The following is a 142,458-nucleotide window of genomic DNA, read 5'->3' as shown; positions in this document are numbered from 1 at the left end:
ACAGTGTAACTTTGATATATTTTATTTATTTATTTATTCATTCATTCATTCATTCATTCAATCAATCATTTATTCATTCATTCATTCATTCATTCATTCAATCATTTATTCATTCATTCATTCATTCATTCAATCAATCAATCATTCAATCATTCATTCATTCATTCATTCATTCAATCATTCATTCAATCATTTATTTATTTATTTATTTATTCATTCATTCATTTAGTCAAGCATCTATAAGATTACAGATAAAAGTATAAACATAATTTGAATACATGAAATGGATACGAATAAAAGGGAACATTAGGACAGGGACGGAAGGCACATTGGTGCGCTTATGCACGCCCCTTACAGACCTCTTAGGAATGGGGTGAGGTCAACAGTAGACAGTCCAAGGTTAAAGTTTTTGGGGTTTGGGGAAGAAACCACAGAGTCAGGTAGTGCATTCCAGGCATTGATCACTCTGTTGCTAAAGTCGTATTTTCTGCAATCGAGTTTGGAGCGGTTTACTTTAAGTTTGTATCTATTGTGTGCTCGTGTATTGTTGTGGTTGAAGCTGAAGTATTCATTGAGAGGTAGGACGTTGTAGCAGATAATTTTGTGTACTATGCTTAGGTCAGACCGAAGGCAGAGTAGTTCTAAGTTGTCTAAGCCCAAAATTTCAAGCCTGGTGGCATAAGATATTCCGTTGTGGGCGGAGGAGTGGAGGACTCTTCTTGTGAAATACCTCTGGACTCACTCAATTGTATTAATGTCCGATATGCAGTGCGGGTTTCAGACAGACAAGCTGTATTCGAGAATTGGTCTAGCAAAGGTTTTGTATGCTCCAGTTAGCAGTACAATATTACCGGAGAAGAAGTTACGCAAGATTAAGTTAACAATTCTTGGAGCCTTTTTGGCAATGTTGTTACAGTGAGCTCTGGCACTTAGATCTTTAGAAATCAGTACTCCAAGGTCCTTGACAGAGTGAGGGTCATCTACTATTCCTAAGTGTATATATACAGTATATATATATTCCTAAATGGATCTCGCTGTTGACTTCCAAAGGTCCTTTCTCCACTATCTGACTCCATCTTGGCCGAGAAGACCGTGACGGTGTTGGACGACAAGGTGACCATCACCGATATGGGAGTCCAACTAGTCGCTGGGTTGTCCCTTGTCCTTCAACCCAGCACGGCTAGTCCTCAAGCTTTCGTGGCTACCACCATCGCTCAAGACTTGCTTCACACTCACAAACAGGTAGAGAGCATTTTGGGTTTTTCTGAGTCGTTAAACGCTGAGCCTGATATCTCCAGAATCTTCACTTCATCTTTAACCCACTAGTCCTTATGATAGATACGGTGGGAAAATGGAGGGATGGATCAATGAAACTGCTCCTCAAATGGGGAGAGTCATTAACGTCTCCTTATTTTATGGCCCCATCTAAAAGCTTCCTTCTTCACAAATGCCCCATGGAGGTCCAGGCAAGTTTTTCCCAAGACAGTGGTAAAAACCTTTTAAGATAAATGGGTATACATTTGTACCAATTGTTCCACAGAAGAAGAAAAGACCACTCTCATAGTTTAAATGATGCTTATGTCAAGGGACACGTCCTCTTAGAAGAGATTTCCCCGCCCTCCCCACTTCTGGCTGTTTCCTACCTGGAAAGTATAATGATCCTTGAAGACCATTAAACTAAACGGCTCCCTTCTGCATTGCTTAAAAAGTATCAGATTTATCGATCGGGCCTATTGATTAAGCATTTCAGTCCTGTAAAAGGCACTCCCCCTCTCCTTCCCATTACAGCTGATTTATGTCAGGAAACAACAGTTGCTAGAACAAGTAAAAGAAACAATGATAGTATGGGCAAAAAATTTTGGCTATATCATAGGTAAAGGCAAAGGTTCCCCTCGCATATATGTGCTAGTCATTCCTGACTCTAGGGGGCGGTGCTCATCTCCGTTTCAAAGCCGAAGAGCCAGCGCTGTCCGAAGACGTCTCCATGGTCATGTGGCCAGTTTGACTCAATGCCAAAAGCGCACGGAACGCTGTTACCTTCCCACCAAAGATGGTCCCTATTTTTCTACTTGCATTTTTTTTATGTGCTTTCGAACTGCTAGGTTGGCAGAAGCTGGGACAAGTCACGGGAGCTCACTCCATTACATGGCGCTAGGGATTCGAACAGCTGAACTGCCAACCTTTCGATTAACAAGCTCAGAGTCTTAGCCACTGAGCCACATCCCCATAGAATTAGATAAATGGCAAAAACTTTGGGATAGAAATTACAAACTGACAATGCAAATAAGGAAAATCTTCATAAAATGTTTGATAGGTGGCACTTGCCACCAGCAAGACTAGCCAAAATGTTTAAAAATATGTCCACCAAATGTTGGAAATGCAATCAGATTCCAGGTACTTATTATCACATGTGGTGGACATGTATGAAAGCAAGAAAATATTGCAGTTACAACATCGCAATTCAGGCACTTGACAATTGGTTTAGAAAGTCATGTGGTTGTAGTTTGTGATTTTTTTTCTTTTTCGCCAAGGTAGAGCTGGTTGTTCATCACTCTGCTTCCCATCTGGACTATCTCAAAGGGTTAACACATACGATGTGTTTTCTTTTTTACTGGCCCATTTTCCATGAAAATTAGAAGATGTCCAATTTATAAGTTGGTACTTATAAGTGAGGTACTAATACCACTCTATAAAAGCCTTAGTGAGACCACACCTAGAATCCTGCATCCAGTTTTGGTCACCGCACTATAAAAAAGATGTTGAGACTCTAGAAAAAGTGCAGAGAAGAGCAACCAGGATGATGAGGGGACTGGAGGCTAAAACATACGATGAACGGTTGCAGGAACTGGGCATGGCTGGTCTAGTGAAGAGAAGGACCAGGGGAGACAGGATAGCAGTCTTCCAATATTTGAGGGGCTGCCACAGAGAGGAGGAAGGGGGTCAAGCTATTCTCCAAAGCACCTGAAGTCCAGACAAGGAATAATGGATGGAAACTGACCAAGGAGAGATTCCACCTGGAAATAAGGAGGAATTTTCAGACAGTGAGAACCATCAACCGACGGAACAGAAGTTGCCTTCGGAAGTTGTGGGAGCTTCATCACTGGAGGCCTTCAAGAAGAGATTGGACTGCCATTTGTCAGAAATGGTGTAGGGTCTCCTGCTTGGGTGGGGGGTTGGACTAGATGACCAATAAGATCCCTTCCAACTCTGTTAATCTGTTAATATCTCAGAAGGCATTTGACCTTGTTTTAACTATTTCCTTTTATTTTCTGCTAGGAGGCTATGGTGAGCTCCTGGATCCAATTCAGCGATGGTGCCGTGACCCCACTGGACATCTATGACCCCAGAGATTTCTCTCTCTCTGCTTCCTCACTTGATGAATCGGTTGTTTCGGCCCATCAGAGCTCTGCTGTCAAATGGCCAGTGGTGGTAGCAGAAGGAGAAGGGGAAGGCCTGTTGGTCAAAGTAGATATGATGATCTCCGAATCTTGCCAGAAATCCAAGCGGAAGAGTATCCTAGCAGTTGGCAATGGAAACATCAAAGTCAAGTTTGGCCAGAACGATGCCAACCCCCATGGTCTTGGAGATTACAGTGCCGAGGAAATTGAAAACCACGCCAGTGACCGGAGGCCGAAGGTGTTTGACCAAGAACACCATGGCCAGGAAGGACAATATTACAGAAGCTCTTCTGCTGAACGAGAAGAAGGCCTTGGAAGGAAGACGGGTGTGACAGCCAAGTCTACAATCAAAAACAAAGTCTTCAAAAGTATCCCTGAAGGAGATAAGCTTTCAGATGAAGGTCTACTCCAGAACATTCCGATTGACTTCACCAACTTCCCAGCTCAGATCGATCTTCCCCAAAGCAATAATGGCATGGAGGACAGCGACCTGGTTGAGACACCTAGAGGTCTCAGTGACTTGGAGACGGGGATGTATGCCCTGTTAGGAGTCTTCTGCCTCGCCATTCTGGTCTTCCTAATCAACTGTGCCACCTTCACATTGAAGTACCGTCACAAGCAGCTTCCCATGGAAGGGCAGACTTCCATGAATCACTCTCATGACTGGGTGTGGCTTGGGAATGAAATGGAGCTGTTGGACAACCCAGCAGATGTCTCGCCTCCACCAGATGAGTGCACCACGATCATAGACCAAGGGATAGGCTTTGACGCGGGCAGTCAACTCCTCGTTGGCACACCAAAAAAACTCCCGAGTCAAAGCAGTCCCAAAATTCAATTGGGGGACAAGCAAATCAGGGACCTGAAGCAGGAATATCCTTTGCATTCGCCCGCCTCCAAGCGGAAACGGGTCAAATTTACCACGTTCACCACCATCCCTCCAGATGACGGTTGTCCCACCGTCAATTCCATACTCAATTGCAACGAAGACGACATTAAGTGGGTTTGCCAAGATATGGACCTGGGAGAATCGAAACAGATCAGGAACTACTTGGAGAAACTCAAAGACAAAATGTAGCATCACTTCTGGGTTTTAAGAGTTAACAGCCACACCTTGATGCCTTCAGATGCATTGAAATATGTGAATAAAGAAATATATGCATGAACTGGAGTGGGAACTGAGTAGATGATGTATAGGACCAATTTTGATAACCCAGCAGATACGTTCTTTGATAAACCCAGCTAGGTAGCAATGTCTAATCAAGCTGGACTGATTGCAGAAAACAAATCAGAGTTGGACCTGGTTAAGTCTTTGGATAGAAGAACATCATCAAGATGTTCTCGAGCTGTAGGCTCTACTGGGAAATAATAACCCAACCAGAAAGAGCAAATTATTTCCATATTGTTGCCAACGATATTACAAGGATGTTTTCATAAAAGTTCATTCCATGTTTATTATTTGCTAAAGCATATTGGCTAATGTCTGTGGAAATTCTCAGTCATCCAAGTCACGGTTGTCCCAAAGGCGCTTTTTCAAGAGGCAACTGGACTTCCTGGTTTTTCCTTGAAGATGTTTCGCTTCTCATCCAAGAAGCTTCTTCAGCTCTGAAAGAAGCTGAAGAGGTTTCTTGGATGTCGATGATAGGTGATTTCTCCCACGTCCCATCCTCTTCAGGCCAACTGTTTCTAAGGTCAATGGAAGTTCCCAAGCAATAGTTGGTGGATAGGTAGGGCAGGATGTCATTATGAATCAGAAGGTTGGGTTTGGAGAGATCATCAAGTGCAAAGTAACCAAAAGTATTCTTTTTTTAGAGAGGAATCAACATGGATAGTGGAGATAAAAGACCACACACTTTTTAGATGTCTTGTAAAAGGTTTGAAAAGTCTTGAGATTTAAAGTGATCTTGAGGGAGTTATCATGGTTGACTTACCATTCCTTGAGCTGGAGAGAAATGGGGATGACGTCTTGTACAAGAGAATGAAACTGGGCTCATTTTTGGATTCAGCTGCATTATTTATTTATTTTTGAAGATTCCCATATGGAAATTCACTACCTTGAAGGTGACCCAATGGCCTGTTTGAGAGGGCAGAGCTGATCTGGAAACCAGAAGGCCTTCCTCTCCTGCCTAGGAGACCAATCATCTTGAAATTATAACAGGTTAACAGAGTTGGAAGGGACCTTGTAGGTCAACTAGTCCAACCCCTCCCCCAAGCAGGAGACCCTACACCATTTCCGACAGATGGCAGTCCAGTCTCTTCTTGAAAGCTTCCAGTGATGAAGCTCCCTCAACTTCTGAAGGGAACTCATTCCACTGAATATAGAATAACAGATTTGAAAGGGACCTTGTAGATCATCTAGTCCATCCCCCTGCCTAAGCAGGAGACCCTAACACCATTTCCGACAGGTGGCAGTCCAGTCTCTTCTTGAAAGCTTCCAGGGATGAAGCTCCCTCAACTTCTGAAGGGAACTCATTCCACTGAATATAGAATAACAGATTTGAAAGGGACCTTGTAGATCATCTAGTCCATCCCCCTGCCTAAGCAGGAGACCCTAACACCATTTCCGACAGGTGGCAGTCCAGTCTCTTCTTGAAAGCCTCCAGGGATGAAGCTCCCACAATTTCTGAAAGCAACGTCTGTTCCAACTTCTGTTCTCACTGTCAGAAAATTCCTCCTTATTTCTAGGTTGAATCTCTCCTTGTTCAGTTTCCATCCATGATTCCTTGTCTGGCCTTCGGGTGCCTTAGAAAATAGGTTGACGACCCCCTCCTCTTAGTGGCAGCCCCTCCAATATTGGTCCATTCTAAGTGGAGCAGAAATTAGTTCATTCTAAGTGGAGCAAAAACCCCTGGTATTCCAGCTTTTCATTCTGGTTCTCCTTCCCTTGAAAGAAAAGTCAGTCCTAGTTCAACAGACCTGGTTGGATGGATTCACACAACCCAACGAACCATTTGACGAGATTTGACGAGCTGGTCAAATCTGTGTGATTGCCATTTCCTTGGTTTAGCTTGGCTGGTGTTAACCTTGATTAGCTGCCTCTGGGTGTAGTCCAGCGTATTAACTCGGCCCAGGGGTTCACAGCTGGCAATGTTGTATGAATTCAGAAAATCGGTTCATTCAGTCACCCAGGTTAAACCTGTTGTGCGAATGAAGCTTCTGAAAGCTTTCCAACCTGCTTGCGAAGTGGGGAACATGCTCTGTCAATCATCGTTAGGGATACTTTACTTTACTTTACTTTACTTTATTCAAATTTCTATACCGCCCTTCTCCTTTCGGACTCAGGGCGGTGAACAGCCAAGATAAAAACATCTATACAAAACATCACAGTTAAAAAATAAAGTTAAAATAATTTATAAATTTGGCCCATAATTTAAAACTTGTCAATTTAAAATCAATATTAAAATTTTAAAACTAACCCTAAAATCAAGACAGACCGGCTAACTGGAAAAAATAAGTTTTTAGGGCCCGGCGAAAAATCCGAAGGTCGGAGATCACTCGTATCTCTGGGGGTAGATTGTTCCATAGGGTAGGTGCCACCACAGAGAAGGCTCTCCTCCTGGGGGTCGTCAGCCGGCATTGTCTGGCCGACGGCACCCTGAGGAGGCCCTCTCTGTGGGAGCGAACCGGCCAGTGGGAGGCTATTGGTGGCAGAAGGCGGTCCCGTAAGTACCCTGGCCCTAAGCCATGGAGCGCTTTAAAGGTGATCACCAACACCTTGAAGCGCACCCGGAAGTCCACCGGAAGCCAATGCAGCTCGCGCAGGAGAGGAGTCACATGGGAGCGCCCCGTCGCTCCCATAATCCCCCGCGCAGCCGCATTCTGCACCAGTTGGAGCCTCCGGGTGTACCCCAAGGGGAGCCCCATGTAGAGAGCGTTACAATAGTCCAGACGAGAAGTGACGAGTGCTTGAGTGACCGTGCGTAGGGAGTCCCGGTCCAGAAAGGGGCGCAACTGGCGTATCAGGCGAACCTGACAAAAAGCCCCCCTGGCCACGGCTGTCATATGCCCCTCTAAAGACAGCCGCGCATCCAGGAGGACACCCAAGTTGCGGGCCCTCTCCGTGGGGGCCAATGATTCGCCCCCAATAACCAGCGATGGCGTCAGCTGGCTATACCGGGACGCCGGCAGCCACAGCCACTCGGTCTTGGAAGGGTTGAGTCGAAGCCTGTTTCTCCCCATCCAGACCCGCACGGCCTCCAGGCACTGCCAATGCCTCATTGCGCTTTCTCCCACCCAAAACACCTGTCTATTTTTTTACTTCTTTCTTTGGGATGGCCTCCATCCATGGAACTTGACACCTTATAATGTAGACCGACCTTTTTATTACTATTATTATTATTATTATTTTAACAAGACTGGCCTGGTATTCACTGTAAACTGAATGAATGTAATTATTTATTTCTACGTGTTCACAGTTGTCATTAAAACGTTTCCATGGCTTGGTTAAAAGTAAATTTGTTTGGAGGAAGGTCCATAAAGGGTAAAAATCAAATCTATGTTCTTCTCCCAAGACGAATGCAGCTCCTAAGGTGGCGCTTAAAGGTAAAGGTTCCCCTCGCACGTCTGTGCTAGTCGTTCCCGACTCTAGGGGGCGTTGCTCATCCCCGTTTCAAAGCCGAAGAGCCAGCGCTGTACGAAGATATCTCCATGGTCATTTGGCCGGCATGACTCAACGCCAAAGGCACATGGAGCGCTGATACCTTCCCACCAAAGGTGGTCCCTGTTTTTCTACTTGCATTTTTTACCTGCTTTCGAACTGCTAGGTTGGCAGAAGCTGGGACAAGTCACGGGAGCTCCCCCCGTTACGCGGCACTCGGGATTCGAACCGCTGAACTGCCAACCTTTCGATTGACAAGCTCAGCGTCTTAGCCACTGAGCCACTGTGTCTCTTAAGGTGGCGCTTAAGGCCTTATTAAAAACACTGATGGGGGCCATCGATGATTACAGGCAGTCCCCGACTTACAACAGATTTGTTTAGTGACCGTTTGAAGTTACAAGGGCACTGAAAAATGTGACTGAGGACTGTTGGAAGAAATGTCCATCTGGGTTCAGTTCCAAGTGGGGAGAAAGACACTGGAAACATGGAGACTGCTGGAAAAGATGGTTTAGAAGCCTGACTAGGTGGCTCAGTGGCTAAGACACTGAGCTTGTCGATCAGAAAGTTCGGCAGTTCGGTGGTTCGAGTCCCTAGTACAGGGGGCGTGCGCAGGGGGTTGGACTAAATGACCTCCAAGGTACCTTCCAACTCTGTTACTGTTAATGGTGGACAGGACCACATGGTTTTGAGGTCCTGGGCGAAAAAGCAAATGGGAGAGAGAGAGAGAATGAATGAGAGAGAGAATGAGAGAGAGGAGAGGGAGATTTATACCCTCTGTTGGACTTTGAATTTGAGCTTGTATTCTGATTGGTTGTCAGACTCCCATGGGAGTTATGCAGGGCTAACTTTGTAGGTTGTCTTTTGAATCCCAGGCTTGGTTGAGCCTTGCTGGGTGATGCAATCTCCCCAGGTGCCATGTGGGGAGTTCTGTTGCTAGATGGGTAGAGGGCTAATCCTACCTTTGTTGGATCTTGGGTGAGGGCATTTGCTTATGAATAGACCTAGCTATCTCTTTCTCTCTTAAGTGCTGGCATCTGCTGTGGGCTATTGAGGAGGGTGGGGGCTATCAAGAGTGAGTCTGCTTCCTGCCTTAAAAAACATGTTTCTCCATTTCTCATCCAGGGAGGTATACTATTCTGCCTTTTTAATATTTCCTAGAATATTTCATTCTCCTAGGAGCAATCAATCAATCAATCAATCAGAATAGAGCTGGAAAGGACCTTAGAGGTCTTCTAGTCCAACCCTCTGCTCAAGCAGGAGATCCTATACCAGGGGCCTGCAACCTTAAACACTCAAAGAGCCTTTTGGACCCGTTTCCCACAGAAAAGAAAACACCGGGAGCCACAAAACCCTTCCCGTGCCTGACTATTTCAAAACTAGCCTATGTAGTTGAATTAAACGTTCTGTTTTCTTCTGAAGCTTTTCTTTTCTTGGGTTTATCCATGGTTGGCCTACCGGGGGTTGAAATGCTCAATAAATCGTGTGCAGGTGGGTGTCGCACATTGGCGGTTGTGACGCATATTTTGAGTGACAGGGAGCCGCAGCAGAGGGGTGAAAGAGCCACATGCGGCTCCGGAGCCGCAGGTTGCTGACCCCTGCCCTATACCATTTCAGACAACTGGCTGGTGCTATTCTTCCTCTTGGGTTGTGTCTATGCGCCTTTCCTGTTGCGTCTTGAAATATCGTGCAGTCCATCTTCGATCGATAGAAACATTTCCACAAAAGGAACTAAAATACCCCTATTTCAACCGTCGTTCCGGATGTGAAGGCATTCCTTTTCAGTCAATCTTTATTTGCGTGTTGGCCAAATACAGGAAGATCCAATCCAGAGTTTTGACTACGTAACCGACTTCAATCTCTATGCTGCTTTCCTCCTGATGTCCAAGCAAACCACTCCCAACGAGTGAGTCTTTTTAAAAAAAAAAACAAAGGGGGGGGGAATAAACCAGGAGGTAACTGTGATAAACTAGGATAGACCAAGTTCTAAAAGAAAGTTGATTAGTCTCCAACGTAGCCAGAGGAGGGCGCCTAATAACTTCCTAACTGATAACTTGCGAATTTTGCTCTGTTCTTTTGCCTTCTGCAAATCCTTTGTAAAAAGCCACTGCTGTGCTAAAGCCTGCTGTTGTTTTGTGTGTGTGTGAGTGTGTGTGTGTGTGTGAGAGAGAGAGGGGGGGGAGGTAGGGTTGGTAGGGAAAAAAACAACAGCAGCTATGCTTGGAATATTTGGCACTAGGAGGTTTGCCGAGTAAACGGCTTCCCACCGTTAAAATTGGTTCTGTGATTCTATGAGCTCTTTAAAGTGCTACCTATTTTGGGGGGGGCGGGAGGAAAAAAAAGCTCCCCTACACACCCACACACACACACACACACACTTTTTTTTTTCTTTTGCTGCATCCAACTGGTTTTGAATAACTAGGCTGCTGGCTTCAGAAGCTGAGCTTTCTATCAATGCTTTCCCAGCTTTTGAAAGACGTTTGAGATGAGCTGTTGAAATTGTACTGCCTGGTTGAAATGCAAGTATGAAAAGAAAAGAGAAAAGGAAGGGAAGGGAAGCAAAGTGAAGGAAAGGAAAAGAGGGGAGGGGAGGGAAAGAGGGGAGGGAAGGAGGGGAGGGAAGGAAAGGAAAGGAAGGAAAAAAGGGAAGGGAAGGAAAGGAAAGGAGGGAAAGAAAGGGAAGGAGGGAAGGAAAGGAAGGAAAAGAGGGAAGGGAAGGGAAGGAAGGAAAGGAAAGGAAAAGAAAAGAGGGAAGGTAAGGAAAGGAAAAGAAAGGAAGGGAAAGAGGGAAGGAAAAGAAGGGAAGGAAAAGCAGGAAGGAAAGGGAAGGAAAGGAGGGAAAGAAAGGGAAAGAGGGAAGGGAAGGAAGGAAAAGAGGGAAGGGAAGGGAAGGAAGGAAAGGAAAGGAAAAGAAAAGAGGGAAGGTAAGGAAAGGAAAGGAAAGGAAAGGAAGGGAAAGAGGGAAGGAAAAGAAGGGAAGGAAAAGCAGGAAGGAAAGGAAAGGAAAGGAGGGAAGGGAAGGGAAGGAAGGAAAAGAGAAGGGAAGGGAAGGAAAAGAAAGGGAAAGAAAGGAAAGGAAAGGAAGGAAGGGGAGGGAAGGGAAGAGAAGGGAAGGAGGAAAGGGAAGGAAAGGAAAAGAGGAAAGGGAAGGAGAAAAGGGAAGGGAAGGAGGGAAGGGAAGGAAAGGAAAGGAAAGGAGGGAAGGAAAGGAAAGGAGGGAAAGAAAGGGAAGGAGGGAAGGAAGGAAAAGAGGGAAGGAAAGGAAGGAAAGGAAAGGAAAGGAGGGAAGGGAAGGAAGGAAAAGGGAAGGGAAGGGAAGGAAAAGAAAGGAGGGAAAGAAAGGAAAGGAAAGGAAGGAAGGGGAGGAAAGGGAAGGGAAGGAGGAAAGGGAAGGAAAGGAGGGAAAGAAAGGAAAGGAGGGAAGGGAAGGAGAAAAGGGAAGGGAAGGGAAGGAGGGAAGGAAAGGAGAGAAGGGAAGGAGAGGGGAGGGAAAGGAAGGAGGGGAGGAAAGGAAGGAAAGGAGGGAAAGAAAGAAAAGGAAAAAAGAAAGGAAAGGGGAGGAAAGGAGGGAAAGGAAAGAAAGGAAAAGAAGAAAAATCAGCTTCTGCAAAGAGAGCCTATCTTGCCCTACCTAAATAGAGCCGTTGGGAATACTGTAGCCCTGAATTGCTAGAAGATCAAAACCAACTTCCCCACTTGGGATGGAAGAGGCTATCACCATGGATTCTCCAGAGAGCATTCTACGTCTAACGGTTGCAAGTTCTCCATCTCTGTAGGCTTTGGTGAAGAGGTTGGGCAGCCAGTTCTAGAGGATGGCCACGTTGCTTTTCCTGCAGATGACACAGGCTTGGAGGAGATGTTCCTTGGGGTTCCATCAGCTCCTCGATTTATGGACGCAGCCTATTTAGCCATTGGCAAACGACCATTCGAGGCCGGCCATTGTTTTATTGAACCTCACATTGGCACCAAACAGGAAAAAAAAATATGAACTCCATTTGGACTGCAGTTCCTTTATTACGGAAAATAGATTGAACTTTTGCTCGGCTCAACCAGGAATTAAATATCTGTTGGATGTTTTCCTTTTTATTTCCTAATTAGAGCCTCAACTTTCGGAGAATAAATTTAAACCATTGGCCGTGGTCAGCCTCATAAAGGATCTCATTATGATATAACTGCTCCAAAGCCGTGGCGATGAATTATAATTATTTTTCTTCTTTCTTAATTGGGCGTCTGTCTCTCTTGTTTCCAAATATGGCTGGAAAACAAAATGACTAATTGCAGGAAACTTTTATTTTCTTTTTTTAACAATTGACATGCAGGAAATGAAACTCGGCCCCAAACAAACCTCAGCAAAACTCACATAATGAAAGCATTTTTAGTTTTTTTGCCATGGGGGGGGGAGGTGGGAGGGGAAGGGCAGATTTTATGTGCAGGGTGCAAGGTAGCCTTTGAAAATATTGGCTTAGGAAAGCTGTACGTGTAACTCTGGGCATCCTTTGGCTATGTGTGTGTCATAAAAGTCACTTTTGGCAGTTGTGAGTGTGTCATTGAAGCCCCATCAAATGCACCCGGAATTCTAGTCTAGTCTAAGTAAAGGTAATGGTTCCCCTCGCACATACGTGCTAGTCGTTCCCGACTCTAGGGGGCAGTGTTCATCTCTGTTTCAAAGCCGAAGAGCCAGCGCTGTCCGAAGACGTCTCCGTGGTCATGTGGCCGGCATGACTCAACGCCAAAGGCGCATGGAACGCTGTTCCCTTCCCACCAAAGGTGGTCCCTATTTTTCTACTTGCATTTTTTTTACGTGCTTTCTAGGTTGGCAGAAGCTGGGACAAGTCACAGGAGCTCACCCCGTTACACGGCATTAGGGATTCGAACCGCTGAGCTGCCGACCTTTCGATCGACAAGCTCAGCGTCTTAGCCATTGAGCCACCATGTCCCCTTTAGTCTAGTCTAGTCTAGTTTAGAGTCTATTCTTCTCTGCTTCTCCTTCTCCCTTTCTTCTTGTCCTCCCTCTCCCTCTCCTTTTCTCCTCTCCTCCTCTCCCCTTCTCCTTTCTCCTCCTCCCCTCCCCCTCTCCTCTCCTTCTCTCTTTCTCCTATTCCTGTGATGGCAAACCTATGGCACATGTGCCGGAAGTGGCACGCAGAGCCATCTCTCCGGGCACGCGAGCCATTGCCTGTTGCTTTTCCGGGTTCCGGCACACCAGCTTAGCTGGTTTTCAGGTGTGCGGGAGCACCGGAAACTGGAAGATCATCTTCCCCGCACACACATGTACACCAGGCTGCTGCTTTTCCGGTTTCCGGCACGCGTATGCTGAAAACATTCACCAACATTGTCCTGTTCTATTCTATTCTATTCTATTCTATTCTATTCCCTTCCCTTCCATTCCATTCTATTCTATTCTATTCTATTCCATTCCATTCCATTCCATTCCATTCCATTCCTTTGCTTTATTTCTATTCTTATCCTGTCCTGTCCTGTCCTGTCCTGTCCTGTCCTGTCCTGTCCTGTCCTTTCCTATCCTATCCTATCCTATCCTATCCTATCCTATTCCATTTAATTCCATTCCATTCCATTCCATTCCATTCCATTCCTTCCTATTCCATTCCATTCCATTCCATTCCATTCTCTCCTATTCCATTCCATTCCATTCCATTCCATTCCATTCCATTCCATTCCATTCCATTCCATTCTCTCTTGTTCCATTCCATTCCATTCTCTCCTATTCCATTCCATTCCATTCCATTCCATTCCATTCCATTCCATTCCATTCTCTCTTGTTCCATTCCATTCCATTCTCTCCTATTCTCTCCTATTCCATTCCATTCCATTCCATTCCAGTTTCTATTCTAGTTTCTATTCTATTCTATCCTTACTTAGAGTGCTAAGCAGTTGGAAAGAGACATAATCCTTCCCTGGCTGAAAAACAGCTGCACTTTGCTAACCCCAGGAACCCTCCAATCTAACCCGCGCTTCCCGAAAAGCAGACCCGTTCCAATATTTCATTTCCCTTCCGCCTGAAATCTATATAAAAACATTTCAAGTGCTCTCTGCCAATATTAAAAACACTCCAGAAGGCGCACACATGCTGCAATTTTGAATTATTGCTTCCCGGCACACATATATATATTTCCCCTCCGCACATAAGTCTTTGGTACACAATATTTTTGATGTGTTTTTAAAAGCAAGAATCATAGCAATTTAACAATACTGCCTTGGCAGCCCGCGCATGTTATGGCTTGGAATCTCGGCGCTGTTATGATTCTCCGAGTGCGATTTCTGAATTATTAACCTTTCATAAATACTTAGCTGGAGCATTAATGGATTTACAACGGCTGGGTTCAGAATGGATAGCCGCAGAAAGATTAAGGTACATTATCTTCTGAATAGAGAACCAGGTGACACAACCACAAGCGAGAAGAGAAGAGAAGACAAACCAAAATAAAATACAATAAAAAATAGAAGTCCGCCCCGCCTTGTTCAGGATTGCCGTTGCCCTCCCTGTAAATCGCAGGCAGTCCTCGACTTATGTCCATGGCAGTCGTAAGCTGTGATAGTCGTAAAATGGCTCGCCCCTGTGACTGAACCCATTTGTACATCCTTGTCCTATTTTCTTTTTTTTTTTAATTTGATTTATATGCCGCCCTTCTCCGGAGACTCAGGGCGGCTTACAATGTGCTCAGCAACAGCCTTCATCCTTTTTGTATATTTATACAAAGTCAGCTTATTGCCCCCACAACTGGGTCCTCAATTTACCTACCTTAGAAAGGATGGAAGGCTGAGTCAACCTTGAGCCTTGGAGAGATTCGAACCTGCAGTAATTGCAGGCAGCTGGTCTTAATAACCAGCTTAATAACAGGGTGCCTTAGACCACTGTACTACCAAGGCTCTAAGCATTTTTATCATCTAATGTTCAGTTTTGCCATGTCCTAGGCTCCCATTCTTGGCTAAACAGATGAAATAATTCTCTCCAGCAAATGGGGTTTAATTTCTTAAACTCTTCTCCCAAATTTTCTTTAATCACCAGGAGAGATAGATGATGATTGATATAGAGAGCAATAACAATAGCCCTTAAGATATATATACTGCTTCACAGTGCTTTGCAGCTCTCTCTAAGCGGTTTATAGAGTCAGCCTATGGCCCCCAACAATCTGGGTCCTTATTTTACTGACTTCAGAAGGATGGAAGGCTGAGTCAACCTTGAGTCGGTCAGGTTCGAACTGCTGGCAGTTGGCACAATTAGCCTGCAATACTGCAGTCTAACCACTGTGCCACCACAGCTCCTAATATAGACTGTAGATAGAGATAAATGACAATAAATAGACATAGTAGATAGATAAATAGATAGATATAGATGGATGGATGGATGAATAGATGATATAGATGGATGATAGACAGGCAGTTGATAGATGATGAATAGATAGGTAGGTAGATAAAAGATAATAGAACGATGATATAGCTACAGTATATACAATAGATAGGTAGGTAGGTAGATAGGTAGATAGATGATTAGGTAGGTAGGTAGATTTAGATAGATGATTGATAGATTAAGATAGTGTGGATGGATAGATTGGATAGATAGATAGATAGATAGATAGATAGATAGATAGATAGATAGATAGATAGATATACTGTAGATAGATAGATAGATAGATAGATAGATAGATAGATAGATAGATAGATGATATAGATGGATGATAGGCAGTTGATAGATGATGAATATATAGGTAGGTAGATGAAAGATAATACAATGATGATATAGCTATATACAATAGATAGATGATAGGTAGGTAGGTAGATAGGTAGATAGATGATTAGGTAGGTAGGTAGATTTAGATAGATGATTGATAGATTAAGATAGTGTGGATGGATAGATTGGATAGATAGATAGGTAGATAGATAGATAGATAGATAGATAGATAGATAGATAGATAGATAGATAGATAGATAGATAGATAGATACTGTAGGTAGAGATAGATAGATGATATAGATGGATGATAGACAGGCAGTTGATAGATGATGAATATATAGGTAGGTAGATGAAAGATAATACAATGATGATATAGCTGTATACAATAGATAGATGATAGGTAGGTAGGTAGATAGGTAGATAGATGATTAGGTAGGTAGGTAGATTTAGATAGATGATTGATAGATTAAGATAGTGTGGATGGATAGATTGGATAGATAGATAGGTAGATAGATAGATAGATAGATAGATAGATAGATAGATAGATAGATAGATAGATACTGTAGGTAGAGATAGATAGATGATATAGATGGATGATAGACAGGCAGTTGATAGATGATGAATATATAGATAGGTAGATGAAAGATAATACAATGATGATATAGCTATATACAATAGATGATAGGTAGGTAGGTAGGTAGGTAGATAGATGATTAGGTAGGTAGGTAGGTAGATTTAGATGGATGATTGATAGATTAAGATAGTGTGAATGGATAGATTGGAGAGAGAGAGAGAGAGAGAGAGAGAGAGAGAGAGAGAGAGAGAGATGGATGATATAGATGGATGATAGACAGGCAGTTGATAGATGATGGATAGATAGGTAGGTAGATGAAAGATAATAGAATGATAATGATATAGCTATATACAATAGATAGATGATAGGTAGGTAGGTAGGTAGATTAGATCAATCGATACATAAGTGATGGATAGATGAAACTGAGACAGACAACTGATCTCTGCTTTCCCTTTTTTTCCTTTTTCAAAAGGAAGGGCAGGACTTTTGAAAAGTCCATATGGGAAAAAAAAAAAAAAAACCCTGACAGTGTCAACATCATCAGATGACTGAGATTAAAGGTTGGTTAGTTCGATTTCACGACGGGATAATTCTAGCCCATCAAGCCATTAATATCTGACAGCCATTAAGGTGTAAATTTTCTCTCTCTCTTCGGAAGAATAGACGCCAAATCACCCCAGATTTCCTCTCTTAAGAGGACAGTCGCTTTATTACCTAATAGGCGGAGGATGAATGGCTTTAGTTAGGCGCTCAGAGATCTGACTAATAAAAGATATTGTAAAATAGAATAAAACACCCTTTTCACAAACTGAGATGAGTTCGGGATTGACATCAAGGGTTCATAACTCAGATTAATTTATCAGGATATTGGTTTTATGTGATGCCTTCACATAAGTAAGTCCTTAAAACAGTTTGTTGAGAGTTACAACGGCACTGAAAAATGTCAGTTTTTTCACCCTTACGTCCATTGCAGTATCCCCCATGGCCACGTAATCAAAATTCAGATGGCAACCGACTAGTATTTATGACGGACAACTGCAGTGATTCGCTTAACAGCTGTGGCATGAAAAAAGTTGTAAAATGGGGAAAAACTCACTTCACAACTGTCTCGCTTAGTAAAGAGAAATTGAGGGCTCAATTGTGGTCGTAAGTCTGAGTGGTGTGCTGGCCTAGAGGTGGCGCTCTTGCCTCACAATCAAGAGGCTGTGAGGTCGATCCTAGATAGAGGCAGATATTTCTCTCTCTGGGCACATTGAAAATATATCTGCTGAACAAAACTCCGCACTGGTGACAGGAAGAGCATCCGACCAGTAAACACTCAGCTCCATTCAGTTGCCGAGATTCCACCCTGCAAGGGATTACCGGGTCGTTAAAAGAAGAAGAAGAATTGTGGTCGTAAGTCGAGACCTACCTGTTTACTATATGCAGGAAGTTAGGCAGCTTCTCTTACCGCTGGATTTCTGCCACCGTGAAAACCTCTCATTTGAAAAATATCAATTAAGGCATTCTGAAGCGGTGCCATTCGGGGGGGGGCTCCATTCTCCGATTTGTGGCCGACGGACCCCCAAAAGTTCTGCCTCGCTTGATTTATTTCCCAATGAATGATTAGCAGTCCAGAAAAAAGGACTTGAAAGGCAGAACGATATATCAGCTACATTAAATCAGCCACTGAATCCGAAAGCATCGAGGATGCATTGCCAAGGTATTTCTTTAATTAGCCATAAAGTTAATTGGTCAGGCTTTCAGGGGAAGAGAAGGGGGAAAGGAGACTGATCCAGAACGTGGTAAATCTTTAAAAGAAAACCTGCTTCGGGCAAAAATCGTCCTCGAGATTGCAAATACCTTGTTTCCCTGAAAATAAGACATTCCCTGATAATAAGCCCAATCGGGCTTTTGAGCACGTATGTTAAAATAAGCTTCCCCCTGAAAATAAGCCCTCCCCAAAAATATTTAAATGCAGAGCTGGAAATCAGGTAAGACTGCAAGAGGAGCCCCATCTTGCTCCACGCGCCCCAAAATAATAAGACCTCCCCGAAAATAAGGCCAGGCACTTATTTCAGGGTTCAAAAAAATATAAAACAGGGTCTTATTTTCGGGGAAACACGGTATATGGATCTTGCCATATTTACACACTCGCAGAGAAAAGAGCAAAATTGTGCAAAAAGTTACAAGGTTCACTTTATTCCTGGGATCCAGAGGGTAGAGATTGATCCCGGCAAAATTAGAGGCTGCCTGCATTTAGCAACTGTCTCGCACAGCGACCCTTAATAGTGATGGAGATGAAAAAGTTAACTTTGCCACCAGTCCTTTCATTGATGATCTTCGCAGGCCGGCCAAGCAAAGAAAACTTGAAGGATGATGGTAAGCGCAGTTGGGGTTAACAGATTAACAGAGTTGGAAGGGACCTTGTAGGTCATCTAGTCCAACCCCCCACCCAAGCAGGAGACCCTACACCATTTTTGACAGATAGCAGCCCAGTCTCTTCTTGAAAGTGATGAAGCTCCCACAACTTCCGAAAGCAACTTCTGTTCCATCGGTTGATTGTTCTCACTGTCAGAAAATTTCTCCTTATTTCTAGGTTGAATCTCTCCTTGATCAGTTTCCATCCATTATTCCTTGTCTGACCTTCAAGTGCCTTGGAAAATAGTTTGACCCCTTCCTCCTCTCTGTGGTAGCCCGTTAAATATTGGAAGATGCTATCCTGTCTCCCCTGGTCCTTCTCTTCACTAGACTAGCCATGTCCAGTTCCAGCAACCGCTCATCGTAAGTTTTAGCCTCCAGTTCCCTAAATTATGTTTGGGCTTCACTTAGTGACCTCCTCACTGAACGACAAAAGTGGCCAGTCTCTACAGGATGACCTGTAGAAGACACAAAATATTCCCACCAAGATGTACGACGCACTAAGTCATGTTGTTCATACAGTATTATAAAATATAAATAGACCAATGAAGATAAAAATCGTACAAGCTTCTTAGGTTATTACAGAGGAGCGATAAGTGTCTGTCAGTAATGATTATAGATGGAAAACCTATTTGAAGAAGTTATGGTATTCACTGAAGTTTCTGTAGTGACCCAGGCCCAAGTAGGAAAATCAGTTAGTGAAAAAACAAACTTTATTCGAACAGCTGAGAATGACTTCATTCCCAGCGTCTTTCAACTAAATTAAAGCAAATTCCTCCCAACACAAATAACTCAGTCCTATCGCAAACCTTGGTCCAATTAGGCAAACTGCCAAAGGCCTTTCTTGGCAAACGTTCAGAAGTCCCAGATACAAAGAATAAATGGAGCCTGGATAGCTCAGCAGACTAATGCATTGTAATTTAACTCCAGCTGTCTGCTATTAGTAAGTTCAAATCTTGCCAGGCTCAAGGTTGACTCAGCCTTCCATCCTTTCTAAGGTAGGTGAAATGAGGACCCAGATTGTGGGGGCAATAAGCTGACTTTGTATAAATATACAAAAGTATGAAGGCTATTGCTTAATGCATTGTAAGCTGCCCTGAGTCTCCGGAGAAGGGCGGCATATAAATCAAATTAAAAAAAAAAAAATACAAGACGTAGACGAAGAAGAAGCTACCAACGTTGTTTTCCGGCAAAGCTGATCTGTTTTAAGCCTTATGGGAGTGGCCAATCATCTCTTGGCCTTACTCCTGAGTTGTCCTCTCTGCTTTAGCTGCTCCTGCCTTCTGACAGCTCTTCTCATACGTGCACTAGGAACAGGCTCCTCCTGTTCCTCTGCCTCTCTGCTGTCAGCCTCTGGAGGCTCCGAAGTCCGAACATCACTCCCCGATGGCCCTGGCCCCATCTCTGCCTCTGACGCACAGCCCTCATCCGGGCCTTCCCCAGCCTCCAGGACTGGCCCATGTTCTTCCTCAGCCTCATCGCTGTCCGACTCCACTGCCAGCTCCGCAGGCTGCTGGCGGACCACAAGAGTTTCTAGTCCTTATGAACTCTGAAAATAGCTTCCAACAGTGTTGTAGCCAACATCGGTTTCTTAAGTACTAAATTTATTCGCAGAGCTTTTCAGCTTGCAACTAAAAAAATGACTGAATTTGGAGAGGAAAATAAGGAGACAAACCTTTTTTTAAAATTTATTTACACAAGGTTCACATCACAAGGTTTTTGTAAACAAGTTTAAAGGAAGATACTTGATATTTTTTTAAAAATTCTGCTTAAGAATTAAAGAGCAATTCTCAGGATTTTTTTTAAAAAAACAAAAATATAAGCAAAGTTTCTTCCTTCCAGCGACTCTAAAATTCAGTGCAAAGAGTTGGTTAAAAGGGTTGTTGAGTCAAGGTTGTGCATCTGAGACAACTTGGAAAACACGAGCGGATGAGAAATTGAGAACTTTGTTTGCATTTTCATCTCTGTTTTCAACCCATATGTCATTTAAAAACAACTCTGGGAAGGAAGGGAGGGAGGGAGGAAGGAAGAAAGGAATATAGGGAGGGAGGGAAGGGAGGAAGGAGGAAGAGGGAGGAAGGAAGCAAGGAAAGAATATAGGGAGGGAGGAAGGGAGGGAGGGAAGAAGGAAGGAAGGAAGGTAGGGAAGGAAGGTAGGAAAAAAGGAATAAAGGGAAGGAAGGAAGGAAGGAAGGAAGGAGAAAGAGGGAGAAGGAAAAGGAGGGAAGCAAGCAAGAAAAGAATATAGGGAGGAAGGAAGGAATATAGGGAGGGAGGGAGGGAGAGAGGGAAGGAAGGAAGATAAGGAAGATAGGAAAAAAGGAATAGAGGGAGGGAAGGAAGGAAGGAGAAAGAGGGAGAAGGAAGAGGAGGGAAGCAAGCAAGCAAGGAAAGAATATAGGGAGGGAGGGAAGGAGGAAGGAAGGAATATAGGGAAGGAGGAAGGAAGGTAGGAAAAAAGGAATAGAGGGAGGGAGGGAGGGGAGGAAGAAAGAGGGAGGAGGAAGAAATAGAGAGGGAAGGAGGAAGAAAGGGAGGAGGAAGAGGGAAGAGGAAGGAAGCAAGCAAGCAAAGAAATATAGGGAGGGAGGAAGGAAGGAAGGAGGAAGAGGGAGGAGGAAGGAAGGAAGGAAGCAAGCAAGCAAGGAAAGAATATAGGGAGGGAGGGAGGAAGGAAGGAAGGAAGGGTCATGAAAGAGGCAAAATATGATACCAAACCAGTTTCACACTCCCAAATAATTGCTAACATAAAACCAAACCAAACCTTCCCCCAAAACCTACAGTAGCTTAAAAAATATCCTTTGTTGTCGAACTAGACCTCTTCATCGCTTGGACTAAACGACCTATGATCCCCAGCCATAACGCCAGAGCCGTTGGTAGAGCTTTGGAGTCCTACCCTTGTGGACTACCGGTGTCTTCGCGTGTGTGGGGGGGGGGAGAGAGAGAAGGTTCGATGCACAGCAACTCACAAACCTTGACTTGACGTCGGCACCTTTACCTACGAACCTCGGAAAGGCGTCCAGGGGAGAAGCAAATAATTTCCAAGCCAGGATCTCACGTTATCCGTTATGCAGTTCTGTCCGTCCGTCACACTGGAAGGGACGTTGAAATGCTTCTGGGTTCGTTATTTCGGGTTCCAAAGGCGGCTTGAGCAGACGGGTGGAAAGAAGCTTCAGAGAAACCTGGCGACCTCCGATAACGTCTGGCCTACATCACAGGATGCAGCCTGTAAAAGTAGTTTGCTAGCATAAGGCACTCTCTGCTTTAGCAGGGGCGGGGGGTGGTAGTAACAGCAGGGAGGTGGGGGCAACCTAAAAGTCAAAAATCATGCAAGTCAAAAGAAAAATTCCCCTCTGGATGACCGTTTCCTGCTGGGTCAGCCACATCTCCCGATTTCCCCCCCCCCTGACTTCGGTTGTCTTCTGGTTACGGGTCACGTCAAGTCCGTCCGGCGTTCGTCCTCGACTTCTGACGGTCGTATTTGACAGACACGATGAGGAAAAGCAGCAGAGTGACACCCTGGATGACCGCCAGGAGGAAGAAGTAGTAGTTTAAATGGCAACCGTTGATGTTCCCTGCGAGGAAAAAAAAAAAGACGAGATGGAGTCAGCAGCTGAACGGAGAACAGAAATTAAGCAAATGCATTTTTTTTTTTTTTGGTCTGTGGATGGAGACTGGGAAGTTAGGACGTGGCCTAAAAGGGAAAAAAGTACGAATTAAAGCAAAGGTTGGGACTCACCTAAGTAATTGTACAGCTATGAAGAAAAGAAAAGAAAAGAAAAGAAAAGAAAAGAAAAGAAAAGAAAAGAAAAGAGGAGAGGAGAGGAGAGGAGAGGAGAGGAGAGGAGAGGAGAGGAGAGGAGAGGAGAGGAGAGAGAGAGGAGAGGAGAGGAGAGGAGAGGAAGATAGAAAGGAAGGAAGGAAGTGAAGGAAGGAAAGAGAAAGAGATGGGACGGAGAAGAAGGAAAAAAGGGAAGGAAGGAAGGAGGGAAAGGAGGGAGGAAGGGAGGGAGGGAAGAAAGGAAGGAAGGGAAGGAAGGAAATGAAGGGAGGGAGGGAAGGAAGGAAGGAAAGGAGGGAGGAAGGGAGGGAGGGAAGGAAGGAAGGGAAGGAAGGAAGGAAATGAAGGGAGGGAGGGAAGGAAGGAAGGAAAGGAAGGGAGGGAGGGAGGAAAGGAAGGAAAGGAAGGAGGGAGGAAGGGAGGGAAGGAGGGAAGGAAGGAAGGGAAGGAAGGAAAGGAAGGGAGGGAGGGAGGGAAGGAAGGAAAGGAAGGGAGGGAAGGGAGGGAGGGAAGGGAGGAAGGGAGGGAGGGAAGGAAGGAAGGGAGGAAGGGAGGGAGGGAAGGAAGGAAGGAAGGGAGGGAGGGAAGGAAGGAAGGAAAGGGAAGGAAGGAAGGAAATGAAGGGAGGGAGGGAAGGAAGGAAGGAAGGGAAGGAAGGAAGGAAAGGAAGGGAGGGAGGGAGGGAGGAAAGGAAGGAGGGAGGGAGGGAAGGAAGGAAGGAAAGGGAAGGAAGGAAAGGAAGGAGAAAGAGGGAGGGAGGGAGGGAAGAAAGATATTGATTTCCTGACATTTACAGCCAAATCAGACCCCCCTTCAGCCCAATCAAAACGTATTAATTAAGCATTTCCTTTCCTTAAGAAACTATCTGAATTTGGTCAGTTCGCCAGCAATACCCCTGCGTCAACGTGAAGCCTCTTTTCCTTGTAAGCATTAATTCAATTAAACCCATTTTTTTTAATCGGGAGGCGAGAACCGCACCAAAGCTCTTTCACTTGACACTTTAAAAACGGGATATATATATATATATATATTTCCCCTGAAAAGCACAGGGGCTTAAAAAACTACCTTCCCCCCCCCCTTTTTTTTTTATGGGTCAGAGTGTGAATGCCATAAAAATCTTTTTCTCTCGCTCACAAGGCAGAACTAATTTTAATTGTTTTAGAGGAGAATGCTGGCTGGCAATTTCGGGCTCTTGCAGATCCGTGAAGGAGAGGGGATTTGAGCCAACAGCGTGAATGGAGAAGGGATGGAAGAAACCTGATCAATTCATCGGGTTAAATTATTGGTCATCGAGCATTTATAGGGCTGATCTTGCTGAATCAGTTCCTGAGAAGGTCCCGAGAACTTTTATGCTGCTCCCCAAAAGTTCCCCATGTGCTCATTTAGTGAGGTAGAATGCTTCCCACGCTACTACAGTAGTGGCCAAAATTGTGGAAACCTTTTGAGTAAAAGTGTATTTTTGAGGTTTGATGGCTAATAACACCACTTTTTTTCTAGAGTTTCAAGATAATCCTATTCCACTGCTGGAAGAAGAAGAAGAAGGAGAAGGAGAAGGAGAAGGAGAAGGAGAAGGAGAAGGAGAAGGAGAAGGAGAAGGAGAAGGAGAAGGAGAAGGAGAAGGAGAAGGAGAAGAAGAAGGAGAAGGAGAAGAAGAATTTTATTTCTATACCGCCCTTCTCCCGAAGGACTCAGGGCGGTGTACAGCCAATTTAAAAACACAAGACACAACAATGATTAAAAATTAAAATAATTAAATAGATTTGGCTGGTTTAAAACCCCAAAAATTTAAAATACCCCAATTTAAAATCATTATGTTGATAGCCTGGGAAGAGCCCAGACCTTCACCCAATTGAAAATCTAGGGAGCCGACTAAAGAAACTGGTTAGTCAGAAGCAACCCAGCAATAAAACCCAGTTAATCGAAGCTATCATTCAATTTGGTTTCACATGATAACAGCTGCAGAACTCAAAGACTTGGTTCACTCCATGGAAAGACGTTGTAAGGCCGTCATTCATGCTAAACGTTACCCAACTAAGGATTAACTGACACAGTGATCATTTTTGTATATCTCGTTTTTTCTACGTGTTTCACTTGTCTTCTTTATGCTGTAACTGCCATTCTAATAGCAAATCCTTCATAAAGGTTATTGCGTTACATTCTTGATTAAATTCTCTTTCCATTGATATATAATTTTATGGTACTACTAAAAAAAAGTAGTTATTAGCTAGTTTTAGAAAATACAACTTTTCCCAAAAGGTTCCCACAATTTTGGCCACTACTGTAAGTTGGATCTCACTCAGTGTCTTCACCATGAGACGGGTTCTCCAAGATTTCAGAGAATGTGTTTATTATAGGGAGTCCTTGACTTATGACCATGGGAGATAGTGGTTTTCCAAGATTTCAGAGGAGGATATGTTGGAGAATCTTGGGGAACCACTGTCTCCCATGGTTGTAAGTCGGAGGATTCCTTGCAGTAGAGGACTTACAACCATAGGAGATAGTGGTTCTCCAAGATTTCAGAAAAGAATGTGGTTATTACAGGGAATCCTTGACTTATAACCATGGGAGATAGTTGTTTCCCAAAATATCAGAAAAGAAAGTGTTTATAGTTGGTAGCCCTTGATTTATGACCATGGAAGACAGATGTTCTCCAAGATTTCAGAGGAGAATGTGTTTATTTTAGTTTGTCCTTGACTTATGACCTTGGGAGATAGTGGTTCCCCAAGATTTCAGAGGAGAATGTGTTTATTATAGCGAGTCCTTGACTTACGACCATGGGAGATACTGGTTCCTCAAGATTTCAGAGGAGGATATGTTTATTTTATTATTATTCAAATTTCTATACCACCCTTCTCCTTTCGGACTCGGATTCTCATGTTGGAGAATCTTGGGGAACCACTGTCTCCCATGGTTGTAAGTCGGAGGACTCTTTGCAGTACAGGACTTACAACCATGGGAGATAGTGGTTCTCTAAGATTTCAGAAAAGAATGTGGTTATTATAGGGAATCCTTGACTTACGACCAAGGAAGATAGTTGTTTCCCAAAATATCAGAAAAGAAAGTGTTTATAGTGGGTAGCCCTTGACTTATGACCATGGAAGACAATTGTTCTCCAAGATTTCAGAGGAGAATGTGTTTATTATAGCTTATCCTTGACTTATAACCTTGGGAGATAGTGGTTCCCCAAAATTTCAGCGGAGAATGTGTTTATTACAGAAAGTCCTTGACTTTGGGATCAAGCATTTGATCCATAAAAGGGTAAACTTGAAGTTGGTTTTCTGCCTGCATATTTTTTTAAAAAAAGAAAAAATCCAAGCCAATAGAGATAACTGACCCAAATCCGTGTGATTGCTCATCCAACCGATCGATTTGAGGGACACCAACTCCAGGAGTCCCGAGCCCACGAAAGACCCGATTCCAGAAAAAAAGAAGAAGAGGCCCATTATTGCACTTTGCATCGATTTCGGAGCCGCGGAGTAGGCGAATTCCAAACCTGGGAACACAAACACAGACCATGGTTAGTTCACAAGCTAACTTCAACAGAAAGTTAGCTTCTGTTTCTCTGCCTCGAATCTCCCACCGCTTTGTTTCGTTGGGAGTTGCAGTGTAAGGAGCAAAACCTAAATCGCTCTCGGGACGGGTGGTGAAGCAATGGATTTTCCGGTCATTTAAAATTTATTTGCCTTTTTAGATTTGTAAGGTTTTCGACTGCAGCTCAGAATCTGATCAATCCCAATGAAACTCTTGAACACGAGGCAACCGATAATCGGTTTTATTTCTGATCAGAATGCAAAACTGGGTGACCTTTTATCTCCCACCTTAAACAGAACAAGGCAGAGAGAAAAAGAAGCAGAAGCTGCCTCTCAAAAACTTTTTCTCAAACTTTTTGCAGTTTACACAGCTTGCACAGATCGTCACCGTGTTAGAAACGGTAATTTCATAGCCATTAGTTCATGCAAACTTCGTGATTTTATCAGCGCTCTGAAAACAAAGGACCTTAGAAAGGAGGAAAAGAAATACATTTTCTGGCATGTAGCCCAGAGTTTTGTTAGGGGTTGCTATCTCACATAAGATTGCTGAGAATACACATTTTAAGTTACAAGCCAGGCTAACTTGGGAGCCTGGAGCAGCGATCACCAACTGGTGGTCCGTGGACCACTGGTGGCCTACAAGAAAATTTTGGTGGTCCGCAGAAAAATTATTTGCCTTTTTAATCTTGCACTAAATCAGGGGTCCTCAAACTACGGCCCCTGGGACGAATACGTGCAATGAACGTTTGTGTTGCTGCAGAGAGTCTCCCCCTTCGGGGTCTTTTTGTGTGGGTCGGAGGGGGGCAGAAATTCCGACTTGGGGTCTGCTTCGGCCTCCTGGTGTGGGGCTTTGGGCGAAGGCTGGAGGGAAGAGCCGCTGGTGGCGAAGAGCCGGAGTGCCTCGTTCCAGTGGGACTGCATCATGGCCTGGAACTGGCTGACCATCTCAGCCCGCTGAGCCTCCAGGCGCCGGTACCTGGCCTTGCACTCCCACAGGTCTTCCCTCTGCTTGGAAAGCCTATGCTCCTAGTCCTCAGTGAGGTACTTCTGCTGAGCCTCCTTCTCGGTCGGATCCAATTTGAACTGAGCTGTTTTGCCAACTCTTTCTCATGGCGGCTGCTTAGCTCCAATAACTGCTTCCTGTTGGGTTCCTAAGGAGCCCGGGCGGGGAGGCGAGGAGTGGCTGGGAGGGGAGGGGCGAGTAGAGGCTAGCGAGGTGCTCCTCGATGTGAGTGACACCAAGTTGACCACGCCCACCCAGTCACATGACCACCTAGCCACACCCACCCAACTGGTCATTAGGCAGATCATATTAGTGGTCCGCGGGATTTAAAATTATGAATTTAGTGGTCCCTGAGGTCCGAAAGGTTGGGGACCCCTGGCCTGGAGGCTTTATCTATATAGATAGATCATTGGGTCACAATGGAGCGTCTCTCAGCAGCAAGGAATATCAAAAGTTGAGTTAGGTTACACTCTGTACGTGCTCTGATCCTTTCAAATTCATTTGAAATTCATGAGGACCCGGATTGTGGGGGCAATAAGGTGACTTTGTATAAAAAAGAACACCGCTTGGGGGGGCCCCGAAAGCCCTACTAAGCAGGTATATACAAAAGTATGAAGGCTATTGCTTAACGCATTGTAAGCCGCCCCGAGTCTCCGGAGAAGGGCGGCATATAAATCGAACCAATAAATAAATAAATAAATAAATAAATAAATAAATAAATAAATAAATAAATAAATAAATAAATAAATAAATAAATAAATAAATAAATTTGCACTGCAGGTTTTATATACTCTAACTTTATGGTGTTTGTGCCACTGGATAAGGACGCTTTTGGCTTTTGTGCTTGGAACTTTAAAAAGCATGGCAGCCTCTGATGTCAAAAAACAAAGCACCAGGCCCAAAACGCTGCGCAGATTTTTCCAAATTTATTTTCCAAAGCACCAGAGGGCCAGGAGGAGAAACAACGGATGGAAATTCCATCAAGGGGAGAAGAAACCTGGAATTGAGGAGAAACTTCCTGACAGTGAGGACAAGTAACCGGTGGAACAGCTTGCCACCAGAACTTGTAGCGACTTCATCACTGGGGAGGTTTTTTTAAGAAGCGACTGGACAGCCACTTGTCTGAAATGGTTTAGGGTCTCCGGCTTGAGCCGGGGGCTGGGCGAGAAGACCTTCAAGGTCCCTTCCAACTCTATTCTGATTCTTGAGTTGTGGGTGCTCCATCACTGGAGGTTTTCAAGAAGAGATTGGACAGCCATTTGTCATGAATGGTGTAGAGTCTCTCCTGCTTGAGTAGAGGGCTGGACTAGAAGATCTCCAAGTTCCTCTCCTCTCCTCTCCTCTCCTCTCCTCTCCTCTCCTTTCCTACTCTACTCTTTCCATTCCATTCCACACTAATTCCTTCTGCATCTCAAACTTCTGAAAATTCCGCCCCCTCTTGCAGTTACAACTAACAAAGTAGACTTGGGCAGTGATGGGATTTAGCCGGTTCGGGCAAATTGGTTGTTAAATTGCTGGCTGGCCCCTCCCCATCCTGCCCCTTCCAGGAGTCCCCATGTGCCCTGTTTTCGCTCCCAGGAGGCTGCAGGGAGACCTACTATGCCCAAAATGGGGCAGGGGATGGCGCATCTCCCCCCTTCCGCGGCCCCTTTTTGCTCCCAGGGGGGTGCAGGAGGCCGAGTGCTGCCTGTCACACCCCCTGGCCACGCCCACCATGACCACGCCCACCCAGCCAGTCATTAGGGCAGAGAGCCGGTTGTTAAATTATTTGAATCCCACCACTGGACTTGGAGAGTCGTTGATCCATTGACGGCCTCCCAAAACGAGCTCTCTTTTCCAGTCGAAGCCTCTTCAGAACTCAAGAGAGAAGCAAAAAATTCCTAATTTTTCTAAATCCGAATCACCCTGGACAAGAGGAGGCCAAGAACGTGACTTGTTCCCGATTGAATAGGATAAGGAACGGGAAAGTCTTGTTCTCAATCCAGATGTCTCTGGAGGCCTCTCAAGCAAATGGCAAAATTGCCATTTCAAATGTGTCCAGAGGGGGGGGAAAAATAATTCAATGTTAAGAGTGGAAAATAAGGGCAGCCGTTGTACTGAATTTTAATGAAACCTAAATACCAGGAATGCGATTGTTCTTGTGTACCGCTCGCGTTTCAAAATGAGCGACACACAGAGAAAAAGAGACACAAGACTCAAAAGGTTGCACGTTCCTGCTTTAGGGAGATCACCTTTTGCAGATCAGCTGTTTGTTTGTTTGTTTATTTATTTGTACCCGGCTCTCATTGATCTTTACGAGGAACTCAAAAGGGGTGAACATTCCTCTCCTCCTATTTTACCCACAACAACAAACTTGAGTAGTGAGTTGGGCTGAGAGAGATGGACTACTAGCCCAAAGTCACCCACCTGGCTTTCATGCCTAATGTGGAACTAGAATTCTCAGTCTCCTAGTGATGGGCCAAAAACACCCAGCCAGTTTTCATGTCCAAGGCAGGACTAGAACTTCCAGTCACCTGTTCATTGGACCAAAGTCACCCACCTGGCTTTCATGCCTAACGTGGAACTAGAATTCTCAGTCTCCTAGTGATGGGCCAAAAACACCCAGCTAGCTTTCATGTCCAAGGCAGGACTAGAACTTCCAGTCACCTGTTCATTGGACCAAAGTCACCCACCTGGCTTTCATGCCTAACATGGGACCTCAATTCCCAGTCTCCTGGTTTTTGGTCTTAAGTCACCCAGCTGGCTTTCATGCATAGGATGGGACTAGAACTCCCAGTCTCCTGTTCATTGGCCCAAACTCACCCAGCTGGCTTTCATGCCTAAAATGGGACCTCAATTCCCAATCTTTTGGTGTTTAGTCAAGTCACCCAGCTGGCTTTCATGCACAGGATGGGACTAGAACTCCCAGTCTCCTGGTGTTTGGCCTACAGTCACCTAGCTGGCTTTCATGCCTAAAATGGGACTAGAACTCCCAATCTTCTGGTGATTGGCCCAAAGTCATCCAGCTGGCTTTCATGCCTATGGCAGAACTAGAACTCACCATCTCCTGGTGATTGGCTCGAAGTCACTCAGCCAGCTTTCATGCCTAAAACGGAACTAGAACTCACAGACTCCTGCTTTCTAACCGGGACCCTTAACCACTAGACCAAACTGTCCCTCTGAATGTTGGAACTACAGTAGTGGCCAAAATTGTGGAAACCTTTTGGGGAAAAGGGTATTTTTGAAGTTTGATGGCTAATAACACCACTTTTTTTTTTGGAGTTTCAAGATAATTCTATTCCACTGCTGGAATGGCCTGGGAATAGCCCAGACCTTAACCCAATTGAAAATCTATGGAGCCGACTAAAGAAACTTGTTAGTCAGAAGCGACCCAGCAATAAAACCCAGTTAATGGAAGCTATCATTCAATCTTGGTTTCACATTAGAACAGCTGCAGAACTCAAAGACTTGGTTCACTCCGTGAAAAGACATTGTAAGGCCGTCATTCATGCTAAACAGCTGGCCTGCTGTTCCGCCAGGCCAGGCTATCAACATAATATTTTAATTGGGGTATTTTAAATTTTTGGGGTTTTAATCCGGCCAAATTTATTTAATTATTTTAATTTTTAATCATTGTTGTGTCTTGTGTTTTTAAATTGGCTGTACACCGCCCTGAGTCCTTCGGGAGAAGGGCGGTATAGAAATAAAATTATTTATTTTATTTTAAAGGTTACCCAATGAAGGATTAACTGACATGGGGATCATTTTTGTATATCTCATTTTTTCTGTGGGATAATTTTTGTACGTCTCATTTTTTCTACGTGTTTCACTTTTCTTCTTTATGCTGTAGCTGCCATTCTAATAGCAAACCCTTCATAAAAGTTATTGCATGACGTTCTTGATTAAATTATCTTTCCATTGATATATCATTTTAGGGTACTACTCCAGAAAAAAAAAGTGATGTTATTAGCTAGTTTTAGAAAATACACTTTTCCCAAAAGGTTCCCACAATTTGGGCCACTAGCATAGTCTTCACCAGGCATTGATCTGGCATCTTTCTCCCAGGTGCTCCTCTGCAATATTTGGTTTCTAGACTCAAAAAACCCCCAACTCATCCCCGTAAACCTGGAGGCGAGTTTGTCACAGCTAGCAAAAACCCACGAAAAAGGACCCCGGAGAAACCAAGCTATTCAGAATCGGTTGGGACCCCACGGCGAGAACATGGCTATGATTTAATTAGAAGACGAGGCGAAATGAGGGCTCTGCGAAAGAGCGAGAGGCTGGCAGCTTTTTTGTTTTTTTTTTCCTAATGAACCCAAAATGTGTGTGAAACGGAGCAGAAAATGAGATTTTATGGCCCCGCACACACCTCCCGTTTGCAGGTTGCACCAGGAAAGTTGGAAAGGGAGGAGAGGAACAGAGAGAGAAGGAAAATCAATCCCCGGTGATGAGCCTTGATAGTTATGCAACTAGCGAAGAGTCCTGGTCTTGTTTTCTCAAGCCAGGAATTTTCTAAAAATCCACCGAGAACAGCCTAGACCAGAGATCTTCAAACTTGGCAGCTTTAAGAGTTGTGGACTTCAACTCTAGCCACACCTATCCAGCCGGTCATTAGGACAGAGAACCAGTTGTTAAAAAACACCGGGAACCACAAAATCCTTTTGACATATCTCCCTCCCTCCCTCCCCCCTCTCTCCCCCTCTCTCTGTATCTCTCTCTGTCTCTGTCTCTCTCTCTCTCCTCCTCTCTCTGTACCTCTCTCTCTGTCTCTCTCTCTCCTCCTCTCTGTATCTCTCTCCCCCTCTCTCTGTATCTCTCTCTGTCTCTCTCTCTCCCCCTCTCTGTATCTCTCTCCCCCTCTCTCCCCCTCTCTCTGTACCTCTCTCTCTGTCTCTCTCTCTCCTCCTCTCTGTATCTCTCTCCCCCTCTCTCTGTATCTCTGTATCTGTCTCTCTCTCTCTCTCTCCTCCTCTCTGTATCTCTCTCCCCCTCTCCCCCCCTCTCTCTGTACCTCTGTCTCTCTCTCCCCCCCTCTCTCTCCCCCTCTCTCCCCCTCTCTGTATCTCTCTCCCCCTCTCTCTGTATCTCTCTCTCTGTCTCTCTCTCTCCTCCTCCTCTCTGTATCTCTCTCCCCCTCTCTCTGTATCTCTCTCTCTGTCTCTCTCTCTCTCTCTCTCTCTCTCCCCCTCTCTGTATCTCTCTCCCCCTCTCTCCCCCTCTCTCTGTATCTCTGTCTCTCTCTCCCCCCTCTCTCCCCCTCTCTGTATCTCTCTCCCCCTCTCTCTGTATCTCTGTATCTGTCTCTCTGTCTCTCTCTCTCCTCCTCTCTGTATCTCTCTCCCCCTCTCTCTGTACCTGTCTCTCTCTCCCCCCCTCTCTCTCCCCCTCTCTCCCCCTCTCTGTATCTCTCTCCCCCTCTCTCTGTATCTCTCTCTGTATCTCTGTCTCTCTCTCCCCCCCTCTCTCCCCCTCTCTGTATCTCTCTCCCCCTCTCTCTGTATCTCTGTATCTGTCTCTCTGTCTCTCTCTCTCCCCCTCTCTCTGTACCTCTGTCTCTCTCTCCCCCCCTCTCTCTCCCCCTCTCTCCCCCTCTCTGTATCTCTCTCCCCCTCTCTCTGTATCTCTCTCTGTATCTCTGTCTCTCTCTCCCCCCCTCTCTCCCCCTCTCTGTATCTCTCTCCCCCTCTCTCTGTATCTCTGTATCTGGCTGGCGGGGCCAGCCAGTGGTGAGATCATCCGACAGGGAGCCACAGCAGAGAGCCAGATGTGGCTCCGGAGCCACAGGTTGCTGACCCCTGGGTCAGCTAGGGAATTAAATAGACCGAATGAAAGAAGATTAAAGGGGGGGGGCTGTTTTCCTGTCACACAACGCGACATGGCAAACCAACCTGCAATGCTGGCTAAGATTTCACTGATCCCGATCAGAATATACTGAGGGACCTGCCACCAGACGGACATGTCGGCTGCATGGTAGACGGCCGTCCCAATCTTCTGATCAATGGTTTTGGTCTTGACTCTCCTCAGCCGGTCGCTTTCCAATATTCCTGGAAGGGAAAACGCACAGGAAATGACTCGCAATCAGCAACGCCCGTCTGATGTTCAACCGTGCATTTCCGCCACGTTGTCCCAGACCTCACCCGCGTGTACAAAGCATTGCAGTTTTGATTGCATGGTTGCGTCTACCCACGGCGCTCGCCCCGATTGGTCATCCTGTTTCGGATCAACCCGTGCGGTGTAATCCAAACCATCAGAAAGAGAATTAAGATGGGTTTAGACCCATGATGGCGAACCTATGGCACGCGTGCCACAGCTGGCACGCAGAGCCCTTTCTGCGGGTATGCGAGCCGTTGCCTAGCTCAGCTGTACCATGCATGCGTGCGTGCCTCCCGCCAGCCAGCTGATTTTCGGGATGCGTGGGGGGAGTGCATGCAGGAGACTCATGCACATGCACGGGGATCTTGCACGCATCTGTGGCGTGGGCAGAGGGTAATGCGGGGGAGTGTGGCGCCCCCCCCCGTGGCCAGTTTTTAATGGGGGCGGGAGAGTCGCATACGTGTGTGTATGGGGGAAGTTGTGCGTGCATGCACAGAGGGGGTGCATTGCATTATGGGTGCTGACACGTACACGCGCGCTTTCAGCACACGACGAGAAAATTTTTAACCATCACTGGTTTAGACCCCTATAACAGGGTTCCCCAGAGAGTGGTGCGGTGGTCTAGAGGTGGAGCTCTCGCCTCACAATCAGGAGGCTGTGAGTTCGATCCTAGGTAGAGACAGATATTTCTCTCTCTGGGCACGATGAGAATCTATCTGCTGAATATAACTCCACATTGGCAACAGGAAAGGCATCTGGCCAGTAAACACTCAGCTCCATTCAGTTGCCCAGACTCCACCCGCAAGGGATTATGGGGTCATTAAAAGATGATGATGATGATGATGAAGAAGAAGAACAGGGATCCCCAACCTCTGGGCTGCGGCCCACTAGTGCTGGGGTGGATTCTACTTACCTCCGCTACCGGTTCACAACAGGAGCGTGCGCGCGTCTGTTCATGTGCAGATCGTTCATGCTGACGTCCGGGCAGGTGGGCGGAGCCTCCCACTGCTGTTACTACCGGTTCGCAAGAACCGGACTGAACCGGGAGCAATCCACCAATGCACTAGTGGACCGTGAGCTGTTTGCAATCGAGCCGCAGAAACAGCAGGCCAGCACATTTGGGTGAGCTGCATGCACGCATGCACCCCGCTCGCGGAAAGGAAGCTGCACATGCGTGCACACACACAGGCACATGCTAGCTGGACACTTGTGCAGAATTGACCCCTCTGCCCCATCCACCCCCATCCCCATCCCCCGCCGGACCACAAAGCTGGGATGGTTGGGGAACTCCGCCCTATAATGCCCACAGATGTTAAACCACTGGTGAAGATTTCAGGATAACTGGACATTTTGGTTGGCCAAAGCAAAGTGTTCTCCCAACGTTTAGCGACGGCCTCGTTTTGCAACCGTACGAAGTGAACGACGGTGATGAAAACGGTCACGTAACAACCAAGGCTTACACGGATGACCTTCGCAGGTCGGAAGGCTGTAAGTGCAGCCTCAGTTTCACTTAACGACCGCTTCGCTGAATGCCCAAGTCACCGGCCGTTATAGGAGAGCAAACCTAACAGCTAAAGTCGTTAATTAGAGCAACCCCTAGAAATCGAATGGCTATAAAACGTCGTGTTTCTGAGCGGAGATCTAAATCATGACACCGGTGGTATCCATAACCAGTGCCACTCCATAACCCAAAATCCTGGGCCTCACCTGCAGCGAACGCAGAGCACATGACGAAGAACATCCCAAAGGCAATTCTCTTCAGGGAGGAAGGAAGGAGCCCCTTCCTCTTCAAGATGGGATCCACCACTTTGTCTTTGAGGGGGATGAGGATGAGGATCAGCACAGCATCAAACATGGTCAGCCAAGCCGCGGGGAACTATAAAATATAAATATTTTATATATAAATATATAAATATATTATCAATAAAGATATAAATATAAAATAGGATTCCACACTATAAAAAAAAGACGTTGAGACTCTAGAAAGAGTGCAGAGAAGAGCAGCGAAGATGATTAGAGGATTGGAGACTCAAACATATGAAGAACGGTTGCAGGAACTAATACCACTCTATAAATGTCACTGCGTTTTTGTATTTACCAGATGAGCTTTTATTTTTGAACTTTCAGATTTACCGTAGCTTGCCAAGTTCTTATCTCTAAGCTAACTGCGCATGTCCACATTCTTTCACTTTCTTTTATCTCTTTCTTTGTTCTCCGGCCAAGAGAGGTCTGGCCGGGAAAGCTGCCAAGATGTAACTAATTAGATTAGTAAGATGTTTTATTTTCTTTATAACAAATAAATGAGTTTTTTCTTAGAAAATATATCTTCGGGTTTATTTTCTTAAAGTATACTTCAAGGGAAGGTCACGATCCATTCTCTAATCAAGGTGCAATTACCAAAAGCAGAATGGGATTAATTGCCACCCTGACAATAAAGCCTTAGTAAGACCACACCTAGAATCTTGCATCCAGTTTTGGTCACCACACTATAAAAAAGACGTTGAGACTCTAGAAAGAGTGCAGAGAAGAGCAACCAGGATGATTAGGAGACTAGAGGCTAAAAGATATGATGAAACGGTTGCAGGAACTGGGCATGGCTGGTCTAGTGAAGAGAAGGACCAGTGGAGACAGGATAGCATCTTCCAATATTTGAGGGGCTGCCACAGAGAGGAGGAGGGGGTCAAGCTATATTCCAAGGCACCCGAAGGCCAGACAAGGAATAATGGATGGAAACTGATCACAGAGAGATTCAACCTGGAAATAAGGAGGAATTTTCTGACAGTGAGAATAATCAACCAATGGAACAGAAGTTGCCTTTGGATGTTGTGGGAGCTTCATCACTGGAAGCTTTCAAGAAGAGATTGAACTGCCATCTGTCAGAAATGGTGTAGGATCTCCTGCTTGGGCAGGGGGTTGGACTAGATGACCTACAAGGTCCCTTCCAACTCTGTTAATCTGTTAAAAACTGTGGTGGAGAAAGAGAGGAAGGCAACAACCCAAATTCAGCCCTCTAGTCTTCAACAAGGGATCTCCGTTTTTTGCAGATAGCTATCGTGTGGCTCGGTGAGGCACCTCAACCCCATGTCAGCAATGATTAATGTGTGTGAGAGAGCAGAACCTACTATAGCAACAGCACTTAGACTTATATGCTGCTTCACAGTGCTTTACAGCCCTTCTTTAAGCGGTTTACAATGTCAGCCTCTTGCCCCCAACAATCTGGGTCCTCGTTTTACCGACCTCGGAAGGGTGGAAGGCTGAGTCAACCTTGAGCCAGTGAGAATCAAACTCCTAGCTGTAGGCAGAATTAGCCTGCAATACTACATTCTAACCACTGCACAGGAAGGAAGGAAGGAAGGAAGGAAGGAAGGAAGGAAGGAAGGAAGGAAGGAAGGAAGGAAGGAAGGAAGGAAGGAAGGAAGGAAGGAAGGAGCATTTACACCTATATACCGCTTCACAGTGCTTTCCAGCCCTCTCTAAGCGGTTTACAGAGTCAGCATGTTGCCCCCAACAATCTGGGTCCTCATTTTACCCACCTCAGAAGGAGGGAAGGCTGAGTCAACCTTGAGCCGGTCAGGATCGAACTCCAGGCTGTGGGCAGAGTTAGCCTGCAATACTGCCTTCTAAATGCTGCACCACCATGGAAGGAAGGAAGGAAGGAAGGAAGGAAGGAAGGAAGGAAGGGAGGAAGGAAGGAGTATTTACATCTATATACTGCTTCACAGTGCTTTCCAGCCCTCTCTAAGCGGTTTACAGAGTCAGCCTCTTGCCCCCCAACAATCTGGGTCCTCATTTTACCCACCTCAGCAGGACGGAAGGGTGAGTCAACCTTGAGCCTGGTGACATTTGAACTGCCAAATTGCAGTCAGTAGAAGTAGCCTGCAATACTGCATTCTAACCACTGCGCCACCACGGCTCTATTTACAGAACAACAGAATAGCAGACTTGGAAGGGACCTTGGAGGTCTTCTAGTCCAACCCCCAGCACCGGCAGGACACCCTACGCCATTTCGGACCAATGGTTTGTCCAATCTCTTCTTAAAAACCTCCACTGTTGGAGCACACCCACAACTTCTGGAGGCAAGCCGTTCTACTTTGCATTTGTCCCTATGGCTTGGTGGCTTTGGAGAACATCTGCTAAATCCTTGGTGCCGGCCAGCCAACTTCCCAGAAGCTAAAAAGCAAAAATCCTGCCGGCAGAGAAATTAAAATCTCCCCCCTCCCCACTTCCCGCCCATTTCTGACACGCAGAAACTGTAAACTCATTAAGGATCTGTCCTCATCACCCCACAAGCGGAGAAGAATGACAGTTTTACGAGGGATCATAGGTTAAAACATCAGCACGCATGATCCGCACAGCAAAATTGTTCCTAAAATAGTTATTTACACCAACACAGAGCTGGGCTCTGCACTTGCCCTCTCTCTGTTGTCTCCGACCTTCTGCAGATGCCCTGCTCTTCATTAAAATTTCCACCTTGCAAGATTTTGACCTGGGTCAAGCCAACATACCCTTAGCCGCTTGCGGAAGGTTACTCCCTCCTCTGTAATCTCCGGGAAAAGTTCAAGAGGGGAAGGGTGAAAAGTCCCAATTAAACGGGAAAACGGCCAAGATCTCCGACAGGATTTTTTTTTTTTTTGATAACCACAATGACTCTAATCATTAAATATTCATGCCGGATAAAATGCACCAGGAATGCTGAAAATGGGCAAGACGGGGTTAAGGGATAGGTCAACCGACGGAACAGGCATTCCAAATGAATTTGGGGGTGGGGGCTGGAGGGGAAGCGGGCCTCTCCAATTGGAGATATGTTGACCTTCGGTTTTGCGGATTTCCCGGACGCGATGGCTTCAGGATCACAGGCTGACCCGAATGGACATACGGAAAGGCGTTTGGAAACCTTCCTGTTTTTTAAGCACTGCAGCAAAAAACAAAAGTCCATGTCAGCTTTGGAAGCCATATTAGGCCGGAAGCTTCCATGGTGCCACCTTCTTCTCATGTGTGGGAAAAGTAGGAGGGGGGAATTAGTAGAGGGGTTGTCTGTAGACATAATGACATTTTTCCTGTTGGTCAAGGTCAGGGCAATCCTTGAGGAGCACCCAGAGGCTCCAACTGGCGCAGAGTGCGGCCGCGCGGGTGGTAATGCGACATGGCGTTCCCATGTAACACCCCTCCTGCGCGAGCTGCAGTGGCTCCCGGTGGTCTTCCGGGTGCGCTTCAAGGTTTTGGTTACCACCTTTAAAGCGCTCCATGGCTCAGGACCTGGGTACTTGCGGGACCGCCTACTACCACCAATAGCCTCCCACCGGCCGGTACGCTCCCATAGAGAGGGGCTCCTCAGGGTGCCGTCGGCCAAACAATGTCGACTGGCGGCCCCCAGGGGGAGGGCCTTCTCTGTGGGGGCACCTACTATCTGGAACGAGCTCCCCCCAGAGATACGGAGGATCCCGGATCTGCGCACCTTCCACCATGCTCTAAAGACCTTATTATTTCACCAGGCGGGCCTGTCCTAACTTTCTCCCTCTTTTATAAAAGATTTTTAATTTTTTAAATATCTTTTAGCATTTTATATATTCAAATTTTAAAATTGGTTTTAAATAGTTTGGGGTTTTAATTTGTCTGGGCCAAAACTATTTAATTTGATTTTAATTCTGCTTTTAAATTTTGTATGTATGTGTTTTATTGTTTGGCTGTGCACCGTCCTGAGTCCTTCGGGAGTAGGGCGGTATAGAAATCAAATCAAATAAATAAAATAAAATAAATAAATCTGGAGGAGGAGTGGTCGGAGTGCTGTCTCGAGATGGGACGGACGTTGATTGGAGCATGTGATCGTCTGAGGACTGAGGGGATGGTTTTGGGGGTTTTGATTTACTGAGGGAAAACCCGGACCTCTCAGATTCGGGTTTTCCCAGATGTGCCAGTTTACCGATTCTAGTAAATAGAACTTTGAAAAATGCTTGCTTCAGCGTTTTTACTTGGAATTGGGGGGTTTTTCTGGAACGCTGACAGTCCAATTGCTTAAGCTAGTTAGAAAACATAGAACGCAGAGTAAGAGGGTTGGAAGAGACCCTGGTCATGTAGTCCAGGGGTCTCCAACCTTGGCAACTTTACAGACTGGCGGACTTCAACTCCCAGAATTCCCCCGCCGGCGTTGCTTCTGGGAGTTGAAGTCTGCCAGGCTTAAAGTTGCCAAGGTTGGAGACCAGGGGTGAAATCTACTTATCTTCCCTACCGGTTCGGAAGTGTGCACGCCATCCTCACGCCCGATTTTTTACCCTCTGCGCATGAGCAGGCTTTCCCCATGCACAGAGGGTTAAAAACCAGGAAGTAACGATGTCTGAGCAGATGGGCGGAGCCTTGTGCTTCTGCCGCTACAGATTCGCCGAACCACACCTTGCTGCCGCTACAGATTTGCGCGAACTGGACAGAACTGGCAGGATTTCACCACTGTTGGGAGACCCCTGCTCTAGTCCTACCCCTTGCTGAAGCAGGAGATTCTATACCATTCTGGCAAAATGGCTGTCCAACCTCTTGATGAAAACCTTCAGTGTTGGAGCACTTCTGGAGGGAAGTGTCAGAGTATGAATATTCATGGACTGGAATAGGCATAGCAACAGGTCAACCAATGGGGAGGGCTGGACTAGAAGATTCCCAAGGTCCTTTCCAACTCTGTTATCCTGTTTTCACTGTGTGGCTCACCGTGTGGGCATTCGTGGTGCCGTTTGACGTGCTGTTGGAAAATTGTGGAATTCTCAGGTGGAGACTCTGGAGGACGTAGGTGGTCTGCATCTGTGAAGTCAAAAGGATTTATTGTTCATTAGTGTTCTTTACAAAACCCAGAAACAGTTTACAGAGTCAGCATATGGTCCCCAATAATCTGGGTGTCAGCACTTCAAGATGCAGTTACTCTAGTGCTGACATAAGAAGGAGAAGCGGAGGCGTCTGGAAAGGGACGTTTGACTTTTCACCTACTTATTTTCCCTGGAGATAATATCCCCTAGGAGATGGGATGGGAGGGGGGAAATTCCTTTGAGCTGGAGCAGTAGATTAGGGGTAGAGTGACTTGGAAGATGGCCAATGAGTGCAGAGGAGTGGGGAAAGGAAGAGGAGGGTTTTGGGTCAGGAAGTCAGTGTTAGCTACGATGGAGTCGGAGTTAGAATGTCGTGCTTAATAAATGGAAGTTTTTCATCAAAGACTTTGTTTGAAATGCAATTTATTTGAGATGACCTCGAAACTTGACACTGGGTCCATCCTGGGAAGGATGGAAGGCTGAGTCAACCTTGAGCCGGTTCAGAATCGAACTGCTGGCAGTGGGCAGTTTGCCTGCAATGCTGCATTCTAACCACTGTGTACCATGGAAGGAAGATCCTCATTTTAACCACTTCAGAAGGAAGGAAGGCTGAGTCAACCTTGAGCAGGTCAGAATTGAACTGCTGGCAGTGGGCAGAGTTTCTGTGCAATACTGCATTCTAACCATTGCGCCACCATGGCAGAATAGAAATAGAAATAACAGAAACAGAAATAGAAGAAATATAAATAGCCTCTTTCCCCCAGCAATCTGGGTCCTCATTTTACCCATCTCAGAAGGATAGAAGGTTGAGTCAACCTTGAGCCTGGTGAGATTTGAACTGCCGAACTTCAGCTAGCAGTCATCTGAAGAAGCCTGCAGTCCTGCACTCTAACCATTGCACCACCTCGGCTCTTTTCGAACCACAGTTGATCCGCTCACCTGGAAGTAGACTGTCCAGTACGGGATGAGAGCCAAAAAGACGGGGATGATTTTGACCAAGGCCTTGACATCTTCCACTTTGTCTTCTCGGAAAGGGCCCCCGTGGGAGGCCTTGGCCGCTTCAAAAAGGCTGTCCTTGGAAGGCTGATACGGGTGAAGGATCCCTTGGCTGCCCCTTTGAAGAGAAAATGAAAATTTATTCCTTTTCAGCTGCATCACCCAAAGACTTTGGAGCTGGGCTTTTTTTTAAAGGCGGTGGGTGCCAAATATTCAGGGGTGCCAAAGGCGAAGAATCAGTTGACTCAAAGAAGGGGTGGGATGGGGACATACTAGATTGAAGACTGCCTGTTGGTTAGGGTGCACATCAAAAATTGAAATTCTTTCAGATTGAAGGCAGGATTGTTGTTTTTTTCTGGAAAATGTCCAAAGGCTTGCATGAACTTTCTGAAATGCTCTGTATATGATGGGGTGGGGTGGGGTGGAAAGGGAGGGAGGGAGGGAGGAAGGAAAAAAAGAAAGAAGCAAGGAAGGAAGGAAGGAAGGAAGGAAAGGAGAAAGAGGGAAGGAGAAAGGAAGGAGGTAGGGAGGAAGGAAGGAAGAAAGAAGGGGAGGGAGGGAGGGGAAAGTAGGGGGAAGGGGAAGGAAGGAAGGAAGAAAAAGAGGGAAGGAGGAAGAGAGGGAGGGAGGAAGGGAAGGAAAGGAGAAAGAGGGAAGGAGGAAGGGAGGGAGGGAGGGAGGAAGGAAAGGAGAAAGAAGGAAGGAGGGAGGGAGGAAGAAGGGGAAGGAAGGGGAGGGAGGGGAAAGTAGGGGGAAGGGGAAGGAAGGAAGGAAAGGAGGAAGAGGGAAGGAGGAAGGGAGGGAGGGAGGAAGGAAGGAAAGGAAAAGAGGAAGAGGAAAGGAGGAAGAGAGGGAGGGAGGGAGGAAAGGAGAAAGAAGGAAGGAGGGAGGGAGGAAGAGAGGAAGGAAGGAAGGAAGGAAAGGAGAAAGAAGGAAGGAGGGAGGGAGGAAAAAGGGGAAGGAAGGGAAGGGAGGGGAAAGTAGGAGGAAGGGGAAGGAAGGAAGGAAAAAGAGGGAAAGAGGAAGGGAGGAAGGAAGGAAAGGAGAAAGAAGGAAGGAGGGAGGGAGGAAGAGAGGAAGGGAAGGAAGGACAGGAGAAAGAGGGAAGGAGGGAGGGAGGGAGGGAGGAAGGAAAGGAGAAAGAAGGAAGGAGGGAGGGAGGAAGAGAGGAAGGGAAGGAAGGAAAGGAGAAAGGGAGGGAGGAGAGGGAGGGAGGGGTAAAGGAGGAAGGGGAAGGAAGAGAGGAAGGAGAAAGAGGGAGGGCGGGAGGAAAGGGAAGGAAGGGAGGAAGGAAGGAAAAAAGGGGACGGGAAGGGAGAGAAAGTGAAAAAGGGAAGAGAAGAAAAGGGGGTGCTATATTGTAGAGTAACCGCCCATCCAAATTTCAAAGTGCAGTTTTGGGGGCCTTCAAGAACCACAAACGCACATAAGAGACAACAGAGGAGATGGGCAAAAATGCCTATTAGGGACTATTCACTTTCAAGGCCTCCCAAAGCTGCTTTAACAGAGGCCTCCCGGGATTCCCTACGCACAGTCACTCAGGCACTCGTCACTTCCCGCCTGGACTACTGCAATGCTCTCTACATGGGGCTCCCCTTGAGGAGCACCCGGAGGCTCCAACTGGTGCAGAATGCGGCCGCGCGGGGGATTATGGGAGCGAGGGGGCGCTCCCATGTGACACCTCTCCTGCGTGAGCTGCATTGGCTTCCAGAGGTCTTCCCGGTGCGCTTCAAGGTGTTGGTTACCACCTTTAAAGCGCTCCATGGCATAGGACCTGGGTATTTGCGAGACCGCCTTCTGCCGCCGATAGCCTCCCACCGGCCGGTTCGCTCCCACAGAGAGGGCCTCCTCAGGGTGCCGTCAGCCAGGCAATGTCGGCTGGCGACCCCCAGGGGGAGGGCCTTCTCTGTGGCAGCACCTGCCCTCTGGAACGATTTGCCCCCGGAGATAAGAAGGATATCGGATCTCCGGGTCTTTCGCCGTGCCCTGAAAACTCTTCTTTTCCAGCAAGCAGGGCTGGCGTGAACCCCGCCCTCTTTTTTTAGTTTTTAATGGTTATTAATTGTTTAGTTTTAATTTGTTAATGGGTTTTAATTTGCACTGTTTTAATTCGGGCCAAAATATATAATTCTTTTAATTAATTTTAAATTTTGTATTGTTATGTATTTTAGTTTTGGCTGTGCACCGCCCTGAGTCCACTAGGAGAAGGGCGGTATATAAATTGAATAAATAATAATAATAATAATAATAATAATAATAATAATAATAATAATAATAATAATAATAATAATCCCAAGCAACGCAAACTGAATGCACACCCAGACTCTTGTTTTTACACCCACCGAGTCTCTTCGGGTCCAGCCTCCTGGGAATAAGATCCCCCCCCGCCCCCCCAGCCTTCACTTCTACCTACCTAGGGCCGGATAAGCGCTCTGGCTGTTTTCGGTTACAGCAAGAATAAGCCAGGATTCTGAACATGTCGGTGAAGGCGCTGCCGTCCGGCGGCTTGGTGATGAACACGCTCTGGCCACACAGGAAGACCACGAAGGAGACCCCGATGCAAACCGTGGGGATGATGTAGCCGACGGCGAAACTGACGTTCTGCTGGATGTACGCGATGCCTCCCAGGGACAGGATGGCTCCCAAATTGATGCTCCAGTAAAACCAGTTAAAGAAACGCCGTGTGGCTTCTGGACCTCGATCCTTCACCTAAAGATTGTTTTCCCAGGGAGAAGAAAATTCTATGAGAATTTTTTTTTTGCTTTAGTTTCTTGCTTTATACAAACATATACATACATATATACATACATATACATATATATATACATATATACATATATATATACATATATACATATATATATACATATATATATATATATATATATATATATGGAAGAAACAGCTGCGATCACACACATTGCTTCTAGAAGCACGAAGCCGAAAACACCAGCCTGAAGATGACGAATGAGACTTCGTCAAAACGTTGCCAAGACACCTCCAATTTTACGTGGGAGAAAACCTGAATAACCAAAGACCTACATACAAACACCCGCGAAAACCTCAGAATATATATATATATATATATATTGCTCCTGGAAGCACAAAGCCGAGAACACCAGCCTGAAGATGATGAATGAGACTTCGTCGAAACGTCGCCAAGACACTTCCAATTTTACGTGGGAGAAGACCCGAATAACCAAAGACCTACATATATATATATATATATACATACATACATACATACATACATACATACATACATACATACACACACACTAGCTCAGGTGTCAGCAACCTGCGGTTCCAGAGCCGCTTGCAGCTCTTTGGGCCCTCTGCTGTGGCTCCCTATCAGGTGATCTCACCACTGGCTGGCCCTGCCCCTCGCTTCCCAGTCACTCCTTGCCTGGCCTGAGAAGGTAAGGGCGATGGCGGGTGATGGAGAAGTGGCCAGAGCAGAGACAGAGAGATACAGAGAGAGGGAGAGAGAGGGAGGGATGTCAAAAGGGTTTCATGGTTCCCGGTGTTTTTTAACAACCGGTTCTCTGACCTAATGACTGGCTGGGTAGGCGTGGCTGGGGGGAAGGTCATGTGACTGGTGTAAGTGAGTGATGTCGAGTTGGCCACGCCCACCCAGGTTTTGTGGCTCCCGGTGTTTTCTTTTCTGTGGGAAATGGGTCCAAATGGCTCTTCGAGTGTTTAAGGTTGCAGACCCCTATGCTAGCTGATAACCCGGCATTGCCCGGGTATTTATTTATCCCAATCCTGCCTTTGAAGGGATTATCTACATTAGCAGGCACCTCCCCTGACAACTTGCCCTCTTTGCTTGAAGCTGAGGGCCTAGGGTGTTTTTTTTTTTTTTAAGAACCAATCCCCCTTACCAGAGGGAGCCTCCTTGTGGAGTACTGTGAAACCGTTACCATGGCAACTCCACTGTCTGTACAGTAGAAGCCATTTTAAGGCACAACAGGCTGCATCTTAACAGAAGTTGAATCAAAAATGCACACTATCACTGTCAAAAGTACTGTGATTTGACACTATAGATATCATTCATTTCTTTTCATTTCAGTGGCCTAGGCATTCCAGAGTTATGCTGGAACACCCACACACCCTGAGAGGTTAGGGGTGTCTTAACCCCCACAGTATTTTTCCCTAGAGAGTAAGTCATCTGTGTACCAAGATGACTTGGTACATATATGTATACAGAGAGAGGGGTGGGGAGAGAGAGAGAGAGGGAGGGAGGGAGAGAGAGAGAGAGAGGAGCATTTTAATCACAGGGGATCCCACCTGCAGTGGGAACATTTTACAGGCGTCAATTTTATAATACCACAAAAAGAAACCAGAGATATTTCAAGAAGCAAACTTTGAAGGAGCAGGTGCAAATCTTTGCCTCTATAAAAAGCAACCGAGAAATGCAAAATAGAATTCCATTTTTAGTCCGTAGAGAGCAGAGTTTTTCAACCTTGGGCCCTTTGAGGATGAATGGATTTGCAGCTCCCAGAACTCCCCAGCCAGCCACGGAAAGAGTGAGAAAGAAACTCAAGGAAACCTCACTTTGATTCTATTTGGTATAAGGGGAGGCGGAAGAAAGTTTTGGCAGAGCTTCAAGATTTTATGCTTCTATCCTAGAAGAACAAAATAGCATTCTTGTAACCCAGTGTTTTTCAACCTTGATGGCTTAAAAGACGTGTGGATGTCAACTCCCAGAATTCCCTAGTCAGCTTTTCTGGCTGGGGAATTCTGGGAGCTGAAGTCCACATATCTTAATGTTGCTAAGTTAACAACATTAGAGTTAAACAGCTCTCTTTAATCCACTCAATACAAGTAGTCCTCGAATTACAACCACAACTGAGCCCAAAATGTCTTGCAATGTAAGTGAGTTAAGTGAATTTTGTCCCATTTTATGACCTTTCTTGGCAGTTGTTAAGTGAATCATTGCAGTTTTTAAATTTTGTAACACAGTTGTTAAGCAAATCTGGCTTCCGCTTTGACTTTGCTTCTTTCATTGTATTACATTCTTGATTAAATTATGTTTCCATTGATATATAATTTTATTGGTACTACTCCACCAAAAAAAGTGTTGTTATTAGCTAGTTTTAGAAAACACACTTTTCCCAAAAGGTTTCCACAATTTTGGCCACTATTGTAGCTTTACTAACACATCCTCATCCTTATCTTAACTAGATAAGCAGGGATTGACACCAGACAAACAAACAAGCACGCAGGAAGCACTACCCTAATCAAAGAATCACCAAGGAGAATCACCACCACACCCTAATTGGTGGATCTCCGTGGCTGGCTGAGGAATTCTGGGAGTTGAAGTCCACGTGTCTTAAAGCAGCCGAAGTCGAGAAACATTTGAGAACAGAGAATAAATCACTGTTTTGGGGGTACTGAATGCCCAGCAGCTGTTATAGGGATATATTTATCCACACAAGACACACTCTTGGCCCCAAAGTCCCATTTTTCATGACTCATTGGGGCTGCTGCTCTATGACACAGCTGCGAATGAAAAGCCACTACTGTATCTCGCTCGCTCTCAAAAAAAGGAAGAAAATAAAAAATTCAGAACATTCCTCCTGTGCCAGCTGAATCATCCCGAGACTTGTTTTGCTGTGTTTTTGGTTCAATGATGCCATCCCGGCTTACATGAAGCCAACCTCCTTAACTAACAGGGCTTGTTCGTGGCCTCATTAAAAGGTCCAGTTTCGGTCTGGGAATCTGTGCCAACACAGCTGGATGAAGACCAAGCAGGGCATCATTGCCCTCATTCCTAGCCCTCTTTCTTCTGGTTTGCTTAAAACCCTTCAAAGAAAGGAAGCCCCCTGGGAATTTGGATATCTGTAGCCATCTTTCCCTTTCACAGTGCCCCAGGTTTTAAAATCTAATCTATACTGTATATATAAAAGCGAAATCCACTCACTCATCACAAAATCTCCAGAACGGTAAAGCCTACAAACTTGAAATTTGGCACTTACGTTTCTCTTGGCTTCTAGGTGCTCGCTAAGAAAGGATTTTTCGAAATCATTAGATTTTTATTTATTTTTTTAATTTGATTTATATGCCGCCCTTCTCTGGAGACTCAGGGCGGCTTACAATGCGTTAAGCAATAGCCTTCATACTTTTGTATATTTATACAAAGTCAGCTTATTGCCCCCACAAACTGGGTCCTCATTTCACCTACCTTAGAAAGGATGGAAGGCTGAGTCAACCTTGAGCCTTGGAGAGATTCGAACCAGCAGTAAATTGCAGGCAGCTGTGTTAATAACAGGGTGCGTAGACCACTGTACTATCAAGGCTCTTTTTTATATACAGTATATTAACATGCTCTGATGCTAAGGAGAACGTCTGTTCTATTCCTCCTCCCTACCTGAAAAGAACTCTGTTCCAACTGCCAGTTGCCTCACATTCTGTTACCTCAGTTCAAACTGGCAGACATTCCAGTCCTTCACTCAGGGGTGGTCTGGGGCTCCTTACAGTACTAAACGTCACTACCTCACCAAAATGTCTACGCCTTCCGTCTATGGAACTGCTTCCGAACGAACTCAAGGCGGCGGGAGAGATATTCCCTTATGAGTTTCAATCACCGACCACCACTGAGCCAACAGATTGTGAACCGAATTTCTCCTGCGTCGTGTCCCAGCCCCAACTTACTTCTTACACCGACCTCCTCAGTTCAGACGAATCTGTTCCTTCTACTGTAAAACCAGTTAAAATTAAGGGAGGGAAAATGCAGGAAAAGATTTACAGATGCGATTAGGAAAACCCAAGTAAGGGAAGCTGCAAAAAAAGTAATCCCGTCAAAGTCATCCCGAAGTCAATAGAGAGGCTGTAAAAAAGGATGCATCTAATAACCCCTACGTTAATCAGGCAGCTACCGCTAAATATGCCAACATATTTAGTGCAGGGGCAGATCTACCACAGGGAGTATCATGGCAGGGCCTCAGCAGCAGCCTTCATTTCTCCAGATAGACTTCGTTGGCGATGATGACAATGAGAAGGACATCTCTTATGGAATCTACCCGGGCATTTCTCTGGTTAGTTCAATTTATCATGCCCAATCACATAGTTTCTTAGCGAAGCACAGGTATCCAGCTAGTAAATAAATAAGATTGGGGTGTATAATTTCAGAGGGAAGGTGGCATTTTTATTTATTTATTTATTTTTATATGCCGCCCTTCTCCGAAGACTGAGGGAGGCTTACAATGCGTTAAGCAATAGCCTTCATACTTTTGTATATTTTATGCAAAGTCAGCTTATTGCCCCCACAATCTGGGTCCTCAATTTACCTACCTTAGAAAGGATGGAAGGCTGAGTTAACCTTGAGCCTGGTGAGAATTGAACTCACAGGCAGCTGGATGTTAAATGCTGCCTTAGTAGGAGGCATTAGCCTCCTACGCCACTCAGGCTCCTTGCGTGGCATATTAAACATCTGGACTCCTACATATCAATCCGCCCTTGAAAATCTGGCCCTCGTTAGGATTAAGATCATACGATCATAATCCAGGCACTTGGATTATGCGTTTACTTAGGTTGCTTAGAATAACAAGGTTGGAAGAGGCCTTGAAGGTCTTCTAGTCCAACCCCCTGCTCAAGAAGACCACCTTATACTCCCACCCCATCCCCGGTGGACAAATGTACAATGTTTGCAGTGCGTTGGTGGATCACATGATCCCATCCAGCTTCCAACAAGGAAAGTCCAAAAAAAAAAAGGGGGGGAGGAAGGTGGCAGGTTGTAGTTGCATGTCCCACTTAATGACCATGGTAAAAAAAAGTTGTAAAATGGAGTATGGTCACACAATGCCTCCCTTAATGACCACATGGCTTAATAGCAAGAGCACTTAGATTTAAATACTGTTTCCTAGTGCATCTGGCCCCCAACAATCTGGGTCTTCGTTTTACCAACCTCGGAAGGATGGAAGGCCGAGTCATCCTTGAGTTGGTGAGAATCGAACTGCTTGCAGTCGGCAGAGTTAGTTTGCAATATTGCAGTTTAACCACTGTGCACCATGGATGGATGGATGGATGGATGGAAGGAAGGAAGGAAGGAAGGGAAGGAAAATAGCAATAGGACTTAGACTTATATACCACTTCACAGTGCTTTACAGCCCCTCTCTAAGTGGTTTACAAAATCAGCCTCTTGCCCCCAACAATCTGGGTCCTCATTTTACCCACCTTGGAAGGATGGAAGGCTGAGTCAACCTTGAGCTGGTGAGAATCAAACTGCTTGCAGTCGGCAGAGTTAGCTTGCAATATTGCAGTTTAACCACTGTGCACCATGGATGGATGGATGGATGGATGGATGGATGGATGGAAGGAAGGAAGGAAGGAAGGAAGGAAGGAAGGAAGGAAGGAAGGAAGGAAAATAGCAATAGCCCTTAGACTTATATACCGCTTCACAGTACTTTACAGCCCTTCTCTACGCGGTTTAGAGTCAGCCTTTAGCCCCCAACAATCTGGGTCCTCGTTTTACCAACCTCGGAAAGATGGAAGGCTGAGTCAACCTTGCGCAGGTGAGAATTGAACTGCCAAATTGCTGGCCGCCGGCAGTAGTAACCTGTGGTACTGCATTCTAAACACTGCGCCATCACGGCTCTTAATGATGATTTTTCTGGTCTCTACTGTGGTCGTAAGTCGAGGACCACCTGTTGCTGGGGTCCAAGACAGACTCCCCGCTTTGAGTTCCTGGAGAAATATGCAACAAGCAAATATACAAGGATTCCCTTAACCATAATGAATTAAGAACCGCTCGTGCCCCCGGCGAGATGTAGAAAGATTTTTGGCTTTCTCATCCTTTGCCATTTTTATGTTTCAGATCGGTTTCATTTCCTCGCAGTGATGACAGCTGAATTCAGAACTATGAGAAGTCAGGGTTGTTTCTTTTTACACTCACCATGTGTCAAAGAGAAGAACAGGAAGCAAACTACTAATTTAAAAGAGGAACTTGAAAACAGCTGGGAGAACAATGAAAAAAATCCTCATTTTCAGCACGCTAGGATGAAATCACTGCATTGCTCAAGTCTGCCTATTTGGAATCAGGCGTAAGTGTGTTTTGCGGGTATAATTAAAACAACATCAGGAAAATGAAAAGAGCCCTACATTCATTTTTGAGAGAACAATGAAGGTATGCCTTAACAAACTTTGGTTGATGGCAAGGGTGTCCAATCTTGGCAACTTTAAGCCTTGTGGACTTCAACTCCCAGAATTCCCCAGCCAGCATCCTTTAAGTTGGGTAGACTTCAACTCCCAGAATTCCCCAGCCAGCATGCTTTAAGACAAGTGGACTTCAACTCCCACAATTCCGCAGCCAGCATGCTTTAAGATGGGTGACTTCAACTCCCAGAATTCCCCAGCCAGCATCCTTTAAGATGGGTGGACTTCAACTCCCACAATTCCCCAGCCAACATGCTTTAAGATGAGTGGACTTCAACTCCCAGAATTCCCCAGCCAGCATGCTTTAAGACGAGTGGACTTCAACTCCCAGAATTCCCCAGTCAGCATGCTTTAAGACAAGTGGACTTCAACTCCCAGAATTCCGCAGCCAGCATGTTTTAAGACGAGTGGACTTCAACTCCTAGAATTCCCCAGCCAGCATGCTTTAAGATGGGTGGACTTCAACTCCCAGAATTCCCCAGCCAGCATGCTTTAAAACAGGTGGATTTCAACTCCCAAAATTTTCCAGCTGGTATGTTGGCAGATGTGGTATTCAGCCAGTTCAAATCAGTTCACCCGAACCGGTAGCGAACATCACCCATCCACCCACCCCGGTTCTTTGCCATTTAGGCACGTTTTTGAGGCCGGGCACATGCACAGAAGGCACACGCACCAGCAAAGCACATGCATGGAAGGGCGGGCACAGGTGTGGATGGGGCACATGTGAGCGAAGCGAGAGCGTGCACATGCTCACATTTGCAAACTGGTAGGGAAAGTAAGTAAATACCACGCCTGTATGCTGGCTGGGGAATTTAAGCCCACGGGTCTTGTTTCCAAGGTTGGACATCCCTGGTTTACATCTTAAGCAGGGGTGAAATCCAATTTTTGTCCATACCAGTTCTGTGGGCGTGGCTTGGTGGGCGTGGCAGAGGAAGGATATTGCAAAATCTCCATTCCCACCCCACTCTAGTGGAAAGATACTGCAAAATCCCCATTCCCTCCCCACTCTGGGGCCAGCCAGAGGTGCTATTTGCCAGTTCTCCGAACTACTTAAAATTTCCGCTACCGGTTCTCCAGAACCTGTCGGATTTCACCTCTGATCTTAAGTCAACAGAAGTAGTTGATCGATAGGAATCAGAAATTTGATTTCATCTGTGACTGACTGAATGCCATGGAGTTGACTCTCAGCGACCATATACATAAATGTTCTCCGGAAGGATGTCTTCAAGAATCTCTTCCCATGGTGGCCCTATCATCACTGTAACTTGAGTCCATCCATCTCATCTTCTCCTTCCCTTTCTTTCCACCTTTTCTAGCATCTGAACCTTTCTCCAGAGTTTCTTCGCATAATGTAGGACAATTTGAGCCTGATCATTCACGCCTTGAGTGAGAACTCTAGATTTATCTGCTTGACGAGCTATTGCTTGTCTTGGTTGTTCATGGGCCTTCTCGGCAATCTTCTCTAATCTTCCGAAGTTCAAATGAGTCAATCAATCCTCATTCCTCAAAGTCCAAGTTTCATTTTCGCAGAGACGGATCTTCCAGATGTTGTCGAATTACAAATCCAGAATTCCTTGCTATCAGCCGGCTGACGGGGAAGGCAACATCCGGAGGACCAAACTCACGATAGGCAAGTTGTTGTGTGTGTTTTCTGGAACAAACCTTCCCCTTTTGGTGTCACATGTCTGATTGGTCACAAGGCCACAATTGTGTACATTTCAGGTCAGGGCGATTAGCACAGAGGAAGAATTATATAGAAATTTAGCACAACACAGCGTAGTAAGCAAAAGAGAGAAATTAGCATACTGGGAAGTTTAAGAGGCCAATTTCTTTGTCTCAATAGAACATAAATGTTTTTTATATATATATACTCAGTCGGCTGCCTCTAGGAAATAGTTTGGTACACATTTTTCAGGAAGTCAGTCTCTATTTTTCCCAATCTGGTGCAGGCCAAATGACTACAACTCTCATGATCTGAAACCACAGCTGTTTTAGCCACCCAGAAAGTTACACAGCTTAAACAAGCTGAACGTAAAGTTGTAAACGTATCTCAAAGACATCAGAACTGGGGAAGAAGGATGAGTTTGCAAGAAACAGATGCTAATATCCCCAAAAAGCAGAGCAAGCACATTCAAGGCACATGAACATCTACTATTAACAAGGACAATTTGGTCTAAAGAGCAGCTGAAGATTCCAATTTTAAATCTGGCCTACTCAGAAATATTTCTTAACCCTCCATCGTCCAACCCAAAGTCAAGAGAACAGAAGAAACGGGATCTGTTAAAGGAGATCTCACTCACACGACACCGTTGAAGGACAGAAGAATTGAGAAGAACCTACCAAATATTTCTTTATCTCAGATTTCCTGTGTCTTCCTCTAAAGCAAACAGTAGACTGGCTCAGGTCATTAGTTTATGGCGATAACGTACTTATGTCACGCACAAACTCAAATCAAGCAAGCGTGGGAGCAAAGCCATCTCAACGTTCTTGAGCGAGACATCCATTCACAACACACTTCAAAGGTAGCTTTTCTTCTGGTGTTGCTTAGCTCATTCATGGCCCTTAATTCTTGAATTTTCCCCTTTCTTGGGCCTTTCCTTTCCAAGGTATCTCCCGATATGAAGAGCCTTTCCAACCAACTCTGAGAATCTTCCACCACGCACCCAAATTTGGTGGTGGAGAGTCAAAGAGGAGGAGACAGTTGATAGAAAGGACCATCATGAGGATTAGATATGGGAAGCTAATCTCAAAATCCACAAAGTCACAGATGATGGGAGGAGAACTAAGAAAAAACTCCATCCTCTGAGCGTCACATGCAACAGACCCACAAAACCAAGATATGACAGGAATGAGTTGATGTGGTGGGTCTCACCATTAAAATCAATCACTGCTCATCACTTGAAGGCCAAAAAGCTGCTAACCATCATTTGAGGCCATTGCTGCATTAGCTCAGCATTGTCCACCCCAACCTTCTCATTGCTGCATTAGCTCAGCATTGTCCACCCCAACCTTCTCATTGCTGCATTAGCTCAGCATTGTCCACCCCAACCTTCTTTGAACTGACCGTTGAGGCCAAACCTATGAGTTGATGGGTCCCACCGGATTGGAGAAGGTTGCTATAAACCATTTTCCAGTTGCTTCTGCAGCCAAGTCTGGAAATGGGGAAGATGATCATAGATATCTAGAGTAAAGGTAAAGGTTCCCCTCGCACATATGTGCTAGTCGTTCCCAACTCTAGGGGGCGGTGCTCATCTCTGTTTCAAAGCCGAACAGCCAGCGCTGTCCGAAGACGTCTCCGTGATCATTTGGCCGGCATGACTCAACGCCAAAGGCGCACAGAACGTGGTTACCTTCCCACCAAAGGTGGTCCTTATTTTTCTACTTGCATTTTTTATGTGCTTTCGAACTGCTAGATTGGCAGAAGCTGGGACTAGTCATGGGAGCTCACCCCGATACGCAGCACTAGGGATTCGAACTGCTGAACTGCCGACCTTTCGATCGACAAGCTCAGCGTCTTAGCCACTGAGCCACCACGTCCCTTCATATCCAGAGTAGGAATATTTAGAATAGGAAGACTCTATTAATTAGCTTCCCACCTCCATTCCCCAATTAGTGCAGAAATTCCTTATAAAAGCAAGCCGAGGACGGTCCAACCTCTCATGGAACCTATCTTAAGAAATCACCTGTTTTCCTACTTACCTATGGTATTTTGGCAGGGACCACATCTCCAAGAAGATCTAAACCAACCAACTAAGGACAACAGCAAGGACAAGACGTGGAGCTGTCCAACCTGTTGGCTTGGTCACCCATTTAACAACCCAATCCAAGGCTTTGTTAGGGAAGAAATCAATGAAAGTTACATCACCTGATCAGCTCCGAAGGGGGTGATGTTGGCCTTCACGGAGCCCACACTCAGCCCAACCAACACCAAGCCGCCATAGGTGGCGAAGAGACAGTAACGCGTGTCCCCATGTGATGGGCACGGGGCAGACGTGGTATTGCTCTGCAGAGGCGACGAGCAGTTCTCAATGGGCCACGGATGAAGCTCCCCGCAGAGCCACTGACGGCTAGGAGGGATGGCCATGGCGGGGAAAGCCAGCATGCCCAAGAGGTAGACCGCCATGCTAACCAAGATGGTGGGGAACTTGCCCAATAGTGCGTCGGCCAGCCAGCCCCCAAAAGGGGAGACCAGGTAGGTGATGCCCATGAAGAGGAGAAGGGCCTGGCTGGCTTGGGCGCCTTCCCAGTTGTAAGGAATCCCATTGAGGAAGAGCACCAAGTTCGAGGTGATGCCATAGAAGGCCACCCTCTCCAGCAGCTCCGCTAGAAGCACCGCAGCACACGCCAAGCGCCGTCCATGGAAGACGTTGGCCGGAGGGAAGGAGACGGACGACCGAGCGTTGGGCTCTAAGAGCGGGCTCCTCTCGTTGGACTCAGCCTCTTGCATTGCTGGTTGGCCAACTCCTTACTCAACTTCTCCTGTTGGGTGACCCAACTGAAAAATATCTCCCCCTAACTAACCCTTAAGTCCCCCTCCAATGTCCTCTCCCTTTAGGGACCAAGGAACCTTTGGGGTTCCCCTACTACCTTCACCCAGCTTTGGCACCCTCCTCCTACCCTTCCTCCCTACTACTCCAGGCAACTTCCAAGCGCCTCGGCTGCTCAGATCCCCTCTTAGGAACTAAAGAACGAAGGGGGACGTGACTTCCAAGAGCCGGACTCACCCCGTACCCCGAAACTTTTAAATTAAACTCCCCACTTCTAAACCCAAACTCTTCCCCAAGTGGGATTCGAACCCGTAATCTCCCGGTTTCGGGGGGCTCTTCCGAGCCGGCGCCAGATTCTCTCCTCCCACCCCCCGCCCCACACCTCGCTAGAAAAGCCTGACGCTAGCCGCCGTTCCCGGAGCCTTCTCCCCCTCCCGCCGCCGTTCCCTGCCGGCCGCCGCTTCGCCTTCTTGCTTGGGAATGCCCAGGTTGCTCTCTAAGCCCGCCTCTTTCGGCCCGGGCCGCGCCCGCGGATTGGCTGCCGCGCGCCGTCGCTCACGGGCTTCCCCCGTGATTTGCAAAAAAGAGGCAGTTCTTCCTGCTTTCTCGTTTCGCTTGCAAAAAAATAAACTCAAATTGGAAGCGCGCGTTTAAAGGGGTGCAATTCGGAGTCGGGCCGGATCAGAGGCGGCTTTATTCCATTTTGGAGTGCTTTCCCTTCTCGTTCTTTATTTCTTTGGACTTTATTTTTTTTTTTATTTTTATTTTGGGGTGGGGGGGGTGGATCACCAAGAGAGACTCGACAACAGAGCACGCCCAAAGCGAGTCATGGGGTTTTTGTCACGTGCAACCATGTTGCAATGCTTTAAACTAAGCATGCTTTGGAATAGGGTTGCGTGCGTGTGCTTGGCTCTCTTTTGCACGCACGGGTGTTTATTTCTGTCCGGAGTGATCTGTTTGGGCACACAGATAGCCGGGATGGGGGCAGCTGGGCTTCCACAGCAGCTGCTGTTTGGATAGTCCCCAAATTTCGCAAAGAAGTGAAACTCTGAATGGGACTTTCATTGGTTTCTTGCTGTAGGCGCAGTTTGTTTCTTTGGTATCTGGAATGGGGAAAAGCGGATTGTAAGGATCGCCTCTCCTTCCAACTTAAGAAAGTACGAACTCTTGACACGTAGTTGTTCAAAAGGATTCTTTTATTAAGCAGAAGTGAAAACCATCCACCTAAAGCTCAATCTGAATACCCTTAGGCAAAGCAGTAGGATTAAAAAATAAATAATAAATAAATAAATAAATGATTTTATTTCTATACCGCCCTTCTCCCGAAGGACTCAGGGCGGTGTACAGTCTATTAAAAACACAAGACAAGATCAGTTAAAAAGTTTAAAATTATTAAATGAATTCGGCTCAATTTAAAACCTCAGGAATTTAAAACCCAATTTAAAATTGTTAGGTTGATAGCCCAGCCTGGCGGAACAACAGGGTCTTGAATGCACAACGAAATACCCGGAGGTCGGAGATCTTACGCATTTCCAATAAAGTGGTAGAGACCACTCCCTTTAAGTCAGAATGCAGATTTTAGCCAATACACAAGTGTGAAGATGTTTTCTTTACTATTTCCTTTGAGAACCCGAACAAACATGCATTCACACCACTACCCTTTAAAGTGAGACAACCCACATGGGTATCATATAAATTCCTCCAGGTAAAGGGGATCTCGGGGCTCTTTGGCGCCAGGATATAGGTTGTAAAATATCTGATGACACAGGTCATGCTAGTAAATCGAATCCAGTCTCCCCCTTCCTTCACTTGAATGGCAGTATCACTTTTAGGGATCTGAGACGGATGCGATTTCAAGTTTTTCTAAGGATCCGGATTCCAGCAGGGTTCTACGAATTTGGTAATAATTAAGCAATGCAAATCCAATTGCTTTATGAAAGCCAGCAAGCAATGAATCTCAAACCTAAAAAGGAAGTGAATATATATACACATATGCAAATATACACAGCGCTTAATTGACAAGTTTGGGTAGATAAGGAGAAGTAAGAATGAAATACCAAATGTAGAAATACAGGAAGGAAAAGTACAATAGTAGGTAGTAGAATAAAAATAACATGCAACGCCAGTCAGTAAATAAATCAGAATCTCCAGTAGAAAGAATTGCACCATTCAGAAGTCTGATAACAATTTTTTTTTTCCTGGAATCTGAATCATAGTTATTGTTATTGCGAGATTATGTTTTTCTCCGCACAGATTTTGAGGCACAATCAATCCAGCTTTTTCTACCCTAAGCATTTCCGGTGATGTTGAACTGTCATTCCCATGTTGGCTGGGGATGATAGACTTTGTACTTCACAGCCCCCAAAGCGTTTATCTCTTTGGATTTCTGCTAGCCTAGAGAATTCAAAGCCTTTCTTCCTGAGCCAAGAAGGTTTAGACTTGAGATGTCAGATGATAAAGCCACTTCTTTATATTTCGAGAGATAAGTCGAAAAGATCTTGCTTTAAAATCAGAAACTAGCTGCTTTCTCTCTTCTAGGAGGAGGAGAAAAAAACCCCTCAAATGCAGATAGTGGTGAGACTGAAAGAAATCAGAGTTTTTAAGGAAACTCAACAGTCAACAGATTGACTATCCGGTTTCCAGTTTCTTTCTGACATCTGTCAGTCACAAGAGAGAAAACCCTGCTTGCCTTTGGACAGGAAGTTCATTGACAACTGCAGCTGAAAAATATTGATCATGCTACTGTTATCAATTTAATTTCTGTTCCCACTGCTTAAGTCGGTTTGAGAATAATAAAACGTTTCTGCTGCTAAAGAGACCTGAAAAAGATTGAGAAATTCAGAAACTCTCACCGTCCTGTTCGCTCACATAGGGCCGCTCTCCTCAGGGTTCCGACGGCGAGCCAATGTCACCTTGCTGTGCCCAGGGGTAGGGCATTCTCTGTGGGTGCTCCCACCCTCTGGAATGAATTACCTACTGAGCTCCGGACGGCTCCTGATCTCCACTCCTTCCGTCAGGACTTGAAGACTTGGCTTTTCAAACAAATAGGCTGAGACTGATTCCGGGCTTTATTATTTGCTACTAATTAATTATTTGGATTAAATTATGATTTTATTGTGCTTGTTTCTTAACTTGTGTTTGCCGCCCTGAGTCCTTCGGGAGAATGGCGGCATATAAATACATGTAATAATAAATAAATAACTGTGGATTCTGAGTGTTGAAGTCCACACATCTTAAAACCAGAGAGGCTGAGAAACACTAGGCTATTAAAAAAACATCTCTGCAACCATTTATCTCAATACAATATTTTTTCTTAAGAGACAATAAAGAGCACACAGTAGAATATCATCTACCTAATATAAGGCACTGTTCTTTTGAATTTCTTTGAATTAGATCTCAGACTCATGCACACATTCTACAGTCTATATTACTATCTGTCTCTTCATCCATCCATCATTGTCTGTCTGTCTGTCTGTCTCTCCATTCATTCATCCGTCCATCCATCATCCATCCATCATTGTCTGTCTATGTCTGTCTTTGTCCATCCATCTATCCATCCATCCATCGTCTATCTGTATGTCTCTCTCTCTCCATCATCCATCCATCATTGTGTCTGTCTATGTCTGTCTTTGTCTGTCTATGTCTGTCTTTGTCTGTCTGTCCGTCTCTCCATCCATCCACCCGGATGGACTAGATGACTAGCGGATGGTTGGACTAGATGACCTACAAGGTCCCTTCCAACTCCGTTAATCCGTAATCTGTTAATATTTCCATGCATCCATCCATCATTGTCTGTCTGTCTCTATCTCTCTCTCTATTCGTCATCCATCCATCATTGTCTGTCTTTGTCTGTCTCCATCCATCCATCCATCCATCCGGATGGACTAGATGACTAACGGGGGCTTGGACTAGATGACCTACAAGATCCCTTCCAACTCTGTTAATCTTTAATCTGCTAATATTTCCATCCATCCATTACTGTCTCTATCTCTCTCTCCATTCATCATCCATCCATCATTGTCTGTCTTTGCCTGTCTGTCTGTCCATCTGTCTGTCTCTCCATTCATCCATCCTTCAATCCGGATGGACTAGATGACTAGCGGGGGGTTGGACTAGATGACCTACAAGGTCCCTTCCAACTCTGTTAATCTTTAATCTGTTAATATTTCCATCCATCCATCCATCTATCATTGTCTGTCTCTATCTCTCCATCCATCCCTCATCCATCATTGTCTATCTCTCCATCCATCTCTCCACCTATCTATCTATCTATCTATCTATCTATCTATCTATCTATCTATCTATCTATCTATCTATCTATCTATCTAATCAGATTTGTGTGCCGTTCATCTCGTCTGGAGGCAGCTTACAAACAATAAAAAAACCGGTAAAACATTTTTTAAAAATGACCATGGGAATAAATGGCCACAGTTGAAAACATCAGCGTCCCCTTTAAGCGGAACGGCATGGCCGCCCACCTTGTTGCTTGGGGGTGGGGGCCCTTTCCTTACGGCGGACTGCTGCAGCCGAAGGGAGCGGGACCATAGAGTCGCGGCAAGAGCGGAAGAGGAGCCCCTGGCTTCCGGTGCTTGGAAAAGGAGGGAATGAAGCCGCCAGGGACCTCGCCGGAAGTAGGGCACAGCTGCCGACTCGCCATGCGGCTATTGCTCTTGGCTCCCGGGCGAGCCCAGACGGGCAACGGGACCACCGCCCGGAGGATCCAGTAAGTGCCACCCCCCACTCCATGCAAGGCTTTGCAACCCCCCAGGCTGAAATCAGCCCGGTGCAAATCTATGCAGAGCAATTAAGATGGGGGAGCAGGCGGGAGTCCGTCCGGTGCAGCCGGGCAAGGCTGCAAAGGGCCAAACCTTTGCAGCTGGGCTACACCTGTTGAATTTTTATTTTATTTATTTATTTATATTTAAATTTATATACCGCCCTTCTCCCGAAGGACTCAGGGCGGTGGACAGCCAAAGGTAAAAAAAACATAAAATACAAAATTTAAAAGCAATTTAAAATATATGAAACAATTTGGCCCAACAATTTAAATACCCCCATTTAAAATTAAAATTAAAATTTTTAATGATTGCCCGGTTGTTGTTTAAAAAAAAACTCTTTCGGTGCATCTATGAGAGTTTAATCTGCAATGGGGGAAATCGGGTGGTGGGAATGTAACTTTTTGTGTTTGTTTTGTTATTCTGGCTATATCTGGGTGGCGGTTTTTATACTTTTTTAGGTGGTTATTTTGCCTTCTGGATACTTTGTGTCTTCTGTGTTAGATTTTTAACCTGGATGTCAAACAATGTATATTTGGGTGGGTGTGGCTGTGTAATACACCCATTTTATAGGAGGTGTTTGGATCTTAGCTTGGCCCGCCTGTTGATTCTATGCACAACCTGCAAACATGGTACTCCCTCAAAGTTCAAGAACTTTTGAACTTTGTGGAAGAACGCGTCTGCGCATGTTGCAGGCAGACAAGAAAACGAAAAAGTCAAGGGATTATTGAGCAAATCCTCTTCCCGCACAGCTTCTTGAAAGTCCAGCTTTTACTTCCATAGAGGATCACAAGGAATATCACGGCTTACATGAGAATGGAATTTTTTAAAATATTCCTAGTGGGAAAAAGTTAGATTAGATTGACAGCGTTGGAAGGGACCTTGTAGGTCATCTAGTCCAACCCCATGCCCCCCCCCACGCCCAAGCAGGAGACCCTACACCATTTCTAGGAGATGGCAGTCCAGTCTCTTCTTGAGAGCTTCCAGTGATGAAGCTCCCACAACTTCTGAAGGCAACTTCTGTTCCATTCAATACAGAATAACAGAGTTGGAAGGGACCTTGTAGGTCATCTAGTCCAACCCCCCACCCAAGCAGGAGACCCTACACCATTTATGACAGATGGCATTCCGGTCTCTTCTTGGAAGCTTCCAGTGATGAAGCTCCCACAACTTCTGAAGGCAACTTCTGTTCCATTGGTTGATTGTTCTCACTGTCAGAAAATTCCTCCTTATTTCCAGGTTGAATCTCTCCTTGGTCAGTTTCCATCCGTTATTCCTTGTCTGGCCTTCAGGGGCCTTGGAAAATAGCTTGACCCCCTCCTCTCTGTGGCAGCCCCTCAAATATTGGAAGACTCTTATCCTGTCTCCCCTGGTCCTTCTCTTCACTAGACTAGCCAGGCCCAATTCCTGCAACCGTTCATCGTATGTTTTAGTTCCATTGGTCAATTACAATCCATGCTGGTGGGAAAACGTTTGATGCAATTTCAGGAAAATTCTTTCAGCTGCTAATATCTCTCCTGAGTCTCATTAGGAAATGAGTTTCAAATTGTTGGCAATTTGCAAGCCTATTCCTCTGAGCAAGAATGTAAATCATGATTATTGGTACAGTAGAAAGAAAGAAAAAAATTCTGATTTGTGTTATAGTGGAAATCCTGTTCCCAATTTTGGTTGTACAAGGAAGACTACCTGAAATAGAACTTCATGGCCTTATTTCCCTCGCAGAAATTAATTTTTTATTTTTATTTATTTATTATTATATTTCTATACCACCTTTCTCCCGTAGGACTCAAGGCGGTGTACAGTCATGAAAAATATAGATACACAAACATCATAAAATTGCTAATTAAAATTATTATTATAACAGTAGTCCCTCCCTGTGAGAAGGAACTGGTCGGTGGGAGGCTATTGGTGGCAAAAGATGGTCTCATAGGTACCAGGTCCTAAGCCATGGAGCGCTTTAAAGGTGATGACTAACATAATATAATAATGCTAATATCCTGTCTTTTTTTAAAAAAAATTATTCCGTCTGTTCCTGTTTTCCAAAGAGATCATTTACAAGCTGCTGGGCATTTGTGTATCTTGAAGGACACCTCTGATTATGAGTCCCCGTTGGCAATTTCAACTCTCATCTCTTCGGAGAAATTGGAGGCAGCTCTGGGCATCCATCTCTTTAAAGCTGGAAAACTTCTTCAAGGTAAGATAAGGTCTTTTGGTTACAAAAGGAATGGAAAACAGTGTTGTTGTTTTTTGACAAAAGTCTAAGTTGCTTTTCTAAAACGTGTGGTATAGCGTTGGTAAGTCTGTTATAACCAGGCTGCAATAATATGCATAACCCCTAGGTGGAGGCAGAGACCTAGTTTTCTGTACCACTCTGCTACCCTCTACTGGTTATGTAGATGTTTTGCACTGAGGATCTGTTATTTGGCCTAACCATAGGCCCAAATCTTTTCTATTGACGTGAAATCTCCATTTTAGCAGGAGAATAAGGAATTCAACAGAAGCCATCTGTTGATTGGTCCTCTCCAAAAAAATGCTTTTAATTGGCATTTCAACATCAGTGCAGGGTGGATAAAAATCAATGATTTTTTTAAAAAAATCAAAAAAAAAACAGATTTTTTTTATTTAAATCGGATTTTTTTTATTTAAATCGGATTTTTTTTGATTTTTATCGAATTTATTTTAATAAAAAACTTTTGGGGTAAAAATCTATCGTAAGATAGTTTTCTATTTAAGATACATAAATAATTTAGTTTATTCGGCATGAAATGGAGTTTAGTTATGTAGCATGAGGCTGTATATTCTGCAACACTGGGACTATCAGTGAGTCAACAGTGGGTCAAAGGAGTAGCAGAGATGACAGTTGCTCTTTAAAAATTATGATTTAAATCGAGTTGATTTAAATCAAGCCTTTTTACTAGTGATTTAAATCATGATTTAAATTGTGATTTAAATCAACTCGATTTAAATCAAATCCACCCTGCATCAGTGACTTATTGTTTTCGTGTCTGCCTGCATCCCCCTCCCTCTCCCAACTTGCTGATGTCCAGAGATGCTGGACCATCTGACCAACCTCTCCAGAAAAGCGGACATTGGAGAACAGCTGGTAAAATAGGTCACGAAATTCCTCTGACAGCCAGTTCTTGACAGTTTACCTGATTCCTTTTTAACAAGTGAACTCGTTCTACCTAGAATTTAAAAGCAGCCTTGTTCCTAATTAGCTGCCATCACCGCTGCTGTTTGTTAGCTTAATGGAGTGTAAAACTGCCCAGTTAATTGTTTCTTCCCTTCCCTTCCACTCTTCTAATGCATTTTTTTAAAAGGAGGAGTTTTATAGTTTTGTCAGCATCACTGCTTTTGAGCATCACTGTTGGCAGCAGAGGGATTCTTGATTTGAAAAGGCACAATGCAAACTGCTCTTCTTTGTAACAACAAGGCGGGCAGGATAGAACAGGTTTGAGAGGATGGGTGGCTTCCAGGATGGATTTGATTTAAATCGAGTTATCGTCCAGTCTCCAATCTTCGCTTTGTTGTGAAGGTTGTTGAGAGTGTGGTGGCGCGACAACTACCCCGATACCTGGATGAAGTTGTCTATCTGGATCCGTTCCAGTCGGGCTTCAGGTTGCGATACAGCACAGAAACGGCATTGATCGCATTGGTGGATGATCTCTGGAGGGCTCGGGACAGAGGTTGCTCCTCTATCCTGGTCCTATTAGATCTCTCAGCGGCTTTTGATACCATCGACCATGGTATCTTACTGCACCGGCTGGAGGGGTTAGGAATAGGGGGCACCGTGCTTCGGTGGTTCTCCTCCTTCCTCTCTGACCGTTCGCAGTTTGTGTTGGCAGGGGGGCAGAGATCGACCTCGAGGCACCTTATTTGTGGGGTGCCACAAGGGTCAGTCCTATCACCCCTTCTGTTCAACATTTATGTAAAACCGCTAGGTGAGATCATCCGTGGTTTTGGGGTGAGTGTTCATCAGTATGCTGATGACACACAGCTATACATCTCCACCCCAGACCACCCCAATGATGCCCTTGCTGTGATGTCCCGTTGCCTGGAGGCCGTGCGGATCTGGATGGGGAGAAACAAGCTCAGACTCAACCCCTCCAAGACCGAGTGGCTGTGGCTTCCGGCGTCCCGGTATAGTCAGCTGGTACCATCACTGACAATAGGGGATGAGATCTTGCTCCCCACAGAGAGGGCCCGCAACTTGGGTGTCCTCCTGGATTCACGGTTATCTTTAGAAGATCATTTGACGGCCGTGGCCAGGGGTGCCTTTTCTCAGGTTCGCCTGATCCACCAGTTGCGTCCCTTTCTGGATCGGGACGCCTTGCGCACGGTCACTCATGCCCTAGTTACCTCCCGTATGGACTACTGTAATGCTCTCTACATGGGGCTCCCCTTGAAAAGCACCCGGAGGCTCCAACTGGTCCAGAACGTAGCCGCGCGGGTGATTATGGGCGCAGCTCGTTACGCCCATGTAACACCTCTCCTATGCGAGCTGCACTGGCTCCCGGTGGTCTTCCGGGTGCGATTCAAGGTGTTAGTTATCACCTTTAAAGCGCTCCATGGCTTAGGACCTGGGTACCTACGAGACCGTCTTTTGCCACCAATAGCCTCCCACCGACCAGTTCGTTCTCACAGGGAGGGACTACTCAGGGTACCGTCAGTCAAATTATGTCGACTGGCGACTCCCAGGGGGAGGGCCTTCTCTGTGGGGGCTCCAACCCTTTGGAATGAACTGCCCCCGGAGATACAGAATATCCCTGGTCTCCGTGCTTTCCGCCGTGCCCTCAAGACCCTGATGTTCCAACAGGCGGGGCTAAACATACGAACATGTGAATGATTTTTAAAATATTATCTAATTCTGGGTTTTATTTAATTGACCAAACTAAGTAACAATTTTAATTAGCAATTTTATGATGTTTGTGTGTCTATATTTTTCTTGACTGTACACCGCCTTGAGTCCTACGGGAGAAAGGCGGTATAGAAATATAATAAATAAATAAATAAATAAATTTAAATCACAATTTAAATCACTAGTAAAAAGGCTTGATTTAAATCAACTCGATTTAAATCATCATTTTTAAAGAGCAGCTGTCATCTCTGCTACTCCTTTGACCCACTGTTGACTCACCGATAGTCCCAGTGTTGCAGAATATACAGCCTCATGCTACATAACTAAGCTCCATTTCATGCTGAATAAACTAAATTATTTATGTATCTTAAATAGAAAACTATCTTACGATAGATTTTTACCCCAAAAGTTTTTTATTAAAATAAATTTGATAAAAATAAAAAAAAAATCCGATTTAAATAAAAAAAATCCGATTTAAATAAAAAAAATCCATTTTTTAAATTTTTTTAAAAAAAATGATTGATTTTTATCCACCCTGGTGGCTTCCATTTGGCCAAAAACAATCTGAAAGATTTGGCCAAAAACAATCTGAAAGACGGCTTGTCTTGGATTTCTGTTTGAAAAGACCACTTAATATGACTAAATAGCAAAAGTACTTACTTATATACCACTTGACGGTGCTTTCCAGCCCTCTCTAAGCGGTTTTACCGAGTCGATCTCTTGCCCCCAACAATCTGGGTCCTCATTTTACCCACCTTGGAAGGATGGAAGGCTGAGTCAACTTTGAGTTGGTCAGAATCGAACTGCCAGCTGTGGGCAGTGTTAGCCTGCAATACTATATTCTAACCACTGGTATGGAAAGAAAGGAAGGGAGGGAGGGAGGAAGGAAGGAAGGAAGGAAGGAGAAAAGGAAGAGAAATAGCAATAGCCCTTAGACTTATACTCCTCTTCACAGACATTTTCCAAGTTGGACCAGTTCTCCAGGACATGGGCTCCTACTTTGGGTTGGACTAGAAGACCTCCAAGGTCTCTTCCAGCTTAGGAGTTTAGCCAAAGATTGTTTTTTTTTTTATTGAAAAGTTTTACAGAAAAACAAAAATTTTCTTCCCCCCCATGTTCCCCCCACCCTTTCCCTCCCCTCATCCCACCTTGCCCCCCAGACTTCCCAGAGCAGAATACAAGGTGTTTCATTTAACAATCATAAACTAGATTAACCTACTTATCCTCAGATTACTAACTCCCCCCCTGAAACCTTAACTCCACTATAGATATAGCCAAAGATTGTTTTGAAAAGCAGTGGAAATAGAGAACATGAAAAAACTAGTTTCAGTAGACTGATTAATAGCAATAGCACTTGGACTTATATACTGCTTTACAGCCCTCTCTAAGCAGTTTACAGAGGCAGCCTCTTGCGCCCAACAATCTGGGTCATTTAACCCACCTCGGAAGGATGGAAGGCTGAGCCAACCTTGAGTTGGTCAGGATCGAACTCTTGGCAGTTGGCAGAGTTAGCCTGCAATACTCCTTTCTAACTACTGCACAGGAAGAAAGGGAAGGGAGGAGAAAAGGAAGAGAAATAACACTAGCAATAGTCCTTAGACTTATATTCTGCTTCCCAGTGGTTTACAACCCTCTCCAAGGGGCTTACAGAGTCAGCCTCTTGCCCCACGTGTGCCCCCCCCTCCTGCTCCGTTTTTGCTGGCAGAGGGCTGCAGGAGGCCGTCCCAGCCAAAAACGGAGCTCCGGAGTCTGTTTTTGCTGGCAGAGTGCTCAGGCCACAGGCGCCCCCAACACGAATGATGTCAAGCTGGCCACACCCATCCCGCCCCCGCCCCCCCCGAGGTCAAACACAACCCTGATGCAACCCTCAATGAAGCCGAGTTTGACATTCCTGTTCTAGTGTAACTGTTAAGGATATTCTTGGCTAATAACCGATGTTATGGGTTATTGAGCAGAGTACCCCTTGAGTATGCACATGAAAGCGGCTGAGAGTGAATAACCACAGTTAATATACTGACACACTGAGTTGTGGTAGTCTTTTACTTTTTAGAGAAAAGTAAAGCAAAGTCCAATAACAATCCAAGTCATACACAGATAAGGCGATAGTTAAAATATCAATTCAGGGATATTCCAAGTACAAAGTCTTCTTACCAGTTGTTGTCATTATGCAATAAAACAGTTCTTCTTGAGTTTCAAACGGGAACAAGTTCAGTATTAAAACATTCAATAAATAGTAGAAAGCAACAAGTAGCAATGATCAAACAGTGATCGTACAGAGAGAACAGGTAGAGACTAACAGCAAATAAGCAGATAAAATGGTGTAGTGTCCACAAGCCATGATTCAGGCTTCCGCTTAAGTACATTGGCTACAGAGCTTAGCCAATCAGGATACAGAATGATGCAATACAGTCTTAAAGCAATATAATACCTTTTGACAAACATGTATTGATAGTTTATATATTGCCTGACCAACTAGTTAGACAATAGCCATTTCCTAACAGTAACTCAAGCAGGAGGCCCTATACCATTTTAGATTAGGGGGCTGTCCAGTGTCGTCTTCAAAACCTCCTTGAAGCACCCACAATGTCTGGAGGCCAGCTGTTCCACTGGTTGATTGTTCTCACTGTTAGGAAGTTTCCAGGTTGCTTCTCTCCTTGATTAGTTTCCATCCATCGTTTCTTGTCTTGCCTTCTGGTTCTTTGGAGAATAATTTGTCCCCCTCTTCTTTGTGGCAGCCCCTCAAATACTGGAATACTGCCCTAATGTCCCCCCTAGTCCTTCTTTTCATTAAGCTAGACATACCCATTTTCTTCAAACATTCTTCATGTGTTTTAGTCTCTTTGGAAGGGTTTCAACCAACACTGATCCCAGAGTTAAGTTAGGTTGACCAAGGGGAATCATTTGTGCCACTGGATTAAGAAGAACTGTTGAAATTCTCCATTTTTCAGGAAGTCCCATTCCTTTTGGCATTATCTTTGGAGGCACGGATGTTAATGAAGATGCCAAAATTGAGGAGAAGGCCAAAATTATGGAGAAGGTGTTGGATGAAGCCAGGTAAAGAAATGTTCTCTTACTCCTCCTTATTGTCACACCCTGAATCAATCGACATCTATTTGGATCTTTGTCCCAAAATTGTTTTGTTTTTTTTTGTTCAAAAGGCCACAGGACTTTCTCGGTGTTTTCTTTGAAAGCTTTTTGCTGCTCATCCAAGAAGCTTCTTCAGTTCTTGGATGAGAAGCGAAACTAAGGATGTCCAGTGCCTTTTTGGAAAAGCACCTTCGATATAACCGTGATCTGGATGATTGAGAATCTCCATAGATGGGAGAAATTATGGAATAAAAATTATAAACTGACAATGTCTGTATCCTATAAAGAAAATATGTATAAAATGTTCTATAGGTGGCATTTGCCACCAGCAAGACTGGCTAAGATGTTTCCCAATACCAATAATATGCTGGAAATGCAAACAACAAAGAGGAACATACTACCACATGTGGTGGATATGCCCCAAGGCAAAACAGTATTGGAGTAAAATTAGATTACACTTAGAAGAGATAACCAAATAACATATAGAGATGAAGCCAGAAATATTTTTATTAGGAATACTCCCAGGGTCTTATAAAAAAAACAACAATATTTAATTATTCATATTATCACAGCAGCAAGAATAATATACATATAAAATTGGAAAAACAATAATATACCAACCAAAGATAATTTGATTAGAAATGTTTTGGAATGTACAGAAATGGACAAACTTACAAAGGAGATACAAGAAAAAGAGGAAACAGAATATTATATAGTATGGGAGAAATTGTATGAATGGTTAGAGGAGAGAGATAAAAGGCAAGGAAAGATCAAATAAGGAAGATATAGGAGTAGAAATGTAATAACAAATAAGAGGAAACAGAAAAAATGCAGATTGTAGAAATGAAATTGTGTACGCTGTTATTTATGTATGTATCAGAGGTGGGTTTCAGCAGGTTCTGACCAGTTCTGGGGAACCGGTAATGGAAATTTTGAGTAGTTATGAGAACCGGTAGTAAAAATTCTGACTGGCCCCGCCCCCATCTATTCTCTGCCTCCCAGCTGATTGGGAGGAAATGGGGATTTTGCAATAACCTTCCCCTGGAGGGGTGGGAATGGAGATTTTACAGTATCCTTCCCCTGCCACACCCACCAAGCCATGCCCACCACACCACGCCACGCCCACAAAGCCACGCCCACAGAACCGGTAGTAAACATTTTTGAAACCCAACACTGGTATATATGTAAATAAATCAATATTAGAATTATACGTATAAAGGATACATTGAAATAAAGGAGAAGAAATGGATAAGTAAGAAATGTTTTACCAATGCGAAATTGTTGGAAAGAAAAAATTGTTAAAGATCCTTTTTTGTTTTTTAAAAAATGTTTAATAAAAAGTTTTTTTTAAAAAAGAGAGAGAATCTCCATAGAGTGTTTGGACCTTCCTTAGGCTGGGGCAAAGGATCTGTAAGTCAACCTTCTTCAAGACTTCATCTTGGAAAGTCTTCAACTCTGGACATTTGGGTGGTGGAATCCTAAGATTCAGAGCCCGTTTTGTCAAAGGCCCCGTTTTGGGGAACCTCTCTGGATGAGACCCCAATTGCTAAATAGGATCCCGTTTGCTGTGAACACAAAGGTTGTGAGTTAGAGTGTGCTTTTTAGTCCATCACGTTCAGAAGTACTTTCTTCTCCATGTCTCTAGGTTTGCTGTGTCCTTCACCGAAGCCATGAAAGAAGCAGCTGCAACGTATTGGGTAGGTGAGGCTTGGGGCTGGACAGAGTTTTTATTTTGTGTCTCTTTTTTTAATTGGCTTCCCTTTGCCTTTGAACCTTTTTTGGTTTTGAGCTTGAAGTTCTTCTGCAAGGATTTTGCTCACCAGGCTTAAGTCATGCCAATTTTTTTTTTTTTTAATTTGATTTATATGCCGCCCTTCTCTGGAGACTCAGGGCAGCTTACAATGCGCTAAGCAATAGCCTTCATACTTTTTGTATATTTATACAAAGTCAGTTTATTGCCCCCACAAACTGGGTCCTCATTTCACCTACCTTAGAAAGGATGGAAGGCTGAGTCAACCTTGAGCCTTGGTGAGATTCGAACCTGCAGTAATTGCAGGCAGCTGGTCTTAATAATCAGCTTAATAACAGGGTGCCTTAAACCCCTGTACTACCAAGGCTCTGCCAATCCTCCTCCTCCTCCTCCTCCAGGACCTTCAGTAGTAAAAACATATTTAACATTCATGTGAAAAGACAGATTGATCAGCTTTGAAGCTACATCTCTTCCTCCTCCTCTTCCTCTTGATCTTCATCCTCATTGTCAATGAAAAAATATCTCTTCCTCCTCCTCCTTTTCTTCTCCATTAACACTAGTACAAATTTGAGTGGGGAACACTTTTCCTCCTCCCTTCTGCTTGCTTCTCCTCTTCCTCATCCTCATTGGGGACCTTCAAAGATAACAACAGATTTGATATTCATGTGAAAAGAAAGAAATTGATCAGACACCCTTCTTCTTCTTCTTCTTCTTCTTCTTCTTCTTCTTCTTCTTCTTCTTCTTCTTCTTCTTCTTCTTCTTCTTCTTCTTCTTCTTCTCCTCCTCCTCCTCCTCCTCCTCCTCCTCCTCCTCCTCTCCCTCCTCCCCCTCCTCCTCCTTCTCTTCTCCTCCTCCTCCTCTTCTTCTTCTCCTTTTCCTTTTCCTTCTCCTCCTCCTCCTCCTCCTGCAAGATATCTCTTCCTCCTTCTTTCTCCTCTTCTCTATCAACACATCAACTTGAATGGGAAACAGCTTTCCTCCTCCTCTTCTTTTTCTCCTTCTCCTCCTCCACCTCCTTTTCTCCTCCTCCTCCTCCATCTCTTCTCCTCCTCTTCTCCTCCTCCACTTCTTCTCCTCCTCCTTCTGTTCTCCTCCTCCTCCTTTTCTCCTCCTCCTCCTCCACTTCTCCACCTCCACTTCTCCTCCTCCTCCTTCTCTTCTTCCCCTCCTCCACTTCTCCTCCTCCTCCTCTTCTTCTCCTTTTCCTCCTCCTCTTCTTCTTTTCCTTCTCCTCCTCCTCCACCTCTTCTTCTCCTTCTCCTCCTCCTCCTGCAAGATATCTCTTCCTCCTTCTCTCTCCTCTATCAACTTGAATGGGAAACAGCTTTCCTCCTCCTCTTCTTCTTTTCCTTCTCCTCCTCCTCCACCTCTTCTTCTCCTTCTCCTCCTGCAAAATATCTCTTCCTCCTTCTCTCTCCTCTTCTTCTCTATCAACTTGAATGGGAAACAGCTTTCCTCCTCTTTTTTTTCTCCTCCTCCTCCTCCAAGATATCTCTTCCTCCTTCTCTCCTCCTCCTTATCAACACATCAACTTGAATGGGGAACAGCCTTCCTTTCCTCCCTCCTCCCCCTCCCTCCTGGTCCCTCTGGCTCTCACCTTTCTCCTCTTGGCAAACCATGGACCAACTTTCTGCAAACCTCATTTTATCCATTTTTGTGCTCACTCTGTACACGCGCACCCAACGGCTCTCGGCCGTTGTACTTCCCCTTCCCCGACAAATCAGCCTCCCAACCTTGCAGAGTTCAGATTGCAACGACAGTCAAACCATCTGCCATTCCGAAGTCCGCTTTTTAGAAACAGGTGGGCGCAAGCAGCCTGCTAATTTTGGGGGCTTACCTGTGCATTGGCAAACCAAGGTTAAGAGCTGCTGGGAACTTGGATCTGCAACCTGAACGAAGCTAGAAACACAAGGCTTGAGGCTGCGGGAGCTAATTTAGGCTTCTGTCTGGCTTGAAAGCGGTATTTTGCAGGCCTACCATGAAAAGACAGATTTGGTTCAGCAGTGCTGGAGACGGTAGGAGAATGGCTTTTTACGTAAATACAGTATTTGATAGCAATCACAGACAGGGCTTTAATTTATTTTGATACCTTCAAAAAGAAATACTCTAGATAAGTGCCCTCTTCTGCTATGATTCTCTGCCTTGAAAGCAAATTAAGCCTCTTTTGTGGGCAATCTTTCCCCCCCCCGGTCTCTCCGAATGGCAGCCTTCATTAACTGTTCTTGTTCCTTTTTTTCTTCCTTTTGATTTTTCTTTTTAAACCTCCGTAATGATGACAGTGGGGGTTTGTCATTTGCCCAGGAAGACAAATAAGTCTAATAAATGGTAGAAAAATAGTGCGGGAAAATGACTATCTCTCTCTCTTTTTCTTTCTGTCTCTTTCATTATCTTTCTTTCTCTCTCCTTCTCTCTCTCTTTCTCTGTCTCTTTCTCTCTTACTCTTTCTGTCTCTTTCATTATCTTTCTTTCTCTCTTTCTCCTCTCTCTCTTCTCTCTCTTTTTCTTTCTTTCTTTCTCATTCTCTTTCTTTCTCGCTTACTCTTTCTGTCTCTTTCATTATCTTTCTTTCTCTCTCTCTCCTCCTTCTCTGTCTCTCTCTCTTTCTCTGTCTCTTTCTCTCTTTCTCTCTTACTCTTTCTGTCTCTTTCATTCTTTCTTTCTTTCTCCTCTCTCTCCTCTCTCTCTTTTTCTTTCTTTCTCTCTCATTCTCTTTCTTTCTCGCTTACTCTTTCTGTCTCTTTCATTATCTTTCTTTCTCTCTCTCTCCTCCTTCTCTGTCTGTCTCTTTCTCTCTGTGTCTCTCTCTCTCTCTCTGTGTGTCTCTCTTCTGTCTCTCTCTCTCTCTTCTTTCTCTCTCCTCTCTTTCTCTCTCTCCCTCTCTTTCTCTCTTCTTTCTCTCTCTTCTTTCTCTCTTTCTCTCTCCTCTCTCTCTGCTTTTCTGTCTCTTTCTCTCTCTCCCTTAAAAATCCGCTTTGCTAAAAACCTGATAATTGTATCAAGTTACAGAAATTGATTGCTGCTTACCACAAATATTGATTGAAGCTCATTGAAGGCTGCCGGCTCTGATTAGCTTCTGACGTCACCTGACAAGCTGCTTTTTAAAAAGGGTAATTTTAACCAGAAATCTAGGCAGCTTCACCTTCTTGGCTGTGTCTTTAGACTGCCCAGTTTTTAAAGCCAGCATTGAGATCTTTATTTATTCCTTCCATCCCTTGAATATATTTCTGAATGGCCTGCATAGGATCAAAGCCCAAAATGACCCAAAATGACCCGGAAAAACAGATAATCCTTGACTTACAATCATTCCTTTTGTGACTGTCCAAAGTTAACAACAGCACTGAAAAAATGGGTTGTAGAACCATTTTCCACACTTAGCACCATCGGAGAATCCGATGGTCATGTGATCAAAATTCAGACGCTCGGCAACCGACTCGTATTTATGACGGTTGCCGTATCCTCAGATCATGTGATCCCCTTATGCGACTTTCTAGCCAGCAAAGTCAATGGGGAACCCTGATTCACTTAACAACGATGTTACTAACAACTATTTAGAATAGACTAGAATGACAGATTTGGAAGGGACCTTGGAGGTCTTCTAGTCCAACCCCCTGCTTGGACAGGAAACCCTGATATCCTTGGATAACCATTTGTCTGAAATGATATAGGAGAGTGATGGCTAACCTTTTTGCTGTCGCGTGCCAAAAGCGGGAGGAGCGCGGGGGGGGGGGGGTTTCACGCGTGCGCGTGGCCACACCCATAATTCAATGCCCCTCCGCGCCCTGTGCATGCGCATGACCCCCATGCTCCCCCACACATGCGCACACAACACCCCCCACACACACCCCATTTTGGGCCTAGCAGGCCTCCCTGAAGCCTCCGGAGGCCGGAAATGGCCTGTTTCCAGACTTCCGGTAGGCCCGTTTTTTGCCCTCCCCAGGCTCCAGAGGCTTTCCTGGAGCCTGGGGAGGGCGAAAACAGCCCCCCTGCCCCCCCAGGTAAGGATGCCACTTACCTGGCATCCAAAAAGGGGCTGCGTGGAGACTCCTGGGTGGGGAGGGGCTGTGTGGACGGGGCCAGCCGAAAGGTAGCTGGCCAGCGCAGGCATGCGCACTGGAGCTGAGCTAGGGCAACAGCTCGCGTACCCACAGATATGGCTCCACATGCCATCTGTGGCATACGTGCCATACATTCGTCATCATTTATTTATTTATTTATTGGTTCGATTTATATGCCGCCCTTCTCCGGAGACTCAGGGCGGCTTACAATGCGTTAAGCAATAGCCTTCATACTTTTGTATATACCTGCTTAGTAGGGCTTTCGGCCCCCTCCCTAAGCGGTGTTTTTTTTTATACAAAGTCAGCTTATTGCCCCCCACAATCCGGGTCCTCATTTTACCTACCTCGGAAGGATGGAAGGCTGAGTCAACCTTGAGCCTGGTGAGATTTGAACTCGCAGTAATTGCAGGCAGCTGGCAGCTAAGTGCTACTTAACAGCACTTCAGTACATGCACCTCCAAGGCTCCTCTTGGGTATAGGATTTCAGGTTTCGAGGTCGTCTCAAATAAATCGCATTTCAAACAAAGTCTTTGATGAAAAACTTCCATTTATTAAGCACGACATTCTAACTCCAACTCCATTGCAGCCAACACTGACTTCCTGACCCAAAACCCTCCCTTTCCTTTCCCCACTCCTCTGCACTCATTGGCCATCTTCCAAGTCATTCTACCCCTAATCTACTGCTCCAGCTCAAAGGAATTTCCCCCCTCCCATCTCATCTCCTAGGGGATATTATCTCCAGGGAAAATAAGTAGGTGAAAAGTCAAGCATCCCTTTCCAGACGCCTCCGCTTCTCCTTCTTATGTCAGCACTAGAGTAAATGCAGCTTGAAGTGCTGACATCCTAAACAGGAGATTAGACTAGAAAACGGTAGTGATTCATTTAACAACAGTGGCAAGAAAGGTCATAAAATGGGGGCAAACCTCACTTAACAAAGGTCTCAGCAACAGAAATTACCTGGGGCTCAATTACCTATGTGTTTCTAAGATGGCCTGCGTAAAATAAAAACTTCACGAGGATCCAAAATGAAAAGAAGAGAACCATTTTTTTTTTAAAAAAAAAATAGAATAATTTCACCAGGAGGCCTTTCTTGTTTGATCGGCCAAAAAAAAAAAAAAAAAAGTGATCGTAAATAATGATTGTGTTTTAGTCCCTTGCATATTGATCGATCAATCAATATTAAAAATTGGTGGGCCTTTACGGGAAATGGCCCTGCTACTTAAAATAGAATAAGCTGGAAGGCACCTTGGAGGTCTTCTAGTCCAGCCCCCTGAAACTATTTGAGACAAGTGACCATTTAGTCTCTTCTTAAAAACCTCCAGTGATGGAGCGCCCACGATTTCTGGTGGCAAGCTGTTCCATTGGTTAATTGTCTTCACTGTTAGGAAGTTTCTCTTCAATTCCAGGTTGCTTCTCTCTTTGGTTAATTTCCATCCGTTGTTTCTTGTCTTGCCCTTTGGTACTTTGGAAAATAATTTGACCCCCCTCTTCTTAGTGGCAGCCCCTCAAATACTGGAATACTGCTATCATGTCACCCCTAATTCTTCTTTTCTTTAGACTAGCCAGACCCAAATCCTGCAGCCGTTCTTCCTATGGTTTAGTCTCCAGGCCTTTGATCATCTTAGTTGCTCTTCTCAGAACTTTTTCCAAAGTCTGTTGTTAGTTGCAAAGTCGTGTCCAACCCATTGTGACCCCATGGACAACGTTCCTCCAGGCCTTCCTGTCCTCTACCATCCTCTGGAGTCCATTAAAACTCACCCCTATTGCTTCAGTGACTCCATCCAGCCACCTCGTTCTCTGCCGTCCCCTTCTTCTTCTTTTGCCCTCCATCGTTCCCAGCATTAGGCTCTTCTCCAGGGAGTCCTTCCTTCTCATTAGGTGGCCAAAGTATTTGAGTTTCCTCTTCAGGATCTGGCCTTCTAAAGAGCAGTCAGGGTTGATCTCCTCTAGGACCGACCGGTTTGATCGCCTTGCAATCCAAGGGACTTTCAGGAGTCCCTTGGAACGGTCGATCGATCTATTTATTGTTGTTATTAGTTGCGAAGTCATTTTCGACCCATCGCGACTCCATGGACAACGTTCCTCCAGGCCTTCCTGTCCTCTACCATCCTCTGGAGTCCATTAAAACTCACCCCTATTGCTTCAGTGACTCCATCCAGCCACCTCGTTCTCTGCCGTCCCCTTCTTCTTCTTTTGCCCTCCATCGTTCCCAGCATTAGGCTCTTCTCCAGGGAGTCCTTCCTCCTCATTAGGTGGCCAAAGGATTTGAGCTTCCTCTTCAGGATCTGGCCTTCTAAAGAGCAGCCAGGGTTGATCTCCTCTAGGACTGACCGGTTTGATCGCCTTGCAGCCCAAGGGACTCGCAGGAGGCTTCTCCAGCACCAGAGTTCAAAGGCCTCCATTCTTTGGCCTTCTCAGCCTTTCTTATGGTCCAACTTTCACAGCCATATATTACAACTGGGAAAACCATTGCCTTGACTATACACACTTTCCAAAGTGTACTTGTGTCTAATTATTTTCCACCTGCCTGAATGGAGTGACTTTATACAGATGATACCTTCCTTTTAAGAGGGGCGACTGGGGGGGCAAGGGATCCTGATGAATTGAGGGGAGCAATCAGGATGTATCTTGCAGAGAAAAGAATCTTGTTCATTCGTTTTTGTTTGCCTCTCTTTGCACACATTTAGTATAGCAATCTTTGAAATGTGAACTGTTTTGCAAAAGATTGCCTTGCCCCTTTGGTTACAGGGATTAACCTGTTTTCTCCTGTGTTTTTTGTTTGTTTGTTGTTGTTTGTTTTTATTATTATTAATTTGCAAAGCCTCAAAGCAGGAACAAAATCTGTGTCCAGGCTCAAGGTAAGTATTTTTCAAAATCTTCTTTCTGCCCCCTTGGAGAACTGTTTTCCTATTTCTGTCTTTCTCCCAAATGAGAACCGACCACCTGCTGTCTCTTGAAGCCTCTTATGAGGTTTGTTTGGTTTTGGTTTTTTTTTTTTGCGTTAAAAACAAGAAGAAAATGAACTTGCGATCTCTGGAGGATTAGGTAGAAAGGATCAGAGAAAGAAGAATCATAGGATGTAACTTTGGAGAGAGGTTAAAATACATTTGTACTTTTAACAGCTGTGAAGAATATTAGAAGCCACTTCTTTCTTTCTCTTTCTTCTTCTTTTCTTTCTTTCTTTCTTTCTTTCTTTCTTTCTTTCTTTCTTTCTTTCTTTCTCTTTCTCTTTCTTCCTTCCTTTCTCTTCCTTTCTGTCTTTCTTTCTTTCTTTCTTCTCTTTCCCCATTCCCTTCCTTCCTTCCTTTTTCTTTATCCATCTTTCTTTCTTTCTTTCTTTCTTTCTTTCTTTCTTTCCCCACTCCCTTCCTTCTTTCCTTTTTCTTTATTCTTCCTTCCTTTTTTCTTTTTCATTCATTCATTCATTCATTCATTCATTCATTCATTCATTCATTCTTCTCTTTTATCATTCACTCCCTTCCTTCCTTCCTTTTTCTTTATCTTTCCTTTTCTTCCTTCCTTCCTTCCTTCCTTTCTTTCTTTCTTTCTTTCTTTCTTTCTTTCTTTCTTTCTTTCTTTCTTTCTTTCTTTCTTTCTTTCTTTCCTGCTTTTTTTTTGCTTGCACTTTTTGGCTTTTTCTTTGTGTTCTTTCATTTTCTTTTTTCTTTCTTATCTTACTTTCTCTTGGGTTTTTTTTCTCTCTGTTTAAAGGTTTGACGCGCATGTTTGATTTATTTTCCTTTATTCTTTTTTCTTCTTTCTTACTTTCCATTAGTTTGTATTCATTTTTATCTTCTTGTTTAAAAGTTTCAATTTTTTTAAAAAAAGACCAAGTGAAAACAACCTGCTGAAAAGCTTGCCCTGGCAGGCTTTTGGAGGGGCAGTTGAATGCATGACCCCAAATTTACTCTCATTTCTAGGGATCGTGAGCCTTCCAAACAGGCAGCATAACTGGGCTGAATTTCTGCAGAGGGCAGGTAAAAATGCATACAAGCATGACATGTTCCAGAATTTTTAGTAAAAGTCTTTCTGAACACAAATCTCTTTCTCTTTGGAGATTTGGGAAGGGAGAGGGAAGGGAAAGGAAGGGAAGAAAAGGGGGCAAGGGAAAGGAAAGGAAAGGAAAGGAGGTAAATGGATGGGAAAGGGAATAAATGAATGAGAATGGGAATGGAAAGGAAAAGAAAGGAAAGGAAAAAAATGGATGGGAAAGAGAATGAATGAGAATGGGAAGGAAAGGAAAAGAAAAGAGAACAGAGGAAAGGGATTAAATGGATGGGGAAAGGAAAGGAAGGAAAGGAAAGGAAAGGAAATAAATGAGGAAGGAGAAGAAAAAGGAGTAGGGAAAAAAAGAGAAGGAAAACTACCTATGAAACCATCATGGTATCTCCTAACACTGTTTACCCAAGTTTAAACAGAATTCCTCCTCACCGCGCATGCCCCATCCATCCCCTTGGCATTTTGCTGAAACAAAACCTGGGGAATTGAATTCAGAGCCTTCCGTGCAGAAATCCTCTTTCTCCACCAACCGGAGGAAAGCTGATTGTTTAGCGCTTAAAAAAAAAGGATTTAAGGTTTTCTCTCTGAAGGTTCTGCAAAAGAGGTCATACATCCCTCACTCCCCCGCCGGTAGGGTAGTTTATCCCTCCTGTATGGTTATCCTTGAATCACACACCACCGTTGTACGTTGTGGCTTGGCCTCCGAATCATGCGCTTCGAGCTGACAGTGGGTCAAGGACCGAGAAGCCTGGAAGACTTTTCCTTTAAGCTGAAGTGCTGGTGACAAGTAGATAATTCAAAATTTCCATAGAGTGCGCCGCAGACGGGCACCGGCTCAGCTTTCCCTCCGCCGATCCTGGCGATTCCCCCGTTTGTCGAAACCAGAGACGGCTCCTTTTTCGGAAGGTTGAAAAGCGCGAAGCACAATCAGAAAGGGATGTTGAAGAATTGCGTTTTGTATTTTGGCCGAGTGCTATTGTGGAAAGGCAGGAAATGGATGGATTGAGTTTGGCAGTTGTGTTTGATGGGGGGAAAAAGTGGATTGTTGCAAAAAACAAATCCAGAAGCACGCACAGATAACTGAATCAGCTGGATTCATTAACTTCTTTATAGCCATAATAACACATAAAGTATTTACAATACCAATAGTTGATTCTCCAGCTCAGATCAGCAGACATGTTTACATACACAGAGTACAGTAGAGAGCTTAACACACACACTGGTTTCAGTTTCTCTTTTCTCTGCACAGAATCAGAAGCTGCAGACTAAGGCACGCCCTGCCTCCAGTCTGTCTCAGCTCCCAATTGGCTGACTTTATTTGCTATGCCTATTCATTGGCTGACCAGGTCTTCCCAGTCATGAATATCCTGACAATTGTCTCGGTTGGTTTCTTTATGTACTTATGGAGAGTTTGTGCTCCCCAGTTCTCTGACCCCTCCCTAAAAATTTAAATAAATAACCCCCCCCCCCCCTTTAAATTTTAAACACCCCAAAACATTGTGGTGAGAACACTGGTGAGTTGTGATGGACGGGCCACAAAGGGTGAGAGGAGTGTAGATGTAATCAGAAGGTCATCTGTCGTAGGGATTGATCAGAAATTGGGAATAAATAGGCTTCTGTTGGGAATTTTGAAATGGGAATAGAAGCCACAGCTTCCGTTTTTAGGATTGGCAATGTCCTCGAGACCAGCAGCAGGGAGATTCAGTGGAATAATTGTACTGAGGTCGGAATTCAATCTTCAGAGCCCTTCTCTGTGTGTGTGTGTGTGTGTGTGAGAGAGAGAGAGAGAGAGAGAGAAGGAAGGAAAGAACGAAAGGAAGGAAGGAAAGAAGGAAGGAAGGAAGGAAAGAGGGAGGGAGGGAAGGAAAGAATGAGAAGAAAGAAACAAAGAAACAGAAGGAAGGAAGAGAAAGGGGAAAGGAAGAAGACAGAAAGAATGAAAGAGGATGGAAGGAAGAAGGGAGGGAAAGAAAGATAAAAGGAAAGAGCGAGGGAGGAAACGAAGTAAAGAGAGAAGAAAGAAGCAAACAGAAAGAAGGAAGAGAAAGGGAAGGAAGAAAGGAAAGAAAGAAAGAGAAGAAAGAAAAGAAACAAGGAAGGAAAGAAGAAAAGAGAGAGAGAAGAAAGGAACAAAGAAGGAAGGGAGGAAGAAAGAAAGAAAAGAAAGGGAAAAGAAAGAAAAGAAAAGAAAGAAATAATTTTCATGTTTCCCAGAAAGTTCCTATCATTCATAAGACAGGGAATCCTCGACTTAACAATCATTCGTTTGGCAACCATCCAAAGTTGGGATGATGGCACTGAAAAAAACCTGAACGACCAGTCCTCGCACTTACAACCATCACAGCATCCTCAGTCGTATGAACGTGATTTGGCTGCGTGATTTGGCCACGTGCAACCTTCCCAGCCGGTTTCCAACACCTAGAGCAGTGTTTCTCAACCTTGGTAGCTTGAAGATGGGTGGACTTCAACTCCCAGAATCCCCCAGCCAGGCTGGGGGATTCTGGGAGTTGAAGTCCACCCATCTTCAAGCTTCCAAGGTTGAGAAACACTGAACTAGAATCAGTGGGGAAAAGCCGGATTTACCAAACAACCCCGTGATTCGCTTAACAGCCTCACGATTCCCTTACCCACCACGGCCGAAAGGTCATAAAAGCGGGGGGAGGGGCCTCTCACTTAACGACCACATCCCTTAGCCACGAGGCATTCCTGTCTCAACGGAGATCATAAGCTGAGGACTGCCAGCTATTTTCACGTCTTAACAATGTTCAAAGCTTAACAGGACGCTGCGACCAATACCAGAAAAATCCACATTTATATTCAAGAGAAATCCGATCTCTTACCTGTCTAGGTGGCTCAGTGGCTAAGACGCTGAGCATGTCAATCAGAAAGGTCGGCAGTTCGGCGGTTCGAATCCCTAGTACGGGTCGCCTGTGTGACCTCCGAGGTCCTTCCAACTCTTACTGTTACATCACTACCACACGACCCATCAATCAGCTGCGGCTCCCGACGTCCCTTTCCAGGTTGATGGGAATTGTAGTCCACAGGTACCACCCCCTCGCCTTGGGTGGAAGATGCAAAACATTTCAAATTGAAACCCCCCCCCCAAAAGTTTGCCTATCTCTGCTGTCCTCAACTTACCACAGTTCGTTTAGCGACCGCTCCAAGTTACAAACGGCAACGGAAAAAGGGGCTTGTGACTGTTTCCCACATTTAACAACGGTTGCAGCCTCCCCGGGGACAAAATCCCAACTGACTCCGATTTACGACGGTTGGCAGCATCCCGGGGTTCACGTAATCCTCTTTTGTGACCTTCTGATGCGGGGGGGAGGAGCCAGATTCACTTAACAACCGGGTTAGTAACTTCACCGCTGCAGGGATTCGGTTAACGACGGTTGTAAAATGGGGCAAACCAGGGGTGAAATGATTCCGGTTCAGACCGGTTCAGAGAACCGGTAGCGATGGCAGCACGAGGCTCCACCCACCCACCCAGTCGTCAATACTTCCTGGTTTTAACCGGGAAGTAACCTGTTTTTTTACCCTCTGCGCGTGCACAGAAGGCTTTGCACATGTGCAGAGGGTCCGTGCGCGCGCATGGCGTGTGCACTTCTGAACCGGTTGGGAAGATAAATAGATTTTCACCCCTGGGGCAAACGTCATTTCACAAATGTCTCCCTTAACAGCAGAAAGTTTTGGGCTCCGTTGCAGTCGTAAGCCGAGGAGCGCCTGTATTTGCCGAGCGTATTTTCAAGAGACGGGAAGGGGAGGGTTGTGGGTTTTGAAATTCTCACAGGTTGCGTTGCTGCGCATTTGTGAAGGACGACAAAGGAAGAAAGAAGGAAAGGTCAGCCCGCCGCAAAGAATTCCTCATATATATATTTTTTTGAAAACTGCAGCTTTTCGCTGCTGTGACTACAGTTCACAAGTTACCTCTACGGAAGGAGAAGAAGAAGAAGAAAAAAATCAACGTAGGTTAAAATTGGAAATGGTTTAGACCTCCGCGGAATATTAAAATTGCATTAAGGGTAATTTTGGCTTCTTTGCTATCAAGCAGAATGGCTCTGTGCTTTATGGAGCACTAAGGATATTTTGATTATGAATCTGATTTTTTTTTTTATTTCTTCTTCCAACCCTTCTTTTCTTTTCAGCTCCTGTTTGGTAATTGAGCTATTTGGACTGGTTTGGTTTTTTTTTCTTTTTCTTTTTCTTTTTTGCCCTTTTCACGTTTTCTCTCGCTCGCCTTCTGTCGTCTGCTGCTTTCTAGTGTTGCCTGGTTCTGACGGAAGCTTAATGAGGTGCTTGCAAATTCTACAGAAAAGCAGAACCAATTTTACGCGGGAGAAAACCCGAATAACCAAAGACCTACACACACACACACACACACACACATCCTGTCTCTCTTTCTCTCTCTCCCTCCTTCTTTCTCTCTCCTCTTTCTCTCCTTCTTTCTCTCTCCTTTTCTCTCCCCTCTTTCTGTTTTCTCTCTCCTTTCTTTCTCCTTTTATCTCTTCCTTGTTCTTTCTCTCTCCTCTTTCTCTCTTTCTTTCCTTCTGTTTCTCTTTCTCTCTCTCTTTCCTTTTTCTCTTCTTTCTCCTTTTCTCTCTCCTCTTTCTCTCCTCTCTCCTCTTTCTTTCTCTTCTTTCTCCTTTTCTCTCTCTCATTCTCCTCGTTCTCTTTTTCTCTCCTTTCTCTCTCCTCTTTCTCTTTTTTCTCTCTTTCTCCTCTTTTTCTCTCTCTCCCTTTCTCTCCCCTTTTATCTCTCCCTCTTTCTTTCTGTCCTCTCTCCTCTTTCTCTTTCTTTCTTTCCTGTTCTTTCTCTCTCTTTCTCCTTTTTCTCGTTCTCTCTCCCCTTTCTCCTTTTCTCTCTCCTCTCTTTCTCTCTCTCCCTCTCTTTCTCTATCCTTTTATCTCTCCCTCTTTCTTTCTCTCTCCTCTCTCCTTTTTTCTCTCTCTGCTTTCTCTTTCTTCTCTTTCTCTCCCTCCCTCTCTCTCTCCCTCTCTCTCTTCTTTTCTCTCTCTCGTTCTCTCTCCTTCTCTTTCTCCTTATCTCGCTCTCTCCTCTTTCTCTCTTTCTCTCCTTCTCTCTCTCTCTCTCTCTCCGGATTGGGTTTTAATTTCCGAAAAGCAATATTGTAAGCCTGGACTCTGGGCCCCCACCGGTGATATTTTGGAGAGATAAACAGACGGCATTGGCGGAGCTGGTTTTTGGTTACTGATCAGCCCCCGTGTTTTATGCCAATCTTGAAAGAGATTGCAGGGATATTTGTTAAAAAAATGAAGTGGTGGACAGAGGAAACAGCCACAGAAACCTTCCCTTTTTCCTTTTTTTCTTGTTTAAAAGGTCAGCGCAGGGAGAGAGAGACCATAAAAACAGAGAGGATGGTCGTATCTTTTCCAGTTCAGTTCCTTTTGCAAAAAAATAATAAAAAATATCCCCTGAATTACTTGTAGCATCTACTGTGGATGGAGACATTAATAAAGCTGCTGGAATCCGCCCGGACTCGTTTTTATAACCTTCAGATGTTCTGCAGTCCTCGAGTTACAACTGTAAATTGTAACAATCATAACGCACGATTGATGATGATTTTACGTCAGGGTTGTTTTTTTTCCCCCATTCATGGCCGTCATTAAGTGAACGTCGTAAAGCAAATACAGCGGCCATGAGTGCGAGCGCGCAGTCACAAAGCGAACACGGCGGTTGTAAGTGCGAACCCATTGATTGGGGTATGGGAGGGGTTTTGCCGAAAACTGGGAGTAAGCGACGGCAAATTCAGTCACGTGTCCGTGCGAATCTCCAGACTGATGCAAGTGTGGTGGTGTTGCTGGAACCTTCCCCTAAATGTGGTCACGTGACTATGGGGTGTGAGTGTGTGAGAGAGTGCGGGAACTTCAGATCTGGTTATAAATCAGGTAGGTCGTAACATCAAATGGTTGCTAAGTGACCAGTTGTAAGTCAAAGATTCCCGATGTCAGCGTTCCAAATTAGGCTCTCTTACAGCGCTGACATGAACAAGAAGCATAGAGCAGAAACTTGATTTATTGCTGAGATGAACTTTTACCTAGTTTTTTGTATGTTACAGATAGTGTTTCCTGGGTGACGAGGGTGGGGGCCACATTCCTGTGAAAAGAACGTGCCGGGATGTAGAGATGGATCTGCATGATGGCCAATGGGACATTGGGGTTGGAGAGCGGAAGAGGAGGGGGTTGGAAGGAGGGGCCAGTTTGGCTGCAACTTGAATCAGGAATGTCGGATTCTGCTATTCTTAAAATAAAAGTGATTCATTAGAGACTTTGCGCTTGAGAATGAAGTTTATTTAAGATAGCCCCGAAACCTGACACCCTGTACAGCAGAAATTCGGGTGACAGGTTAGACCAGTGATGTCTAATCTTTTTCTTGTCGTGTGCCAAAACCGTGCGTGCACACACTACAATGCGCGTCTGTGCCGGCACCCCCTTTGCGCATGCATATGTGACCCCCCCACACACACACCGTTTTTGGCCTAGCAGACCTCCCTGCAGCCTCCTGGGCCCAAAAACAGGGCCATGGTGGGGGGAGGGCAGCCCTCACCTTCCCCCCGCTCTCCATCCCCGCACTCCCCCACGCATGCGCACAAGCCCCTCTGCGCATGCACTCGCGTCTCCCGCGTGCGCCTCGCCCCCTGCGCATCCCGAAAATCAGCTGGCCGGCTGGAGGCGCCTGTACCAGATCTGGGTTTCAGCAGGTTCTTTTTTTTCTTTCTTCAATTTAAAAACAAACTTTATTGAATTTAAAACTATTAACAAACAAAAAACAAAAAGAGAGAATATACAAATTTTCTCTCTCTTAAAATTTACATTTTCAATCCATAATTACACTAACAAAGTACATATGATTATATAAAACACATATATACAAATCTACAGACAGTGACTTATTTACCTTTTCTATCTATCTGACGGTGCATATATATATATATATATATATATATATATATATATATATATATATATATATATATATATATATATATATATATATATGCATTTCCTCTAATTCTTATCTTTACCCTTTTTTCCTTTGGTTTATCCACTTATACCATCTATTCCATACTATAAAATACTTTGAGTCTTCTTTATCTTTTAATTCTAGAGTTAATTTATCCATTTCTGCGCATGTATAAATTCTGGAGAACCGGTGGCGGAACTTTTGAGTAGTTCAGAGAACCGGTAGTAAAAATTCTGACTGGCCCCGCCCCCATCTATTCTCTGCCTCCCGAGTCCCAGTTGATCAGGAGGAAATGGGGATTTTGCAGTATCCTTCCCCTGGAGTCGGGAGGGAATGGAGATTTTACAGTATCCTTCCCCTGCCACGCCCAACAAGCCACACTCAAAGAACCGGTAATAAAAAAATTTGAAACCCACCACTGCCGTGCATGTATGCGTGGTGGAGCTGAACTGGGCGATGGCTTGCGTGCCCGCAGGGAGGGCTCTGCTCTGCATGCCAGCTTTGGCATACGTGCCATTGGTTCACCCCCACGGGGTTAGACTGAGGCAGGTTGGATTGGTTAATCTGAGCTGGTCATTCTTCCCTTGTTGATGCCACCATTGTTGCAAGAGAGAGGCTAAAGAAAAATTCCACTTCTGCATTTAGCGGTTAAAATCCATTTTTACATTCCCCTCATTCCAGTCTTGAAGAGGCACCAGCCACATTCTAACTTTTTTTTTTTTTTTAAATACTTTTGCTTCCTCAGGAAAGGTGGCAAAATTTTATTGGCTTTTCTTGATCTCTCCAAGCCTCCTTGAATGGTTAACTTTCCAAGATGGACTTTCCAGAAAGTCTCTTGAAAAAGTACCTTTTGGGACAACTATGACCTGGATGGCTGAGAATATCCATAGACATCTTCCAAAATGGACCAGTTATCCAGGATATGGATGGTATAAGGGCTCCTTTCTTTGGTTGGACTAGAAGACCTCCAAGGTCCCGTCCAGCTTAGGAGTTTAGCCAAAGATTGCTTTGAAAAGCAATGGAAATAGAGAACATGAAAAAACTAGTTTCAGTAGACTGATTAATAGCACTTAGCAATAGCACTTTGACTTATATACCGCTTCACTGTGCTTTCCAGCTCTCTCTAAGCGGTTTGCAGAGTCAGCCTGTTGCCCCCAACAATCTGGGTCCTCGTTTTACCAACCTTGGAAGGATGGAAGGCTGAGTCAACCTTGAGCCGGTCAGGATCGAACCCCTGGCAGTCCGCACAATTAGCCTGCAATACTGCATTCTAACCACTATGCCATCATGGATAGATGGAGAGAGGGAGGGAGGGAGGGAGGGAGGGAGGGAGGGAAGGAAGGAAGGAAGGAAGGAAGGAAGGAAGGAAGGAAGGAAGGAAGGAAGGAGCTATAGCAATAGCATTTAGACTTATATACCGCTTCACAGTGCTTTGCAGCCCTCTCTAAGCAGTTTACAGAGTCAGCCTCTTGCCCCCAATAATCTGGGTCCTCATTTTACCAACCTCGGAAGGATGGAAGGCTGAGTCAACCTTGAGTCAGTCAGGATCGAACCGCTGGCGTTCCGCACAATTAGCCTGCAATACTGCATTCTAACCACTACGCCATCATGGAGGGAGGGAGGGAGGGAAGGAAGGAAGGAAGGAAGGAAGGAGAAAAAGAAGAGCAATAGCAGTAGTACTTAGACTTATATTCCGCTTCGCAGTGCTTTGCAGCCCTCTCTAAGCAGTTTACAGAGTCAGCCTATGGCCCCCAACAATCTGGGTCCTCATTTTACCAACCTCGAAAGGATAGAAGGCTGAGTCAACCTTGAGCCGATTGGAATTGAACTGCTGGCAGCCGGCAGAGTTAGCCTGCAATACTGCATTCTAACCACTGCGCCACTATGGCTCCTAATAAGAGGGAAGGGTTGGAATCAACAACTTGCAAATATTCCTAGATAGTTGATGGTGTGTTGACTTGACAGGGTCCTTGACCCTTCTTAATTTTCGGAGAAGTTCTGATCCTTCGAAACTGAAGAAGTTTCAATCATCCTTTCTCTACAGGGATTGCCCAGGACGACCAGAATGTATATCTCTTCGTGCTGATCTGTGGACTAAGGAGAGTCAAAGATCCACTTTTTCTACTGGATGCTTTTTCAGGTCAACATTTTCCCATCCAACTTCTTAACCACACATTTGGCATGGATGACCCCCTACCAACGGCCATCTTTTTGGATGACTGGGAGGCATAATTTGAGGAGGCAGGGGGGCGCCTGGAATGTGATGGATACAGCTGTTGTGTCCATCTGACCAGAGTTTGGGTTTTCTAACTTCTAAATTTTTCCAATTTTGTGTGTTTTTGTGTGTGTGTGGTTCATAAGAACATTTGGGGAGGCGAATTCGCCTTTTTCCAGCCTCACTTGGTGCTATGGAACTAAGAGTCTCTCAGAGGCGCTGTATCAGTGAACTGGGCAGCAAAATAACTTTAATCGATCGATTAAAAGAAAAATAAATCACGCCACTTTCCTTTGAGGACTGAGAACACACAGGATTCTTGGTTTTTAAATGATTTTATGTATGAGTGAACATCTGATCATTGTGTGAAGGGACAACTCAGGAGAGGACAGGGCACCAACCATCATCCTTGGCCTATCTCCTTAATTGATCACATTACATTAAAATTAATGTCATTGGTTGAATGGTCTATTTGCTCGCCAGACAAATCTGAATTCTCCAGGTTCATTCTTTCGTTTATTCAGGTCCTGGAGCCGTCCATTTCAAGCAAGTGACTCTGGACACCAAACACTCATAAAAACAATTAAAAAGAGTTACAGGATAGTACAAAATTAAACATACAGGGCAACTGAGAGGAAAAGAATGCCATTATAAGTGTCAATATAGCCAGAAAACACGGCCCTTCATACTTAGATTGACGCTACGTTGGGTAGCAAACAGTTTACTAATCAAAGTAGATATAACTCTTAATTGGTTGGCCATGGGAGAATTAGTTGAGGAATTACTCAGACTTCAGATGCTGGGGGATCTAAGAGCTAAGAGCTAACCAACAGCTGGTTGAAATGTTCCTTCTCAGGAACATAATCTTCCACCATTTGGGTCCAACGTTTCTGTAGGCATCTCCTCTATCTTCCCTTTAGTCTCAGCTGGACTAAAATAACAACTTAAAATGGTTTCACCAAGCACCAACAAGGCAGATTCTGCCACCAATTGTTGTTGTGATCCACCAGCGGATCTGGCAGCAGATTCGGACAGTGAGGAGGTTGGGGAGGAACATGGGCCAATCCTGGAGTCTGGGGAAGGCTCGGATGAGGGCTCTGCGTCTGAGGCAGAGAGGGGGCCAGGGCCGTCTGAGTTATCCGCTGCCTTCAGAGTTGGACATCAGTGAGGCAGATGAACAGCTGGAGCCTGTTCCCAGGGTGCGCATGCGCAGAGTTGCCAGATGAAGAGAACAGCTAAAGAACAAGGGTCGACTCAGGAGTAAGGCCACAGTTGGCCAATGAATGGCCCTTCCCAGAGGGAATAAAAGAGGAGCAAAAGGGGAGTGGAGTTTGCAGGAGACAATTAGTCCATTCCTGCATTCTTGCCAAGTATTGCGGGAGTCTGAAAGATATCGGCCGGGCACCTCTCCAAAGCTGATCAAGGTCGGTAATGGTGAACTACCTTGAAAGACTGTGGGAGAGGAAAGACTTTGCTGGAGAGGAATTCATTGTCAATTAAATAAAAGGGGCTTATCAGGACGAGGACTCAGCTTCGTGCTGCTGGGGAAGCCTAGGTCAGAACTATTGTTAGTCCATGTTACCATGCTTTAGTCTCACATTAATTTTAGTCTAACTAGAGTTGTCTCCTCTTCACTTGACAGAGTGGCATCGGGAAGATTCCAGGGTACACCTGCTCATTGTTGGACCTGCTGTAAGTTCTCTACATGCCACTATAATTAACTCCATCCTCCTCCTTGTCCTTTCCTTCTCTTTCCTTCCATCTTTCCCAGCATTAAGCTTTTTCCAGAGAGCCAACTCTTTGCATAAGATTTAGTTTAGTTTAGTTTAGTTTAGTTTAGTTTAGTTTAGTTTAGTTTAGTTTAGTTTAGTTTAGTTTAGTTTAGTTTAGTTAGTTGCACCCCACCTTTCTTGTTTTTACAAATTGCTCAAGGCAGCAAACCTATTCATCCAACACAAGTTCCTCCTCTTATTTTCCCAACAACAATCCTGTGATATGGGCTACACTGGGAGAGAGAGAGAGAGAGAGAGAGACTGGCCCAAGGTTGACTAAGGCAGGACTAGAATTCTTCTGGTGATTGGCCCAGAGTCACCCAACCAGCTTTCATGCCCATGGTAGGACTAGAACTCACCATCTCCTGGTGATTGGCCCAAAGTCACTCAACTGGCTTTCATGCCTAAGGTGGAACTAGAACTCACCATCTCCTGGTGATTGGCCCAGAGTCGCCCAACCGGCTTTCATGCCCATGGTAGGACTAGAACTCACCATCTCCTGGTGATTGGTCCAAATCACCCAACCGGCTTTCATGCCCAAGGTGAGACTAGAACTCACCATCTGGTGATTGGCCCAAAGTCACTCAACTGGCTTTCATGCCTAAGGTGGAACTAGAACTCACCATCTCCTCGTGATTGGCCCAAAGTCACTCAACTGGCTTTCATGCATGAGGTGGAACTAGAACTCACCATCTCCTCGTGATTGGCCCAGAGTCACCCAACCGGCTTTCGTGCCCAAGTTCAGACTAGAACTCACCATCTCCTGGTGATTGGTCCTATAGTCACTCAACTGGCTTTCATGCATGAGGTGAGACTAGAACTCACCATCTCCTGGTGATTAGTCCAGAGTCACAGAACCGGCTTTCATGCCCATGGTAGGACTAGAACTCACCTCTCCTGGTGATTGGCCCAGAGTCACCCAACCAGCTTTCATGCCCATGGTAGGACTGGAACTCCCAGTCACCTGGTTTCTAGGCCGGCACCTCAACCGCTAGACCAGACAGGCTCTCTTAAGATGTCCCGTTTCCTGTTTTGTTACGTTGTCTTGATAAAACTCCGCTTTCATTTCAACGTCGAATCCTTGTCTTACCGCTTCCCGTTCAGCTACAGCGCATCTTTCCCCCTTATTAATCCCCCCCCCTTTCCACTCCAGTTCACTGTGAGATTTGAAAGCGAACTGGTGTGGAAGAGAAGATTGTGGAAAGGTACATAATCTAAACATGTATTTTATTTTTATTTTTTTATTTCCCCCCCCCCTTTTTTTTTTTCTGGCTTCCGATGCCTCCCTGCTTAGTTGAGACTTCAGGCAGTCCTCTTGTCAATTTTTATTTGCGTTAAGTTTCCTCCCAAATGAGTTGTTGAAAGTGCCAGAGGGAGCTGCCAGGATGTTACACATCCGAAAAAACCCCTCAAATTTTCTCTTTCTGAGCATCGTCTTGCTTGTCAGGGGCAGGTAGGTTGGTGGGAAGGAGGAGAAAGTTTTTTGGGGGGTTGGGAAACGAATAAAAGAGCAAAGTTTTAAGTCCTCAAATTAGAGCATTAGACTAATTTCCTCTGACGTGAATGTTGGCATGGTAGATATTTGTGTTTTGTTTTTGAAATGCTTTATTTTGGCATCCTATCCTGAGCAAATGACTTCTTCCAACTCCGGTGATTTTATTTTCACAATCTGGAGCTTGTTTTCCTGGCATGCAATCATTTGTGCGTTACCGTCTTTTATTCTTTTCTTTTTTATGCTGTAGGCTGATCCAACCTTCGCCAAAGAAGTTGAGGAGAAGGTGAACAGGTAGGTTGCTGTAATTTATTCATTCATTTATTTATTTAATTTTTATACCGCCCTTCTCCCGAAGGACTCAGGGCGGTGAACAGTTAAAATAACATACATATAAAATGTGAATATAAGATGATTAAGCCAATTTGGTTCATCGGTTAAGAATCCTCAGCATAAAGATTTAGAACAATTAGAAGAGATTTATGTGATATGTAATATTTATGTAATGTGATAAGGATATTATCCCCCCCCCCGAAGGAAACCTCTGTTTATTTTCCTGAATTTCCTACACCAACCTTCTCTAATCTACTCTCCTCCAGAGGTTAGGAAGCTCAACCTTGAGGGCCTCAGGAATCTTCATGCTATGATCCTTCCTTCCTTTCTCCCTCTCTCCCTTCCTCCTTCCCATTTTCCTTCTTTTTCTCCAACTCCTCTCTCCTTCCTTCCTTCCTCCCTCCCTCTCCCTCTCCTTTCCTTCTTCTTCTCCCTCTCCCTCCCTCTTCTCTCCTCCCTCCCTCCCTGCCATCTTTCTCCTCCCTCCCTTCCTTCCTTTCTCCCTCCCTCCCTCCCTCCTTCCCATTTTCCTTCCTTTTCTCCAACTCCTCTCTCCTTCCTTCCTCCCTCCCTCCCCCTCTCCTTTCCTTCTTCTTCTCCCTCTCCCTCCCTCTCCTCTCCTCCCTCCCTGCCATCTTTCTCCTTCCTTCCTTCCCTCCCCCTCCCTCCCTCCTTCCCATTTTCCTTCCTTTTCTCCAACTCCTCTCTCCTTCCTCCCTCCCTCCCTCCCCCTCTCCTTTCCTTCTTCTTCTCCCTCTCCCTCCCTCTCCTCTCCTCCCTCCCTCCCTGCCATCTTTCTCCTTCCTTCCTTCCTTCCTTCCCTCCCCCTCCCTCCCTCCTTCCCATTTTCCTTCCTTTTCTCCAACTCCTCTCTCCTTCCTTCCTCCCTCCCTCCCCCTCTCCTTTCCTTCTTCTTCTCCCTCTTCCTCCCTCTCCTCTCCTCCCTCCCTCCCTCCCTGCCATCTTTCTCCTTCCTTCCTCCCTCCTTCCCTCCCTCTCATCTTTCTCCTTCTTTCCTTCCTTCCTTCCTTCCTTCCTTCCTTCCTTCCTTCCTCCCTCCCTTCCTTCCTCCCTCCCTCCCTCCCTCCCTCCCGTCTTTCTCCTTCTTTCCTTCTTTCTTTCCTACTTTCCTACCTCCCTCCCATCTTTCTCCTTCCTTCCTCCCTCCCTCTCTCCCTTCCTTCCCTCCCACCTTCCCATTTCCCTTTTTCCTTTTTTCCAACTCATCTCTCCTTCCTCCCTCCCTCCCCCTCTCCTTTCCTTCTCCCTCTCCTCCCTCTCCCTCTCCCTTTCTTCCTCTCTTCTCCTTCCTCCCTCCCTGCCATCTTTCTTCTTCCTTCCTTCCTTTCTCCCTCTCTCCCTCCTTTCTCCCTTCCTTCCTCGCTCCCTCGCTCCCTCCCTTCTTTCCTTCCCCACCCATCTCACTATCTATCCAAAGCAATTCTGGGCAGCTTACTATGATTTCAGTGTCACGGAAATTTCGAGCAACCAAAAAAAAAAAACCCCACTTCGGTTGCCCAGGCACTCGGCACTTGAGAGAGAGGCCTTGTGGTGTACGATCAACCTTTCCAGCTCGGAAGCGATGAAAACTTCCCAGCTCTGAAGAAATGGCACGCGAAGGGGGAAACCCGTCTCCTGCCCAAGAAGCCACATGGCGGGATCCCATGCCCGCTAGCCTCTGCTCATCCTTTCCATCAAACCTTGCGTGGATGCTGGGAGAGCGGAAAACCTTACAGGCAGGAGTCCTTCGTTTCGGATTCCGCTCGGTCAAGAATCTTCCGTCGATTCAACACGGGGGTTACGAAGAAGGCAGAGTCAGAAACAACAGCGTTTAGACTCCCGCGTCGTCGGGCAGAGGAAGGAAGCGTGATTAATAATTTAATATTCCCCCCTGCCTCCAGGGATTGGGAATCACATTGCAACGTATCTAGAAGATGGCAGGCGAGGTGAGGCTGCACTGGCATGAGAGCGGTTGCTCTTTAAGGCTCCTGTTCTTAATTTCCCCAAGAAATCAATAACACCCTGACTAAGCGGTTCTTGTTGAAATAGGTTGGCTCTGCACTTTCAGCTCTTGACATTTGGCGAGGCCTTGTGGCCCAGCCTCAGGAGAAACGGTCTAAATTCCATGTCATGCTTCAGAACACGCCTGCTAGAATCTCTCCAGGAGACAGCTTACCAAATATATATATATGTGTGTGTGTGTGTGTGTGTGTGTGTGTGTGTGTGTGTGTGTGTGTGAGAGAGAGAGAGAGAGAGAGAGAGAGAGAGAGAGAGGGAGGGAGAGAGAGAGGGAGAGAGAGTAAAAAAAGAAGCAGACATACTGCGAACTCCGGAACTTAAGATTTTAAAATTTTAAAAGAATTAAAATTGTATTTTACTAAGCTTTCGTCAGCCGTCTGCTGACATCGTCAGAGTATTAAACTACCATTACAGACATATCTGCCTTTATGGTAGTTTAATACTCTGACGATGTCAGCAGATGGCTGACGAAAACTTAGTAAAATAAAATTTTAATTCTTTTAAAATTTTAAAATCTTAAGTTCCGGAGTTCGCGGTATGTCTGCTTCTTTTTTTTACTAATATACCTGGAACTCGTATGTCTTCTCAAGTTTTCGCGGGTGTGTGTATGTAAAAAGTTAAAATCTCGGGTGTTTTCCCGCGTCATTAAAAGTCTGTTAGTTAAAATGCTTAAAATCCTGGCTAAAATCCCAGCTTAAAATCCTCCAAAATCCCAACAAAACGCTTCGTAAGGTCTTTTGAAACTCTGGCTAAAATCCTAACCAACACTTTAAAAGTCTTCTTTTTTGGCAACGTTTCGACAAGCTCTCTAACTTGTCATCATCGGGCCCCTACTTTTTTTTTTTTATTATTTGATTTATATGCCGCCCTTCTTTGGAGACTCAGGGCGGCTTACAATGCGTTAAGCAATAGCCTTCATACTTTTGTATATTTTATACAAAGTCAGTTTATTGCCTCCACAAACTGGGTCCTCATTTCACCTACCTTAGAAAGGATAGAAGGCTGAGTCAACCTTGAGCCTGGTGAGATTCGAACTTACAGTAATTGCAGACAGCTGGTTGTTAATCACAATGCTATCAGTCTACTGAGCCACCAGGCCACCAGCCACCCATATATATATAAACTTTCAGCTTATATATATATGGGTGGATAAATAATTAAATTAAATGAATTCACAGTTGACCTCTTCTAAGAACAAACATCTAAGAATTTAAGAACTGCAGGACTCGGTAAAAAAAAGAAGAAAAAAATGAGCAGCTTAGGAAAGTTTATGTTGGACATTCCATAAAAACAGAGGATTTTTTTTTAAAATGAATCTTAAAATCATGGGAGAATTGGCAAATCTCCCCCCCCCCAATAAACCCTCCCAAGATGCTGATTGTCTATGGAGATTCTCAGTCATCCATGTCATGGTTGTCCCAAAGGTACTTTTTTCAAGAGGCAACTGGACTTTTTTGATTTGTCTTTGAAGACGTTTCGCTTCTCATCCGAGAAGCTTCTTCCGCTCTGACTGGATGATGGGGAATGGAAGGATTTATGCTCCTTGCAGACGGCTGGTCATTTGCATCCTTTTGGGGGGTTGTTAAAGCACTTGAGGTTTATCTGTGTCCTCAGGGTCACCTGAGTAGTGCAAATGGTTCATGTAGTCTGCAATTTTTCCCCTGGAAATCCATTCCTACTCTCCCACACCATTCCAAGGGGGTTCATCCCAAATTGTATAGCTAAAAAATCTGTCAAGATTCTCAAGTCATTCAGGCCATGGATGCCCCAAAGGTGCTTTTTTCAGGAGGCAACTGGACTTCCTTGTTTTTTCTTTTGAGGATGTTTCACTTCTCATCCAAGAAGCTTCTTCCGCTCTGACAGGATAGTGGGGAAGGGAAGGATTTATATTCTTTGCAGACAGCTGGTCGTTTGCATCCTTTGAGAGGGTCGTTGAGGCCACTTGGAGGTTGATCTGTGTCCTCGGGGTCACCTGAGTGGTGCTCCTGGTTCTTGTAGTCTCCAATTTTTCTGGAAATATGTTCACACTCTTGCACACACATTTGAAGGGTGTTTATTCCCAAGTGCATAACTAAAAGTCTGTAAAGATTCTTAATCATCCAGGTCGTGGTTGTCCCAAAGGTGCTTTTTCAAGAGGCAACTGGACTTTCTTGGTTTGTCTTTGAAGACGTTTCATTTCTCATCCAAGAAACTTCTTTAGCTCTGACGTGGATGGTGGGGAATGGAAGGATTTATATTCCTTGCAGACAGCTGGTCGTTTGCATTCATTTAGAGGGTTGTTGAGGCCACTTGGAGGGATACAACATGATCTATCTCCTGTCTACAACACAGTCCTTTCAGTCATTCCAAGAAGGCTCCACACCCATTTGTACTACTCAGTTGATGCTTTGTACACAGATAAACAAACTTCCAAGTGGCCTCAATGACCCTCTAAAAGGATGCAAATGACCAGCTGTCTGCAAGGAATATAAATCCTTCCCTTCCCCACCATCCAAGTCAGAGCTGAAGAAGCTTCTTGGAGGAGCAGTGAAATGTCTTCAAAGACAAACCAGAAAGTCCAGTTCCCCCTCGAAGAAAAGCACCTTTGGGACAAGATGCTGATCACGGATTACTGTTCGCTGAGCTGCCTACCTGCAAGAATTGATCCTTGGTAGGGACTTCCTACAGGTAATCTGGTATTTCATCCCTCAATCTTATGGAATTCCACCTCTCTCCTAGTTATCGTGGCCAAGGGGCAGAGATGGTGGGAGTTACAGGTAGTCCTTAAGTTACGGCCGTTCCTTTAACGACCAGTTTGAAGTCATGACGGCGCTGAAAACAGCCATGACTGGTCTTTGCGCTAAGGACCATGGCAGTATTCCAGGGGTGAAATGCTCCTGGATCAGATCGGATCGTGCAATCCGGTAGCGATAATGGCAGGTGGTTCGGAGAACCAGTAGCGATGGCGGCACGAGGCTCCGCCCACCCAGTAAGTGTTGTTACTTCCTGCTTTTTAAAGGTTAAAAAAGAGGCTCTGATGATCGCGCGGCACAGCTGTGATCGCCAGAGCCTCTTTTTTTACCTTTTAAAAGCATTTTTTTTACGCCCTATTTGCCCGAATAGGTTTTTAAAAAATGCTTTAAAAAAGTAAAAAAAAAAAAAAGTTGGCCACGCCCACCCAGTCACATTACCCGCCCCCAGCAAGCCCCGCCCACAGAACCGGTAGTAACAAATTTTACACTTCACCACTGCAGTATTCCTCACGATCACGGGACTAAAACCTGGGTGCTTGGCAACTGGCGTGTCCGTCCGACTGTTGCAGTCGTGCGGTCTCCATTTGCAACTTTCCCACAATCAAAGCGAGTGGGGGAAAGCTGGATTCGCTGAACGACGGCACAATTCTCTTGATGCCATCGGCGGGGGGAAGGGTCGTAAATTTGAGCGTGACTCACCTTAAAGACTTCATGCCTAGCAACGAAAGTTCTGGTCCCGATTGTGGTAGTAAGGGGAGGACTGCTTCTACCGGCCATCCGTTGGAAGACGATAAACAAGCTTGAATTTACTCCGTAGGTCAGATGGGGTCCACTTGTTGTCAGAAGTCCCCCAGGAAGATCTTCACGCGATTATGAAAAACTGTTTTGCCCTGGTTAACAGTTCTGTATCTGAAGGGATGTCAGCTGCAATTTTAGAGGTACGCTAATTCTTCCTTACTTCTTGGAGGGGAGAACCATGTTGGGCATTCCTCTTGGAAACCTGTGTCCTCCTTCTGTTGATGTTCCTCAAAACCCTTGAAAGATGTAGAACATAGAACACTAGAGTTGGAAGGGACCTTGGAGGTATTCTAATCCAACTCTCTGCTCAAGCAGGAGACCTTATACCATTGCAGACAAATGGTTATCCAACATTTATTTATTAGTTCAATTTATATGCCGCCCTTCTCCGAAGACTCAGGGCGGCTTACAATGCACTTACAGCAATAGCCTTCATTCTTGTGTATATACCTGCTTATTAGGGCTTTTGGCCCCCCCATAAGCGGTGTTTCTACAAAGTCAGCTTATTGCCCCCACAATCCGGGTCCTCAATTTACCTACCTCGGAAGGATGGAAGGCTGAGTCAACCTTGAGCCTGGTGAGATTTGAACTCGCACTAATTGCAGGCAGCTGGCAGCTAAGTGCTACATAACAGCACTTAGTCCGCTGCACCACCAAGGCTCTTTTACATCTTCTTAAAAACCTCCAGATGGAGCATCCACAACTTCTGGAGGCAAATCGTTCCACCGATTGATTGTTCTCACTGTCAGGAAATGTCTCTAAGTTGCTTCTCTCCTTCATTAGTTTCCATCCGTTGCTTCTTTTCCAGCCTTCAGGTGCTTTGGAGAATAGGTTGACCCCACCTCTTCTTTGGGGCAACCCTTCAAATATTGGAAGACTGCTATTATGTCACACACACACACACCCCAAACCTTCTCTTCATTAAACTGGATATACTCTGTTCCTTCAAACATTCATTGTACGGTTTAGCCTCCAAATCTTTTGTCATCTTTGTCGGTCTTCAAACAGACAAAGCTTTTTTTTGTCAAACAGACAAAACAGTTTGAACTGTTCTGTGAAATTGACCAACAATGTTGAGTTTGCACTCCCCTGTTTGGCCCATTGACTTGGATCTTCATGGAGATCCAGAATACAAACACACACATGCACACAGAGACAGACACACACAGGGGGAGAGGGAGAGGAAGAGAGAGGGAGAGGGACAGAGAAAGAGAGAAGGAGGAGGAGAGAGAGGAAAAAAAGAAAGAGAGAGAAAAAGAGAGAGAAAAAGAAAGAGAGAAAGAGTGTGAGACAGAAAGAAAGAGAGAGAGAGAAAGAGGAGAGAAAGAGAGAGAGAATGAATGAGAGAAAGAGAGAGAAAGAAAGAAAGAGGGAGAGAGAAAGAAAGAGAAAGAAAGAAAGAGGGAGAGAGAAAGAAAGAGAGAAAGAAAGTGAGAGAGAAAGAGGGAGAGAGAAAGGGAGAAAGGGAGAGAGAAAGAGAGAAAGAAAGAGAAAGGGAGAAAGAGAAAGAGAGAGAGAGAGAGAGAAAGAGAATGCGAGAGAAAGGGAGAAAGAAAGAGAGAAAGAAAAAGAGGGAGAGAGGGAGAGAGAAAGGGAGAAAGGGAGAGAGAAAGAGAGAAAGAAAGAAAGAAAGGGAGAAAGAAAGAAAAAGAGAGAAAGAAAGAGAAAGAGAGAGAAAAGAGAGAGAATGCGAGAGAATGCGAGAGAAAAGGAGAAAGGGAGAGAGAAAGAAAGCAAGAGAGAAAGAAAGCAAGAGAGAGAGAGAGAGAGAGAGAGAGAGAAACTGCAGAGGGGAAAACACAACTGAAAATGTTTGCTCTCTAATAAAACCCCCTGAATGAAGTTGACTGTTGTACTGTTTAAATCCACCCTATTATTAAAAGTCAGTTCTGATTTAGCCTGGCAATTACAAGCAAGAGAGGCCAATTCTCCTTGGCTGATTTATCGGTTTCTTCTTCCTTTGAATTGCGGAACGGCTAAAGAGCTCACTGAACTGTAAACACCTCAAAGTTGGGGTGCCAGGAGAAAAGTTTTTAAAAACCAAGAAGAAGAAAGCAAGTCATAAAAGAACGTAAGTTTTCACTTTCCTTTTCACCATCTTCAAAAGGTCAGAAAACCTCTCTGGATTTCCTACCCGAAGAAGCTGGAAATCAAATTCAGGAAGGTTTGGACAACATTAAAACCCCTTTGTGCTCAGCTCTCCTCTTTTTTTAAACAAGACCCCGATGACCGGAAGCAGAGTTTGGAAAGAAAAATAATTGGAATCACATAACCAGCTCCAAAGATTCTCCTGTGTAAATTATGGGTGTGTGTGTGTGGGGGGGGGGGAATCAATGGAAACCAGCTTTGAAATGCAATTCTGTTGGTGCTCCAAAGCCTTTTTTTTTTTTTTTTAATTTAGCCCGTTTATTTCTGGATGGTTTGGCCTGAAATTGTAAAGTTTGAATTTTAGATGTTGCAGCAAGCCGAGGGAAGTTTGAGCTAGTTAACTTTTCTGGTTTATAGGATAACAGAGTTGGAAGGGACCTTGGAGGTCTTCTAATCCAACCCCCTGCTTAGGCAGGAAACCCTACACCACTTCAGACAAATGGTTATCCAACATCTTCTTTAAAACTTCCAGTGTTGGAGCATTCACAACTTCTGGAGGCAAGTTGTTCCACTGATTAATTGTTCTACACTGTCAGAAAACTTCTCCCTAGTTCTAAGTTGCTTCTCTCCTTGATTAGATTCCATCGATTGCTTCTTCTCCTGCTCTCAGGTGCTTTGGAGAATAGCTTTACCCCCACTTCTCTGTGGCAGCCCCTCCAATCCTGGAACACTGCTATCATGTCACCCCTAGTCCTTCTATTCATTAAACTAGACATACCCAGTTCCTACAACTGTTCTTTTAGCCTCCAGCCCCCTAATCATCTCTGGGCTCTTTCCAGAGTCTCTACATTTTTTTTTTTACAATATGGTGAGATTAAGGGGAGACGTGACGATGAAAAGGCAGGCTGCTCGGTGTCTGCAGACTGCAAAATTGGGAAAGGACCAACTCTAAGCCTGCACGATTTATGAAAAGACTCTTTTCCCACTTTTAGATCTTCGCCAACCATCGGAGAAGCGAATTAGCATCGCAACTCATAGACCCATCTGCAATGTCCATTTCCTCAATTGTTAGCAAGAAGGGAGAGATTTCCCTTCTTATGGAATGGAATGGAATGGAATGGAATGGAATGGAATGGAATGGAATGGAATGGAATAGAATAGAATAGAATAGAATAGAATAGAATAGAATAGAATAGAATAGGTGGAGGAAGAAGAAGAGAAGAGAATAGAGGAGGAGGAGGAAGAAGAAGAGAAGAGGAGAGGAGAGAAGGAGAAGAGTAGAGGAGGAGGAGGAAGAAGAAGGAAGAATAGAGGAGGAGGAGAGAAGAATAGAATAGAAGGAGAAGAATAGAATAGAATAGAATAGAATAGAATAGAATAGAATAGAATAGAATAGAATAGAATAGAATAGAATAGAATAGAATAGAAGGAGGAAGAAGAAGAGAAGAAAATAGAGGAGGAGAGAATAGAAGGAGAAGAAGAGAATAGAGGAGGAGGAGGAAGAAGGAAGAATAGAATAGAGGAGAGAAGAATAGAATAGAAGGAGAAAAATAGAATAGAAGAATAGAATAGAATAGAATAGAATAGAATAGAATAGAATAGAATAGAATAGAATAGAATAGAATAGAATAGAATAGAATAGAATAGAATAGAGGCTGGAGATCCTATACCAGAGGCCTTCATACTTGGCAGCTTTAAGACTTGTGGACTTCAACTCCAGCTATGCTGGCTGGAGAATTCTGGGAGTTGAAGTCCACAAGTCTTAAAGCTGCCAAGTATGAAGGCCTCTGCCTTATACCATCTCAGACAAGTGACTGTCCAGTCTCTTAAAACCCTCCAATTTCTGTCCCACTGGTTAATTGTCCTCACTGTCAGGAAATTCCTCCTTAGTTCCAGGTTGCTTCTCTCCTTGATTAGTTTCCACCCATTGCTTCTTGTTCTACCCGCAGGTGCTTTGGAGAAGAGCTTGACTCCCTCTTCTTTGTGGCAACCCCTGAGATATTGGAACTCTGCTATCATATCTCCCCTGGTCCTTCTCTTCATCAAACTAGGCATACCCAGTTCCTGCAACCGTTCTTCATATGTTTTAGCCTCCAGGCCTTTGATCATCTTAGTTGCTCTTCTCTGAACTTTTTTCCAAAGTCTACTTGTGTCTAATAATTTTCCACCTGCCTAAGTGGAGGGAGATCAGGGTAGCCTGTTTCTTTATAGATCTGCCTTCGTTTTAATTTTGCCCAGTTTCTCTTAGACAATCTGGTTGACTGGGACAATAAAGCAGCCGTATCTCTTCAGAAAGACCAAAGAAAGCATCCAGTGAAGGCAGGGGCTCTTTTAATTAGACCTGGTTCTCCTCCTACCTGGCCAAACTCAGAAACGCCATCTGTCAAATGCCCGTTTCGTTAACCAAGTCTGCAGTTTGATCTGGAAGGATGTAAATGGAAACTGCAGACCAGGGGGAGTCTGGATGAAGAAAAATAAATAAGTGCTCCTTTGAACCCTTTTGATTAAAAAGAAGGAAGAGAGAATATAGGATATTTCAGGCCATATTTATCCAGCTTCTAGAGAATGGATTTATCTAAATGTAAAAGAGTGGGACGCGGTGGCTCAGTGGCTAAGACGCTGAGCTTGTCGATCGAAAGGTCGGCAGTTCAGCGGTTCGAATCCCGAGTGCCGCGTAACGGGGTGAGCTCCCGTGACTTGTCCCAGCTTCTGCCAACCTAGCAGTTCGAAAGCACGTAAAAAAATGCAAGTAGAAAAAAATAGGGACCACCTTTGGTGGGAAGGAAACAGCGTTCTGTGCGTCTTTGGCGTTGAGTCATGCTGGCCACATGACCACGGAGATGTCTTCGGACAGTGCTGGCTCTTTGGCTTTGGAACGGAGATGAGCACCGCCCCCTAGAGTCGGGAACGACTAGCACATATGTGCGCGGGAAACCTTTACTTTTACAAAGAGTGCTGGCACAGTGGTTAGAGTGCAGTACTGAAGGCTACTTAAGCTGACTGCTAGTTGCAGTTCAGCAGTTCGAATTCACCGGCTCAAGGTTGACTCAGCCTCCCTCCCTCCCTCCCTCCCTCCCTCCCTTCCTTCTATGCAGTGTTAGAATGCAGTATTGCAGGTTAACTCTGCCGACTGCCAGCAGTTCGATCCTGACTGGCTCAAGGTTGACTCACCTTTCCATCCTTTCGAGGTGGGTAAAATGAGGAGCCAGATTGTTGGGGCAACAGGCTGACTCTGTAAACCGCTTAGAGAGGGCTGTAAAAGCACTATGAAGCGGTATATAAGTCTTAAGTGCTATTGCTAAAGCCCATTGGAGAGAAAGAAGCATTTCTGATAATAATAACAGCACCCTAGATTCTTGGGAAGAACTTGATGTGTATGGAGGCCAACATCAGTTAAAGAATTGGCAGTTGTGACTTTACATTGTGGTGAACAAATGTCAGGACTCAAGAACCAAGAAACACGTAGAGTTTCTGCTGAGCAGTTTCCTTTATGTTCTTCACCTTCAGACAGAATCTTGCCAGACTAAAGCAATTCTTCCCACCATTAAAGATAGGATTAACAGGTTAACAGAGTTGGAAGGGACCTTGTAGGTCATCTAGTCTAACCCCCCGCCCAAGCAGCGTTTCTGACAGATGGCAGTCCAGTCTCTTCTTGAAAGCCACCAATGATGAAGCTCCCACAACTTCTGAAGGCTCAGTTGATGGCTCTCACTGTGAAAAAATTCCTCCTTATTTCCAGGTTGAATCTTTCCTTGATCAGTTTCCATCCATTATTCTTTGTCTGGCCTTCAGGTGCTTTGGGAAATAGCTAAACCCCTTCCTCTCTGTGGCAGCCCCTCCAATATTGGAACATATGCTCTGAGAACTTCTAGAGAAGAGCCCTCTTAACTCTCTTCCTCCCAACCAAACTCTCTAAACTTGGCCGTCTCTTAGTCCTCCACAAGGCAGCCCCTCCCTCCTGGGAATCCAGACTACATTCCACCACATCTGATAAATTTTGCAGAATTAGAAGAGTTCCGTCTTTATAATTTGGCCCCGGGATTTAATATTTGCTCAAGAGTGGAAGGAACAAGGAGGAGAAAAATATCAGTACACCCTTCTGAAAAGGGTGAACACCTTGTCAGCTGTCACATTCTAGTGCATCCAAATCACAGGTGTTTTTAATCACACAGTCACCTTGCTCAAGGAAAGGACAACAGCCTTAAAAGGCCCAGGCATTTAGGGCAGTAATTGCGTACTGCATAATCCATTCAGGTAGGCTTGGTTGGTACAAAGCCAAGCATTCGCCTCCTGCCTTCACCATCTGCCACCATAGTTCCTGCTGATGTAGTAGCAGGATGTGGGCGTGCATATATGAAAGTTTAACAGATGAGTTGGATACAGATACAGATTAACAGAGTTGGAAGGGATCTTGGAGGTCATCTAGTCCAACCCCATTTCTGACAGATGGCAGCCCAGTCTCTTCTTGAAAGTTTCCAGGGATGAAGCTCCCACAACTTCTGAAGGCAACTTGTTTCATTGAATATAGAATAACAGAGTTGGGAGGGACCTTGTAGGTCATCTAGTCCAACCCCCTGCCCAAGCAGGAGACCCTCCACCATTTCTGACAGATGGCAGCCCAGTCTCTTCTTGAAAGCTTCCAGGGATGAAGCTCCCACAACTTCCGAAGGTTGATTAAATTAATGAGTTAATCTTTTTGGATTAAGGTACCTTTTTTCTCTGAAAACAATCTCTCACCCCAAAAGAGCTGATAATTTCAGCTCCCCTCTCTCAAGAGATCCTAATACAGGTAGTCCTTGACTTCCAACAGTTCATTTAGTAACCGAAGTTACAACAGCACTGATTTATGACCGTTTTTCCCCCCACCCACCCTTACGACCTACAGCATCCCCATGGTCAAGTGATCAAAATTCTAACGCTTTGGCAACTGGCTCTTATTTGTGATTTGTCCCAGGGTCATGCGATCCCCTTTTTGTTGACTTCCTGACAAGCAAAATCCATGGGGAAGCTTAAGGTTCACTTAACAAGCACGCTACTAATTGAACCCACATCAGACTTATCTGCAAGGTCTCAGTTGTACCAAATGTGAGCCCTGTCTTTTCTGTGTTACAGGCAATGGATTTAAATGTCCCCGTGCTGGCAAGGAATATTCCAGGAAACGCTGCTATAATTGTACACCAAACAACTGGACTATTATATATGACCCCCCAGGTAATAATTAAGTTAAAACATGCTGAGACCTAGGTAGGTCTGTCTATCTGTCTTTCTATCTCTATCATCTATCTGTATCTATCTATCTATCTATCTATCTATCTATCTATCTATCTATCTATCTAATCATCTATCTATCATCTAGACTCTCTCTCTCTCTCCTATTATCTACCTACCTACCTACCTATTTATCTATCTATCTATATCTATCTATCTATCTATCTATCTATCTATCTATCTATCTATCTATCATCTATCTATCTATCTATCTATCTAATCATCTATCTATCATCTATACATCTCACTCTCTCTCCTATCATCTACCTACCTATGTATCTATCTATCTAATCATCTATCTATCATCTATCCATCTCTCTCTCTGCTATCTATCATCTACCTACCTACCTACTTATCTATCTATCTATCTATCTATCTATCTATCTGTCTGTCTGTCTGTCTGTCTGTCTGTCTGTCTGTCTGTCTATCTATCTATCTATCTATCTAATCATCTATCCATCTCTATCAGCTACCTACCTACCTACCTACTTATCTATCTATCTGTCTATCTAATCATCTATCATTTATCCATCTCTCTCTCTCTGCTATCTATCATTTACCTACCTACCTACTTATCTATCTATCTATCTATCTATCTATCTATCTATCTATCTAATCATCTATATCAGCTATACATCTCACTCTATCATCTACCTACCTATGTATCTATCTATCTAATCATCTATCTATCATCTATCCATCTCTCTCTCCTATCTATCATCTACCTACCTACCTACCTACCTACCTACCTACCTACCTAATCATCTATCTATCATCTCTCCATCTCTCTCTCCTATCTATCATCTACCTACCTACCTACATACCTATCTACCTACCTATCTATCTAATCAACTATCTATCATCTATCCATCTCTCTCTCTCTATCTACCTACCTACCTACCTATCTATCTAATCATCTATCCATCTCTCTCTCTCTCCTATTTATCATCTACCTACCTACCTACTTATCTATCTATCATCTATCCAACTCTCTCTCCTATCTGTCATCTACCTACCTACCTATCATCTATTTACCTACCTACCTAATCTATCTATCTGTATCATTTATCTGTATATCTCTATCACTATCTGTGTATCTCTCTCTCTCATCTATCTGTCTATCTGTAACATCTATCTGTACATCTATCTATCTATCTATCTATCTATCTATCTATCTATCTATCTATCTATCTATCTATCTATGTAATCATCTATCCCCCCCCTCTCTCTCCTATCTATTCTATCTCAGTTGTCTTGTGAATGAAATAATTTCATATTGGGAGCTGTCCATGACTCACGGTGCTGAAAGCCGACTTGGAGGTTAAGCTTTCAATTGGGACCTAATACTGCCTCTCCTCCCGCCCCTGGGGAGCCCGCAGGATGTGTCACCTCCCAGATAATTTATAGCTCCACTACCATAATGAAAACCTTGATCTTATTTGTGTTAAGCTTTCCGAACCATTTGTGGCACCTGGGTCACAGCTGTGAAAGTGCCTAACCACTGAGATTTTAAGTCCTCTGTATGTACGCTGCCGTGAAGGTTCACCCCATCTCCTAATTAACCAGAGTGTGTTATTAAAACTCAGAAAGGAGGGTCTGGGGGGGGAGGGAGGTATTACGGGGGAATTAATCCTGTTGATCCCATAAATTAGATTTCAGTTCTCCATCAATAATCAGGTACGTGCAATAACGCTACTCTTTTAAAGAATAAAAATGCGGACCGAGATTAAATAAAACCACCAAGTGGAAAATACATTTTCTCCTTAAGCCTTTTTTTTTTTTAAGCATGATGAATGCTGTTAAGTATAGTCGGAAGTTAGATGTTCCTTTTTCATTAGTCTTTGATGTAACTACACCCCTTCTGGAAAACAAATTGGAGGAAAATGTTGCGCTTAACCTGTTCTTCCCCGAAGCCAGTTGTTTCCCGCAGAGTTCAAGAATGAATCTTTTTGCTATAAGTTACAGCAGGTTTCTCTTGATTCTGAACATTATTATGTTGTTTTTAAGGTGGCCATGGGGTCCCAGGGATGAAGAGCAGAGAGTAAACAATATCTCACTTCAAGTTTTGAATTGTTTTGGGTTTGGTTTTTTTTTTTTTTGCAAATTGTCTTGGGAGTTGTGTTGCTCCTGATCTGTCTTGTGATCAAAGTTGACATTGGGTAAGATGGTGAGGTTCAAGAACCTTTTGAGAATTTTAGACAGGGTGGGTATGATCAATGCCCCCTCCCGCCAAGATCCACTATTAACAGCTAAGAATTCTCTTTTGAGAGAGAGAGAGAGAGAGAAAGAGAATGAGAGAGAAAAGGAGAGAGAAAGAGAGAGAGAGAGAAAGAAAGAGGAGAGAGAAAAGGAGATAGAGAACAAGAGAGAAAAGGAGAGAGAAAGAGAAGGAGAGAGAAGAGAAAGAAAGAGGAGAGAAAAAAAGGAGAACAAGAAAGAGAGAATGAGAGAGAAAAGGAGAGAGAAAGAGGAGAGAGAAAAGGAGAACGAGAAAGAGAGAAAGAGAAAGAGAAGGAGAGAAAGAGAGAAAGAGGAGAGAGAAAAGGAGAATGAGAACGAGAGAATGAGAATGAGAAAAAGGAGAAGAGAAAGAGGAGAGAGAGGGAGAAGAGAAAGAAAGAGGAGAGAGAAAAGGAAAGAGAATGAGAGAATGAGAGAGAAAAGGAAAGAGAAAGAAGGAGAGAAAGAGAAAGAGGAGAGAGAAAAGGAGAAAGAGAATGAGAGAGAGGAGAGAGAGAGGGGGGGAGAAGAGAAAGAAAGAGGAGAGAGAAAAGGAAAGAGAATGACCAAATGAGAGAGAAAAGGAGAGAGAAAGAGAAGGAAAGAGAGAGAAAGAGAGAGAGAAGACAGACAGACAGAGACTTTGGTCTCTTTGCTTCCTTTCCTCCATTCTGTCATCAGCCAGAAGAAATGGAAGAAATAATAACACCAATAGAGGGGAATATTGGTGCTCTCTGAGCTGATTTGTTCTCCTGCAGATGTTCATGACCCAACTTGGTTACATCCTGAGTGCTAGAAGGGAGTGGGCTTTAGAGATTAGAGGAGGAGGAAGAGGAGGACAAAGGAGAGGAAGAGGAGGAAGACTGTGAGGTCCTTGATGCTCTCTGAGCTTGGTTGTTTTCCTGCCAATATGTCATGATCCAACTAGGGAACATTACCAGTGTTGTTACCTGATGATGTTAACTAGTTGGGTCAGGAAGAAAACCACTAATCTCAGAGAACATCAAGGATCCAACACATTGAACTCTTATTTTGGGTTTTGGAAAACCATCTTGGGCAATCTTCTGGTAGAACATGAGTCTGGCATCTGCTTCCTAATCTGGTGTACCCTTGAAAACAGGGCAGAGAGCTTTCTTAGGAACTTCTGAGAAGTACTGCCATTATTCGTATGGACTACTGTAATGCTCTCTACATGGGGCTCCCCTTGAAAAGCACCCGGAGGCTCCAACTGGTCCAGAATGTAGCCGCGCGGGTGATTATGGGCGCAGCTCGTTGCGTGTAACACCTCTCCTATGCGAGCTGCACTGGCTCCCGGTGGTCTTCCGGGTGCGATTCAAGATGTTAGTTATCACCTTTAAAGCGCTCCATGGCTTAGGACCTGGGTACGTACGAGACCGTCTTTTGCCACCAATAGCCTCCCACCGACCAGTTCGTTCTCACAGGGAGGGACTACTCAGGGTACCGTCAGTCAAATTATGCCGACTGGCGACTCCCAGGGGGAGGGCCTTCTCTGTGGGGGCTCCAACCCTTTGGAATGAACTGCCCCCGGAGATACGGAATATCCCTGATCTCCGTGCTTTCCGCCGTGCCCTCAAGACCCTGATGTTCCAACAGGCGGGGCTAAACATATGAACATGTGAATGATTTTAAAATGTTATCTAATTTTAGGTTCTATTTAATTGGGCCAAACTATGTTATAATAATAATTTTAATGAGCAATTTTATGATGTTTGTGTATCTATATTTTTCTTGACTGTATACTGCCTTGAGTCCTATGGGAGAAAGGCGGTATAGAAATATAATAAATAAATAAATAATAAATAAATTCGTCATAGAACACTACTAATAATGGCCCACTCCCTACCCTTCCTTTTCAGGAATTTGTCCAGCTGGCCAAAACTTTGGTGAAGGACCCAGTTCTGTACCGAGAGATTGTAAGAAAGGCACATGAATATGTCCTGAAGCACCATTCGTGGGAGAAAGAAAGGAAGGTCTATCAGAACCTTGTTTTGAGACTTCATGAATGTTCTTGTACCAAACAACCGTGAGTCTCCAACCATCGTGGTCAACCAGCTTTTCTTCATCTTAATCATCTGGTTTGTCTTCATTCATGTTAATGTTATTGTCAGGATTACAAGTAACACACCGAACAAAAGAAGTTATTACTGTTGTGATTTTGTAGAGTTTGTTCTCCTTCAGAGTCAAAATGCATATACCGGTAGTAGATGTCTACAGCCTGACAGCTTCCAGGAGCATGGGACTTCTGTTCCCATAATGCCTTACCAGTCATTACCAAAGGACTATGGGAACTTGAACTCAAACACATTACAGAAGCTCAAGTTGAAAAAAATCCTAAATATACAATCAATCTAACCTTTATTGTTGACCGGAAACACTTTATAGATTATTATTATTATTATTTTGTTTGCATGAAGCATAAGAAATTGAACTTATGATTTGTGGTTGGGATGATCAGAAGGGATAGATTATAGGAAAAAATAGTTATGCTGTAGCCCACAAAGCCAGGGGTTCATTTAGAATTGTTTTTATAACAGGTGTATTAAAGAAAATTGGAAATTATTTCTATATATTTTTGTCCTCTCTTTGCTTTTCCACTTTTAGTCATTTCTTTGATCTTTTCTTCCTTCCTTCCATTCCTCCTTCCCTCCATCCCTTCCTTCCTTCCTTCCCTCTCTCCCTTTCTTTCTTTCTATCTGTGTCCATCCATCCATCATCTATCTATCTATCTATCTATCTATCTATCTATCTATCTATCTATCTATCTATCTATCTATCTATCTATCATCTATCTTAGTTCCCATTGCTTTTTATCCTCTTTTTAAAAAAAATTCTTAATAATTTCTATGCATCAAAATTGCATGCACATCATGCATTAAATAAAATAAATCTGTCTGAATGGCAGTGCACAGTTGAGGTTATGGTAATAAACAATGAATATCTGCATTGTTTGGGGTAATTTCCTCTGCATCTCTACATGGATATGCAGATACTCAAATTAGGCAGAGGTGGGTTTCAGCAAGTTCTGACCAGTTCTGGAGAACCGGTAGCGGAACTTCTGAGTAGTTTGGAGAACCGGTAGTAAAAATTCTGACTGGCCCCGCCCCCATCTATTCTCTGCCTCCCGAGTCCTAGCTGATCGGGAGTCCGAGCTGATCGGGAGGAAATGGGAATTTTACCTTCCCCTGGAGTAGAGAGGGAATGGAGATTGATTGATTGATTGATTGATTGATTGATTGATTGATTGATTGGTTCGATTTATATGCCGCCCTTCTCTGGAGACTCAGGGTGGCTTACAGTGCGTTAAGCAATAGCCTTCATACTTTTGTATATACCTGCTTAGTAGGGCTTTTGCCCCCCCCCAAGCGGTGTTCTTTTTTATACAAAGTCAGCTTATTGCCCCCACAATCTGGGTCCTCATTTTACCTACCTCGAAAGGATGGAAGGCTGAGTCAACCTTGAGCCTGGTGAGATTTGAACTTGCAGTAATTGCAGGCAGCTGGTGCTAGTTAACAGCACTTAGTCTGCTGCGCCACCAAGGCTCTAAGGATCTCCACCAAGGATCTGTAAAAGGATATTTTATAGTATCCTTCCCCTGCCATGCCCACCAAGCCTCGCCCACCAAGCCACACCCACAGAACCGGTAGTAAAAAAATTTGAAACCCACCACTGCAATTAGGGATATCTAGAACATCATATGAAGCCCTATCTAGAATTAAGCACCAACCCCCCCACCCCACCCCCAAATTATTTGACTCTTTGTTGCTATGGATTCCCAGCTTTCAACCCAACTCCCGAAGAGCAAAACTCAAATTTGAACCTAGTCAGCCACTTTTTAAATCTGCAGCTGTTTCCACGAGGAAAGAAAGAAAAACGACAACTTTAAAAGGGTTTTTAAAAAACAAAAACAAAAAAAGAGAGTTGCTTTTCTCATTCCCAAAGACCGGGGATGAAAAAAAATTTAATTTCCTCTTCTTGTCAGCTGCAGTTGCAGAATTACACACACACAGAAGCACACTCACACACTCCGTTCCCTGCGGTTGGTAACTGCATTTTTTTTTTAAATTAAAAAAAATATATGAATTGGGCTCTATTGGTCCAAAACAGCCAATAAAAAAGACGAATCCGTCTCGAAAAGCAAAAGTAGATAAATGCTACCTATCGGAGTCCCTCTTTTAATGATCTCCTGCTGGTAACATAGCAAGAATTCTGGCTGGGGGAGGAGAGGTGAAAATAACTCAAATCCATCTGTTGAGCGAAGATCATCTTCAGATCGAGTGATCTGATTTATTTATAAATTCCCGGGGAACGGTATAGACAATCGCCAAATAAAACAGCCATTCGGCTGCGTTTCCTTAAGCGATGCTCTTCTTTCTTTGCAAGTTCATTTGTATTGGTTACGTAGAGCGATTTCGGCTCTTCGGTGTATTATTCTCGACTTCTTAAATCCCTTAGTCATTACTATAGTTCGATAGGCGTTGGTAAGATTTGTCTCTCACCCTCCTCCCCATTAAAAAAAAAAAAGCAATTAAAGGAAGATCTTGCAGCCCATAAATCTTAGCGCAAGCGTGATTCATTTTTCATTCACGGTAATACTGGGGGGGGGGGGGCGGTTTACACTTAGAAGTTTCTGGAGTTTTGTTTTTCTTTTAACTTTACTTTTACTTTTATTTGATTTATATACCGCCCTACTCCCGAAGGACTCAAAGCGGTGAACAGCCAACAATAAAATACATACATACAAAATTTAAAAAGCAGAGATGAAATCAAATTAAATAGTTGGCCCAGACAGATTTAAAACCCAATCAATTTAAAACAAATTTAAACTTTGAATATTAAAAATAATAAAAAATATTAAAAATATTAAAAATGTTTAAAAAGAGGGAGAAAGTTAGGCCAGGCCTGCCTGGTGAAATAAAAAGGTCTTTAGAGCGCGGCGGAAAGTGCGCAGATCCGGGATCCTCCGTATCTCCGGGGGGAGCTCGTTCCAGATAGTAGGTGCCCCCACAGAGAAGGCTCTCCCCCTGGGGGCTGCCAGTCGACATTGTTTGGCCGACGAAACCACCAAACTGTGGTTTTTTTGGGGGGGAGGGATGTTGCTTCAATGAAACTCTGCTGATCATGGCTTGGTTTCATCTGGGCCATCCTTGCGTGTTTGAATATTCGTTAGACTATGCTAACGAAGAGAAGGATTAGCGGGTGACGTGATAAGCCGTCTTCCACAGGGGTGAAATGTAAAATTTGTTACTACCGGTTCTGTGGGCGTGGCTTGGTGGTGGTGGGGGTGGGGGTAATGTGACTGGGTGGGCATGGCCAACTTTTTTTTTTTTTTAAACTTTTCATAAGCATTTTTTCTAATACTTTGAAAAGCCTCTCTGACCATCAGGCAACTCAGCTGGAATCGTCAGAGACTTTTCAAAGCATTTTTTTTTTACCACCTCTTCGGCCAAGAGGTTGCAGAAAAAAATGCTTTGAAAAGCCTCTGACGATCCCAGCTGAGCCGCGCGATCATCAGAGGCTTTTTTTTTTTTAACTTTTAAAAGCATTTTTTCTACAACCTTAAGAGGTTTCAGAAAAAAATGCTTTGAAAAGCCTGTCGATCAGGCAACTCAGCTGGGATCATCAGAGACTTTTCAAAGCATTTTTTTTACCACCTCTTCGGCCAAGAGGTTGCAGAAAAAAATGCTTTGAAAAGCCACCTCGATCCCAGCTGAGCCGCACGATCATCAGAGGCTTTTTTTTTTTACTTTTAAAAGCATTTTTTTGTCGGAAGAGGTTGTAGGTCGTAAATCGAGGACTACCTGTATTCTGTGTTTCTGCAGTTCTTCTCTAGGCTGGTTTTTCCAGTTGGACTACAGCTTCTATCTTCCACAGCGGGTAATGGTTATGTCGGCAGGGAGGAAACTGCTGTGTACAATCCAGAAAGTCAGTCCTTGATGTGAAATGCCATCTATCTATATATCTATATGTCATCTATCTATCTATCTATCTATCTATCTATCTATCTATCTATCTATCTATCTATCTATCTATCTATCTTTATCTCTATCTATCTATCTATTTCTCTATATATCTTTATATATATATATATATATATATAGCTATATTTATATATCTCTATCTCTATCTCTATCTCTGTCTCTCTATATCTATATCTATCTATCTATCATTTCTCTATCATCTATCCATCTTTCTATCTATCTTTCATCTATCATCTATCATCCATCATCCATCATCTATCTATCATCTATCGATCTATCTTTCTATCTATCTATCTATCATCTTTCTATCATCTATCTATCTATCTATCTAGCTAGCTAGCTATAGGTCTTTGGTTATTAGGGTTTTCTCCCGCGTAAAATTGGAAGTGTCTTGGCAACGTTTTGACGAAGTCTCATTCGTCATCTTCAGGCTGGTGTTTTCGGCTTCGTGCTTCTAGGAGAAGATGACGAATGAGACTTCGTCGAAACGTCGCCAAGACACTTCCAATTTTACGCGGGAGAAAACCCGAATAACCAAAGACCTACATACAAACACCTCAGAAAACAAATATATATATATATATATTTATCTCCCTCCCTCCCTCTCTCTCTTTCTCTCTCTCTCTCTGTATATATATGTTCCTGGTGCAAAATGTTTTAAATAAATAGAATAAAATTATGTATTTAAATTCCACCTCACCCCAAAGAGCGACCTTGAGGCAGGGCTGAATTTAGAGCTGCCCCCCCCCCGACACACATACATTTTTCAAGCTTGTTTTGTCTGCTGCAAAAATTTCCATTCCGGCTTGTTTGTCAGTCCACGGAGTCCTCCTTTGCTCCTCCTATTTTTAGCAAGGCCAAAAGCTCTCATGGTGTTATAATTATCCCAATCAAATCCGTCAAGCTGGGAGGGGGAAAAAAAAAAACCTTACTCCACTGCATTTCTGCAAATCAGATCCAGGTGGACGTGATGGTTTTTTTTTCTCTGGCAGGGGAGAGGGGGAGGAAAGAAATTGCCAAATGCTTTTTTGGGGTAGGTAATTTGCGGGTTTTGCCAGAAATGGGAGAAAGAGCATTGGGCATTATTTGGGGGAATTGGTTGTTCCTCCGTACAAATATTTTGGGCTATGAGAGAGGGACTGGCTCAAAGTCACCCAGACAGCTTTCATGCCTAAGGAGGAACTAGAACTCACAATCTCCTGGTGATTGGCCCAAAGTTACCCAGCTGGCTTTCATGCCTAAAATGGGATTAAAACTCACAGTCTTCTGGTGATCGGCCCAAACTCACCATTGGGTTTTTGTGCCCAAGGAGGGACTAGAATTCACAGTCTCCGGATGATTGGCCCAAAGTCACCCAGCTGGCTTTCATGTCTAAGGCGGGACTAGAACTCACAGACTCCTGGTGATTGGCCCAAAATCACCCAGACAACTTTCATGCCTAAGGCGGAACTAGAACACCCAGACTCCGGATGAATGGCCCAAAGTCATCCAGCTGGCTTTCATGCCTAAAACAGAACTAGAACTCCCAGACTCCTGGTGATTGGCTCAAATTCACCCAGACAGCTTTCATGCCTAAGGAGGAACTAGAACTCACAATCTCCGGATGATTGGCCCAAAGTCACCCAGCTGGCTTTCATGTCTAAGGCGGGACTAGAACTCACAGACTCCTGGTGATTGGCCCAAAATCACCCAGACAACTTTCATGCCTAAGGCGGAACTAGAACACCCAGACTCCGGATGAATGGCCCAAAGTCATCCAGCTGGCTTTCATGCCTAAAACAGAACTAGAACTCCCAGACTCCTGGTGATTGGCCCAAAATCACCCAGACAACTTTCAAGCCTAAGGTGGAACTATAACTCCCAGACTCCTGGTGATTGGCCCAACTCCCAGACTCCTGGTGATTGGCCCAAAATCACCCAGACAACTTTCATGCCTAAGGCGGAACTATAACTCCCAGACTCCTGGTGATTGGCCCAAAATCACCCAGACAACTTTCATGCCTAAGGTGGGACTAAAACTCCCAGACTCCTGGTGATTGGCTTTTGTGTCCAAGACAGGACTAGAACGCACAATCTCCGATCCAAGTCATCCGCCCTGTTTTCATGCCCAAAACGGGATTGGCACTCAGTCCTTAACTGGGTGCAAACTGGAACTCATCAACCCCACACCCTGCAAGACGCAAGCCCAGGGAGAGTTGGCATCCAGCGAGTCACCCAGAGAGCGAAACGAAAGCCAGTTTCTCTTTTTTAACACCCCGGCCGAGTTTTCACCCAGTCCTTCCAAATGCCACTCCCCGCCTGCCGAAAGGAATTTCAAAACTGGCGAATCTTCAGCATCTCCGAGGCACTCTTTGGCCGCAACCATAGAAACGGTGAGTAGCAAAAACGCCGAGAAATGTAGCTTGTAGGTCGGGTGTTGTTGTGGAAAGGACATTCCCTCCTTCCCAGGGGACTCTGTTTGCAGACCTTCTGTTCCTCCTTCAGCTGCATCCAAATGAAGCTAGGAGGCGCTCATTCTCGATTCATAATTTAGCATCGTAGGACATAACGAAAGTCGTTCGGCTGGGCTAAGGCGTATTACGCGGCAGCGTTCTTGCTTGCAAGCATGTTTTTTTTTTTTTTTAAATCGCTCTTCCCTCTGTTGACGAGAGCACGTGCCTCGTTTGATGGGTACTATTTTGGGAAGCTGCAGAAGCCCAACGTACAGCAGAGCACGGATGGAGGCGGTGAGAGCTTCAACCAGGTGGTTAATTAATGGCTGCTGTCCAAATTAAGTAACGCTCCGATGGTTATTATTATTATTATTATTTAATAATAATCTAGGCAGCCTATTTTTGGAATTCTTTTTAAATCTGTGGTTTGCAATGCAGGGGAAGGAGCTGCGCAGTTCAACTCTGGAGACGGTGAACATCCGCCCAAGAGATGAATAATTTCTGGCACTTATGAAAGGGCGATTTTTCATTCTCTTTTCTTTTTCTCCCTTCTCTCCATCTTATCTTTTCTGCAAAAGGAGGAGAGGCCTCTCCGTAGAACAACTAACTGACATGTCAAGCTGCTTTTTTGAAGAGGGGGTTTGGATTTATACTGCTGCAAGGGAGGATAGCCATTAAGCTGAGAGTTTAAGGGTTTATCCCGGCAAGATTCTGTCTATTGTGTGTAAGGAAAGCAAAAACTGGACACCTGAATTGTTCTATGTCAATGTTGGCTAACCTTTTTGCATCGCGTGCCAGGAGGTGGGGCTGGGGGGGGGTCACGCACACGTGCCCACACCCATAATTCTATGCGCCCTGCCCCCGTGCATAAGCATATGACAACCCCCCCCACTCCCTCCACTCCTGGCATGCGATGGCCCGGTAGATCCGTTTTTCTTTCTCACCTGGCTCCAGGGCCTCTCTAGGAGTCTGGGAAGGGTGAAAACGGCCTTCCTCACTCTCCCGGAGGTCTTCTGGAGGCCGAAAACAGCCTGTTTGACAACTTCTGGTGGGACCGGAAGGCCCGTTTTTTACTGTCCCCAGCCTCTAGGGCCTCTCTAGGAGTCTGAGGACGCCTTCTCCACCCCCCCCGAAGATCCTCCAAATGCCAAAATGGCCCGTTTGCCAACTTCCGGTGGGACTGGAAGTTGTCAAATGGGCTGTTTTCGGCCTGTGAGGAAGGCCGTTTTCACCCTCCCCAGACTCCTAGAGAGGCCCTGAAGCCAGGTGAGAAATAAAAACGGGCCTTTCCCACCCACCCCTACTGTTTCCCTACTTCTGGTGGGGCCAGAAGACCCAAAAATCAACTGGCCGGCACGCACATGCGCGCCGGAGCTGAGCTCACATGCCCACTGATGCGTGCCATAGGTTCGCCATCACAGTTCTATGTCATTCTTAGGCTTTTCCCAACACTCCTTCATGTGTACTGTTCTAACCTAGGCTTCCTTAGAAAGTAAACAGCACAAACTTAGTCCCGGCAAACCTCTTTAATTCATTCAGCTGTAAATTACTTTCATTTACAGTCCACAAGGCTTGATAAACAGTCTTTCAGAGGAAGGTTATCAACCTCCACCTATCTCACATGGAACGCTGCCAGAGAGCTAATTTCGAGATGCAGGGCAAGGCCAAACTTGGCACAGAGTCACAAACAGAAGTTTCAAATCTTGAATCGGCCAGATGAGCTAATAGCTTCCTGCAAAAGCTCACGTCCTGTTCACTTCTCTTTTATGTCTTAAGGGAGGGCCCAATCATCTCCAAGCCTTACTCCCAAGTCGACCCTGTTCTCTTAATTGTTCCTGTCTCCTGGCAGCTCTGCGCATGCACACACTGGGAACAGGCTCATGCTGTTCTTCTGCCTTGCTGATGTCAGACTCCAGAAACCTCGGAGGCAGCAAAGAGCTACCAGATGGCCTTGGCCCCCTCTCTGACTCCAATTCAGAGCCCTCATCTGAGCCTTCCCCAGACTACAGAACTGGCCCACGTTCCTCCCAAACCTCCTCACTGTCCAAATCTGCTGCCAGCTCTGCTGGCCACTGGCGGGCCACAACATGTACAGTTCCATAACGCAACCTCGAGACGTTTTTTTTTTTTTTAAAAAAAAAATACCACCACAAAGAGGTGTTGTTTTAATACAAAGCGTTTCGTGACTGGTGACTTTTCCCTGCATTCATCCCGGCACACAATCCCAATAAATTACAACACCCAGTCTAACGTTTAATTGTAGGGGATATTTAAATCTTGTCAATTAAGGGCTTTGCAAATTACCAGCTTCATGGTGGTTACCTTATTTCTCCTCCCTCGAGAGGTTGGTCACGATCAATAAATTAAAGAAAGGCCGTCTTTCGCCTCCCTTTTGATGAAAAGGGAGAGAGAGAGAGAAAACGATAGCTGGGTTGTTTATTACCCTTATTACATTATCTGTGGCAGCCAGGCAGAGAGGAGGAAAGGAGCGAGCAAAGTGTCAGGATGCTCCGAAATTTAATGAAGTGGTTCCAAATATTAATAGAGCGACTGAATAATGGAAGTGCACATTTTCCGGAGTCCTCTGACAATAACTATAAGGAGGCCTCCCGGAAGCCGGAGAGATGGAGATTGGCAATGAGAAAGTGCCACTCTGGCGTATTGCAAGACCAGGAATATATTTGCCAGGGGTAAATGGGGATATTTGTTTAAATTCGGTCATTCTACAAGTCTAGGAAGGGAAGAAGGTGGAATAACGGTTGCTTCGATCCTTCACGATGGGCAATCTGGTTTTCGCTTGCTGGGAGAAACTTGACACCAGCCGGTCCTTAATTGGTGGGATTTTTGTTAAGGCAAGGCAAGAATTTGGAATCGACTGGATACCAAACCTGGGGAACAGATCTAGGATGGATTTTTCAAGGCTTCATTCTGAAGGTGTGGCAGTTTCGTGTAAAGTCACCTTGTGGTCCCAAGTCACCTTGTAGGGGAAATGGCATAAATATTTGAATGAATAGAATAGAATAGAATAGAATAGAATAGAATAGAATAGAATAGAATAGAATTTTCTTCTTACAAAGTAGAATACAATGGGACTGGACTGGACTGGACTGGACTGGACTAGACTAGGGAATGAAATGAAATGAAATAATGAAATAAAAGAATAGAACAGAACAGAATAACAGAGTTGGAAGGGACCTTGGAGGTCTTCCAGTCCAACCCCCTGCCTAAGCAGGAAACCCCACACCACTTCAGACAAATGGTTATCCAACATCTTCTTAAAAACTTCCAGTGTTGGATTACTCACAACTGGAATGGAATGGAACGGAATGGAACGGAACAGAACAGAACAGAACAGAACAGAACAGAATAACCGAGTTGAAAGGAACCTTGGAGGTCTTCTAGTCCAATCTCCTGCCTAGGCAGGAAACCCTATACCATTTCAGACAAGCGGTGGTCCAATCTCTTCTTAAAAACTTCCAGTGTTGAAGCATTCACAACTTCTGGAGGCAAGCTGTTCCACTGACAAATTGTTCTGTCAGGAAATTTCTCCTTAGAATGAATGGATGGATGGATGGATGGATGGATGGATGTGCTTTATCTCTATGGGTCTATGGATGACTGAACCACATTCTCACGAACATTGGCAGGACCAACTACCATATACATATTAACAAGGCACAAACCCCAAACTCCCTTCTAGCACTGATGATGTTCTCTAGGTGGGTCATGAAATGTCTGCAAGAAAACTGCCAGGCTCAGGAAGCACCAAGGACCCCTCAGTCCTCCTTCTCCTCTTTTCCTTCTCCACTCCACAAATACCACTCCCTCCTAGCACTGATGATGTCCCCTACTAGGGTCATGAAATGCCTGCAAGCAAGCAACCAAGCTCAGAGAGCACCAAGGACTCCACAATTCAACCCTGGGCTACCGAGACACTCTTCTATTGGAACAGAAGTCTTTCTGAATCTTCACTTAATCCCACTCAACTTTAATGCATGATCTCTGGTGCCCCGTCTTCTCCGATGTCTTTTTCAACAAGCATTAGGGAAATTAAACTCCTCGAGAGCTGTGGAAATCCAGCAAAGCTATTTTGAGCTCAAAGTGTGTGTGAAGTGAAAAATTTGCTGGCGATCAAATGCAGGAAGGGAGGACAAGGATGAAACAATCTCACCGGGTGAGCAAAAACCTACCAAACTAAGGGGGGGAAAAATAATTAAAACCAGAACCTAGCCAGGATGAATCTCTTCCCTTTCGCTTCTGCGAGGCTGAGTGTCATGCCCCTGTCGGAGCCTGAATCCATGGAGGGAGACGAGCTGGAACTGGAGCCGGCTTTGTTGGCTTTGGAGGAAAATGGGGAAGGGCAGGGCCAGGGCCTTTCAGGATTAGGACAGCTGGAAGACAGGGAGGAATGACGGCAGGATAACCAAGAGAGGCTAAGCAGTGAACACGAGAGACAGAACTCAGGCGATGACAAGGACCACCCCCTTCTGATCCTCGAACATGGAGAGTGGAGAGAAGGCGAGTGTCAGATCCCTAACATGATACTGCTATTCAAATGGAGGGAGGTGGGAGCATGGGGATAAGATGTGTTTTATAACCTTTTTCCTGGCGCCTAAGCACCCTGCAATATTCTCACCGTTTGGGAATGAAATAAGGAGGGAGGGCCATGTGGATTGTATCAGTTGGTTGAAAGCGGAAGAAGAACATGAGAACGGATCCTTATCTGGTTCTCAGGACGGCCGTTACGATAAACATCTTCACGCCTGTGGATTGGCTGAATCCACATTCGGACTGGAGGGATGGATTCTAGAGCCCTATTTCTAACTGTGAAGTTTGGGAGGGAATTTAGAGTCTGCTTCTCCTGTTCTGCTATCACTTCTCAATAAAAGGTTCCTTTTGAAATACCACGTTTCAAGAGTCTATACTTTCTTGGGAAAGGAGGAGAGGCAGGTCCTTAGCGAGAACAGTGGAGACTGACCCAACTACTCGGGAGGAGAGCGCCCCGTCCCTTTTCACAAGGCACACCTGGGGACTGAGACTTAAGGAGATGCTATGGGGAAGGGCATTTGTCGGGAACAAATGCTGAATTCCTGGAGTGTTGAGTGCCGACATTTGAACTTTCCTGGATTCCTTGAACTCTTTCTTGATTTCTGGATTACTTGCCGTGCTCCCTTGCTTCCTGGACTCTTCAACTTGCCCTGCTGGATTTATTGCTTTGCAGCCATGGTGTTCACAGTGTTGGGCTGGACTATTTGCAACCAGAGGCTGCTGGAGGTCTGTGTGTGTGTTTGTCATCACTTTGTTCTGGGACTTGCCAGAAACATGGGAACGTTTGCGGAAATTTGGAGCAATAAAGGGACGGTTTAAACTGCCAACTGCCTGTGTTATCTCTGTGTCGTGCCCCGGGTCATCACTGAGGTTTAACCTTTCTCCTCTTTGGCCCTGACTCAAGCTGCGAGGACTGTCCCACCCAACGATTGCTAACTCAAAATTTTAGAGGTAACCAATGCTGACTTTTTGGACCTTGCTGGCCTTTTGCGAGATCCTAAATCTTTGGTTTTAGCAATAGGATGTAGACTTATATACTGCTTCACAGTGCTTTACTGCCCTCTCTAAGCAGTTTGCAGAGTCAGCCTATTGCCCCCCAACAATCTGGGTCCTCATTTTACCCAACTCGGAAGGATGGATGGCTGAATCAACCTTGAACCGGTCAGGATCGAACTCCTGACAGTGAGCAGAGTCAGCCTGCAATACTGCATTGTAGCACTGCACAACCATGGATGGATGGATGGATGGATGGATGGAAGGAAGGAAGGAAGGAAGGAAGGAAGGAAGGAAGGAAGGAAGGAAAAAAGGAAGGGCAATAGCATTTAGATTTATATACCGCTTTAGAGTGCTTTACAGCCCTCTCTAAGTGGTTTACAAAGTCAGCCACTTGTCCCCAACAATCTGGGTCCTCATTTTACCCACCTCGGAAGGATGGAAGGCTGAGTCAACCTTGAGCCGGTCAGGATTGAAGTGCTAGCAGTCAGCACAGGAAAGAAGGAAGGAAGGAAGGAAGGAAGGAAGGAAGGAAGGAAGGAAGGAAGAGCAATAGCACTTAGACTTATATACCGCTTCACAATGCTTTGCAGCCCTCTCTAAGCAGTTTACAGAATCAGCCTCTTACCCCCAACAATCTAGGTCCTCAGAAGAATGGAAGGCTGAGTCAACCTTGAGCCATCCAGAATTTGGGTCCTCATTTTACCCACCTTGGAAGGATGGAAGGCTGAGTCAACCTTGAGCCTGGTGAGATTCGAGCTGCCAAATTGCAGGCAGCTGGCAGTCAGCAGAAGTAGCCTGCAGTACTGCACTCTAACCACTGTGGCTCATGATCCTGTCCTGTGTCACTACTGAAGAGAACACCACGGGGATTCAAATAAATAAACAAATAATTAGGAAGTCAGGGCCTAATTACCAAAAAAAAATTGCTTTCCCCAAGATACGATCTGCCTTATCCAAATCTAGATCTTTTTTTGCGGTCCTGATTTTCAGGGAACTGGGATTGAGTTTTAAACCTAGCTCAAAGTGTCTCTTTTAGCTTCTCATTGGAAGTTTGTTCTAGCCTTCACAACTCACACACAAAGACACACAACAACAGAACTCCACTTACAGTTGCAAAATACCTCTGGGATGCTTGTCTCTTTTCTCCCCGCATTGCTTCGTTTCTGTTTCATCCATTACCTGAACGAAGTGTGAAAGCATTTCCTGCACTTACTTACCCCAGCACTGAGAATGTGCGAAGTCCATTCGTCTTCATCATTAGCTAGCTGGAGGAAAAAAAAAAAACCTCAAAGAATTACTCTGTTCCTCAAATGAATCTGTTGCTTTGCTCGAGTTCGTTGTCCAGATCAGTGCAGATGGTGATTAACTAGCGATTTGGGTGAGTAATCTCCAAAAGAAAAGCCTGCCGTTTCGAGTGATCCTTTCTCTAAAGCATTAAGGCGGTTCCCTAGGAGAATCTCTGGAGATACTCAGTCATCCAGGTTGTTGTTCTCTCAAAGGGGCTTTTTCAAAAGGCAACGGGACTGTTGGTTTCTGGAGGAGGAGGAGGAGGGGGAGGAGGAGCAGGAAGAAGAAGAAGAGGAGGAGGAGGAGGAAGAAGAAGAGGAAGAAGGAGGAGGAAGAGGAAGAACTAGACTAGAAGGAGGAGGAGGAGGAGAAAGAAGAGGAAGAGGAAGAAGGAGGAGGAAGAGGAAGAAGAACTAGACTAGAAGGAGGAGGAGGAGGAAGAAGAGGAAGAGGAAGAAGGAGGAGGAAGAGGAAGAAGAACTAGACTAGAAGGAGGAGGAGGAGGAAGAAGAGGAACAGGAAGAGGAAGAGGAGGAGGAGGACTAGACTAAGGAGGAGGAGGAGGAGGAGGAGGAGGAAAAAGAAGAGGAGGAGGAAGAAGAAGAAGAACTAGACTAGAAGGAGGAAGAAGAGGAAGGAGGAGGAGGAGGAAGAAGAGGAAGAGGAAGGAGGAGGAGGAAGAGGAAGAACTAGACTAGAAGGAGGAGGAGGAGGAGGAGGAGGAGGACTAGACTAGGAGGAGGAGGAGGAAGAAGAAGAAGAAACGTTTCGCTTCTCAACCAAGAAGTTTCATCAGTTCACGATTGGGTGGTCCATCCGCATTTGAAAAAAAAACAAAACATTTTGAAGACAGCAAATTCCACGTTTTGGATAGAGAAGACTGCTGGCTTGAAAGAGGGGTACAAGAATCCATTTATGTTAGAATTGAGGGGGAGCGATATGACACCACCTATCTTGCAGCAGTTCCAAGAAGATTCCAGAACCAATTGCACCCTGATTTAGGTGACCCCCGAGGGCACAGATAGCCCCCCCCCAAGTGACCTCAAGATCTCTCAAAGAGAGTGCTAATGACCAGATGACTGCAAAGAAACACAATCCTTCAATATCCCTACCACCACCTCCATTCTATCAGAACATATCCATCCCCCCTTCCACCCTCAGAACTAATGAGGCTTCTTGGATGAGAAGCAAAATCTTCTTCTTCTTCTTCTTCTTCTTCTTCTTCTTCTTCTTCTTCTTCTTCTTCTTCTTCTTCTTCTTCTTCTTCTTCTTCTTCTTCTTCTTCTTCTTCTTCTTCTTCTTCTTCTTCTTCTTCTTCTTCTTCTTCTTCTTCTTCTTCTTCTTCTTCTTCTCCTCCTCCTCCTCCTCCTCCTTCTCCTTCTCCTTCTCCTCCTTCTTTTTCATCTTCCTCCTCCTCCTCTTCTTCTTCTTCCTCTTTTCTTCCTTTTCCTCTTCTTCTTCTCCTTCTCCTTTTCTTCTTCTCCTCCTCCTCCTCTTCTTCTTTCTCTTCTTCATTTCTTTTCTTCTTCCTCTTCCTCTTCTTCTTCTCCTTCTCCTTTTCTTCTCCTCCTCCTCCTCTTCTTCTTCTTCATCTTCTTTTCCAACTCCTTTCTTTCTTTCTTTCTTTCTTTCTTTCTTTCTTTCTTTCTTTCTTTCTTTCTTTCTTTCTTTCTTTCTCTTTCTTTCTAGAAAAAAAACCTGTCCATTTGCTTTTTGCCTTTTGAAAAAGCACCTTTGAGATTCCCTAGGACTTCTGAAACATTTGCTTTGGTCTACATCCTGCTTTAAATTCCGTTCATATGTGCAAATCCTTCATTGGTGGTTAAAAAACCACTAGGCATATATGCGAGATAGGAAACCAATCACCTACTGTATCTGGGATGGGAAGTCGACATTTTTATGAAGCAATGGAGAAGCATCAACCTTCTCCCATTTTGGAACGTCTAAAATGCTGGAAGCTAAGCCTGATCGTTTCTACCTTGCATACAACGATACCTATCAAACTCCAGAGTTAACATCTACCGTATTTTTCAGAGTATAAGACGCACCTTTTTCCCTTATAAAAGGGGGTGAAAATTTGGGTGCGTCTTATACAACAAATGTAGCCCCGCCCACCCCTATGGCCTCTGCCTCCCAGCAATTTACCTCCTTGCAGCAAGCAGCAAGAAGAAGAAACGGCTCATTTCAGCTTCAGCACAGCCTAATTAGCACAAGTTGATTGTCCTTTGGATCGGCCTCCCGACTCTCAGCTGTTTCAGGCTGCAGGGATTGCCATTGCCTATTGCTGCGCGGGCCTCTGCTGCTTGCTGCAAGGAGGTAAATTGCTGGGAGCAGATTTTTTTTTTTCTTGTGCTAATCAAGCTATGCTGAAAACAAAAATGAAAATAAAGTAGGCTGTTTGCTGTTTGCTGCAATGAGGCAAAATTGCTGGGAGGCAGAAGCAGATTTCTTTTTCTTGTTTTCCTCACCAAAAAAGGTACTTGCATCTTATAGTCCGGAGCGTCTTATACTCCGAAAAATACGGGTAATTACAGAGAAAGTCTATAAATCCCTAGCTTTGAGTCAGACCTGCTCATGTCCCAGAGATATGATGGTGAGGTCTTCTAACTAGTCCACCTTCCAAATCCCCCCCCAAATCTGAAATGGCAGGGTGTGTTTCCGAAATGGGGACTTAGAAAGGGGGAAAGAGAAAGGCACATGAGAAAGTTCAGTCAATCTTTCCTTCCTGCTCATCAAAGAAATCTGTGATGACCTGAGGCATGGCACGAAGGCAAAACAGCCAGAGTATGAATCCCCTTATTGGCACCAACTCTGCCCCCCAACGCCCCTTTTACGGCCTGGAGAAAAGCTCTCCCACAAACCTGTGGATACTCCAGTCCAAATGCTGTAAACAGAATGACTGCAATCAATCACTCCACCAGAGCAAGATAATGAATCCCAGATGGGAAGAATACTCCCAGCAACACAGGATAGGAACACAGTAGCACGACAGGAATCCAAACAGTCAGGAGGAAATGCCAGGAATGCAGGTCACAACTAAACTCTCAACACCGGATTAATTCAGGGTTTATTCACGACAAATGCCCCTCCTTTAAACTCCATCCCCAGGTGTGCCTTGTGAAGGGAATCAGGGCCCTTTCCTTTCTCGTAAGCCACGCAACCCACGTTGCTCTCTTCTGCGTTCTTCCCTGCGCGCCCTAGGATGATGAGGGGGTGGGCTTTGGTCTTCATCTGAACCCCCTCTCCCTTGTTCTACCTCTCCCCTGCTCTGCCCAGCCCGACTTTGCCCTTCCCCAGTTTCCTCCACAGCCAACAAAGCCACTCTCCTGCTCTCTGTCAGCTGTTTGTCTTCCGTCTCAGAGTCAGACTCTGAAAGGGGCATGACAAAGTCCATGAGGACCCTTCAGAGATGACCCATGAATGAATCCAAAGGAATCTTAGGAGTTAGAAAGCAAGGAAACATATCTCCAAACTTGAAAAAAAAAAAATCAAGCAGATATGTTGTTGCAGAGAGCCCTGTAAAACCAGATCTTTATCAGTTTTTGTTTGCTTGTTTGTTTAATTACATTTCCACCTTTCCTCCCGGGGCAAATTATTTACTTACAAACACATTCCATCTTGATTTCTGATCGGAACCAGAACAAGACAAATCTGAGAGTAGAATGTGAGCTCCCCAATTTTGGGGGGCCCCCTAAAAATTCTGTGTTGCCAAAAAGCTGCTGAGATTCTAAGGGGGAAAAATAAATAAAAAGAATTCCTAAACACAAGTCTGAATATGACAAATGGCCACCGAATTTTATTTAATTAAAAAAGGGGGAGCTTTTATATTCCCCTCGGTGAAGGCTCGCTTTGCGATCTTTCCTACTAAATCACTTAGTAAATCCTCTTTGAAAGAATGAAAAAAAAAATAGATAAATACTTTCCACATTCTTTGGCGCTATTTCTGGAGAGAATTAAGAGAAATTAGAAGTACCAAAGTAAGTCCACCTTACGATTTTGTTTCTGCTGGTCCTTGTTTGCTCAGATGTTCTCCTCCATCTCACGTGGATTGAGATACGGCCTTCAGCTTCTCCATTTTTCCCTCCCTCCCACCCATCGTGTCCCCCCTCCCTCAAATATAAGATCCAGATGACAAACCTGAAATACTGAAAAATTAACCAGCTTGAAAACATCTAAACCATACATCAGGATTTACTTTTTGGGTCTTGATTTGGAAGGATCAACTCAAAGAATGAGATCTTAATTTGACTTTTCCTTATTTAATTTTTTTTTTATTTTCCCTTGTGTGTTGGCTTCAAACACCTGTCTACAAGTCCCATTCGATATATATTTTTGTTATTTTGGGATTTTGATCATACTCTAGATGTTTTCCACAAAAAACCCAACGACCCACAGTTGGGTTGTGCACCAAGTTCTATTTCTCTCTCTCTCTCTCTGCTCCTCATCTTTGACTAGTATCTCAACGTAAAGGCAGAAAGGTGAGTGGGGGGAAAAAAAGAGATAAGAAAGAAAACAAAATCTTTTTCAGGTATATTGTTACACTTTTTCATGGAGCTGCTCCATGTAGTTCCTTAGTTCTTTACATTCCCCCAAGTCCATGTCTTGACAAACCCATTTGATATCATCCTCACTGCTGTTCAAAATGGAGTTGACCGTTGGGTAGCCACCATCCGAAGAGATGGTGGTGAAAGTGGTAAATTGGACACGTTTCCGTTTGGAGGTGGGCGAGGTGGCCTGTTCGTTCTTCTGCTCCTTCCCTTCCGGGGAGGTAACAGAGTCTGTGGATCGGAAGACTTGGCCGTTGAGGTTCTTCTGAGGATTGGCACTAAGGAGATATTTGCTTTCTTCTAAATCCATGCTCCGGTCAATGGCTGTGATGCATTCCTCCTGTTGGGTGGAGAAATTGAGGTGGTTCTCCAGCAGCTCAGCTCTATTACTCAGTCCTACCCAGTCGTGAGAATGCCTCAGTCCTTCTTGCTCTTCAAACGGAGCCTGCTTATGCCTGTATTTCAAGGCGAAGGTGACGCAGTTAATGAGGAACACCAAGATGGCCAAGCAGAAGACACCTAGCAAAGCATACATCCCGATTTCCAAGTCACTCAAGCCCCTGGGTGTCTCATCAGGATCGTCCTCTTCCAAATCTCCATTGCTCCTGGGCAGGTCTACCTGAGCTGGAAAACTGGTGAAGTCTATCGGGAGATTTTGCATATGACCATCATCGTCTAGGAGGCTCTCTCGGTCTTCCTTCTTACTCAGGATGGACTTCTGAGTGCTGGTTGTCCTGGTTTCTTCATGTCCCATGGAGGAGCTGTAGTAAGGCCCCTCTGGGCGAGATCTCTCCTGCAGGCTTGTCTTCTGACGACGATCAGTGGTCCGGTTCTCCAGACGGACCCCTTCTCTGCCATGTTTGCTGTCAGTTGGGTTGGGGACGGTGTCATTTTGACCAAACTTGACCTTGATGTTCCCGGTACCCACTGCCAGGACGCTCTTCCTTTTGGACTTCTGGCACGATTCGCTGATCACCAGCTCTACTTTCACCAACAGGCCCTGTCCTTCTGACTCGGCCACGAGGAAAGGCCATTTAAACTTGGGGCTCTGGTGGACGGACACCACCTTCTCATCCAGAGATGTGGCCACCAAAGAAAAGTCCTTGGCATCGTAGATATCTAAGGGCATAACTGCTCCGTCGCTGAACTGGATCCAGCAACTCATCACGGCTTCCTATTTTGGGGGGGAAATGGAGACAGAATGATACTGGGACGAACCCATCAAAATGTTGTTTTTTTCCATACAGGTTGTCCTCGACTTACAATGGTTTGTTTAGTTACTGCTCAAAGTTACAACAGCATTGGAAAAAAGTGACTTAGGACCGTTTTTAACACTTATGGCCATTCCAGCATCTCCCATGGTAACATGGTCACAATCCAGACGCTTGGTATTTATATGCTCGGCTCGTTTTTATGACGGTTACACTATCCCGGGGTCATGTGATCATCTTTTGCGACCCTCTGACCAGAAAAATCAGTGGGGAAACCAGGTTCCCTTAACCTGGTTAGTGTTAGTAAGGGATTCAATTAACAACAGTGGCAGGAAAGGTCGTAGAATGGGCCAAATTTCACTTAAGAAATGTCACATTTAGCAACATAAATTTCGGGCTCAACTGTCGTAAGTCAAGGACTAACCTGTATACAGTCAGAATGCAGACTTTTGAAATACCAAGATACCATGTCAATTATTAATTTATAAAATTTATCAGGCGCCCGTCTTACCATCAAGATGACTCTGGGGGTTTGCAATCATATACTGTATTTTTTGGAGTATAAGACGCTCCGGACTATAAGACGCACCTATCTTTTTTGGGGAGGAAAACAAGAACAAAAAATCTGTCTCTGCCTCCCAGCAATTTGCCTCCTGTCAGCAAACAGCAAATAGCAGAGGCCGAAAATGGGGAGCGCGGAGGGGGCAATCGGCAACGGCCATCCCTGTAGCCTGAAACAGCTGATGGTCGGGAGGCCCATCCAACCTGACAATCAGCTGCTTGTGTTAATCAGGTGCCCAACATTTTTAAAAATATAAATAATGTTGGACATCATTTTATATATTTTCATGTACATTAAAAAACGTTGGGCACTTCATTTTTAACTTCCCTGTTGGCAATAATGATGTCCCTCTGGGACCAAGTAAGAAGCTGCATCTCCAACAGCCCTTAAAGTTACAGTATTTTTGTTCAGATGTCCCTTCTTTCCTTTCCATTTTTCTTCTCCAATTGTCCCTGAACATCCTGCAGCAACTGAGCTAAATGATGGTGTTTGGTTGTTGTTGTTTTTCTAAGATAAACTAATGCAGACCTCATAAAAGGGGAATATTTGTAGCTCAGGGTTGAAATGCATGGCCCTTGGTGCTCTCTGAGCTTGGTTGTTTTCTTGCATACATTTCTTGACCCAACTAGGGAATATCATCAGTGCTAGAAGGAAGTGGGGTTTGCAGAAAGGAGGAGGAGGAGGAGGATTATTATTATTAACTGTGGGTCCTTGGTTCCCTCTGAGCTTGATGTCTTTTTACAGATGTTCCATGACCCAAACATGATGGTGTGACCTAGTTTGAATAATGAAATGTTGTTGTAGCCCGTACGCGGCCTGTGCAGCTAGTAGCTGATTCGGACAGCGAGGAGGCTGGTGTGGTGCTGCGCCAGCAGCCTGTGCAGCTGGCACTCGTGTCAGACAATGAGGAGGCTGGAGAAGATGTGGTGCCAGAGGCTGGGATTCAGCCAGGGCCTTCAGAACCTCCAGAAGCTCCCATAAGTGAAGAGGATGAAGAGGATGAGCCTCTTCTTGATGCACGGGTGCGCAGAGCTGCCAAAAGGCAGGAGTGGCTCCTCAGGAGGAGGTCTCCTCGAGAGTAAGGCTTGGGGCTAATTGGCCACTCCCTTAACCTATTTAAGGAAGGACGACGATTGAGGCAATTTGCAGGGAACAACTTCATTCACTCTCCTTCGTCTTGATCTTAGTTCTCTGCAAATTGCTTCTGGACTTTCTGCCAACCATAGTAAGATTACGATTATTTATTCTCTGGATTCTTGTAGGCTGTTAAGAAAGTTAATTAACAGCCTTTGTTTGAAAAAGACTGATTTAATTTAGTAAACTAAGGTTTGTACAGACTTTGTGTGTGCTGCATTCTTTGGGGTCCGTAGCTGGGGCAGAACAAATGTCTGCAAGAAAACCACCAAGCTCAGAAAGAACCAAGGATCCCTAATGCAGACATGGAGCAAAATGAACTGAACGCTGGAAAAATGAGAAAAAGAAGAAGGAAAGAAACCGAGAAGGACCCTAAAGCCAAAGGCACTTCCTTACAGTGGACAGTAAGGCACATTTGGGATGTTCAGAAGCACTCCAAAAGCTAGAGCTGATCCCATTCTAAATATGGTCCCCAACTGCTGGGGCTGAGACACACAGTCTTGAATTTTCATCTTCTGCTACCCCGCCCAGCTCAAAGTCTTTCTTGAAACCCTCTATAAATTGATGGCCACGATCAACTCTACTGATAGCAGGTTGAGTCCTGTAGCTTTGGGCATAGCTGCTGGATCTCCTGATGCTGAGCTGTAGCAGATGATCTCAAGATCAACAACCACTCCACACAAGAGGGAGAACAACTTTACAGTTTACAGATTACAGAGTTGGACGGGACCTTGTACTGTAGGTCATCTAGTCCAATCCCCCCCCCCCAAAGCAGGAGACCCTACACCATTTCTGGCAGTCCAGTCTCTTCTTGAAAGCTTCCAGTGATGAAGCTCCCACAACTTCTGAAGGCAGCTTCTGTTCCATTGGTTGATTGCTCTCCCTGTCAGAAAATTCCTCCTTATTTCTAGGTTGTATCTCTTCTTGATCAGTTTCCATCCATTATTCAGGTGCTTTGGAAAATAGCTTGATCTCCTCCTCTCTGTGGCAGCCCCTCAAATATTGGAAGACTGCTGTCATGTTTCCCCTGGTCCTTCTCTTCACTAGACTAGCCATGCCCAGTTCCTGCAACCATTCATCATATGTTTTATCCTCCAGTCTCCTAATCATCCTGGTTGCTCTTCTCTGCGTTCTTTCTAGAGTCTCAACATCTTTTTTATAGCGTGGTGACCAAAACTGGATGCAGTTTTCTAGGTGTGGCCTTACTAAGGCTTTATAGAGTAGTATTTGCTCCCTCTTTGCTCTCTCTCTCTCTCCAACCCCCACCCCACCAGCTCTATTCTATCCATCTCCCCAAAACCACCAGGCAGGCACAATCACATCTGGATGGTTTCCATGCTGAAGGACCAACAAGGTTAAGATGATGGAACTTGCTGAGATAGCTAAATTGACTCCTTTAATCAGAGAAAAAAGACAATATCTACAGTACGTTTATTGCTGTCTGAAATCTCTTCTAGGCTTCTTTCTTTTTTCTTTTGCTGTGAAACAGAAAAAAATGAATTTACGATTTATGGTCGGGATGATTAGACAGGATAGATTATAAAAAGGAGAGGGATGTGGTAACCATCGAGGAAGAGATAAATTGATAATTGGACTTATAACTGCCATAAAGAATATATTGCATGTTACTCCTTTGTAGCTTTTTTCCTTCTTTTCCTTCTTTTTTTCCCTCTTTCTTGCACTTCAAGCTTTCATTTTCTTTTCTTTTTCTGGCTATATAATTAATTTATGTTGTTGTTTTTTTCCTCTTACTTTTTTTTTAAAAAAATACTTCTTTAATAAAAATTATATACATAAAAAATAAAGGACCGCCAAGGTTAAGGAACAGCTAGATTTGCGGTAGAAACCCGAGTGTATAGAAACTTCTTCCCCAAAACATGTATTTTTGGCAGGTGAACAGTGCGATGTTGTATTATTTATGAGAGGTTACCAGAAGAAGAAGAAGAAAGAAAGAAAAAATGTTTTTTTTTTCATCCAGCACTTGCTCTAGTTTTACCGCCCTATTTACTGGAACAATGCTTCTCTATTTAGGAGTTCGGTGGCCTTCGGGGATGAGCACCTATAAATCTAAAATGTCCTTTATTAACAATTGCACAAGGACACCAGCACCAGTTCACCTGCTCCGCTGGCAAGAGGAGGCAGGAAAAAGGGATTTGGAAAATGGCGGACTGTTGTCAAGGAACACTGAAAGTTTGGCATCTGCTCTCTCTCTCTCTCTTTGTGTGTGTATGTATGTGTGTGTAGGGGGCGTCTTTTGTTCCCATTTACCCATTTCTATTTCCCAGAAGGTTGTTTCCTCCAACTGGAAACTTTGCGGGGTCTTGGTGGGCACGAGTATCTATGATGGGAGGTGTATTGTCAGAGTAAGATTATGGGAGATGGTGACGAAGAGGAGGAAGGAGAGGGGACTAATAGGACTGAAGAAGGAGAGTTGAAGTAGAAGAATAATATTGGGGGGGGGGGAAGAAGGGAAAAACTAGGGAAGGGAAGGGGAAGGGATAAATTGGGAAAGGAAGGGAAGGCATGAATTGGGAAAGGAAGGGAAAGGATGAATGGGGAAGGGAAAGGATGGAAGGGAAGAGATTAATGGGGAAAGGAAGGGAAACGATGAATTGGGAAGGTATGGAAGGTATGAATGAGGAAAGGAAGGGAGGGAAGGGAAGGGATGAATGGGGAAAAGAAGGGAAAGGATGAACGGGGAAGGGAAAGGATGGAAAGGAAGGGATGAATGGGAAAGGAAGGGATGAATGGGGAAAGGAAGGGATGAATGGGGAAAGGAAGGGAAGGGATGAATGGGGAAGGGACAATGGAGAAGGGAAGGAAAGCAATGAATGAGGAAGGGAAGGGAAGCTATGAATGGAGAAAGGAAGGGAAGGGAAAGGAAAGGAGAAAAGAAGGAAGGAAAGGATGGAGGAAGGAAGGAAGGGCAATGGGGGGAGGGAGCAAGGAAAGAAAGAAGGGAGGGTGGGAAAGGAAATGAAGTAGAAGAGGACAAGGACGAATAGATATTAAATGGAGGGCCAGACATTAACTGCCTGGCCCTCCATTTGGCTGCCTGCAGTTTCGTACGGCCCTTTCAAACGTTGCCAGTGCAATAGATCCCGTATTCACCTTCGGCTTGTCAAAGTATCAATTGAGAAGCAATGGCTGATGCTTCAGAAAGAAAGGAGGACCCCACCATGACCCACCGGACACTTGGAGGCCCAACCAGAGAAAAGGAACTTCGGCAGCTACCTGCTTTTCTGCTTGAAGCACTTCGTGGGCGATGGCCGTAGCGAAGATTGCTCTGTTGCTTCCGGTGCTCAGCTGTAAGGAGAGCGAGAGGCCCGATACCAGCTGGACGCCCAAATCAGTGATGGTCACCTTCTCATCCAGGACGGTCACCGTCTTCTCTGCCAAGATGGCATCGGAAAGTGGGGACAGGATCTGCAGGAGGCGACCAAAGAGACAGTTCATCTCTCTACATTCCCAAGGAAATCACTTTTCCCAAACACTCGATGAGTCTCACTTGTATCTATGTAGAGAGCCTTTATTTATTTTTTTCTGCCCCAGAAACCACAATGTTGTTAATCAAGATCGCAGCCCTATAAAACAACAAGGATACATTACAAAGAGCGGTTGACTTGGGACTTAAGTTTCGGAAAATAGGGACTGGGAAGGGAAGAAGGAAATGGCGGGTGGGAGGGAGGGAAGGAAGGAAGGAGGAGGGAGGGAAAGAGAAAAAGAAGGGAGGAAAGTGGGAGGGAGCGAGCAAGGGAGGAAGGAAGGGGAAAGGGAGGGGAGATGGGCTGGAAAAAAGGAAAATGAGAGAGGGAGGGAGGGAAGAAGGAAGGAAGGAAGAAAGGAAGGAAGGAGGAAAGAAGGAAGGGAAGGAGAGATGGTTGGAAAAAAGAAGGAAAATGGGAGGAAGGGACGGAGAAAAAAGGACCATCAGGGAACAATCTGTTCAAGGTGGAATGATCAGATGAGTTCATCCTATTTTGTTTTCACACTGAAACCTTTACAAAAATGTTCATCATGAATACATTGCACATGTCAGCACGACAAGATGCATTTATCCTAGAGCTGACATGAGAAGGAGAACGCAAGTGTCTGCAATGGGAAGGTTGCCTTTCACCTACTTATTTTAGCTGGAAATTATTTATTTATTTATTTATTTATTTAAATTTGATTTATTTAAATTTGATTTATATGCCGCCCTTCTCCGAAGACTCAGGGCGGCTTACAATGTGCTCAGCAATAGCCTTCATCCTTTTGTATATTTATACAAAGTCAGCTTATTGCCCCCACAAACTGGGTCCTCATTTCACCTACCTTAGAAAGGATGGAAGGCTGAGTCAACCTTGAGCCTTGGAGAGATTCGAACCCTGCAGTAATTGCAGGCAGCTGGTCTTAATAACCAGCTTAATAACAGGGTGCCTTAAACCCCTGTACTACCAAGGCTCTTTTATTTGTTTTACCATCATTTTATTTGTATACCACCCTTCTCCAACAGGACTCAGGGTGGTGAACCAGCCACAGTAAAAACACAACATATAAAATTTAAAAACAATTTTAAAAACATTAAATAATTTTAAATAATGTCCCCTAGGAGATGGATGGGAGGGGGGAAATTCTTTGAATTGGAGCAGTAGATTAGGGGTGAATGATTGGGAAGATGGCCAATGAATGCAGAGGAGTGGGGGAAGGAAGAGGAGGGATTTTGGGTCAGCATGTCAGTGCTGGCTGCATGGAGTCAGTGTAAAAGTTGCCGTGCTAAATAAAATGGAACTTTGTTTCAAAAAAGACTTTGTTTGAGACGCAATTTATTTGAAGACGGCCTGAAAACCTGACAGCACATTTCTACCTGTATTTTCTCTCAACAGATGAATCTCTAAACACACCTGCTCTCCAAACCCATCTCTCTCTCTCTCTCTCTCTCTCCCTCCCTCTCTCTCTCTCTCTCTCTCCCTCCCTCCCTCCCTCCCTCTCTCTCTCCACCTCTAGGTGGTCCTGACTGACTGAGAACTTTGTTTTAAAATCCTGAGACATCAGGATCTTCACATTTGAAAGTGCAGGTTGAGAAAACACGAGGGGATCCCGCAAAGGGATAATACATGTGATCCCTTCTTTCCCTCTGTTATTATGTTCTATGCTCATGGGACCAGTGTCTTGCATAGATTGATTTAATTTTCCAAACTTTTTAAATTTGTTTCTGCTAAAAATATTAAGAGAAAGAGAGAGAGAGAGAGAGAATGAGAGAGAGAGACAGAGAGAATGAGAAAAAGAGAATGAGAGAGAGAATGAGAGAGAATGAGAGAAAGAGAATGACAGAGAAAGAGAGTGAGAAAAAGAGAATGAGAGAGAGATATAGAATAAGACAAAGAGGACCAGTATCTTGCATAGATTGATTTAATTTTCCAAACTTTTTAAATTTGTTTCTGCTAAAAAAATTAAGAGAAAGAGAGAGAGAGAGAATGAGAGAGAGAGACAGAGAGAATGAGAAAAAGAGAATGAGAGAGAGAATGAGAGAATGAGAGAGAGAGAATGACAAAGAGAGAGAATGAGAAAAAGAGAATGAGAAAGAGACAGACAGAATAAGACAAAGAGAAAGAATGAGAAAAAGAGAACGAGAGAGACAGAATAAGACAGAAAGAGAGAATGAGAAAAAGAGAATGAGAGAATGAGAGAGAGACAGAATAAGGCAGAGAAAGAGAGAGAAAGCGAGAGAATGACAGAGAGAGAGAATGAGAAAAAGAGAATGAGAGAGAGAATGAGAGAATGAGAGAGGCAGAGAATAACAGAGAAAGTTAGGGTTGCCAGGTCTGCTTCCAAAAAATAGCGGACAAGCGGGGGGAGGGGGGGTGTTAAGTAGTAAAAAAATAAAAAAAAAATTACAATTAAATTATATATTTTCTTACAAACATTTTAACACGTATTAAAATAATCACTTCAAAACTTTACTTAAAATTCAAACCATCAAATATAATAATATGTAAAATATTAAATTACATTTTAATTTCATCATAAAGCTTTTGAATAAAAAAAATGTCCACTATTTTGTGAAAAAAAAATAGTGAACATAATGTGAAAAAAGCGGACTGTCCGCTCAAAGAGTGGACACCTGGCAACACTGTGAGAGTGAGAAAAAGAGAATGAGAGACAGACAGACAGACAGAATAAGACAGAGAAAGAGAGAATGAGAATGAGAGAGAGAAAGAGAGACAGAATAAGACAGAGAGAGAGAGAGATGAGAAAAAAGAATGAGAGAGAGAATGGGAAAGAGGGAGGGAGGGAGGGAGGGAGAGAAAATTTATAAACATGGAGCAATCCAGTGGATAACATCTTGGCAATCCATACATAGGTGACTTGGACGAATTCTCAGGAGACAGCTGACAGGTATTCTTCCAAGTGAATGGACCAACTATCAATTTGTCACTCACTTCCTTGCCGCATTTCTCTTCCCAAATATATTCTTTGTATTTCTGGACACAAGGCAGAGCGAAGAGTTTCTGCAACTGATAAATGTCTTTAGAAAGAGCTGCAGAGTAATGCCACTCTAACAAAGGCCCTTTTTTATAAAAAAAAAAAAAAGACTGATAAATTTACGCAATGCAATGCACGGGTTGCCGGAGTGCCATAAAAGCTTTTTTGCAAAGCAGGAGTGCAAAAAGAAAGAAAAAGAAAGAAAGAAAGAAAGAAAAAACTCACCACCTTATCTTCAGCTTATCCAACAGCATAAAATGAACTTTTTAGTGCTTTTCGGGGCATTCTTGAAACATAAAACGCTTCTTTCTGCTTTTGTGCTATCGTTTTGGTTCCTTCCTGTTTGTCCTCCTTCTCAAAGTAAACCAAGATCAGATTTGGACTTTTTTTTTTTTATTTGATTTATATGCCGCCCTTCTCCGGAGACTCAGGGCGGCTTACAATGTGCTAAGCAATAGCCTTCATCCTTTTGTATATTTATACAAAGTCAGCTTATTGCCCCCACAACTGGGTCCTCAATTTACCTACCTTAGAAAGGATGGAAGGCTGAGTCAACCTTGAGCCTGGCGAGATTCGAACCTGCAGTAATTGCAGGCAGCTGGTCTTAATAACAGGGTGCTTTAGACCACTGTACTACCAAGGCTCCTGGTAGTACAGTCCTTTTTAAAGGACTATGGCTAAATATTCAGCGTTTTTATTACTTTAAGGGACCCTTGCGGTTGTGAAATGTACCCCCGTTTTCCTATCTGCTCCCTCTTGGATTGATCATTCAGCAAGGTTCAAGAGATACAAAGAACGGTTGCAGGAATTGGGTAGAGGTAGTTCACGTGTCAGCAACCTGCGGCTCTGGAGCCTCATGCAGCTCTTTGGGTCCTCTGCTGTGGCTCCCTGTCGGGTGATCCCACCACTGGCTGGCCCCGCCCCTCACCCTCCCCTCCCAGTCACTCCTGGCATGGCCTGAGAAGGTAAGGGCAATGGTGGGTGATGGAGAAGCAGCCAGAGCAGAGACAGAGTGGTACAGAGAGAGTGGGGGAGAGAGAGACATAGAGAGATACAGAGAGAGGGGGAGAGAGAGGGGGGGAGAGAGATACAGAGAGAGGGGGAGAGATACAGAGAGAGGGGGAAAGACACAGAGAGATACAGAGAGAGGGGGAGAGAGAGGGAGAGAGATACAGAGAGGGGGAGAGGGGGGGGAGAGAGATACAGAGAGAGGGGGAGAGAGAGATACAGAGAGAGGGGGAGAGAGGGGGGGAGAGAGATACAGAGAGAGAGGGAGAGACAGATACAGAGAGGGGGAGAGGGGGGGAGAGAGATACAGAGAGAGGGGGGGAGAGAGATACAGAGAGAGGGGGAGAGATACAGAGAGAGGGGGAGAGACAGAGAGAGATACAGAGAGAGGGGGAGAGAGATACAGAGAGGGGGAGAGAGAGAGACAGAGAGAGATACAGAGAGAGGGGGAGAGAGAGGGAGAGAGATACAGAGAGGGGGAGAGGGGGGAGAGAGATACAGAGAGAGGGGGAGAGAGAGATACAGAGAGAGGGGGAGAGAGAGGGGGGGAGAGAGATACAGAGAGAGAGGGAGAGAGAGGGGGGAGAGAGATACAGAGAGAGGGGGAGAGAGAGATACAGAGAGAGGGGGAGAGAGAGGGGGGGAGAGAGATACAGAGAGAGAGGGGGAGAGGGGGGGAGAGAGATACAGAGAGAGGGGGGGAGAGAGATACAGAGAGAGGGGGAGAGATACAGAGAGAGGGGGAGAGACAGAGAGAGATACAGAGAGAGGGGGAGAGAGATACAGAGAGGGGGAGAGAGAGAGACAGAGAGAGATACAGAGAGAGGGGGAGAGAGAGGGAGAGAGATACAGAGAGGGGGAGAGGGGGGAGAGAGATACAGAGAGAGGGGGAGAGAGAGATACAGAGAGAGGGGGAGAGAGAGGGGGGGAGAAAGATACAGAGAGAGAGGGAGAGACAGAGAGATACAGAGAGGGGGAGAGGGGGGGAGAGAGATACAGAGAGAGGGGGGGAGAGAGATACAGAGAGAGGGGGAGAGATACAGAGAGAGGGGGAGAGACAGAGAGAGATACAGAGAGAGGGGGAGAGAGATACAGAGAGGGGGAGAGAGAGAGACAGAGAGAGATACAGAGAGAGGGGGAGAGAGAGGGAGAGAGATACAGAGAGGGGGAGAGGGGAGAGAGAGATACAGAGAGAGGGGGAGAGAGAGGGGGGGAGAGAGATACAGAGAGAGAGGGAGAGACAGAGAGATACAGAGAGGGGGAGAGGGGGGGGAGAGAGATACAGAGAGAGGGGGGGAGAGAGATACAGAGAGAGGGGGAGAGATACAGAGAGAGGGGGAGAGACAGAGAGAGATACAGAGAGAGGGGGAGAGAGATACAGAGAGAGAGACAGAGAGAGGGGGAGAGAGAGGGAGAGAGATACAGAGAGGGGGAGAGGGGGGGAGAGAGATACAGAGAGAGGGGGAGAGAGAGGGGGGAGAGAGATACAGAGAGAGGGGGAGAGAGATACAGAGAGGGGGAGAGAGAGACAGAGAGAGATACAGAGAGAGGGGGAGAGAGAGGGAGAGAGATACAGAGAGGGGGAGAGGGGGGGAGAGAGATACAGAGAGAGGGAGAGAGAGGGGGGGAGAGAGATACACAGAGAGAGGGAGAGACAGAGAGATACAGAGAGGGGGAGAGGGGGGGAGAGAGATACAGAGAGGGGGAGAGAGATACAGAGAGAGGGGGGGAGAGAGATACAGAGAGAGAGGGAGAGACAGAGAGATACAGAGAGGGGGAGAGAGAGATACAGAGAGAGTGGGAAGGGAGGGAGAGAGAAAGAGAGACATAGAGAGATACAGAGAGAGGGGGAGGGACAGAGACATATACAGAGGGAGAGGGAGGGGAGAGAGAGATATGTCAAAAGGGTTTTGTGGTTTCCGGTGTTTTTTAACAACTGGTTCTCTGCCCTAATGACTAACTGGGTAGGCATGGGTGGGGGGTCATGTGACTGATGGAAGTGAGTGACATTGAGTTGGCCACGCCCACCCAGGCTTTGTGGCTCCCGGTGTTTTCTTTTCTGTGGGAAACGGGTCCAAATGGCTCTTTGAGTATTTAAGGTTGCAGACCCCTGGACTAGAAGACGTCCAAGGTCTCGTCCAGCTCTTCTGTCATTCAGTTGGATGGATTTTTGCACTGAATGAAACTTCCTAATTCACGTGCCCTGAACAACATGCTGCTTTCGTATCTTAGGTGTGAGCAACTCTAGATTCTCCAGTTAGATGAAGGTAGATATGAATCTTTGGGTCTGGTGTAGAAAGGAACCTGTCTTTTCACCCAGCCCTTCATTTTGCTCACCTGTAAGGTAGTCATTCCCAACTCCTGTCCCATTAGCACCTGTCCATCTTGCAGTTTGGCAATCCTGGGTTCTTCCACTTGCATGAAATTTTTTACCAGGTCAGTGATGTCCACTTGCCAGTCGGAGCCCAGCAGGTAAGTCGTTTGTCCCCCAGAGTCCAAGGGCTCGGCTACAAACTGGGTAAGGACTCGCACTGTTGCATGCTGGTACTGGAGAGTGCAACCTCTCCCCTTCCTCTCATCCTCCTCTTCGTCGTCGCTGTCTCTAACTGGCCTGTGAAGAGATTCAAGGCAGATGGTCAAGCCACACTGTCAGGCCTGCCTCCGTTCAAAGCCCAAGCAAGGAAACCCTCGACTCCGTTGAAGTAGAGAAGAGGGACTTATTACTGTGTTTGAAACGATAGCGGCGAAAGCGAGGAAAGATCTGAGTCAAAAGGCGGGAAAGTTGCAGGTTGAACCAGTGGTGAAATCCATTTTTTTAAAATTACCGGTTCTGTGGGCGTGGCTTGGTGGGCATGGCAGGGGAAGGATACTGCAAATTCTCCATTCCCTCCCCACTATCCCCATTCCCTCCCCACTCCTGGGTGAAAGATATTGCAAAATCTCCATTCCCTCCCCACTCCAGGGGAAGGATACTGCAAAATCCCCATTTCTACCCCACTTGGGGGCCAGAGGTGGTATTTGCCTTTTATCCCCAGAGCTAGGGTGGGGCTTCGCTAGCAGCAGTAGCTCTTCCGTCCCGAGGACCGGTCCATAGATTTCCACTGCTCTCCTCTCCTCTGCCTTCTGCGCATCCGTGCGTCAGGCACTGGACCCAGCTGTTCCTCCTCTTCCTCATCAGCCACCTCCAGACCTGGGGGCTGTTGACTCTCCATCTGAGGACTGACAGGCAGCCCAGGCTCCATCTCCGTCTCCGTCTCCGTCTCCGTCTCCGTCTCCGTCTCTCTCTCTCTCTCTCTCTCTCTCTCTCTCTGCCAGCTCCATTCCCTCTTCCCCCTCGGAGCTCTCAGGTTGCCTTGATGCTGACCCTGACTCCCACCCCTCCCTCTCCTCCTCCTCTAAGTTGGCTGCTGGAGGGGCTGGCGACTGACAGGCCACACAGTCACAAACACAAACAAATTAAAATATAATGTGAACCCAGATAAAATATTCTGCCTGAGCACAATTTATGTATTGATGCTTATCGTCAATAAATGTACATTATATCTACCCACAAAAGTTAGATCTCCGTTTGAATGGAAAGTATTGCCAGTTGTTCACACTTCTTAGCAACCAGGGTAGACGGAGGCTGATTTCACACAATGCGGAAATGCCATGTGGAAAAAAGATGGTTAGCTAGTTTGAGGGACACAGTGTTGTCTGAATGAAGCCAAATGGATGTTTTCAGGAAATGATGGAAGAGGAAACCAGTGAAATCCACTTACCTTCGCTACCGGTTCGGGAATGGGAGTGCGCATGCGTGCCTCTTCTGCGCATGTGCAGAGCCTTCTGTGCACGCGCAGGTGGTCACAAATGGGACGTAATGACCAGCAGTGGGTTTCAAATCCCGGTACTACTGGTTCATTATGAGAGCATGCGGGCGCGGTCACTTTTCAAGCGTGTGGTACTTCTGTGCATGAGCAGAAGGTTTTGCGTATGCGCAGAGCATTTTTGATGACGTCTGGGCCGGTGGGCGGAGCCTCCTGCCGCTACGGGTTCGCCCGAACTGGGGCAAACCGATAGCAACCCACCACTGGTAATGAGGTCCCAGCGGATGGGCGGAGCCTCCTGCTGCCGGTGCTACCAGTTCGTGTGAGCTGGATAGAACCAGCTGGATTTCATCACTGAACCAGGGCATGGCATGCTTTGATGAGACCTCAGCTAGGAAGGTCCCAAGGGATCTCACCTCTTGTTAGAAACGATGGGGATCCTCCAGCCCTTGATCTGATTTAACTCGGTGTCAGAGACTTCGATTTGCAGTGGGAGACGAGGAACCCACACAGTCAATTCCAGGGGGCTGTTCAGATGTTGGTACGTAAAATGGACCACTGCATTCACTTTGCCTTTCATTTCCTTCCCGTTCACGAAGACGTAGTCACACCTTTCCGACACCTAAAAGAAGAGAGAGAGAGAGAAAAGAGAGAAACAATTTTAAAATAATGGGATAACAGAAGAAGAGAGTTGAGAGGGACCTGGGACGTCTTCTAGTCCAACCTCCTGCTAGTGATGGCGAACCTTTTTGCCGTCACGTGCCAAAAGCAGGGGGTGTGGGGTGGTGGTGGTGTTGTGTGCATTTCCGGCCTCCGGAGGGCTTCTGGGGTGGTGGTGGTGAGGAAGGCCGTTTTCACCCTTCCCAGGCTCCTAAAAAGGCTCTGGAGCCTGGGGAGAGCAAAAAAACAGGTCTTCTGGTCCTGTTTTATGGCCGTTTCTCGCCTCCGGAGGGCCTCCGGGGGGGGAGGGAGGCTGTTTTCGCCCTCCCCATGCTCCTAGAAAGGCTCTGGAGCATTGGGAGAGCAAAAAACAGGCCTTCCCCAACCCCCCCAGAGGCCCTCTGGAGGCCAGAAACAACCTGTTACCCAACTTCCAGTGGACCCGAAAATCAGCTGTCCAGCATACACATGCGCTCTGAACTAGGGCAATGCTCGCGTGCCCACCGATATGGCTCCGCGTGCCACCAGTGGCACGTGTGCCATAGGTTCGCCATCACGGCCCTATACCATTCCGGACAAATGGCTGTCCAATCTCTTCTCAAAACCTCCAGGGATGGAGCACCCACAACTTCTGAAAGGAAGCCATTCCACTCATTAATTGTTCTCACTGTCAGAAAGTTTCTGCTTAGTTCCAGGCTGCTTCTCTCCTTGATTGGTTTCCATCCATTGCTTCTTATTTATTTATTTATTTTTATTTTATTTATTTATTTAGTTTGTCGATCATGTATTAGGTAACAGGTATAAGTATGAACATGGACATGGAGATGAACGAAGGGAATGAATACAAATAAACGGGGACAGTAGGACAGGGATGGCTGGTGCACTTATGCACGCCCCCTTTACGGACCTCTTAGGAATGGGGTGAGGTCCACGGTAGACAGTTTAAGGTTGAAGCTGTGAGGGTTTGAGGTAGAGCATTCCAGGCGTTGACCACTCTGTTGCTGAAGTCGTATTTTCTGCAATTGAGTTTGGAGCGGTTTACTTTGAGTTTGTATCGATTGTTTGCCCGTGTATTATTGAGGTTGAAGCTGAAGTAGTCATTGACAGGTAGGACATTGTAGCAGACAATTTTGTGTACTATACTTAGATCGGACCGCAGGCGGTGTAGTTCCAGGTTGTCCAAGCCCAAAATTTTGAGCCCGGTGGCATAAGGGATTCTAATGTGAGCAGAAGAGTGGAGGACTCTTCTCGCAAAATACCTTCTCGTGAAATATGTAGACAATAAAGGTTTGAATTGAGCTGAATTGGAGACATTGTGATTCAAAGGCTTGCATCCACATAAATTAAACCCAGAATTTCCGGTGGAACGGGAAGAAGTTGCTTTGAGATCTTTGAACAACTTTCAGAGGTACAATTTCCTGAATCAACTGGAATCTCAACTGGAAGCTCTTCGGGAGAATCTTTCAAAATCTTCAGGGGGAAAGAATAAAACCATGTCTTCCTCGGTCCATTTTTTTTCTTACCTGGGCTTAACCTTTGATAACTCCCGATCTAGAGAAAGCTGAACAGGGCCGAGAAGAATTGAGAAACCTCTGAAGCATGACTGAAAGAATGGAGCTGGGTTTGTTTACTGGGGGGAAGAGAAGATTAAGAGATCAACCATCTTCAAACGGGTGAAAAAAGGCTCTTGTACAGAAAAAATGAAGATGTCCCCTGTGGATCCAGAAGTATGAAAATAGTAAGAGAAGCATCTAAATAGAAAAAAGATCATAATGGGGCACTGTTGAGTTGGCTTCACACCGTTCTTATCCTCTTGAAGGATGAAACTAGAGCCAAATCTAGAGCGTGGACAACCCATGTCAGAAATCCTTAGTTGCAAGGATTCAGGCGTGGGCTGCTGGAGGTTCGCAGGGCTTCGGGACAACTTCTAGCTAAGATTCTGTGCAGTTCAGAGAACCCCCAAATCCCACTCCTGGCTGGCCCCACCCACCCCTCCCCTCCCAGGAGTCTTCACACGGCCCGTTTTGGATGTAGGTAAGTGCAGGGCACGTGGGAGGCTCAGGAAGGACAAAAAAATGGGCTTACTGGAAGTTTGGGAACGGGCCTCCAGAGCCTGGGGAGGCTCAAAGAAAGCTGTTGTGGCCCCGCCCTCTGAGCCTGTCCCATCGGAGGAAGAAAGCTCCGAGCATGAGGAAGAGGAGTCAGCCAGGCCTCCCTCTCCAGGCCCCTCCCCTCTGGCATTGTCTCAGGTGCCGGCCGAGGGAGAGGAGATCAGTAGGGAGACAGCTGGCTCGGATCAGAGTGACGAAGAAACATCATTCCTGGACGCACGCCTCCGAAGGCGTGATAAACGTTTGCAGCAGCTTAGGAGGCATGCTAGGGATTAGAACTGAGTCACTGGACCACACCCCAGAGACTATATAATAGAGGGTAGTGGTCAGGGATCCTTGTGACGAACAAAAGTAAACCTTGGATAGTCACTAAAGCCTCGTTCGGAACTGCGGAGAGAAATATTATTTCTGCTTGGACTTTTTGCACGTTAAGTACGTTATCTTTCTGTTTGTGAAAATAAAGGCATTTGGCAGACGGTGTGTCTATTGCTGCCAAGTGGGAGATAAGACCTGGGTGCGTTCCAAAGTGTTTCCTTAACCCTCGGCTGGCTGTGTTTGTGTGTGTGTGGGTACGGGGACAGATCAAAAGCCTCCAGAACCTGGGGAGGGCAAAAACACCCCCCGCCATAGTGCAGGAGGCCAACTAGGCCACGCCAACCATGGCCACACCCACCCAGCAACTGGGCAGAGAACCCTTTGCTAAAATTTTTGAAGCCCCACTCCTGCCCATATTAAATAAAGGGATGGGGCTAAAGAGTTCTTAAAAGTCTCAGATCTTAGAATCTGAG

General features: G+C 45.0%; 4 protein-coding genes across 8 annotated transcripts in view; 2 read left to right on the top strand and 2 right to left on the bottom strand.

Annotated features, from left to right (window-relative positions):
• The window catches only part of TMEM132C (transmembrane protein 132C), a 177,974-nt gene extending 173,140 nt beyond the window's left edge, over positions 1–4,834 (top strand). The window contains exons 8-9 of the mRNA XM_034435234.3: positions 1,051–1,242; positions 3,277–4,834. Of these exons, the coding sequence (XP_034291125.2) occupies positions 1,051–1,242; positions 3,277–4,473 (1,389 nt within the window). The 3' untranslated portion in view covers positions 4,474–4,834. The remainder of the gene's footprint in view (positions 1–1,050; positions 1,243–3,276) is intronic.
• A 16,492-nt stretch (positions 4,835–21,326) lies between these two features.
• SLC15A4 (solute carrier family 15 member 4) lies at positions 21,327–54,947 on the bottom strand. Its single transcript, XM_034435231.3, has 8 exons — positions 53,840–54,947; positions 43,235–43,530; positions 40,765–40,939; positions 39,734–39,823; positions 34,748–34,916; positions 32,836–32,991; positions 25,770–25,928; positions 21,327–22,229 (listed from the first exon to the last, which is right to left on the bottom strand). The coding sequence occupies exons 1-8, from the start codon at positions 54,419–54,421 to the stop codon at positions 22,093–22,095; spliced, it is 1,764 nt and encodes a 587-aa protein (XP_034291122.2). The 5' UTR covers positions 54,422–54,947; the 3' UTR covers positions 21,327–22,092.
• Positions 54,948–58,397: 3,450 nt separating this feature from the next.
• On the top strand, positions 58,398–107,490 carry GLT1D1 (glycosyltransferase 1 domain containing 1). 3 transcript variants are annotated; one of them, XM_034435228.3, is made up of 12 exons: positions 58,398–59,184; positions 61,282–61,430; positions 67,043–67,148; positions 68,827–68,878; positions 75,808–75,844; positions 76,907–76,963; positions 86,012–86,107; positions 87,825–87,874; positions 89,697–89,740; positions 95,348–95,468; positions 102,529–102,627; positions 106,782–107,490. In XM_034435228.3, exons 1-12 carry the CDS (start codon positions 59,066–59,068, stop codon positions 106,950–106,952), a joined length of 1,101 nt encoding a protein of 366 aa, XP_034291119.2. In that variant the 5' UTR covers positions 58,398–59,065; the 3' UTR covers positions 106,953–107,490. The 3 variants fall into 3 exon arrangements, with proteins under 3 accessions (XP_034291119.2, XP_034291120.2, XP_034291121.2); XM_034435229.3 differs by lacking the exon at positions 76,907–76,963; XM_034435230.3 differs by lacking the exon at positions 86,012–86,107.
• A 16,925-nt stretch (positions 107,491–124,415) lies between these two features.
• Positions 124,416–142,458, bottom strand: part of LOC117676069 (transmembrane protein 132D) — a 406,180-nt gene continuing 388,137 nt past the window's right edge. For all 3 annotated transcript variants that reach the window (XM_087880598.1, XM_087880597.1, XM_060683539.2), the window contains 4 exons: positions 139,316–139,521; positions 137,431–137,704; positions 130,855–131,046; positions 124,416–125,887 (listed from right to left, as the gene is read on the bottom strand). In XM_087880598.1, the coding sequence (XP_087736724.1) occupies positions 124,703–125,887; positions 130,855–131,046; positions 137,431–137,704; positions 139,316–139,521 (1,857 nt within the window). In that variant the 3' untranslated portion in view covers positions 124,416–124,702. The remainder of the gene's footprint in view (positions 125,888–130,854; positions 131,047–137,430; positions 137,705–139,315; positions 139,522–142,458) is intronic.

The sequence above is a fragment of the Pantherophis guttatus genome, chromosome 17 (assembly GCF_059756535.1).
Source record: "Pantherophis guttatus breed Tessera chromosome 17, ASM5975653v1, whole genome shotgun sequence".
In the NCBI taxonomy this organism is placed as follows: domain Eukaryota; kingdom Metazoa; phylum Chordata; class Lepidosauria; order Squamata; family Colubridae; genus Pantherophis; species Pantherophis guttatus.
The sequence above is the reverse complement of the archived record's forward strand: the minus strand, read 5'-3'. Positions and strand labels throughout refer to the sequence as shown.

Excerpts from the sequence above, each read along its gene's own strand:
- SLC15A4 (XM_034435231.3), bottom strand. The coding sequence starts at position 54,421 with ATGCAAGAGGCTGAGTCCAACGAGAGGAGCCCGCTCTTAGAGCCCAAC. Across the intron at positions 34,917-39,733 it reads GCACCACGAATGCCCACACG|TTCCCCGCGGCTTGGCTGAC; the intron begins GTGAGCCACACA and ends TATATTTTATAG. Across the intron at positions 22,230-25,769 it reads GAGCAATCACACGGATTTGG|GGAACATCAACGGTTGCCAT; the intron begins GTCAGTTATCTC and ends TTTTCCTCGCAG.
- GLT1D1 (XM_034435228.3), top strand. The coding sequence starts at position 59,066 with ATGAAGCCGCCAGGGACCTCGCCGGAAGTAGGGCACAGCTGCCGACTC. Across the intron at positions 75,845-76,906 it reads AATCTGTGTCCAGGCTCAAG|GGATCGTGAGCCTTCCAAAC; the intron begins GTAAGTATTTTT and ends TCTCATTTCTAG. Across the intron at positions 87,875-89,696 it reads TGCTCATTGTTGGACCTGCT|GCTGATCCAACCTTCGCCAA; the intron begins GTAAGTTCTCTA and ends TTTATGCTGTAG.